Source organism: Varanus komodoensis, unplaced genomic scaffold, assembly GCF_004798865.1.
Source record: "Varanus komodoensis strain SLA01 unplaced genomic scaffold, ASM479886v1 scaffold7_1, whole genome shotgun sequence".
In the NCBI taxonomy this organism is placed as follows: Eukaryota; Metazoa; Chordata; class Lepidosauria; order Squamata; family Varanidae; genus Varanus; species Varanus komodoensis.
In genome coordinates this window covers 746259-879606 of record NW_025336479.1, presented here as the reverse complement: position 1 = coordinate 879606, position 133348 = coordinate 746259, and the positions used below count along the sequence as shown (strand labels likewise).

The following is a 133348-nucleotide window of genomic DNA, read 5'->3' as shown; positions in this document are numbered from 1 at the left end:
TGAAGGGAACATTTCATGCAAAGATGGGCATGATAAAGGACCAAAATGGCAGGGACCTAACAGAGGCAGAAGAGATTAAGAAGAAGTGGCAAGATTATGCAGAAGAACTATACAAGAAAGAGCTTAACGTCCCTGATAACCATGACAGGGTGGTCACTGACTCGAGCCAGACATCCTGGAATGTGAAGTCAAGTGGGCCTTAGGAAGTCTGAGCAACAACAAAGCTAGTGAGGGTGACAGTATTCCAGCTGAGCTATTCAAAATCCTAAAAGACGATGCAATAAAAGGGCTACACTCAATATGCAAGCAAATTTGGAAAACTCAACAGTGGCCACAGGATTGGAAAAGGTCAGTTTATATTCCGATCCCAAAGGGCAATGCCATAGAATGTTCAAACTACCACACCACTGCACTCATTTCACATGCTAGCAAAGTTATGCTCAAAATCCTACTAGCTAGGCTCCAGCAGTATGTGGACCGAGAACTACCAGAAGTACAGGCAGGATTTCGAAGAGGGAGAGGAACTAGAGATCAAATTGCCAACATACGCTGGATCATGGAGAAAGCTAGGGAGTTCCAGAAAAACAACTACTTCTGCTTCATTGACTATGCTAAAGCCTTTGATTGTGTGGATCACAACACATTGTGGCAAGTTCTTAAAGAGATGGGAGTACCAGACCATCATATTTGTCTCTTGAGAAACCTATATGCTGGTCAAGAAGCAACAGTGAGAACAGGACACAGAACCACTGATTGGTTCAAAATTGAAAAAGGAGTTCGGCAAGGCTGTATACTGTCGCCCTGTCTATTTAGCTTATATGCAGAGCACATCATGAGAAAGGCAGAGCTAGATGAATCACCAGTTGAAATTAAGATTGCTGGGAGAAATATCAATAACCTCAGATATGCAGATAATACCACTCTCATGGCAGAAAGTGAAGAGGAACTAAAGAGCCTCTTGATGCGGGTGAAGAAGGAAAGCACAAAAGTTGGCTTGAAACTCAACATTAAGAAAACCAAGATCATGGCATCCGGTCCTCTCACTTCCTGGCAAATAGATGGGGAAGAAATGGAGGTAGTGACAGATTTTATTTTTCTGGGCTTCAAGATCATCACAGACGGGGACTGCAGCCAAGAAATTCAAAGACACTTGCTCCTGGGCAGGAAAGCTATGGCAAATCTAGACAGCATACTAAAAAGCAGAGACATCACCCTGCCAACAAAAGTGCGTATAGTCAAGGCTATGGTTTTCCCAGTTGCAATGTATGGCTGTGAAAGCTGGACCATAAGGAAGGCTGAGCACTGAAGAATTGAGGCCTTTGAATTGTGGTGCTGGAGGAGACTCCTGCGAGTCCCTTGGACCGCAAGGAGATCAAACCAGTCAGTCCTAGAGATCAACCCTGGCTGCTCTTTAGAAGGCCAGATCCTGAAGATGAAAGTCAAATACTTTGGCCACCTAATGAGAAGGAAGGACTCCCTGGAGAAGAGTCTAATGCTGGGAACAATAGATGGCAAAAGAAAAAGGGGACGGCAGAGGATGAGGTGGCTAGATGGAGTCACTGAGGTGGTTGGTGTGAGCTTGGGTGAACTCTGGGAGATGGTGGAGGACAGGAGGGCCTGGAGGATTGTTGTCCATGGGGTCGTGATGAGTTGGACGCGACTAACAACAAGGACAAAGGAAAGGAGGTAGAATACTTGGAGGACATATTAGTGACTAGGGAGAGTCAAAACTTAGTATTATCAATTATTATAAAGGTGTGAGAGATAGGAGCTGACAGAAACTTAAGTGGAGAAGGAAAAGATTGAACTGAGATAGACTAAAGACAGGTCAAAAAACATTCAGAAGAGAAAGGAGGATTTGAGAGTGAGGGGTGATGGTGAAGGGAAAGAGTGAGATCACCACAGTCAGAAATAATTAGCATGCACTGTTTTATTCACTAAGGAACATCTTGAAACCAATACACTTATTGTACAAATAAAGTTTTATTTTGCTTATTGTTAACCCAAACTCATAAGCCATTTGAATTCCAGTGTCTCATCCTGAGGACCGCATAGCCCAATGAAGGAGTCCTACAGCTTGGGCACAATACTGAGGCAGAGGTTAATTAATAAGGTTGGAATTAATTTCCTGGTGGCACTGTTACATGCTGAGAGAAAGAGAGGGAAATTTCAAGAAGTTAAAGACACAAACAGGTAATAGGAGTGTACTCATGACAGTCAAGAGTCCCAGCTGTGATTTCAGAAACACACTCCAGAGTCAGAGGCAGGACTGTGGCCTCAGTGGGCCCTCGCAGCCAGCACGATTCCTTCAAAGCTGGCTGGGTGCCTTGGATGGAAGGCTTGTCTTTGAAGGGAGGGGAGGAGCAGAGCAGCACTGTCCTCTGAAGAATCCTGGTAATGCCTTGCCTCTCTTCCTCACAAGGAAGGAAAGACTGCTTAGGCAACTGAAACTGGCTGTCCAAATGTTCTGGAAAGTGAGGGCAACACTGTGGCACTCTCAGTCTCTGCCTTCCTACTGCCATCTTCTTGATGTTCATAACCCTTTGAATTTGGAAGGTTACAGGCACCCATGTTGGATGGTAGTCTTAGGGTACACTCTTATGTAAGTTTAGACAGAAAAAAGCCTTATAACTTCCAGCATTCCCAAGCAGCCAGCCATTTACAAAGAAGTAAGTTTCACTGGGTTATGTGGGGCTTATTTCTAGTAAACATAGATTACAATCTACTTACAGGTTTTCATATCTACTTTGATAATGTCCATACCTTTATTAACATTTTGGCCTCCTGGGCCACTACTCCGGCAATAGGATATAGACAAACGATCTGAAAATCCAAAAGATGAAGAAGCAACATTAGTATAGCAGCAAGAAGGATAACCGATGAGTTATGTATTAATGTATTTTGAGAGAAAGAAAAGGTGAACAGAAGTTGTATAGAATGAAGCATTACTGTGGAAGAAGTGACCTCTTGAAGTAGGAGGATAGCTCACATAAACAAAGACATTTCAGTCCTATGAACATTTTGACTGACATGAATTAGTTACTTTTCATTTGCTGAAATACTCTTCTAATGCATTGCCTTTAATATTCAACAGTAACAGACTACCCAAAGAGTTGAGGCCAGACAAAACATTCCTATGCTGACTTTGTGACTATGACACCTTTTAGACAAAACTCAAGGAAATAAAAGGCTAGAAATATTGCATTTTCACCAGTCTCTTCTGTTTTGCCCTTAAGCTGCTTTAAAATGAAACATGTTCAACTGAATCCTATACATTTTGACTCCAAATGCCAGTATGGTGTAGTGGTTAGAGAAGTGGACTGGGACACAGGAGACTGGACTCTAGTCCCCACTTGGCCATTAAGTTCCCTGGGTGACTTGGGCCAGTCATTGATTCTCAGGCTAACCTGCCTCACAGGGTTGGCACTGTGAGGATAAAATAAGAGTGGAGGAAGAGGATTAAATATACCAACTTGAGCTCCTTGGAGGAAAAGGTGGAATAAAAAGATAATATTTTCCATGGAGTGTGATTTAATTGCAAGAGGGCACAGGATTATAGCCTTTTAGTATATATTTGTCCCTACTTTTAAAATACAATAACTATTATACTTGGGTAATTAAAAAAGAAAACATACATAATGTAAAATGTAATACCTACCAGATGGTAAACTAAAATGGTAATTTATGTCATCCTTTTATTTTTTAAGATGTGAATCTTAAACATATATTTATGAGTTTGGCTACAGAGATCTCCGCTAACTACTAATTATTTCCTAAGTCTTGTGTTACTGTTACTGGCAAAAGAAAAAAAAAAGTTTTCACATGCATTATAAGCCAGTATCTAATTAATGGGTTGTCAGTTTGTTTTCTTTTCTCAGCTTCTGTTCTGTTTGTCAATTCTCTACTTAAAGAATAGTTGAATAGTGAAATCCTATCTATAGTCAAAAGTCCTACTGTATTCAATGCAGCTTACTTTCAGATAGTGTGCACCTGATTGGCAGCACACACCTACGACTATGTAATTAGAAGTACATTCTATTCAGTTCAATGGTACTTTGTTTCATATAAATCTGCACAAGATTGCTTATTTACAAGCAAATAAAAATAAAATGGATGAAATGCCTGGGGTAATCACTTAAGAGAAGGTGAACACATTTCTCTTATATTCTACACTCACCCACAGGAATGTCTGGAACAGCTGGCTTGGCCCTGTCCTGTAACAGAAAGATACAAATAGCTGAGCACTGCAACTGAGTAACAGTCCAAAACCCTTATAATACTATTAGAATACGAGCAGAAATTTAAGGTACGAATTACAACAGTCCTACAACTCCCAGCATTCCCCAGCCAGCTGGCAATGAGTTGTAGGTCATTTTTCTGTCTAAATATGCATAGGAGTGTGGCCTGAATTATTCTGCTTTCCCATCTTTGACTTCTTAGAGCCAACACACATGGCCAAATTTTCAGTGTGGTGAAGTCACTGTGACATTACTTTCTATAAAAGGGAGTTCATTTGAGCTCTTTGGCAGCTTATCAATGTAATAAATAAATAAATAAATAAGACTTTGACTTGTTGAATCAGATGTGGATGACTGGATTATGGAAAGCCTTCAAATATCTAATAGCGATACACTGTAGTTATCAAGTCATTCACCACCATCAAAGAGAGCTCACTGTGACTTCAATATGCAGTACTGCTGTACAACCAGTCAAGGGACCCCTCTTCAACACTTTCTTTCTCCTACTACTCCACTTACGTATAAGCAAGACTCCGTTCTGCTCTCAAGCTCCATTCATCCTGTCTTCAATCTCCTCTTACCTATAGAAAGTATGACAACATTGCCCAGATGTGTCTTCTCATTCAGGAGCCATTTTCTAATGTTCCCCGGGCAGAAGGGATTGCTACTAATTGCAATCAATGGAGAGCTTCATAATTTAACTGTAGGTTGATTCAACCCCAGCATGTCTACTCCAAATGGTAGCATGGAGGAGATACTCATTCTGTATAAAGCAACACCCTCATCTCAACATTTAACAACTGCAAATGGAGTACATATGCAATCTGTTGTCCACATATTCAGGTTGGAGGCTACTATATCTTTGAGAAATGTAGTTCATTCCGATTATTGCTAAAAATTCATAAACCCTGCAATGTAAATTAGTATTAGAACTTTTATGGAGATTAGGTTCAGACAAAAGTTGGAAGAACAGCCTACAATGCTGTATTCTGCAGTCCAGTGAGGCTATCCCTGCATTACAGGCTGAAGAACGGGCTGAGAAAGTAATGCACAAAACGGCAGGCAGTCTAGATACATCCCTATGGTAGGTTCTGAAAAAGGGAGCTGTGCTGAAAGACAATAAATTACAGCAGCCCTACAATTTAGCCTGTTGTTAATAAAGCTGGTCAGAACTGCGCCAGAGACTGGTATGGACTTCCAGCCAAAAAGCACCCATACAATATTCAACTAGGCTCTTGAGCCTGCTTAACCAGACTCAGCAGACCCCCCTCAGTCCCAATCCAGCGTTCAACTGCACACAGAACGCTCGTGCCCAATGAACTCACAGGCAGACATGTTAAGCCTTTAAATGTTCAGTGACACACACAAGCACACACTGGGGTAAGGAACAGCAGGGGATCCCTCTCTCTAGTAATGCCTTTTAAGTTTTTTTGTTGGGGGTGAGAGGTGCGGCGAAATCTTAGATCGGTTACAAAAACTCGGATCTTTCCATTAATTTTTATGAACACCCCACTTTCGGTCCTGGGGAATAAAAACACATGGAAAAAGGAAATGTGCTCTTCTTTTATAGCCCCGTGCTCCTTCCACCACAAGTCCCCCCTCCAAGTTCCAACCTTGGTTTTGTCGGTTTCTTTTTGCGGCGACGACGGATAGAGTTTATCTAAGCTGTATTCGCTCTGGAATCCAGAGTTATAGACAGGAGGAGCGGAGGCGACAGCTCGACGCCGGAACGTCGCTGGTGCCTCTGCAAAGAGCAGCCGCTGAAGCCGCGTTCGCCAGAGCGACCGCAATGCGCACGCCGCCATCTTGGGCTCAGCTGCTTGCCGCTCTAAGGAGTCCGGCCGCAAAAGGGCGCCGTGTTGCCGGCGTTCCGGAGGAGGCGTGTTCCCCTTGAGCCACGCCGGGCTGAGGACAGGGCAGAACGGATATTATGCAGAAAGCAACGGAGGAAGTGGAGAACCTGTAGACGTGTTGCTTGAGGCGGCTTGTTGGCTTTTGCGCAGATGGACTTAATTTTACCTTGTTTATTCAGCTCTGAGTTCCGCTCCAAGTCATAAGCTTGCGCAAACAAATAGGCAAAGTAAACATGTATGCAATTTTCTCTTTTGAATGTCTCAGTATTCCCGGTCCTGTGCAATTTGCATGCAATCCAGATGCAGCCCAATCATCTCTGCAAATTTACGAGCAAGCAAATCCCGACGAGCTCGAGGGGGCTTACAACCCAATTAAGAATAGGACTACTCCTAATTTAGGAGTATACTCCACAGAACTCTGCGAGATTTACTTCGGAGTAAATCGGGCTATGAATTAAATTAACGGAGGTTGAATGTGATTGGGAAATAAGCCCACACCCCTAAAAACATACCACGGGGGAGTTAACTTTTTTGAACACTGAGCAAATGCTCTTTATTCATGAGCAGAATAAGCGTTCGTGCTTAACTCATTTGTATTTAACAGATTTGTCTGAACACCTTACATTTTCAAATACCCTTAATTCAAGACATTTCAAAGTTTTCAGAACAATTAAGATACGATTTCTTTCAAAAATAATTTTGGAGGCCAGATAAAGCAAAATACTTAATCAGCAGAAAAGTCAGATAACTGCTTGCACATTAAAATATTTTAGGATTCTTCTGCATATTTAAAAATCTGGTTAACTAGCTGTTTAGTGGTGCGAGAGCAGCAAAATACCAAATTCGAGTTTCAAAACTTGAATGTTTCCTTTTGCAGTAAAGGTCTGTTTGTAGTGAATGATCAGGATCCAGGACTTACTTGGAAGGGTTCATCAAGGGTGCTGTCCTATGGCAACTGCTGCTGTGAAGGGGGAATTTGGAATCCCAGCTCCAACCTTGGAAACTTGCTGCAAGCCAGGAGCTGGGACTCCGTTTGGAGTGCCCCTCTCCCCTCAACTAGTGCAGAAAGAACTGCGTTGGCTATAGCTGCAGGACTGCAAGCGTGACCTTGGAGGCAGCATTTTGTGGTTAAGGAAGGGAGGACATAGGTACTGCCAGCATGTGCAGTATCTTGGCAGCACTTCGGCCTCATTTCCTCATACTTCTGGGCAAAACACTTAGCTGCCTAATTGCCAACTAAGTGTTTTGCAGGACAGAAGTGCAGAGCTGGCTTTTTCTCCGTGTGCCTTTCACCCTCCACAGGATGCTTGGAATTCTCTGAGTTTGCAGAGTTAAAGGCAACCGTGTTGGATTGTGCTGCCTGAGTGGTAGCAGGGTATAGTCGTTATTTTAAGAAACTTTCCCTATTCATAATGCTGCTAGAGCCAGTTAATGACAAAATCTTGCTTTAATGATGTGCCATCTCTGTGGGAGTTCTGGTGGGGGAAGCTAGGTTTTTTTTTTGGTTACATTTCCATCCTGCCTTTCCTCCAAGGAGCTGAAGGTAGCTTACACGAGCCTTTTCCTCTCCATTTTATTTTCACAACATCCCTGTGAGGTAGTTTAGGCTGAAAGTCAATGACTGGCTCTAAATCACCCAGTGAGCTTCATGACCCAGTGGAGGACAGAAGCTGGGAGTCCTCAGACCTAGTCCAGTGCTCTACAAGTCAAATTTCTCAAGATAGATAGAAGCAGTTGTAAGATGTTGTGATTCCACTGGAGCAGCATAATATTGGTTTTTATTGCTGTGTGTTCATTTAATTCGCTTATATATGATGTTTAGCTTGAAGTCCCATAGTGGTCCCAATGTAGCATTTTTAGTAATACTCCAAGTCAGTCCAGATGTGCTAATATAACGGGGGTTCTTTAAAGACGGATTGACAAGATTGAACAATCTTTTCACAGGACAGGATTGAACATACACCCGTACAACATTTCTGAGTTGCCTTTTAGTCAAAGACTTCCTTAGACTTGCAGACGGTATGTTCAGGAAGAGCAGGGATATAATACTGGTTTGGGATCAACTCTGCAGCACAATTACTGCCATTAAGGTAGCTCGTAAAAGTGTAAGCTTATGCATATTTATTATTTATTTAAAGCATTTGTCTGCTGCCCAATTTTGCCACAGCACCTCTGGGTGGCTCACAATCACAAGATAACACACAATAAAAACAATGAAAACATCTTAAAATACAATGTCAATAAAAGTTGGACAAAAAAAACAAAAGGTCGAATGGCATTAACTATTAAAATATTTTTTAAAAAGGAAGGTCATTCCTTGGCACCGAAAAGAATATAAGGAAGGTGCCGGGCGAATCCCCTTGGGGAGAGCATTCCAAATATGGGGGGCAGCTGCAGAAAAGGCCCTCCTCCTAGTAGCCATCCTTCTCCCCTCCCTAAGGGATGGCTCACACAGGAGGGCCCCCCGCATAGATCTCAAAGGCCCAGTAGGCACATATGTGTGCAGGTACTCCTTAAGATAACCAGAGCCTAAGCTGTTTAGGGCTGTATATGTCCACACAAGCACCTTGAATTGGGCCTGGGCCACAACCGGTAACCAACGGAGTTCTTTCAGGGTTAGTCTGGCCCTTCTTGGCTCTGCCGCAAGATCTGGAACACCTGTGATGGTACTTTGGTGGATAAGAAATGTGGAAAGACTGAGCTCTGTACAAAATGATTGGCAATTTTGTTGAATTTTAATGACGGCCAGTGTGTGACCTTTGCATCTGGATTGCTGATTCTGGATTTCTGGACTAGTTTGGAAGATGTTGCTGTGCAATGTATTTACAAAGCCAGGTAGGCTAATTTAAATGTCTGTCCGTGTGTTTTATCATCCAATCAACTACTTCCAGAGGGTTAACTCTATTGCATTAAAACCAAGTATTATTGCACCTTCGAAGACCAGCACATTTATTATGATAGAAGCTTTTGTGGAAACTGTCCATTGCATTAAATGTCACCTTGATGTAAAGGCTGAAATATGATTCCATCTCTGATCATTATAAAAAGGACTTCAGGATTATTTTTAAGAAAAGCAAGACTGTGCACTTCATCATTGTTCTGCCTCTCCATTCTCCCTTTGACTTTTTCTTCCTTTTGCTGTAGCTCTGCTGAGACGAAAGAATTTGTGACATACTGATGACAGATTCAAGTATTTCCTATTATAGTGGAATAGTTGAAAAGGCCCAGGAAAGGTATGACATTGGCTGGAGGGAGGTGTAAGCTCAGGAGTATTCAGATTGCTTTGTCACTTAACTTTTTAGTACCTTTTCTATGCCATGCCTAAACCATTCATATCATTGTCTTACCAGCCTTTCTGACAATCTGTATTTTCTAAATATTCTTGCTATTGTGTGTTAAAGTTAATAGGCAGAATCCAGGGTCATGTATGCTCTCCAATCCACCCCCCCCCCCTTCAAATCCACAAGCTGTGGGCACTGCTGGCTCTTATGCAAGGGAAATTAAACTTCCTAAAGGAAGCCCCAGAATGAGTGTTTCTGGAAGAGTTAGCACAGCTCTCTTATGTGTCAGAAACAACTGTTGCTTTAAGTTGCACTAAGCTGATGTTGTGCAAATAGTAGGGAAATGCAATGGAATTGGTTCAGTGACATTTCAGTGTGACAGTCCAGCTGTGTCTGGAATGACAGACAAACTAATAGGTCCTAGATCAAATCAAGGTAGAACATTCCCTGGAAGCAAAAAAGAGGAAACTATCATACTTCACTGGAGACTCACTGGTGAAGACTAGGCAAAGTCAAAGGCAAAATAATAGACTGATTCCATAAAGGAAGTCACAGCCTTGAGTTTAAAAGAGCTGAGCAGGGCTGTGAAGGACAGGATATTTTGGAAGGCATGAATTCACAGGGTTGCCATAAATTAGAGACAACTTGTGGGCACATAACAAGAACAAAGAGAATCAGCAGGTCTCTAAGTGCCCTGCTGGAGTCCGCTTAAGATTTTCTGAATTTCAGGGGTATTATGCATCAATAAATTGATCAACTGCATCAATTAAAGACTGTGGTATTTCACACTAGTGATGCTTTGCCCCCAACCTACTGAGTTTCAGAGATGCAAGCTCAGGTTAGACCACCACCTTAGCAGAACTCCCAGGTGATGATGGTTAGTATTTCAGTCTAGGTATGTTCTTTCATGAAACTCCTGCATAGCCTTAAGTGCCTGAGCCCACCTAAACTTGGAAGCTGGCTGGAATCTGATGGTAGACTTGAGCAGGTAGTTGGACTTGATGGCCTTCCAACTGTACAGTTCTATGAGTCAAACTTTTGTATGTGCCTTTTTGAGCATAGGACTTCCAAATGTGTGTGTGTGTGTGTGTGTGTGTGTTTATAAAATCAGGTAAATGATTCCTCTAACTTTCAGAATTCACAGTTTCACAGTGTTCCAACTTTGGTTTGTCCATCCCAAATTTACAGTCATATTACCAAAACTGTCATGGTTTGGGAACCTTATTATGCCCTTTGTTGTTTCCCATCGTCACACAAATGATCAGGTAGCACCCTCAAGATTATATGATACATCATGGGTCCTCAAACTACAGCCCAGAGGCTGGATCCGGCCTGCCATGCCCATTCGGACCCGCCGTGTGTGCACCCGCACCCACATGCTGCCCACCTCGTCCCGTGAGAAAATGATCTCCAAGTGAGCAAGCCGCTGCCTCGTGCGCCCACCTCGCGGTGCGTGCCCGCCCCGCCTTGCCTTGCACTCCGCCTCAGCGCATGTGCCCCCACGCGCCACTCCCGCCCCCATCCCCTCACTGGCCCGCATGCCCCACCGGCACCACCTTTCCGGCCTGCACCCAGCACTGGCATCTTTCAACTGGCCCCCTGGTGAAAAAGTTTGAGGACCCCTGTGATACATGGTTTCCAAAGCTTGCAGTTTTGATCATTGATGACAGATGTTAGGGTCTCTTGGAAAAAGCTAGTGCCTGGAATAAGAAACTAAATATTAAGTGAACAACCTGTTTAATACTTCAGTACATACATAATAATTCTGCCTGGAACCCGTGGAGCTTGTTCACCCATAACTTCAACAGATGCCAAATTTCCGTTTTGCTTTGATGAGCAAGCCAATTCGCTATAGGTCAGAGAACCTTAAGTTGCATGTATTATAGAAACAGGAATTCTATTTCATTTTTAGTGGAAAGATTTCCTCACTAAATTGTATACATAATGAAGCCAGTATTATTTTTGGACAAAGAAATGATGATCGCAGTATTTTACTAAATGAAATGAAAGTGTCCTGCAGCTGTTCTTTTGTTAGGCTGTGCATATGTGTAATTACTCTGCAGCCCTACTCAAACAGACTTTTGCAAGGATATTAAAAATGCTTCACGCCACTGGAGCATTTAGAACGTCTACATGTGTAAAGTGGTATTGTTTAATAATATGGTGAGTCCTGGTCCCATAGTTGCAGGAAATATCTGTTATGTAATAAGTACCAGGAAGCAGCACATTTATTCTGGCATGTTTCCTGCACTTTCTCTCATGCCTGAAGCATTTTCATGACCCAAATAACACTGAGAGTTCATAGCAGTGTGTCTATTTCTGGAATACAAAGAAATATACACAGGAAATTGCAACGTTCAGAATACTGGTGTTTCTTTTTATTTAAGAAGAGAATAAAGCATTTTTAAATATATTAATTTTAAGTATACTACACTTAAACTGGGATGCTGGTTTGCACGTCAATAGTGTTCAAAACCAAAGGTGACTGCAATGGCCCCCTCCCACCCCAAATACTGATGCAACAAACAGATGACTTTAGAACAAACAACAGTTCAAAAGTCCCTTAGTAGAAAGGTAGGAATGGAGAGTTAATCAAAACACCAGCAGCTATAATGGCAGAGCAAGGTAAATGCTCTGAGGAAACCAACTTCCTTTGTTGTTGTTTTTACAGGTAACTGATTTTTCCCACTGTAAGGCATGATGGTTTGCTGTATGGTCACCAGATTGGTAGCCACAATCATGTGAACGGCTCCTAATACTTCAAAGTTGGGCCACATTAAGGATACAAAAGAAGTTTTGGCATTAGTAGTAAAGGAAGAATCTAGCCAGAACAAGAGCCCCAGAGCAGACTAACCCAAAATACTTTCACACATTACAAAAGTGACTTCAATTGGCTGAACACATGAGCCCCAGAGAGCATCCCATGGCAAAATGTGGCAAACACATAATGAGGTGACAATTTGATAGCAAAAGAGTGGAAATGGCCACACTGATTTACTTAACGCTTATGACCACCTTCTTGTATTTACTGAGTTTACCATACTGGCATACTCTCAAAACCAAGCCTAGTGTTTCAGCTGCCACAGTGGCAGCCATTTCTGAGGAACCGTGATCTTCAAGCCACTTGTGCAGGGGCTGGGCAAGATTAGCCACTGCAAAGAATGTGGCCCAGGGATCATAGTCCAACAAAGAACCATGCTTAAAAATGGGAAGATTTGATGATCAAATGACAAGAATCAAAAGGCAGATTGAACTCTTACTCGCACTAGCATAATTCTGAAGAAACATCACAGACTTTGGGTTTTATTCAGTACAACTAAAACAAGAAACTGGTCCAAAATTTCTTCAAGTATATAATACTGCTTGGTAAGTTAATACATCATTGCTACTATTATTCTCTCACAGGTGAGAACTCTGGTGTATGTAACCTAAGCTTAGTGAAATATAACACTGTTCATCTTCCTATGTGCAGGTGACCCTAGCTAAATATCACTTATTAGTATGTGACTAAAGAAGCCCAATTCTGCATTTCTGTGAAATGGATACTGATGTTTCCTGAGACTAGAGAGAGGCCTTCTGTGGGTGAATATGTGGTATAGCTTTGTGAGTTGTAAGGATAAATGGAGTGAAGAGAGCCTTGGGGAAAGGCAGCTTGACAACAAGTGCGCAATCAATGTCAAACAGTGTGATAAACAACCATATCCATGATGACAACTGAACGCAGTGTTTTGCTGATGGACTCCTACTTGCATGAGTCACCACATTCAGTTTTTGCAGGCTCATGCAGATCATGTCTTAAGGAACCAGCCACAAAAGACAGTAAGGAGAACCACTTGAACAGCAAGGCATGGGAAACCTACACCCACACGATGAGGCGGCTGTCCCTCCAAGCCAGTAATAGCACTTCTTGTTTGGCTTCTGGAAAAGCCCAGCTTAAATGAGTGATGACAACCTACTTAGGGCATCATCCAGCATGGCTGCTCGTAACCATCTGGATTTGAAGGATTATGGATGGGCATTTGATACAAGGCAGGAGGAGCACAGAGGTCAAGACTGCTGCCCTCCCATCACCTTCCAAAACATTCAGACAGACAGTTTTGGTTCTCTGGCTGTTTCTCCCCTCCTGTTGAGGAAAGGCTGAAACACCACCAGGATTACTTGAGGGATGCTGGTGCCTCACTCTTTCCTCCCTGTTCCCCAGATTGTCCCACCCTGTGCTTGCTCCAGAGATGGCCTTTGGAGCTCAGCCAGCATGGAAAGAACTGCAATGGCTGTCAGAATGAAGCAGGGGGTCCTCCAGGGGCTCAGTCCAAGCTCTGACCTTGGAAAGCATATCCAAGGTCAGAGCTGGGACTCCCAGGCAAAGTTGGAAGGCCACACAATCCATATCCTTTCTGAAATAAAATACTAGAAGAAATGTAGATCCTATGCACACTCTGCCTTAGGTAATATGCACAGAACAGTTATGTTTGATGAAGACATACCAGCAATCAATGACATTTCTCTTCAAGTTTTTTCAGTTGCAATGAACTTTCATTGTAAATATTGAAAAACCTGACCAATAAGAGAATGGCTTAAATGGGAAGAATATATTCCCCTGCAGAAAAGTGAACAGTCCAGTTAAAAGTCTTGCTGATGTACTATGTAGGTTCCTCATGGGAAGAAAAAATGGAAATAGAAGAGAAAGACTGCATGTACTGAAGTTGACTCCAGAAATTGACTTTTTAATTACTGTGTTTTGGATGTTCCAGGACATAGTAGGGAATCAGAGTTTAATCTTATGTTCTTTGTAGGAAAGCGAACGGTGGTTGTGGGGGAAGGTGAGGCTGTGGGTGGTTGGTCAAACTTCCTGCTTGTAATATCTGGTGCTGTGGTGATGGGAAGGGATTCCTTGTAAAAGCTTGGATACCAACTACAACTACGACATACAGCTTTTGCAGCACATTCAGGGATCCAGGCAGCTTGGAGCACTGACTGAAAGGATGTGACCTTGGACGCTTCCCACTTGCAAAACTCTCCAAGAGGCTCCCTTTGTGTGCAAGACATCAGTGTGAGAAGCTTCCAGGTCTCGGAGGCAGGAGGCCATACAGTGATCCCAGCAGCTTAAAAAGAAGAGCTCGGTGCTGCGTTTGCAGATGAAGTGAAACGAAAGCGGATTCACTTGCTGCTCTTCTTTTTCACCTTGGTGGCATTGATGTCTGCTTTCGTCTTCTGGATCCGGGAGAAGATCTCCTTAAACAGGGCTTTGTACTCTGGCTGGCTCTGCTCCAGCCTTTTGTCCACAGCCTCCACGTGTTTGCTAAGGCTCTTCTCCATTGTCTTGAGCTCATCCAGCTCGTAACCCTCTCCCCGAAAGTCTCTAAAGGAGCTGTCACGAGAGATGGGGCGGGAGGTCTGCACACCGGTGTGGCGTACGCTGTCCTTGTGCTGCCTGCACTTACTGAGGAGCTCCTCGTACTTTTCCAGCAGGGCATGGTACTGCTCATCCACCTCCCTCAGGATAGACATTCCCCTCTTGCGCACGTTGTTGGCATGGAGTGTGTAGTTGCCTTCGTGGCGACTCACCGCATCCTTGGTCACAATGGCATTGAGGGCTGTGTCGCTGCAGCTCTTCCGTACAGGGTGATTGGGCGAGGCTGCCATGGAGGAGTCATGGTTCTTCCCTCCATCTTCCTCAGACAGGTCGATGTAGTCAGCTTCTGGGGCATTGTTTAAGGGCTCCAGAAGTGCTTCCGAGAGGTTATCCTCTCTACTGAGAAGATACTTCTTGACTTGTTTCATCTGCTGGAGTTCTAGCAACTCTGCTTCCAGCTCTTTAATGCGCAGCTTGCAGCTCTCCATCTCGCACACCCTCTGCTCAAGGTCTGAGTACTCCTGGATGACAGATGTGTACTCTCTCTCTACCCTTTCCTTCCGCTGTTTCTCCTGGTTGACTTGGGACCGGAGGGAATTTACCATTGCTTGCAGTCGCTCATTTTCTCGCTCCAAGGGCATTTGACTGAACTCCATTGAAGAGCTGTGAATCTGGAATGCATCCTCATACCTAATATCAAAAAAACAATAGTTGTTAGTGATTTATTAAGTGTAGATGCCTAGAGTGGGCAGTATACCTATGAATCTAGTGGAATCTATGGATAAACTATATCTGCATAACAACAATGCACGGATTATTGGACCTTACATAGACCTTTCACACCCCATGTAAATAGAGACCTAAACCCTATTGCAACATGCTAGTTTTCTGCATACACAGAGTTTATTTTGCATGAGGGAACACTGAGACCTGCACTCTACTTATCAAAAAACTCAAGCATGGAGTGTGAAATGATACGTAACTTGTTCATATTTGCAGAGGCTGTTGCTATTAACTATTCCTTTCCTGTGCTAAACTGCCTCTAATAGAGTTACAAGAGTTAGCGGTTTTTCCATACAAGTGAATTCAGAGGAGAGAGAGAAAATCAGGAGCAGTGCCGAACCATTTGCCCTAGAAAGACTGATTTGGGCTCACCCATAAATGTGCACATCTGTGCCAGCACTGGTTTGTTAACCCTCTCCTTGGTCCATTAGAAATAAAAGCTTGTGGGACTGACAGGAGCTAAACTGGGAGCAAATCTCACAGCCTCCGTGCATTCACCGTGGCAGCCCAGTGGGAGCTGGATGGGAGAGGGAAAGGCAGCAGGGAAGCAGATGCAGTCCTTGCCAGGAAAGCCGTCTGGATGAGTCCTCTGAGCTGAGGATAGGGAAATACAATCTCTGCTCTTTAGGTTAGCTTGAACAGAACGGGTGAAAAGCTGCAAAGCAATACATCTTTTAAAATAACAGAGGGAATTCGGGCTTCCTGTAATTTACACACGCAAAACAAAGGAATGCTCTTATATGATCACATGACTGAGACATTGCACAGATGGTTACTTCTGTAACAGCATGTGCAACTCCATTACCACTCTGATGGGATTTAGTCTGAACCACACTGGTAGTCTGATAATTGTACACACTTAATGGAGAAGCATGAAGAACAGCCTGCTTGTTCCATTCCCCCCACTTTTCTCCTCGCGGCTGCTCCCCTGAGCTTCCCACTAGACCTGTCTGCATGTCAAGACAGCTCACTGTCAGATAATTTTCCCATGGGGGATGCCATGTCATGCAGGTGACCATGTGGAATATTTGGAGTCAGGACAGTGGCTTGTTGTGTCGTGAGTTCCCAGTAAGAGTGGGCTAACAAAGACATGGCTAACCACCCAGAATCCATGGGCTGTTTGAAGGCTGTTGGCAGTAGATGTTGGCTAGCCCCTCACCTTGGCTGGATTTTCACATGAGGTGACAAGATGAATTTGTGGTTTGAATATTCAAAAGCCAGTTGCCATACATGGTAGAAATATAAGCCACCAGGTCATGCAACTTGCTCAATCACAGAGGTTGTTCTATTCCATTTATCTTTTAAAGCAGGGGTCCTCAAACTTGTTCAACAGGGGGCCAGCTGAAAGGTGCCGGCAGTGCTGGCTATGGGTGTGGGCCAGCGAGGCGAGGGCGGGCGCACGGTGAGGCAAGCTGGGCGGGTGTGCGCACAGCGCAGTGGTGGCTCGCTCGCTCAGAGATCATTTTCTCTGAGCGAGTCCAAAACCTCTGAGGCGGGCCGGATAAATGGGCATGGCGGGCCGGATCTGGCCTGCGGGCCATAGTTTGAGGCCCCATGTTTTAAAGGAAATGGTTGCACTGCTCTTTGAAAGGCTGGCATGCATATCTAGTTGAGGATTATGATACTGCTCTGTTTCACATTTTCTTGTTATGGTTTCTTTTTTGTAAATTATAACTGTTTACTGTTATATGCATTGTCTACTTATTTTAACAGTCATTTTTAAAAACTATGTAAACTTAGATATTATGCTAAGCAGGATACAAGTATTACTTTAAACATATGCCTAATAAATATGCACACATCCTTTCATGTACAAAGTTTTACTTATATATAGTGCCATCTCTATAAATCATAAATGGGTAACTTCAGGCAGTTGGGAGGTGTCATTTTCATTCCTCACTGTATGGGCCATACTCTTATGGGTGCTCCCCAGTTTTGAAAGGGAAAAGTACTGTTTTTTCATTAAAATTAAGCATCAAGAGTTAACTTTAGCTTTCTTCCTTTTTGTACATCACGGAGACCGTTTTTGTTGCTTTAGTTTTTATTTCCTTAATTTGGAGGTGCAGTGGCCACATACCATCACTGTGTTGCCTGCCCTGGCTTTTAACAAGAATATGAACCCTTGCTCTAATGTCTAAATTGCAACTGCAGGAAAGACAAGAGAGGAAGGAAAGGTCTGTTACATGTACCTAAGCTTAGCTTCAAGGGATAAGAGGCATTAAGCCATGAGTTCAGAGGCAAAAATGGACTAAGGAAAGATCCAGTGATGAATAATGACCAAAAGGCCACTGTGTCTCCATGTTGTATATTATAGGCTCTGTCCAGTTGTTGACTGCAACATTTTCAGCAAAATGTACAGTCCTACTGTCAGATATGCTCCTGGGAACATGTTTTGCTCTTCCAGGGCATTGCTTGAAGCATTAAACAAACTTACTAATCTGATTTAACTAGAGACCACAGATAGAGCAACAGAATTAATATGTCACCATAGGGTTGGAGAGCTCATCTTTGAAAGTTATCGCCAAGTCTCTAAAAATATAGTTCTGTCAACAGCCTTTGAAGTTGCCCTGAGTGAGTGGGAGGATGATTATTAAAAAAAAAATGCGGAGAACTAATGAACCCACTGGAATAGCACTTCCTTCAGTTATGTCATGGAGGGGGCACAGAACCCTGGTTTCTCTCTTCCAGCACATATTCTTCCCTTCTGCTAATAAACAGCCTGAGGCACATTCATTTAGTTAAAACAGATGTGGGCAGGAATGAGCCATGCCATCTCCCCCTCATCCCATTCCATTCTAGATCAGGAATGGCTGGGTAGGAGGGAGTATTAAAAATTCTCCAAGCTGCCAGAACTCACTGTTATCTACCCCCCAAAAAGGTCAAATATAAATTTTAAAGTACAACATGCATAGTCCTAAGGCACTCTGGATAAGGTATTATGGGAAATATTCATGTAGGCATGAAACAGTTTTTGCTCAGGGTTAGCCTGTGGTCTGCTTTCTTCCTTTCATTACAAGAGCAGAAATTTTGTTTGCTGGGTTTGCAGTGGATTGGGTTTGCTATGAGATTTGTTGCTTGCTTAGACCGCTTCTGCTGGCACAACACACCAAATATCTCTGAAAGGCGGATTGAATTGCAGCTGGATGTGGTGATAAAGGAGGCCTCTAAACATCCTTTTTTTTTTAAAGGAAGGAGAATATACTAGGGTTAGATCCGATTTAAACTGAATCAGCTGTGCTGAATCACCTGAATCTTGCCCCCCTTTCCCACAGCAGTGCATCCGCCTCCCCCTGAAAGGCTAGACAGGGTCAGGACACCTTGCAGAATGGTTCACAGGGAGGTGGAATCCCTGAAACCTGGGTGGAAGAACCTTCCACAAGCAGAGCGTTTCTTCTGGCAGAAGGTCCCTTCCTTTCAAGGACTGCTGATTCTGGATGCAACCATAGACATTTTCGCTATCCTAGTAAAGGGGACAGTTGGATCCTTGTGGGGACACTTCCAGATGGGAGAACTTTCAAGTGGGAAAGGAGCTGAGTCAGTGTGCATCCCACATGCAATGCACATGACAGGACACTGACTCAGCGCCTTTTGGTTACTGGTAAGCCAGGATCAGTACAGGTTATTCAGGCGATAGCAGGCTGAAAAAACAACAGAGTCCTGAGGCACCTTAAAGAGTAACCCATATCTGGTATGAGCTTTACAAAGTTTATTTCAGAATAAAAGTCTTAGTAACTCCAAGGTTGTGACCTCTTTTATGGAGTCAGTCCATCTCTTCTTCTTTGTCTTCTGCCTTTGACTTTCCCTAGCATGATTGTCTTCTCTAGTGAGTATTGCCTTCTCATGAGGTGACCAAAGTATGACAACCTCAATGTTGCTATTTTTGCTTCTAGGGAAAGCTCTGACTTGATTTGATCTAGAACCCACTTGTTTGTTTTTTGTCAATCCAGAAATATATATCCAGGTATTTGCTCAGCTCTCCTCCAGCTACTTTACTTTCAAGTTACTTTAGAGCAGGGGAAATTCAGCATTTACTTGTGGAGCAAATGAGTGATTTCCTCTTGTGTGTTTGCGCTACTGCACCGTGCTGCAATGCTATGTACAGGTTATGATGCGTCAAAGGAAACACTGTAGTGCTTAGATCTCAGGTCTGCAATGAAACTGAAGGGAAATACAGCAGATTAACAGTCTTGTGCAGAAAAGCTGTCCTATCTTGTGGGCTGCACAGGTTTGAAAGGTATTGGGAGTAAGATTTCTGTAAGCATGCTCACTGACCTTCTCCTTCCAATCCACAAAGTTGGTCCGAACTCAGTCCTGGGAAGGAATATCAGACGGTGTGACCTATGGGCTTGCAAAGCGCAGTGACCCTTTGCTCTAAGGCACACATACTGTACATGTGCCTGTTATTCACAGGAGTGCCATTCAGGGAGAGGAAGCAGGGCAGTCTGCTGCAAGCTGACTTTAAAACCACACTGATTATTTCTTAGGAACACCTATTTCTGTCCAGGAGTTATCATTACCTACCATTTAAGGGCCCATGTGCTAGATATGCATAGCAAGGTCACAAAGTCCTTAGTTTTTTTAAAAAAACAAAACTACAGCATAAAGGCAGAGGGTGGCTATCCTGTGGTGACAACGCGGCTATAATTGCAGTTATGACTTCAAAGATAATCACCAGAGACACTCCTGTAATACATTACATTTTTTACAATCCAAGAACAGGAATTTGGGCCCGAGTAACTCCTTCGTTTACTAAAATCTCACTATGCCCCATCCCACCCATAGAATTTGAAATGCCATCTATATTTAATAGCACCCTTATCTAGCTAAGGGAAATCCATCCATGCCTTCTCTTATGCTGCCTATTGGACAACAAAGTGGGAAGTTGAAAATAGGACTCATTTGCATGCCCACATCAGCTGTTGCAGAGGACTGCTGGAAAGGGATCTTCAGGTCCATTCTATCTGATACAGGAGCGCACTTGCCTCAGAAAGTACAGCCTGGAGCTGCAAGGGCATCTGCAACTGATCAAAACCAACCAGTCTCTCATCGAGTATTGGCCCTACTTTTAAAATACATGTTCTTTCCCTCTTTTTACTTCATAAAATGTTGACAACTGAGGCGTGGTCGAGTGCATGTGAGGTGGCGTGAGCACGCATGGCGGCAGCTCGCTCGCTCAGAGATCTCCCAGGGAGTGCAAAACCATCTCCAAGTGAGCAAGCCACCGCCTCCAGCTCATGCTGCAAGGCAGCAGCAAGCACATGTACATGGGGGAGGCAGGTGGTGGCAGCTTGCTTGCTCGGAGATGGTTTTGAACTCACTGGGAGATCTCCCAATGAGTCCAAAACCATCTCCAAGTGAGCAAGTCACCGGCTCCCGCTCACGCGTGGGCAGTGGCGTGGGCCAGATGAATGGGCATGGAAGGCCGGATCCGTCCCGCGGGCCGTAGTTTGAGGACCCATGAATTAGACCCTTTTACCAAACTTAAGCTTACAAAATGATGGCGACATGCCTGGGCCTTGACACAGGGTGCCAATCCTACACGTTTAGACTGAAGTAAGTCTTACAAGTCCCGCCATCACCCCTACTTGCCATACTGAAAGGCTTGCAGGACTTCCTTGGATTTAAACTTGCATAGGATTGTGCCCTAAGGGGCTGGGGATCCTCAGTTTCCTCAGGAATGGCCGTCTGATAAAGCTGTGAATTGTGGTACAGTTGGGAGCCACATATTCTAGCACGTACAGCTGACAAGGAAAAAGGCAGATGCCAGAGGGCCAAAGCTAGTGAAAACTCACTGCTGCTTTGTCAACATGTAACACTTTTCTAGATCATCCGATGGTCCAGGCTGGAATATTATCAGGAATAAGTACCTGGGACTGGAGCACAGCTCTTTGAGGCAAGGAAACGTATGGATGGTTCTGCGTCTCTCTCGCTTCTCCCGGCGGACACGCAGCTGATCTAGGCTCTGCAGCTCTTCCACTTGCTTTTGCAGCTCGTCTACTTGGTTCTGCAGCCCTTCAATGGTTTCTGTCAGACTGGATGTAAATCCAGAGTTGATGGGAAAGAGAATGAGAGAATGCTAGATTGTCCTCCAAATGTGGTACAGGTGAACTACAAGAATGTAAGAACTGATGCTGAATCAGATCAGGCTCCTTCTAATCCAGCACTCTGTTCACCCCATGGCCAACCAGATGGCAACAAAAACATGCAAACAGTAGGGTAACATGACCCTCCCACCAATGTTCCCCAGCTACTGGCACATAGAGGCTACTACTTCTGGAACAGAATAGAGTTCATGATGAGTAGCCATGGATAACTTCCATGAATTAATCCCATTTTAAAGCCATCTGATTTGGTGGGCATCACTACATCTTGGGGAAGCAGTGGCACAGCGGCTTAATGATGGAACTGTTGGCCAGAAATGGTCAGCACTCCAGTGGTTCAAGCCCAGCCTCTGCCAGATGGAGTGAGCTCCCGAGCTCCTCGCCAACCTCCTTGATAAATAGGTACCACCGATAAATAGGTATCAGTGGGAAGGTAACAGTGCTCCGTGACATCATGCTGGCCGCATGACCACGGGAACATCTTCGGACAGTGCTGCCTCATGGCCTCCGAAACAGGGATTAGCACTGCCCCCTGTTAGCCACTGGCTAAGCAGAATAAAATCCACAGGGACTTCTTTACCTTTACAGCATTTTGTGGGGGAGAACACTATTGCTTAACTATGCATTTTGTGCAGAATGCTTCCTTCCCTCTGTCCTGAATCTTCCACCAATCAGCTTCATGGCCCCAGGTTCTAGTATTGTAAGAGATGAAGAACAGCATCTCTTTATCTACTTTCTCTACATCATGCGTAATTTTCTACAGCTTTCCCCTCACTCACTATTGTGGTGGTAAGATATACCATGGGGAACTGGGCAGGCTACCCACCTGCCTCCCTTTTTCCCAGGTGCAGTAGTCTGGAGCTCCAGGAAAATGACTGCATCCGTCCTTAAACAAAATCGTATTTGTTTGTGCCCACATCTCTGGCCCCCAAATTACAGTGCTTTTTTAGTACCATCCACACAGAGGCAGCTGCACTGAATACAAGCACATTCAACAGCTAGGTCTCTTTGACCTGAGCATCCTACCCTGGAAATATGTTCATATATTGGGAGAGCATAATCGTGCTGTTCTCTGGGCTGAGCTAACAGCCAGTACATTTTACATTTCTGCACACTCTGAAACATTCCTTCAGGGGCTGGCCAAATCACTCCACTGAGACATTAAAGGAGTCCAGTGCAAACTGCAGGACGCGCTAATCCTCTTATACGTCTCTTGGTTCACATAATGAAGCAGCCGGTCATGGCTTATTTATTTAAGTCATGGTTGGCTGTTGTGCATGTGGGTAGTCAGTTATTCAAGCCATGACAGGCTTGTTCTGTCATCCGAACCAACCAAATATGAGTTGCTGGCATGTTTAACAAACCACCCACAACCCTAACACAACCCATCATTTCTTGGTAGTTTAACCATTGCAACAACCCATCATCATTGGAGACAGCTTGACACTAACTTGGATGTTCACTGCTTGAATATGCAAAAGTCATCCAGCATGTACCACAACTGCAACCCACCCCTGATCATATGGATATGTGATCATACGAACGCGGGCCACATGTCTAGTCACCCACCATTGTCAGGTAGCTAGTTAACAACATTCTTATTTGAAATTAAACTCCTAATACAGAAGAAAAATGGTTTCCCTATTTGAGGACAAATCCTGTATTCCCACAGGATTATCCCCACAGTTCTTTGGGTCTACAGGGTTTCCCACTGTTAGACCCAGTTTGCTTCATGTTCATCTTGAATTTTGTTTGGAAGCAGCTACAAAAATAACACTGTATTTGTATAATTTTAACTTCTGGGAAAAAAATAATCCCAATCAATGCTAAATACTTTTTTTTAATTGTCAGGCAATTGCCAGAGATGCAACCTCTACCACTCCATGTTCAACATGAGCAAAGCAGACCAGTGACTGAAAATATAGTTCAACTAATGACATGTATACTTTGGGCTCAAGACAGGTATATAGAAACACACACGAACTACCTTACTTCAGACAGAGTGCTTTTTACGATGACTTTAAGGCTGGAACCTAAATTGTAAACTTCAGGGAACAGCCAAATAGATTTCCTTTATGCTTGCCTATCCATGATCATACCGTACAACTTCATTCTGAGATGACAGCTCAGTGAGCTGGCTCTCGTGATAATTTCAGTCATACTTTCACAATCATTATACAAACCACCCAGGTTTGCAGCATGTGCTTTGTAACTATTTCTGTAACCCAACCTCTGTCATACTGTCTGAATCCAGTGAATGTGGGTAATTAACAGTGTTAACAAACCACTCACAACGCTAAAACAGTCCAGGATGACCTACGAATGGGTTGAGTTGCCTTACTGAAGCCACCACTGCTGAAAATGAATACGCAAACACACCCATAAGTCACTTCAAAGTAGAAATCATAGCTCATCTAAAGTCCCGCCCCGCCGAGGAAGCATTACCATTGTATCTTCTGCTGAGATGTCTTACTCTCCAGCACAAGCTTCTGATTGGCCAGTTCCAGGTCCCGTGCTGTCACGTCCAGCTGCTCATAAACCTTGGCATGCTGCTCATTCATATGTCGTAACATCTCCAGCTGTTTTGTCAAATACTGGACAAGAAAGGGTAAGAAACCCACAAAGTCAGTAGGAGTATAGTATCCATTAAACAACAGAGTTTAGATGAATAATGTATTAATCTTTCCAAAATGCTGTCCTACAGATGTTTTTTGACTGCAAGTCCCATCATCTTCCCATCAGCCAGGTAGTTCAACAAATCTGGAAGGCAGCAGGTTCTGGAAGGGTAGGTTAGAGGAATCAATTAAAATATTTTGATTGACAAAAAATGTGGCCCTGGTTAACTGGGCAGTTTATTTTTTAGAAATTATTTTTAGTATGGCCAGTTATAAAAACCACAGATGGCAACTGCTATCGAAAAGTCTTTTTTCTCACACAGAGGGGAATGTCTTATTCTTTGTGAAGCACTTATTTGAGATAAGCGTGTATGATCTGAATCAGGGGTCCTCAAACTTTTTCACCAGGGGGCCAGTTGAAAGGTGCCAGTGCCGGGTGCGGGCTGGAAAGGTGGTGCTGGCAGGGCATGTGGGCTGGGCACACATGTGCACTGAGGTGGGGGGGGGGAACGGGGGCCCCGGGGGGCAGGGGCCCGCAGGGGGGGGGGGGGGGGGGGAGGCAAGGCAGGGGGGGGCACATGCCGTGATGCAGTGGCTTGCTCGCTTGGAGATCGTTTTCTCCGAGCGAGTCCAAAACTATCTCCTCGCGAGCAAGTCACTGCCTCTCCGTGTGGGGGGCGAGGTGGGTGCGTGCGGTGTGCGCGTGGTGCGTTGAAAACCTCTGAGGCGGGCCGGATAAATGGCCATGGTGGGCTGGATCCAGCCCCCGGGCCGTAGTTTGAGGACCCATGATCTAAATAAAAGGATCCCGTTAAAGAATTTTATAGGAAAATTCCTGCATATTTAATTTAATGAGCAATTAACAGATTAAAATATGATAAATTAAGACAATGACAGGTCTGCCATCTCTAACCTTATTTCAACAATGATATTTTAACAGCTATCTGGCTTTGTAATTGACCCTATGTTTGGTTTTAGTTGATTTCAATGTGTTTTATTTAATGTTTTACATTATATTTTAATTTTGCTGTATTATCTTTTATATTGGGAATATAATGTTTTGAATATGTTGATTTAAGGTTATTAATTTTAGAATGTTGTGTTGTTTTTATATTGTGAGCCATGCACAAAACCCAGATATGGACTATTGTAGTGGCACATAAATTCATTAAACAAAAAAAGAAAGGATGGATAGAGCAGTCTATTTCAGGTCTGTGTCTGTTTCACATTTGTTCATAAATCTGTTCTGTCCTATTTCTGCATTAATCTGAAATCTGCACAAAAATTCCTACTGGCATTTTCATATAAAATAAACATTTTAACTGCATTTAACTCAAAGTATACATTTCTAAACAAACTTTATCCTAAAACATGCATTTTATATGTATTTTTTGTATTTTTTGAGTGAGAAACTGCATCATAAAATTTGAAGAAGTGAGACATCTGAAGGAATAGTGTGGTCTGATCTACAAATCAATCTGAGAGTTTCAGATTAGGTTAGTTTCTATCTGAATTTGCAAAGCACACATTCCTCAAATCTTTTCCTACAAGAAAGTGCCTTTCCAACATTTCATTAGAACATAACATCTTTCTAACTGTGTTTCATGTCATCTTCACACCTCTCTTCAAGAACCCTGGCAAACGGAGTGGCATTCATTGACTTGGTTTGCATGATCACATGGGTTAAACAAACCACTGTGGCTTGTTTAAGCTGTGGTGCATCCCAGGTGTCATTTGCTTAATCACCTGCCCAACTTGTGGCTTATTGTGTTGTCTGCACATGGATGGCATGGCTTGATGGAGAGAGAAACAAGAGGCAAATCAGGTGACAGCAGCCCATTCATTATTTCAGGGTTGTTTCCCCCTCGAACAGGCTGTGCTGCCTGGCTTTGGATGCTATAACAAGCTGTGCCCGGGTGGATAACTAGGCAAGTGGCCCCCAGCAAAGGCTGCAATTTAAATAAACCATGGCAACCCTGCCAGATTGCCTGGGATGTACTGTGTGAACAGAACACAGCTACCTCAAGTTAAGGCATTTACTTTTGGAACTTCCATTCCAGTTTTAAAAGCCCAGAAACAGAATCTTGGGAGAAAAACACCTTTATTTTTCAGCTCAATTCCATGCTGCCAATATTTCTAGTACAAAAGAGCCAATTTCTCCCTCAGAAACAAACCTTTTGCTTGCTTGCTTGTTTAAAGACCCTTAAGAGTATGCGGGCTTTTAAAACCCCATATTCTTTCCCTCAAGTTCCACGACCATCACATCTAAAATTTACTGTTTAAAAGCAAGGCAAACTACTATTTAGACATAGCACTTGTTTAACCTAGAAATATGTGGGAAAGTAGAAATTTAGGGGGAAATGAATACATTGTGTCAAAGGGGAACAGTGCATTTAGCCCCATTTCAGGGGCTTTGCTAATGAAGCTCACAGTGACCCTTGCTAAAGCTGCCACTCAGAATGAAAACATATGGGGTGGGGGTGGGAGGGCTTCCCTAGGGTGAACAACACTGCTATGTCCTAGGCCTTAATCCGCCTCTGTTTCAGCCCGTTCCATATGTGTCGTCACCCCTCCCACTAATAACCTGTCTCCACAGCTGTGGTGCACACTGATTATACCAAAACAGCAAAAATGCCACAAAGCTCTCCCACGTGTTTTCATGGCCATGCTCAACATGTGCAAAAAGCGTGCTCTGGGTTATGGCAAGCCTGTGCTTCATTTGCCAGCGACTGCCATCAGTACCTCTATTTCTTGGACTTGTTCCTCGTTGGTTGTGTACATCTGTTGAAGAGAGTCCTCCAGTTCTTTGTTGCGCTCCAGCAGCGTCTTCCCCAGTTCGGCTGCTAAATGCAAGTCTGGAAAGTAAAAGCGAAGAACTCATTCAAGGCATTTGTCCAGACGCTTTGGAAGAGCACACATGAAATTGCCAGGGCTGATTTTGTCATCTGACATATGTTTAGCCCACTTTTCCAAGGCTCAAAGCAGCTAAGAAATCACTAACAACATGATTCAGACTTATAAAAATGAAAACATCTGAAATGAATGCAGCGATGGTACAAAATAAGCAGTTTTATACAGGAGCTCAACTATGGCAAATGTCTTCTAACTGCAAGGAATGTTGCTATAGGATTTGATCATTACTTCCGTATTTCTTTGGATTCTTTCCTCGACACAGATCAGGACTCTACTGAGGAACCAAGGTTTTTGATCATGGTCACAGAATGGCATCATCTCTCTTCAATGAGATTTTTTTTCATAGGAAATAAGTTATTGCACTGCTTAATTTATTTATGTGTGAGTTATTTATTATTATTTATGATTTATTTAACAGCTCAGTTGCAGGCAAATTATCCTAATTATCCCACCCTGGTGGGAAATGGAAGAAGGCAGGGCTGCCACTGAGGTGTAAATTGTATTTTTACCATTTTAATGTTGCACTATCACTTGTCAATCATGGTGAGGGCCTGCAGTGAAGGCCAGCATATAGAATCCATAATGACGATGACAATAACAGCAGCAGCAGACCTGTTCCTTCCAACATGAATTTGTTTGCAGCCATTACAAAAGACTAGAGGAGAGGAGTGTCTACACCTCATCATGGAAGGCTTTCCAGTGGCTCAGGGCAAATCAGATATGAGCCCTGCTCCTGGCAGCATATATTTTTATCCTCTGAAACAAAGGCACTTAGAGTAGTGCTTGACCTACAAAGCTCATGGATAGCCTAGAAGGCATAAGGGCCCCAGGCTAGGAAGGGCTTTAAAGGCACCAGCACTTTTGATTCCACCTGGAAGCAAACTGAAAGGCAGTTTAATGCTTGCAAAACCAGTTGAATGAGCTTTGCCATCTATCAGGATGAGAACACTTGAGCATTTTGAATCAGCTATAGCTTTTGGCACATCTATTTGAGGAAGATCATTTACATCTTTCAAAGTTTGAGAAGCCACCAGGAAGGCTTTATAGAGTGTCCAACTTGCCCGAAGGGATGGGAAAAGAAGGGAAAACTTGGTGAGCTGCCACAACCCAGCTTTCAGTGGTGGGTCCCTCCCTTTCCTAGCTGTCACCAGAAGGGCTTCTGAGGAATCAACCTGCCTGAGGGGATAGGAGGAGAAGATTAAATTTGAACTCATGAACAGAAAACAACAGGGAGAAGAGAAATGGCAGAAGAGAGCAAAAGGCCAGCCCTGAAGGAGAACAGATGCAGGTGCACACGTGAGTAAAATCAAATTTGAATCAAGCATCCCCATTGTGTATTTTCCTCCTCTTCCCTTCTAATCCCATCCCTTAAGTCTCCTGTCTTTTGAGATTGTAAGGCTGAGGATAGAGACTGTCTTAATTGATGGTTTATTTATTTATTTGGTAAGTTGCTCTGGGGAGCCTTTTGGCTGAACAGCAGGGTACAAATACTTTGAATAATCAATAAACACTCTCCATGTACTGCCAATAGCTGAAGTGCTACTGGCAAGCTGAAACAGGTAGAGGATCCTCTCCGAGGCAAGGAAGCACCTGGGCTGTGGAATTCCTCCTGGACCCCTCTTTTGAGGCCTTCAAGACATTCCTATTCCGGGATTTAACTTGCCAAGCTGGGCTTTTAGTGAATTGACCCCATGTTAGCCACTGTGATTCTCTCTTGCTCTCATGGCTAGCTGTGCTGCATATTTTACAATGTGTTTCCATGGCTTTTAAAAATGGCCTTAAGCTGCCCTGTGCATTGTATTTGCAATGGACAGTGCAAAATATAAGTATTTCGAACAAGGGCAACAACCAATGCAATGGGGGTCCTGCAAGTGCCACCCAAGAACCCACGCTCTCATTTCAGGCTGTTGAGATTATCTTCTCTTGCGGCTTTTCTGAGCTGGTGTTCACAGAGGCTGAAACTCTCCAACCAGTTCTCCAGTCAATAGGAATGATGTTCAGTGCCTTATAGGGTCTGCCTTGGAGCTAACAAAGCACTTGCAGATGGTGGGTTTATAGTTATGTCACAGGGCTGACTAATCCCCTTGAATTTCATCCATCTCTCCTTCCTGACAGTGTTTCCCTGAGCGTGCGGGTAGGAAGCTGTCTCTTTCTCCAGTCTCTCTCCGCAGCTGCCTCTGCCAGTGCCTGCCTGATCCCCTTTTTCTCTGAGAACATGCGAGAAGCCCGAGGAGTGTGGGGGCTCCTGCTGGAAGGACGCGCTGCTACAGATGCCTACATGTGTCAAGCGCGAGTGCCGCTGCCATTTAAGTGGCAGACCTCTGAGACAGCACAGCTGTAGGGTAAATTTCCCTAATTATCCTACCCTGGTGGGAAGCAGAAGGGGGCAGTGCAGCCACTGAGGTGCTAATTGAATCTCCCCTTGGTTTCCCTGGGCTTTAATGAGCAGGGCTTCTGGGTAACTATTGTTTGGATCTGGTTGCTATAGCAGAAGGTGGAGACCAAAGACACCCCCCTGCCTTGTTTTCATCCGCACCCATCCCCACACTTATGGGCCTCAAGCTTCAGAACAGAATTAACAGGTTTGCAATCCAAATGCCTTTCCTGTAATTAGTGCTTTTGGAATCATACACGGACCTCAGCTTATGTCAAGCAAACTGACTCCACTGAATGGATTAATCATATCCTGTACAGAATTTGAAGGGGGGTTGTTAAACAAGAATAACTAAATCAGGGTCAACCTGCCCTATATTGCAGAGAGAAGATGGCGTGCAAAACCAGAATTCAGTCACTAGAAAATTGGCTTTGTCTAGTCTTCCTTTGCCGCTTAAAACCTGTCAGGAAGTACACAGAAGGCCCCATATTACACAGAGTCCAGCCTAAACAAATGTGCTGCTGTTTCTTGATCCAGTTATATACTGTAGGTTCTTTCTTAGGAACCTCATCTCCAGCTCTGAATACCGTACCCTAGGGTAAACTCTGACGACTGACAGACTCTTAATTTTGCTAATCTCACAATTCAGAATTCCCTGGTCGGGAAGCTGCACTATCTGAATGGGTCTGATTAAGAGAGAGGTGCAATTATTGTCAGAGAGAGTTTTATACAGCCATCCCCAATTTTCACAATACCCCCAGGAGACGGAAAGTGTGATGAAGAGGGTTTAGCACTGGAAGAAGTAAATGGTATAGGCCAGTCTATGTCAAAAGGGAAATTTCATATTCATCAGCTCTTTTGAGGTGATTGAAATCCAGTTCTTCTGCTTTAAAGCTTACTTTTTTTGCAGCTGATAGAGATTGTACACAGTTTATCCCACACAAGGTGATCTGGCTAGCATGATAGGCATCAACCCAGAAGTAGTCCCTCTGCCGTGCTCCAGGTAGCAACACCTATGATTCTCCTGTGTCCTGGAGGATTATGTCTCACCATATGGCATCCAATTTAATCTGCTGGGGTTGAGTTGAGTGGATTAGGATGCCCGGGATCCAACACCATGTTTTTACAAAGTCCTTTAGCAATAATTTTTGCACTAACCAGAAGACATATAAATAAAGGAGGAGATGTATACAGTTTAAGGAAAGAACACATTCTTTTTCCAGGACTGAGTAAGGCTCATAGAAAGACAAACAGGGTTTATTTTAGTTCTGCCTGCTTCTTTCTACCATCATATTAGTTCTAGGACTCTGCATGCACACCTGTGTACACATACAACAGACAATTAGCAAGAATGTCATGATAAACTGAAAATCAAAGCTAATGCTGAAAGGAAGCTGTAGGAAGGAGCTGAGGTGTATGTACACCAATGCTAGGAGCATGGGTAATAAGCAGGAAGAGCTTGAAGCTCTCCTGGGAATAGGAGGGTATGACCTGGTGGAGATCATGGAAACTTGGTGGGATGAAAGGCAAGACTGGAATGTAAACACAGAGGGGTATCACCTGTTTAGAAAGGATAGGAAGGGAAAGAGGGGTGGGGGCGTAGCTTTATATGTCAAGGAAGGGATAGGATGCAGTGTGATAGAATGCAGCGCAGATGGGGATCTGGTAGAGGCAGTCTGGTGAAACTAAGGGGTCTTGACAGGGAGAGGGGTCTGACAGTGGGGGTATGTTATCACCCTCCAGGTCAGCTTGAGACCCTGGATGATGTCCTGACAGATCAGATTCTAAGGATATCTCGGGGAAGGGGCATGGTAATTATGGGAGATTTCAATCTTAGTTGGGAGACTCACTCAGCCGTGACAGCCAGGTCATGTCGCTTCCTAGACGCTATAGAGGGAGGGTTTTTCATGCAGAACGTCCAAGAGGTGACCGGGGGGGGGGAGGGGGACATCCTTGACTTGGTTTTGACCAACAGGGAACAGCTGATAGATGAGGTACAGATTAGGGGAGCTCTGGATGCAAGTGATCACTCCATTCTTTACTTTGAGATCAGGAGAACAGGGATGGGCAGCTGGTCCAGCACTAGAAGCTGGTACTTCAAGAGGGCCAACTTTGGCCAACTGAAGGCCAGACTGGGCAAAGTCTCCTGGGATAGGTTACTGGAAGGCAAGGGAGTTGAGGAGGGGTGAATGGCACTCAAAGGGGAGGTTTTGGAGGCGCAAGCCTTGATGATACCTCTAGGCAGTAAGGCAGGGAGATGAAGGAGTGCTGCCATGGATGCAAAAGGAAGTGGTTAGAGGAATTAGATGCAAGAGGAACCTTGGTAGGAAATGGGTACTGGGGCAAATAGACAAAAGGGTATACCAGGAGGAGGAGGCCCGTTGCAGAAGGATTCTTCGCAAGGCTAAGGCTGATTATGAGCTGAGACTTGCAAAGAATATCAAGAGCAACAAAAAGGGCTTCTATCAGCATTTAAATGCAAGGGGAAGGGGAGACAGGTAGTGGGACCGCTAAATAAGGAGGAAGGGGATCCAGTGACTGATGCGAGGGAACAAGCACAGATGCTAAATGACTATTTTGCCTCTGGGTTCTCTCCAAAGCAGGATGGGGGAGATCCTAATGGAAGAGGAGATGAGGCCGGGGACTTAGAGGAACAGATTAGAGTTACCCCCCCTAGACATCGAGGGGCTGCTCAAGGCACTGGACATTACAAAGGCACCAGGCATTGACAGGTTACACCCAAGCATACATTGAGAGTTGGCAGAGGTTTTCTCACACCCATTGGCCTCCATTTTTGAGGCCTCATGGAGAACGGGTGAAGTTCCAGAGGACTGGAGGGTGGCGTCAGTGGTCTCAATTTTCAAAAATGGTAGTAGAAGGGACATGGGGAATTACAGACCAGTTAGCTTTATGTCCATTGTACGAAAAACAATGGAAAGGCTCATAATAGCAAGCGATCTAGTGATGCTAGATAGGGAAGGGAGTCTGGCGGCCACACAGTATGGTTTCCACAAAAACAGGTCTGCCAGACAGACCTTGTGGAATTCTATGACAAGCTTTCAAGGTGGCTAGATGGAGGGGATGCAGTGAATGAGGTTTACCTGGATTGCAGCAACGCCTTTGACAAAGTGCTGCATGATATCCTGGTTGAGAAATTGAAGTATTTTGGGATAGACTGATGCACTGACAGACCAAAAGCAGAGGGTAACCATTAATGGAAAATCATCAGGATGGCGGCCAGTGACAAGTGGGGTCCCCCAGGGCTCTGTCCTATGGCCGATCCCATTTAATCTTTTCATCAACGACATGGAAGAAGGGATGAACAGTCTGCTCATCAAATTCGCAGACAATACTAAAACTGGAGGAGTGACCACAACTGAGCAGCAGCTACTCCAGATCTGAAAGGATCTGGACAGACTATGGAAGTGGGCAAGGGGCAACAGGATGGCATTCAATGTGGATAAGTGCAAGGTCTTGCACTTGGGGCATAGGAATAGCTGTCATAAGTACAGGTTAGGTGACAAGTGGCTGGAGAGCAGCACTTGTGAAAGGGACCTCGGGGTGCTGGTTGACTGTAGGCTAAACATGAGTCAACAGTGTGATGTGGTGGTCAAGAGGGTGAATGCCACCCTAGGATGCATAGCCAGAAGCACGGCTTCTAGATCGAGAGAGATATTACTACCACTCTATATGATTCTGGTGTGCCTGCAACTGGAGTATTGTGTTCAGTTTTGGGCCCCTCGTTACGGGAAGGATATAGCCAGGTTAGAGTCAGTGCAGTGCAGGGCCACAAGGTTGGTGGCTGGTTTGCAGGGAAAGCCGTATGAGGCGAGGCTGAGGGAACTGGGTTTTTTCAGCCTGGAGAAGAGGAGACTCAGAGGTGATCTCAGGCGACATACAGGTATGTGAGGGGCTGTCACATGGAGGTGGGAAGAGACCTGTTCTGCAGAGGAGGGCAGGATGTGCTCCAACGGAGCGACGCTCAGGGAACCAAGGTTCAATTTAGATGCCAAGGAAGTACAGTGGTACCTCGGCTCACAAACGCCTCAGTTCACGACCGAATTGGGTCGCAAACAGAAATTTCTGAAAAATTTTGCCTCAGGTCACGAACTCCACATCAGGTGACAATTGCAGGCACACTGGGAAGGGAGGGGGAAGACCCCTCCAGTGCGCCCGTGACTGCACCCATCTTCCCCTCTAGCGCGCCCGCCTCTCCTTCCCTCTGAGCATGCCCGCTATCACGCCCATCTCCCCAGCACGCCCACTTCAAATTTTTGTGATTAAAAAAAAAAATAGTTACAGAATGGATTAACCTTATTTACATTGAACCTTATGGGGAAATTTGACTTGGCCCATGACCAATTTGGGTCATGACCAGAGTCCTGGAATGGATTAAGTTAATGAGCCAAGGTACCACTGTACTTCCTGACAGTTAGGATCCTGAGGGTATGTGATGGTCTTCCACAGAAGGTGATTGAGGGCCCATCGGTGAGGGTGTTCAAGGATAGGCTAGATATGCACATGGTGGGCATGTTGTGAGTGGAGCCGGCTGGAGCCAGGGGTCAGACTAGATGGCCCAGGAGGCCCCTTCTGACTTGCTCTGTTTCTATGTTTCCCTATCATTTAGCTCCATTTTTGAGGCATGTCCTCCATAATAGTATAAATCCTAGTTCCCCCCGAAACAGAAGCTCATAAAATGTGTTTTCAAAAAATTTAAGATAAAATCAGCCTCTTTTATTTGCTGTAATAGCTTCTATTTTCAACTTTTATTTTTTGCACCCTTCCGCAATTATTCCCTGCTACTTATTCTAAACCGCAAACCTTTTGGGATAAGATCTGTCATACCTGTTCTTTGTAAAGTCCTGTACTATATAAATAATGATACAATAAAATACCTAAACAACTTCAGTTCTATTTCTAACACTGGCTGTACTCGTAATTATACTATGACTAAAGCAAAGCCTTTAAAAACATTAATATACTGAACAGTACTACTGTATAGGATACATTTTATAGCTTATTTGGTATTTATATGCCAATATATAACCAAAAGTTCTATGGGTGTTCATGGAAAGGGCATTCCATATTATTAAAGCACTAAAGGTGAACTTGGAGGATTATGGGCATCCTGTGTGGGCAGAGAGGAACATGGGGGCGAAGGTCACTTCCATGGTCTTTCAGCTCTGCAAACCCTTTCTCCTGCTGGGGGAAAGTGCAGTTCTTTCCATGCAGGCTGCAAGAGAGAGGGAGGGAGGGATCGCCAAGCACGGAATCCCAGCTCTGACACTGAAGCTGTTTTCTCAAGTCTGGCTGGATGCGAAGAAAAATCCTGTGGCCCACTAGATACTGTACAGGGGGTATAGGACCACTCGACCCAATACTGAAGCTTTATCTCCTTTCCTCCCCAGTGATTCCCCGATGGTTCAATTTTCATTTTCAGGTACAATGGCTGATTTTGAATGAATAAACCAAAACATGAATGAACTTTGTACAACCCCTTCCCTCCTCTCTCCTAAGAACGCAGCAGTTGTACCTAGACATCTTCAGTCAACCAGTTTTCTGTTTCACCTGAGTCAGGAAATTAAGGTTACTAGGTTTAGAACAAGTCATAAATTTAAACCATCTTCAAACCTTGGCTTGCTCCCAGTCTGATGACCATTTTATCATTTATTAATTATTCAGATTAGGAAATACAAGGAACAATAATCAAATCTGCAGATGATATAAAACTGAGTGGAATAGTGAACATCCTGCAAAACAGAATGAAGAGCTAGGGATATTTTGATAGGCTTGAATGCTGGGCTGAAAGCAAGAAAATGAGATTCAGTAGGGACAAATCCGAAGTCCTCCGCCTAGGAAAAAGAAACCAAATGCATTGATATCAAACAGGGAATAGGTGGCTCAACAGAACTGAAAAAGACCTTGGAGTTATTGTGGACAACCGGCTAAATATGAGCTATGTGCTGCAGCCGCAAAAAGGGCAAATGCTACTTGGGGATGCATCAATAGAAGTATTATTCCCAAATTACGAGAAGTGATAGTTCCCCTATACCCTTCATTAGTTAGACCTCATCCAGAATACTGTGTCTAGTTCTGGGCACTATAATTTAACAAAGATGCTGAAAAACTAGAAAGGGTCCCAACAAGGGCACAAAAAATGATCCAAGGTTAGGAAACACTGCCCTGTGAGAAAAGACTGAGAGAACTGGGTATTCTCAAGGTAGTCTTGAGAAGAGAAAACGGGGGGGGGGGGGATGATATCACTTTATAAGTACTTGAAAGGTTGTCACAAAGAAAAAGGTCAAGATCTCTTCTCGCGGATACCAGAGTGTAAGACACAGACTAATGAAGTCAAGTTGTGACAACCCAGATTCAGGCTAGATATCAGGAAATCTTTCCTGAGTCTCAGAGCAATACAACAGTGGAACTAGTTGCCTAGAGAGGTGGTGGGCTCTCCCGCACTAGAGACATTAAAAAAAAAAAAAAAACCTGGTCAGCCATCTGAGTGGATGGTGTAAACTGTTGTCCTGCAACAGCTAGGGGTTGGACCTGGTGGTCTTCTTGGCCCCTTCCAATTCCACTATTCTATAACCCTAGTTTCCTGGTCTAGATGAAATGGGAAACTATGGTTAACAAGACTTCATGCCAGCACACTGAAAAGGGAGGGACAATAACAGCATGCAAACAAAATGCTTGCACCGATCTCAGCATATTAAACTAATATATGATTGTCTGAAGTGGGGCCATAAAACCTCCAACCCTGGGAGTGTTATATTAGAACTGGTTTGACAGATGTTCGTTTTGGAACTATTGAAAAGATGACTCATCACATAGTAACATGCTTGGTAAAGAGTGCAATTCTATGCATGTTTACTCAAAAGTAAGTCCTATTAAGTTCAGGAAGACTTAGATTACAACGTTAAACCCACATACCAAGTTAACTTCATTCCAGACTGACTAGGCAGCCTTGGGGAAGTCAGTACACCTCTTCTGTGAAACAAAAATATTAAAACTACCCCACGGATGTCATACAGGCACTTTCACAGTGAATGTATTATTTACTATTTAATGGGCTATATAGAGTATAGTAAAGTTGCTTTAGCAGCTGGTCTTCGGTCAAAGCAGTTAGACAAATTATGCCAAGAAAAATAGCAGCACCTACACAGTAAGAAAACACAAAGCCAGAAAGTCACAATGCAATAAAACAGTAACAGTTCAGGAACTATGTTGTCATGCTCTAGGTCACGGGTCCTCAGACTAAGGCCCGTGGGTTGGATCCGGCCCACCATGCCCATTTAACCAGCCTGCTCCACAGGTTTTGCACTTGCCGGGCACGTGCGGGGCGTGCGGCTTGCTTACGAGGAGGTCATTTTGGACTAGCTTGGAGAAAACAATCTCCTTGCGAGGTCTCACCCTGTGTGCCCCCCCCCCGTCTCCGCCTTGCGTGCGCACGCACCCCGTCCCCTCACCAGTCAGCACCCCCCCACCGGCACCTCCTTGGTGGCTTGTGCCCACTGCTGGCACCTGTCAACTGGCCCCCTTTAGAAGAAGTTGAGGACCCTTGCTCTAGGTGACCCAGTACATTGGTCACACTCAGATCAATGCTAGATCGACTTTATATTATTTAAATACTCACCAAAAGTGTAACAGTATAGGAGAATCGTATCAGTCCAATTACCTTAGCTACTGTCACCCTTCCCACCATAGTTGTTTGTTTCCTTAATCTATTTGAACCTCAAAGAATAATACTCTAAATCAAAAGTTTAAATATACATACATCTTTATATGTCATTACTCTCAAATATATAAATGTAAGTCACCATTTTGCCATCTTTTCTCTGGGATTTAATTGGACGTTTTGTCTAAGTCTGACCATTAGCCAAACATCCAATAGTGTTTCTTTTAATTGTGTTGAGCAGGTGTGGGTAATTTGGTGCACTCTAGATATTTTAGGATTACAGCTCTCAAAATTCTTTGTTCAAGAACTTCAAATAACGCACAGTGGCTTGCTGCATAACTGCTGACAGACTATGGCTCACTGTTAACTGAACCCTGGTGCCACAGCTTATCAGAGTTCAATAACCCTCAAATAATCCATGGGCTGTTGTAGGGATCTTGAGAATTGAAGGCTGATCATTATCTTCTCCTCCTCTTTCTTAATCATGTTGGAAAGCCAAGCCTTTTGTTTTCACTTTCCTTTTCTTTTGGTTCTTTGGAAAGAGAAAGCTGTCATGGTTTATCAGGTTGGCTCTGGTTTTTCTTTTTCCTCTTCATCAGTATCTTACAGCAGGGGTCCTCAAACTTTTTGAACAGGGGGCCAGTTGAAAGGTGCCAGCAATGGGTGCGGGCCGCCAAGGAGGTGTGGGCGGGGGCTGGGGGGGCGCTCGTGCGCTTACATGGCAAGGCAGGGGCTTGCGTGCGCAGAGATCGTTCTCTCCAAAAGGATCTCCTTGCTCGCAAGCTGCCAGCGGTTTATTGCGCAGGGCGAGGTGCCGGCGGCTTGCTTGCGAGGAGAACCTTTTCTTCGAGTGAGTCCAAAACTATCTCCTGCGAGCAAGCTAGTGCCTTGCCATGGCACATACACGTGTGGCAAGCTATGGCGGGCCGGATAAATGGGCATGGCTGACCGGATCCAGTCTGTGGGCCATAGTTTGAGGGCCCATGTCTTACAGCATTTCTAAATCTTTTCTGCAATGAAACTTCAGCCTCATGAGAAGCAAATATCCTTCACTCATACCTGGGCTATAAATATTTGGATTTCTTTAGCTACTATACATTTAATGGGCAGTAACTCAGACTGCTCCTGACTATAATCCTTCAGTTGTAGCTACTGTTTTTAGATTAGGTCAGCCATCTATCAGTTTGCAATTGTGTGGAAATTCCAAATAACTTAAAATATGGAAATAGAACTTCCTTCATGTTTTAACAACCTCTGCTCTCTTATACTGTACCAGTGTGGCATAGGGGTTACAGTGTGGGACTGGAGACTTAGGATATCAGAGTTCTAGTCCCTGCTTGGCCATGAAAATCACTGGGTAAATTTTGGTCAGCTATACACTCTCAGACTAACCAACCTCACATGGATGTTGTTGGGAGAATAAATTGGAGTGGAGGAAGGCTATGTAGCCATCTTGAGTTCCTTGCCAGATGAAAAAAAAAGGCAGCATATAAATAAACATTTCCTTGTAATTAAAATGCCAAAATACAGAAAATGAAGAAGAGGTTATAGATACTACTCTCTTTACTTTAGGCAACAGGTCTCTTTGGTGGTGGTGAAGTAGGTTTCATTATTTATTTTCAGTTCTTCCTTTGAAGCCTTGCACTTGTACTCTCCCTGTTCAATATAATCCACTTGGTGGTTCTTTATCTACTTAGCTGTTTGAATTTGTGCTCTGTTTTATTTCAATTAATTATGTGATTAGCAGGGACTTCCAAGTATTTTGCTTTTAAGTTCTCACTTTCTTCTGTTCAGTATTCTTAAAAAGCTGGTCTGTTATTGGCTCAAAAATCCTGCAGACTTCAACTCCCACACCACAAAGAAAAAATATTTAGGGAGTATTAGAGTCCTCACTCTGGACAAGCACCTTTCATGTTTCTCATGTCACACTCTGTCTGCAGGTCTTTCAAACCAAAGTAGGCAGCTTTAGAGATTTCTGCAGCATATAACTTATATTCTGCAGGATTTTTTTAAAGCTTCTGTAAATCTCCATAGCATTAGAAAACTTTTAATGGTTTGCTTTATTTTTGGTTTTTGCAACCCAAAAAGATGAAGCCAAATCTTCCCTGTTGCCATTGCACCTCTGCTTTAACGCAAGCTGAAGCTGACTCTAGACTACAAAAGTTTGTGCCATAATACATTTTACCCTTTATGGTACTAACAACACTCATGTTTGCAGCAACAGAATAATATGATGGACACTCTGGACATTTAATATTTGTTACTCAGACTACAGGAACTCCCTGTGAAAGATTTTATTCACAGAATTTCACAAAAGATCCAGAAGACACTGGGCATGAGTGGGTGCGAGCGTAAATACTTCACTACAGAAGAGTACAAATCATAATTAACAGAAGATAATTTACAGAAGGTTAATCACTGAAACTAGAGAAGGGAAGGGATTGACTGGAGCAAAATTAGAAATTGTTGCTGTAGTTATGAAAAATACCAAATAAAGAGGAAACATACAGTAAGGAGGGCCACTGTGGTGGTTAGAGTGCTCAGCTGGGGCCTGCAGAGATCCAGATTCTATTTCCTAGTCAGCCATGAAGCAGATTGGATAACCTAGGCCCAATTACTTACTTTCAGCTAGCCTACCTCACAGGGTTGTTGTTGTAAGGATAAAATGGAGCTAGATAAGCCACCCTGGGTTCCTCACAAGGGGAAAACCAACAAGATATAAATGCGGTACAATTATATTAATCAAAACCTCCTCTGTTTGGAAAACTAGAACCTGGACTTCTAAGAAGGCTACAAAATTAACATGTACCAGGCAGATTTCTGCAACAGCAAAATCAGAACAGGAATCTCTGCCTGGCAGCAACTTATGGAGCATAAGAAAAAAGCAAAAGATGGAGGAAAAAAACCCCAAATAAATGCTTGTGAGAGTGCAAATGTTACGAGTCAATCAGATCAGGGATGTGCCGTGTACTAGGAAGACCTAGGGCTCAGGCCCCAGTACAAAAACATTACAGATTTACAAACACTAATTTATATATGCACTGAAGTCTCTGTGTATTTCCTTAAAGAACACTGTCACCTAAGGACACCCCTATTATAAAAAGGGATGCATAGACAGATGAAAGGAGAGCATTTGATTTCAGAATACTCAGAGAGATTTGAGCAGGTGGGGTAACAGGAGGCAAGGCAGATGTTAGTAAAAAACCAACTAATCCAAGGGGATCCGATGCAACAAGAGACCATCAGGCCTATGGCACTTTTATTTCAGCAAGTGCTCATGGGCAGCAGGGTGATGGGGCAGATGGCCTGCCAGAGCTTTGGGGCTCCAACCCTAGTGGGCCACCCCTTCACACTGCTTCTGAATCAGACTGGAGCTTTTAATCTGCAATCATGCTGGCTTGCTCACAGAATGTTATGGAGGTCCAAACTTTATAATCGTTTACTTCTAGCCATCCCATGCTTTTCCATGTTTTCATCCAGCTTTTTCCTTATCAGAAAAACAAATCTGTTGGGGTGCAATCCTGTGTTCATTAAAAATCCAGATACCCATAGAAAAATTTAGAGATCCAGTGCCAGCCTTGAAGAAGGTGAGGTCTGAGGTCAGAGCAGGGGCTCTGAATTAAAAGCCTGTCCTCTCCCCACTTGAAAGCAGCATGGTTCATTCCATGCCCGTTGCAGTTCCAAAGTTGTAGGTGCAACATCAGAGTGGGTACATGGGGGCGGGGGCATCCCAGGAGGCAGGGAGGAGAGGAGCAAAACTCCACCAAGGTACAAACAATCCCAGCAGTGCTTCAGGCCCACCACTTCATGCACATGGGTAAGGCCCTTTTGGAGAGTAAGGGAAGCATGGAGGTGAGGATTGCCTCCTCCTACTCTTCACTGGATGCCCATAGTTCTCAGGCTTTAGATAGTGTCCTAAAAGAAGAAAAGTCAGAATAACTGCACAGTGTCTGTCTTGTGCTTCCGAACAAGGCTTTTATTGTACAATTGTCTGTCTTCATGCATGGGATTTTATGGGAGAGTTAGATGATATTATCTTCCACTTGGAACCATCCCGTATTTTCCCACTGCTTCTTCCCCCTTTTTTTCTTTCCACAAAAAATCTGTTAAGGAAGAAAAGATGAAACGGCTCTACCACCTCTTGACTGATAGCACTAGAAACCCGATAAATTGCAACCTGATAAATTTCTGCTTGCTTTTATTGAATTACAAAGAGCCCACACTTGCAGCTACATATTAGAGATACATGCAGGAATCACCTTAGCAAAGCAATCAAGAGTGCAAGCCAGTGCACTCTGTTCCTAATGCACATGAGCCTTTTAGATCCATGTACCACCTTGTGCCGTAAACTTCATTTAGAAATCTGTTTTTGGGGATGGAGGGAAGGTTGGGTGCTTCCTGCATATGGCATAAGCCATTGGTCCTAGCCAACCCACCCTGGTTCCAGCACACTCTGCTTCTTTCCCATCAAGGCTAATTTCCTACCTCTGAGAGGCAGCTGGAGGGGGTACTTTCCACACTGGACACAAGCGGGGGGGCAGGTGGGTGCTCAGACTAATCCTTTGCCTCCAGGGAATATTGGAAATCCATAGAATTGCACCAGGAGGGGCAAGAACATCTACTGTGAACACATGGCAGATTGTTGGGATGTAGGCCCCCTTCAAACACAACCTTGGCAGCATGGGAGCCACTGCTGCATGCTCCTTCTTACACCATGAAGCTATTACGTGAATCCCTGGGCACATGAGAGGAGCCCACACTACAGATTGTTCCCATGCCAGTGATGCCTTGGTTTTCAGAAGCAAACTCGCCGGTGTGCGGAGAAGCTGCAGCATGTGCTCCTCCCATGTGGCCTGGGGCTTCTGGCACTACACTTGTTACATAAGGATCTACAGCTCCTTCCCATGTTAATATTTGGCTTGGCCTTTTGTACTAGGCACTAGGGTCTCCAAGTTCCTGTGCTTTCAGTACTCATTGTAGTAATGCTGCACTTTGTGAAGTGGCTGCACAAAAACAATAGTAATCCTCTGGGAAGAAGCCAGTGGTGCAGAGCCGTTATTATTCATTCTCATGTGTTCCCTTTCAGACCATGTGTGTCTTGGAAGCTACCTACCCATTCATTTCAAAGATACATTAGAATCTCCTTCATGCTTTCTGTTGGGTGACAACAGTACATTAAAGAAAGGATCACAGTGACAAATAATAAGGAACAAGCATAACTCTAACTCCTAACAGGAGTATTCCTGCTCAGGTTTCCAGCCAGCCCCTCTTCTAGGATACTTAACACTGGCTACTGTGGCCCACTGTGCTGTTTTTCTCCTCACTGAGCTGCATTCTGGGAGAGCAGGTACCCTGTTTTTTTTTTTTTCAAAAAAGACTACTATGTGTATAAACCTCAACGTTTTCCTCAGCACATTCATATTTCCCTCTCTTTTCTGAGTGGCCCTGTTTTATGTCAGCTATGTAGGCACTTCCTCCAATTTTGCTATTAAAGGGAACGATTCAGAGAAAATTATGAATTTGCTAAAAGGTATGGAACACCAGTGATATGAAAAATGCAAAAACTACTGCATGCAGGGGAATGATTGCTCAAAATAAAATCCTTGGAGCAAAAAGAAAAAGAAAGAGGGATAAAAGGAAAAAGAATGGAACATACATATAGGATCTGGTCCAGCAAAATTTAAGTACCAGCGATTTCAATATCAATTCCAATTGAATTCAATGGGAGAAGTGATTGGTGCTCAGAATGTTTAACTATTACATGCAAATATACAGAGATGCTTTGTTAAGTTGGAAAAGGATTTGTTCTTTTCTCTCTCCGGCTATCAAGTGCCACAAATGACAAGCACAGGAGTAGTCATTTGTTGCCAGAGTTGGAAAGATGATATTTAAGTTCATGGGGCATGATTTTCCAAATACAGATTAATCCACATACACAGTAGACATGGCTCCAGGCTGGTGCCCTGTCTAGGGCCTAAAGCTCAATCAGTTTCCCCACCCAATGATTCATCAACTGCAACCTTTTTCTCATTCTTATTTCTCCTGTCTGTGGGGCCATGTGCTATAATAAACTTTCACTGAAGGTTCTCACAAGGGATAGTACAACAATCCTATTCTACTTCAAAGTTAGCGTGACTTTTTTCCCCCTCTCAGGATACCAATTTCAGAATTTCCTAAAGTGGGGACTGCCTTGCTCCACAGAAAAACCTGCTTTCCACATTGCATTTTCAATTCATGGCAGTGATGCAACAAAGCTCAGAGAGGAGGGCTTAAAGAATCTCAATTGAAAAACAGAAGATGCAAATACTACTTCAGGGGATTTAAGTACAAGCTTTTCCATGTATCTGGTAGGCTTCTTTCTTTCTACAGCAGCTTCTTCTGCTTTTTGAAGCATTTGTTTCAAAAGTTGTCACTCACTAAATAGAACTGCTGTTTAAGACATGATAAGCCCAAAGCCTGGTGAGCTTTTGTCTAAATCCTCAGCAAACTTTACTTGCAAATAGAGTGAAATCCACTGATGAAGGAGTAACATAAAAACAGAGGGGGTCAGAAAGGGCCTCCTGGGCCATCTAGTCTGACCCCTGGCTCCAGCAGGCTCCGCTCATGACACGCCCACCATGTGTATGTCCACCCTATCCCTGAATGCCCTCACCGATGGGGCTTCAACCACCTCCTGTGGAAGTCCATTCCATACCCTTGGGGTCCTGTCAGGAAGTGCTTCCTGGCATCCAAACTGAACCTTGGTTCCCTGAGCTTTGCTCTACTGAAACACATCCTGCCCTCCTCTGCAGGGAAAAACAGGGAACATGGGGCTACTAGGTTTTGTGGAACAGTTTAGCATACATAGCATTGATTTAAAATAGATATGTAGAGGCATGATTCCTATGTCACAATTTTAGCATCAAAATTGTTCACAGAATATTCATTTATTTATTTGGGATATTTCTAACCATGTGAGGAGGCAATGGAAGCGGAGAAGAATTTCTTCTTCACCGCCCTCACCACCACAGCATAGGCTCGATAATGAGCATGTGTGTTTGGTCAGATTCATCGCGTGATTTCCTTCACCTGCACTTTAATCATCTCCCAGCCCGCTTCATTGCCCGTAACTCAGGTGTATACCATGGAGATGAGCGGGCTCTGCCTGGAAGGAGAGGACACTTTGGAGTGATTGTCTCGACTGCTCTGGTCATTTACCCATTCCAAAATCAACCAGAGCATCAACAGGAGCACCGGCTTTATCTACTGGGAAATTCCCCAGAGCCCTCTGGAATCCATCAGGATCCATCCGGCTCCAATGGGGTCTGCACCCTTACAGAGCGAAAGGCCAGCTCCGGGGTCAAACCTCATGAGGAAGTGGTCTGACCATGACAAGGGAGTCAAACACAAGTTTCTCACTTCCAGATCACCATCTTCCTGCCCTGTCGAGAAAACCAGGTCCAGAGTGTGACCTCGTTCATGGGTTGGGCCAATGACATGCTGAGACAGCCCCATGGCTGTCATGGAAGCCATGAAGTCCTGAGCCGCCCTGGTCAGAATAGTCTCAGCATGGAGATTGAAGTTGCCCACAACCAACATCCTGGGGGTCCTTGAAACCAGGTCCGAGATGATCTCTGTCAGCTCAGGCAGGGAGTCTGATGGGTTGAAGGGTGCACAGTACACCAATAGAATCCCTAATCTGTCTTGATTGCCCACCGCCAGTACAGGAACTCTAGACCTGGTCTCGAGGGGACAGGAAGCCCAGTGAATGAAATTGAAGCTTGATGAACCAGGGCGACCCCCCCCCTCCCCCCAGGGCGTGGCTGGTGCTGGATCAGATACCCAGGTGGGCACAGCTGAGTGAGGGCGACACGCCCCTCTTCTTCCACCCAGGTCTCTGTAATGTAAGCCAGGTTGGTCCCCTCACCCACAATTAAGTCATGGATGAGGGATGTATTATTATGGACCGACCTGGCATTCAGCAACAGCACCATCAGGCCCAAGGGGTGGTTGATAAAACTACCTGGAACCCTCCGGTTGGGGTAATAACCAGAAGAAGGGACAGATAGCAGATATAAAATATTGTAACTTTTTGTTGTATTTTATTTGGTTTAGCTTTGCACTGCTTACTGTTCCAGAATCTGTTTACATATGGAACAGCATATTCATACTGTTAACAAATACATTTGTGCCCACAAATTTTAATGCTGAAAGAGGCTCTAAAATTAAGAAATAATGTAATCCCTTCTCCCATATTTTACTTGGATGACTGGTCTACCATGTAGCTGTACCATGGCTTAGCAATTAGTGAAAAGCTATCCATTAGCAGAACACACCTGCAATTTCAGACTCGTAAATAAATAAAAGCCAGAGCTACTGCAGAGATAGTTAGCATCCTTCTGACTGTGCAGATTTTGGGTCAAACAACTGCCAGCCAATCACAGCGGTACAGCCCATACTCTCAGGTGATCTGCATCACATTTCTACAGAGCAATGCAAACGATTAGTGACAGAACTTGGGAAGCTATCGGCCACTCCATAGTGTCTCCCCCCCCCCCCATTTCTGGATGAAACAGCAGTTCTCTGTAGCTTTAAGCAGCATGCTTTCATCCAGCATGATGTATTGTTTCTTCATTTATAAAATCTACAAAACAGAGTAACCTTTATGCTTCTTGCTGCATGACAATGTAGCAAAGTGATTTAGGAGGTGTTACTGAGGGCAATTAGACTCTTGTAAAATTTAGGCCACTATCAATTCCACTGCAAATTCTCCTTGTTAAACAAGCAACCAAAACAGAGATGCCCCAAATTTGGCAACAAAGGTGGTCAAATGCATTGTCCAAAATGAAGAATGAAGACCAACGTGCAAATTTAGTAATGTAGTTTCCTAATTCTGACTAAACAATTCGTTTGGCTAAGCAATTTCTGCAGTGTCTTGAGGGAAGCCAATCTTGAGGCAGGAAATGGGGGGGGAGGGATAGAATGAGGAATCACCTTAAAATTCCTCATGCAACTTAAAATTGGCACCCGGATGGTTTTAAATAATGCAACATGCCTTTAATTAATAGCTAGCATGGACTTTTAAGTTTTGGGGGCAAGTTTTAGAATCGGTCCACATGAGCAGTGTCTAAATCTCTTGGCAAGCCTTATACAGTTTCAGCAGTTAGATCCTGAAAATCCTGTGAAAAGTTCTGTACCGCTGGCATTGCTGAAGATGCAAGAAGTTTGTCCACACCTTCCATTTTTACTGCAGGAGAAATATCATCAACATAATACACTGCAGATAGACTCTTGTAGGTGTAATACATAACTTTAGAAAAAACCTTTGCATTGACAGAGTAACATAGCTAGGACTCCTCTGGAATCAAAGCTTTATAGACACCTTGGGTTCTTCCAAACAGATTGCTCCTAGTGCTGCCAATCTGAAGGTACTGCACAGCTATTCCATTTTATCCTCTTTAACAGATTTTGTGGCAAGAAAAGAAACAGCACTATGAACAGCCACACTGATTATTTTCAACTTGAAGACAAGGGAAGAACAATACTTTATTTCCCACACAGTAATATAGAAATGAAGCACTGTATTGCTGGAGGAAACTATTGTTATTTCAGAAAGGAGAAGCAGAGGAACCCACCTTTTTGTGACTCTCTCCTTCCTCCCTGTTCACCGATAAGGGTCCCCTTGGAAACATATGATACACTGGACAGCAGCCGCTAATTCATGTAATTATTTACAAGCAACTGACAGCCCTGCTCAGCCACAAAGTCCATTTAGTGAGTCTGGGAGTATCACCCTACTCAGCTTAGCCCACTTCAAAGGCTGTTGTGAGGATAACACTGAGAACTGAGCACACTGCAATGTGCCCCCTAAAGAAAGGGGGATGCAATACATCAGTAGATTAAGGAATTGCATGAACATTGGGTCACAGCATCTGGGAAGGTAGTTTGACATCCAAATGCCATCCATTTTAAAAAGCATTTATTCTGAAGCAAGCAATGGGAGAAGGAGAAGAAGAAACTTCCCCATAGATAGATGAGCTTCTTTATAGTTTAGGTTTCCTAATTCACTCCCTGCACTCTCATAGCACACCTTCCTTGAGAAGCTGCTGCATTATGTCCATAGAGCCACATCATCATGTTTCAGCTGCCAGAAACAGGACTCATTGTCTCTTCTTTTTTCCCTAGTTCTATTTTCATTCATTCTAGTTGTGGCACTTCCTTAGAGGAACAAGATTTCAGAATGTCCTGCTGTAGCAAATGGAAAAGGAAGTTGTGATTAAAACAAATACATGCTGAACACAGATGTTTTCTCCTTCTATGGGCTGTTTTCCCTTGTCAGCTGTTATTTGTGATTGGATGGAAGAACTGTGGGCATTTGAGTAATACAAGCCACAATTTACAGGCAGTTTTAACTGTGCTGTTGCAATACCATGACCTGCTGCTTCTTAAGAATTCATTTTATATTTCAGCTTTCCACCAAAAATGATGCTTAAGGCAGCTAAACAAACCAGAAATTGAACCAAGAACTTAAAAAGTAACATGAAAACAAATACATTAAGAATACAGTTAAAATAACCCTGAATAAAATAAACTGCACCCAAGCTATTGAAACATCCTTCAGCAGCAGATCAGCTTATTTGCCTAAATAAAAGGAGCCTCTCTTGGCCTAGGAGTGGCCACAAAACCTGGGAAAAGCCACTGATAAGGCCTTTTTTTAGAACTGTCACCAAACATGCTTCCCATAGCAATGGGGCTGAGAGATCTTCAAACGCAGGTAGATTCATATGAGAGAATAAGGTCTTTATAAGGTAGTAAACATTGTGTTGAACTGTACCCAGAAATGGGCTTTCTGGACCAGCTGAAGGTTCTGAACTGTTTCCAATATAGTGCCATGTAAAGTGTGTTGCTGGAATCCATATGCTACATAACTAAGGGATGTCTCCCTGTGATCAGATCCAAGAAAGGAAAGCTTGTATAGAATGGCAAGAGGTGGGCTGAGCTACCAAAATGTACTCCAGGACATTAAATGCACTCATTCCTTGTTGATATTTTGTTATCCAAGCTTAATGGCTGACTTAGTTCTGATAGCATATATGGAAGCAGATCTTATGCAAAAAAAACTATTTAATATTACTGAATCCTAATACCAAATTTAAAATCAATTAAGGTACCCATTACTTTGACTTTTCAAAACACATTTGTAAAAGCAGAGAATCAAGGAATTGGAATATGCCTGAAAATCAAGTCCATCCCCAGCCACTTTCTCAAGGATCTAGTATTTCTCAAACAATTGTCTACAATGTCTTTAAAAAACCCAAACAAGCCATCTCTATATGACCATCCAGATTAGGTTTCTGCTCTAAATTGCCTTGTTTCATAAATGTGCAGAAAACTCTGTACATACTACCCTAGGGCAAGGTACTGAGCATCATGGCAATAAGCAAGGTCAAGCACAGCATGCCCTATCAAAACAGGAAGTTCTGTGCCAATGCCTTCCAGGCTCAGAGCTAATGCACTATATTCTACTTTATTCCTTTGCCTATTTGCTCAGTATTTTATATTTTTATATTTTAACTGTTCTATGGCATTTGTTTTTTTTAACCATCTGCAATTTGTCCAGAGAATGTTAGTTACTGGGTGACCACCTAAGTTCTAAGAACATGAGAAGCACAACCTTTCTCTCTTTCAAAAAGAAGCTGATATTACAAATAGGAACTGAGATTCTTAATTATCTGGGTTAATTATTTTAGGGCACAGGTAGATATCACAGATAGATGTCTAGATGTCTAGAACAAACCTATTTCTGTTTTAAAATGCCTTAGGATTGCACCCTTCCCATCATGTAGAATTTTAACCACTTTGCATACTACAAGCAGATATTAAGAGGCAACACAAAAAAGTGTCTTTGGATAAGGGCAAATTAAATGAAAAGCAAGCTACGAGTGTGGGGGATGCAACAACAAAATTAATATTTTATGGAAGTCAGTGTCTTTGGGCAGAGACATTCATATTCTAAGTAGCTGAAGATTCAAAGAAAATAAAAATTGGTATAGATATGACATGCTTTAGGAAGTGGGTATGATTAACTAGTAGCATCTTTTTGCTGATCTCCTCAAAGATACAGCCTGCTCAACATGCAATACACCTGTGATGATACAGCAAAATCACCCTAAAATATTTGCAGTAAACAAGGTCATCAAGACAACTATTATTCTCATATTACTTCCCTTTTAGCTGTTCTAACATTTAACCTGAAGAAAGGGTCACTGACCCTGTCTGAATCTACTTCCAAACATTACTTTTCTTCTATGAACTCTAGGAGACTGGCATCCAGATCCCCTTAGCAATGTACAACCCCTAATAATCATACCTTCCTCTTCTGTGAGCCTCTTTATTTCCCAACTTTACAATAATGTGTTATACTTGGAGCACAGAGCAGCTGGAGACTCTTACTTTGGCTCAGGGTAAATGCACCGAGTATAATATCATCAGTACTTGACAGCTTTGTGCACCATGCAAATTAAATGTAGCAGTAGTTAGCAAGTAGTAATAGTCCATTGTGCTAGCCTCAAAATCTTCTCCATGCCCATATTCCTAGTTAAACTTATTTATTAACCCCACTAATTTCTTGGGCCCTATTTGGCAATTATGCCAGTTTATCAGCCTGCCATGCCAGTATCAAGTCTCTGTACTGCTAGTGTAAAATAATGCTTTTGCTGGTGCACTAAAATGCCATTGATAGCATGTTGCCCTGCTAAGCAAGCAACTCTTAAGGGCTGGCTGATCAAGTCTTAAAACTAGTAGGCAAGTATATTTTCATCCTGTATGAAGGATTATTTCTTTTCATACCATATAAACTCATTCCTCATTTCCACCATGAAGCAGAAATACTTGATCATGGTTAAAGTTTGAGTTCAGTGACTTCACTACTGAAAAATGTATTTGCTTTATTGATGCTGACTCAAGAAAATGGGGCTACAGCATATGTTGTTCAGAATCAAGTTAATCCTATTTCAGTCTAAATTCTTTACATAGAATCCTAATTTTACATTTGATTTAAAAATCCTGGCTCCCTGTTGATGAGTTGGAGCAAGCTGTAACCCTAAAGTTAAGCACATTTAAACTCCACTAATCTTAATGGAAGAATCAGGGCCATGCTTAATTCAATGGCATAAGAAAGTGTTCATTTATGTTCTTACTTCCATAATACAACAGAATACACCTTCAATAAGCTCAAGGCTCCATATTTTCCAAATCTATTTGGCTAGGCAGCTTCTATTTTCCATCAGTGTTAAGTATGTGATACTGAATACTTAAAGCCTTCTTTATTACCCTTCTCTCATTCCAGTTCTGCAACTGAAGTTGTGAGAACTTTCATATTTCAGTAAAATTAAACACATAATTCTGTGCAGCTCGATGAACCAATACTGTCAACAAAACATGCAACATTAAAATGTTCCTGTGAGTTTATTAAAATGAATCCACACATTTCTTCCTTAAAAAAGGTTCATTCACTTTAGACTTCCTTGTAACTGGAAACTTGCTCCACTCTCATTAGCCGCCCGATATAATTTCTCACTATTTAAAGTGGTCCTAACCAACTCTATTTCATATAAAGTTACACTAGTATTAATAGTTAAACGACTGGTCCAATATCAGCCAAGTATCATGACAGTTTTTGCAGAGGTCCAACATCATTGAGCACTGACATCACAAAAGATTTATCCTATTAGAATAAACAGGCGCAAAATGCATCTTCCTCTAGGTCTCCAGAGGCATGTTAACCTGAAATTGCCCCATGATGTACGATGAATTATTACTTAAGGAGTTCGATACATAAGAGATGCTGCAGTCTTTCTCATACTGAGGCTGGCGAAAGAATCGGATTTTATAAATAGGGGCGTGAAGCTTTTTTTTTTTACCCCGTTGAACAGAGAATTTGCTTTTGCCCCTCTCCTGTTTGCTAGGTCATTTCTGTCCATGTGAAGACCACCCTGGCTATGGTGCTGCTAGTGTTTGAACGTTTGCTTACCTTGCTCCAAGTCCTGTTGGTCGTACCAGGGTTCCTCTTCCTCACTCTGAAACTCTTCCATCCTGTCGGCACTCAGCATTAGCTCTACTCCGCAAACATCCGAACCAGAGCTGTAAGCAAAGAGCGGCTGAGTTTAGAGAAAATTCTGCGACGAGATCCAATCGGGGTGAAAAAACACCAGCGATGGGGGAAGGGGAGCAGAGGATATGTTCTCCAAGAGACCAAAGCTGAAGAAGGCAGGAACCAGTTCCCAGGCTTTAAGGCTGCGATCAGCCAGGATGGGCCAGTGGGGCTGATCCTGCGCAGACCTGAGGTTGGGACAATGGCTTTGCAGATGTTCTATTGTGATCAGTGCTGCTGCAGTGGTATCAGGCTCCAAGCTCTGTCATCACCTTCCCTCTTTCTTTCCTTGAGCGAGGGTAGGAAGCAGCAGGGCCAGAAATGTGGCGTACGAATTCCCCGGCCTTTCTTGTCCACGTCAAAAATCTTGCTTTCGGGAAGGAGTGGCTAGATGATTCCTCTTTGTTATGGATAGAAATCAGAACCTGAAGACTGCAGGGTTTTTACTTGCACCGAGTTAGCTGGGTGATGCACAAAAGAAAGAGCAACCTTCCAATGCAGCCAGTTCCTATTTGTGCAGCTCGGTGGAGACCTCTAGCATGGAACCGCTGCAAAAAAATCCATGCAAAAGACATTGGCGCGGGGGGAGGGGGAAGGGAGGGCAGCGCTCCCTCCTTTTTCTCCCCCCTCCCCGCAGATCCTTTTCATCAGAGGAATTCCAGATGCATTTTAGCTGCTGGGCGGGTTTGAGGCTTGCATTCCTCCAGAATCCAGAGAGCAGGGGCGGAGTCCGGAATAGTGTCAGTCTGTGTAAAAAACACAAAACAGCGAATATGCTCATAAGAGGGAGGGCTCTTGACGCGACAGCCAGCTCAGCTTTGAAATTGCACGCAGACGATACGTGTGCGAGTAAGAGCCGGCGACAGCATTCTGATGACAGGCTATTCCCCTTTTGCTGGTAGAATTCCTCGCCATTGTCTTTTCCAAAAAGCTTTGTTAGTGTTCTTGCAGCAATAAACAACACCAGAAGGCACCTGATTCAGGATTATTAAAGTAGGTGGGAGACAAGAAGGAGGTTCCTTAGAATTGAGGCAATTAGAGGACTAAGAGAGTTGGGTTTAGAATTTGGACGGAAGTAAATCCTAAGGCGGATGCTGGCAGGACTTGGTGAGCCAGGATTCATTGCGGTTTATTGAAGGGGTTCATTTTTAATAAAGCATGTACAGAGGAAGTTTACTTTGCAAAATCTCATTAGTAGCACTAGAAGCATCTGGAAGCATCCTCAGTCTCCTACTTGTGATGTGCCAATCTACAGCAATCATATATAACAACCTTATATAAACAGCAGAGGTGGGTTAAAGTTTTCCTGTTTGGGAGCCTCAATGTTTCCTAATGGCTTCTAGTTACTTTTAAAGGAAACTGATTCTCTCACAGGTCTGAATGCTAACCATCTTCCTTTATGCACACATGAGCTCAACAACTAATTTAGTATCATGTCTTTTATCATAGGAGTTACACTGGTTCTTTTCCAGTTCTTTTTCGATTGTATGGAGTCCTCCTCATAAGGCACAACACAAAAATGGCTATTATATCAGCTAAACTAGGAATTCATTGCAAGGAAAATAACCCTCTGGCCTTTACTAGAGGAAAAAAGGCTACTGGGAAGGGCCCTCCCAGAAAGAACACCATAGCAAGGGGAAGGTTAGCCTGGCCCTTCCTGCATATAAACGCTTGTTTACACCTCACTAATGCCTACTGGTCATGTCAAACTGATCTCCATTTACTTTTTTCAGTCCACTCGCTTGCCTTTTTATTTGTAGGCCTGAGGACAAGAACTGTATCTCATTTTTGACTGATACGAACTGTTGTGTTTGAAGATTAAAATTAAAAGAGCATTAAACAAATAAACAAGATAAATTTACCAATCCTGATAGGTACACCTTAATTCATTTTTCAATGTGATTGTTTTATTTTTTCATAGAAGAATTACAATACAAAGTTCTCTGAGGGCAGTATTTGACCTCCTGCAGTTGCTTAGGTAGTAAATTATATTTTGCAATGGGACTTCTCTTTTTTCATTCTCCCATTTAAGCAACAGATTAAAAGAGCCAGTTTGTACATCACAGAACAGGTTTATTAACTCATAACTTGCTCAGATACAAGCCAATTCCAGTTTTTGTAAACAACATAAAAATTCTCAATCACAGATTGTGAGCTTGCTGCCTGAAGGTGGAGACTCTAGGTTTCTTATGGGTTAAAAATTTCAGAGTTAATCCAAGAACAAATCATGGTTTAACCCTTTTTTCCCAATGCATTTGGGTTCAGACAGCATGCTTACAGCTGACATTTGGAGCAATTATAGGTTTATAGAAAGTAGAAATGGCTCTTGCATAGCATACATCTCACAAACTGTGCACTAAATAACCTAGTGACTTAGAAATGACCCACAATTTGAATAACCCCTGATTTGTCACCATGATATGTAAACTGGATTATTCACAGTTCTGAACATGATACTGGTTAACTGTGTTCTCTTTAAAAGTGATGTTTTACTTTACAGAAATCCACTTTCATGTATGAAGATATGTGGATTTTGTAATGTGTAGAAAGATAGTTGTGTGGCCATTCTCACATTCCCGTATATATAATTCAAGAAGTGATCCTGAGGCTCATTTTTTTCCATGAAATCATTTTGCCTGCAGATCCCTGAAACAGATTCTCATGGAGCTCTGATGGAGTTTTGTTTGTTTGATTTTTAGGGGGTGGGAAGATGTGTATTTGTTTATCCAGATAGATCTTACCTGTATGGAAAAGAATATCCACCATATGTTCCAAACAATTTCCTCTTGAAATATCAAACTGGCATTCTAAAATACTAATTCTGAAGCAATCCAACTGAGAAAAATACAAGTATTGTCAAATTATGAAGTATTATTAAGGTTTGAAGTATGTTTTACAACATTATATTTCTCCTCCCAACAAATGAGGCAGATCATTGTTATTTAGCAGATAGAGGAAAGAAGGCCACTGAAGGATAGTGACCTGTCAGAGACAACAGTCAAGAGGAGGACTTGAACCAGAACTAACTTTCTGAATATTGGAGTACACCAGGTCAAAGTAGGTTTTAGAATTTCAGCCTGCATGAGTTACGGATAAATATTTGATCTGTAATTAAGAATGTAAGAAGACCCATGCTGCATCTGCTAGTCCAACAGTCTGTTCACATAGTAACCAACCAGTTGCTTATGGAAAACCCACCAGCAGGACATGACTTACACCCTCCTGTCCAAGTACCCCAGCAACTGTTATATATAGGCTTACTGCCTTTGATACTGGTAAAAGATATAGCAAAATTTCTAATTAAACTAGGACAGATCAGTGTAGACTAAACCATCCTGTGCCAGTAGACTCATCAATGTGTGCAAAACCTCCTTTATGCCAACTAGGACTCAAAATAAGTCTAACAATGGGGTTTCCTTCCAGGATTGGGCTCCTATTTTCATTCTCAAGGCATTTTCACACATGTTTGGCCCAGGATTTGTTTAAATCAATCTCAAATGAATATATGAAATCCACATTTGCTGGACTGTGCATTTGGTGTCCAGATGCCTCTCTTGCATCCCTCATTGTGTTAAGAACACTTGTTCAGAGCATGAGGGAGCCTAATGTGTGCTTTGAGAGAAAGCGTGTAAAAGCACTGTTATTCAAAGCATAACAAAATGCAGAGAAAATAGAATGCTCTGGTTTCTATATATGTTAAACAAAGTTATTTTAGTCTATTATTCAATACATGATGGATTTTCATGAATATAGTATTTTCAAAGTCAGTGGCTGATGCCTGTTTGAAAAACATAGGGAACAGGAGGGAGAGCTTATGTAAAATGGGGTGGAGGGTGAGAACAAGGGAGCTTGAGGAAATGCAAGCTGCAATGAAGATAAGTCCAAACCTATAAAGCCTACAAGTAAGGATTGAGAGGTAATCCCTATGGGTTAAAAATGCTTTGCATCTTAAATCTCACAGAGGGAAGAGCTACTTGGGGAAGCAATTTGGAGAATGAAAACAGCAGGCATTTAAATGTAAAGGTCTTTCACCTGCTGCTTCTCTGCTCCCGATCACAGTCAATGACAAGGTGAAGACTGTTGTACAATAGATAATAAATAAATGTAATAGAAGTGATGCATATGCAGAAAGTGGGAAATGGATGTTAAACATAGAAAGGAGTAGAAATTAAGGTGACTGGAAACAGAATGGAGAAATGGTCTCACATATTCAGGATCATGCTATTTTACTATAGTAAAACAGAGCAACCACCAAACTTGGTTCTGTAACAGCATAATCATATGCATGATTAGCCAGAAGACACAGCATGGAGTTTAGTGGAGCTTACTCCTGGGTAGGAGTGTATAGGATTACAGCCATAAGTTACTAATGCGGATTCAAATTTCCTCACCATTGCTAGTCATATATTAAAAGAAGGAAATCTATCCTTAACCCCTTGTTAAAGCATCCTGACTATTAATATGAATGGGCAAATTGGCAGGTTAAGGAAGAGGAGGCATGATTAAGTAATTCCTTATTAAATGGCAGGTTCTGATGAGGCTAAAGGGGTATGTTTAATAAAAATACAGGGGACATATAAATCAGACTATAGGAAATTATAGGGAGTCAGACTTCGTCCATTTAGTTCAGAGTCATCCACTCATTGACTGATAGTTCTCTGGCATTTCAGGCAGATACTTTTCTCAGCCCTATTTGCAGATATAAGAGACTGAACTTGGGGTCCTTTGCATTCATAATTATGCTATCAAAATACATGCATACATTTTCGGTTTTGCAGAGCAGCACCTGTGCTCTGGTTGAGGATGGCATAGTGGGTAAGCATGATTTATCGAACAAGTCTTTGATGCTACTCCAGGTTCAGAAAGGAGGGGAGGATGTGCTAGATGATTATACTTGAGAGTTCTCGTCTTACAGTGCAATAAAAACGCAACTAGTATATAGAAGAAAACAGAAATAAATAGGATTCTGTGTGCAAGGGGATGTAAGGAGAAACCTGCAACCTTTTCTTCGGCTAATCGGGAACAGAGACTTAAGGGTTGAACATTTTTGTGGACTTACTTGGGAACAAGCCCCGCTGAAAAAGGCAGGAGTCGGACTGACTTCCGATTCGGCTACAAAACGGTGCGAGAGGTGTGAGGCCGAAAATGGAAGAGGAGTCACTGAGGCCAGGGCTTGTGGCTGTTTGGGAAATTGTACGCTTCCAGTTTGGAGAGACGTGAGGAAAGTCCAAGTAACGGCCCTAGTCCGTGCGGGAGGTGGGCAGGCGCGCGAGGAGCGAAAGGATGTCGTCGTGGTGCGGATTGTGAGCAGGGGCGCCCAGAGACTAGCGGGGAGATGCGACGCTGATGCGAGGCGAGGCGGGCTTGCGGCCCTGCCTGCCCCTGGCAGGGACGGAGGCGGCTGGAGGGCGCGGCGAGGCGGGGCCGTGTCTGTAGCGAGGGGAGGCGGGATCAGGCCCAGCATCAGCATCAGCTGCCTTTGACAAACGGGAGGGAGCGAGAGAGCGAGCGAGCCGCGGGATGAAGCCCGTCGCGTCAAGGGAAGGAGGAGGGGTATTAGCGGTGACGGGCGGCGGGGGAGGAGACGGCCGGGGCTGGCCCGCCGCAGGAGGCGCCGTGGGCGAGCCGGGAGGAGGGCAGCGGAGCCAGATCCGGGCGCAGGAGGATGGGGAACGCCGACTCCAAGCTCAACTTCAGGAAGGCGGTGATCCAGCTCACCACTAAGACGCAGGTGAGGCCGGGCTGCGGGGAGAAGCACCTGCGCGGCGCCCGCCTCGCGGGGGAAGCAGGTGCTGGCCACCGAGGCGGCGGGAGAAGCCCCGGGCCGGATCTCCTCAGGCGGGCGAGCACGGCACGGCGGCTGTCCACGGGGAAGGCGAGGCGTGCGGAGGGGATTTAGGAAAAGGCCTTCCTGGGTGCGGGCACCGGTCATGGCGGCGGTCGGGAGAGAGGGCTGTCATGCCTGGGGAAGGAGATGCGGGGCTGGGGCTTGGCGGGGTCCAGTCTCCTCCCTCCGGCTAGTTTCAGGGCAGGGGGCCGCGGACGAAAGCTGATACGAGCGCCTCCACCCCGCGCGGAGCTCTGTAGCGGCTCTGAGGTAAGCTCTACATCCTGGTGGGGCTCTAGATAAGAAAGGGTGGTATGTGTGGCACTTACGCATCAGGCCTCTGGGAGCTGCCTGCTGTATCCACGGGCAGATGCTGGGGAGCAAACCTTACGCCTGCAGCCTTGGCTCCTAACCCCAACCCTTTCCTTCTCTGTGGATGAAGAGTCCACTGCCTCATGTGCTTTAAATGCCCCTCTGATATGGCACTCTTTTAAAAACTGGCAATGGATGACAATTCACATGTGCAACCCTTCTTTTGGCAGAGGTGAGCTGCACCAGAGTATTTGGGATTTGGGCCTAGTAGGCATGTAGGAGCAGGAGGCTCCATAAGAAGAGTAGGAGCAAAAAAGTGAGAAAAATGCACTGTTGGTAGTATAATGTAGTCAGACCTGATGGACGATCTCTTCCCCCCACCCCCATATTCAGAAAAAGTATCACAGCTGAAATTAAGAAAAACCCATCTCAATCATACATCATACAAATTGTACAGTTCTTTTCTGATATATATCCATTTCATTGCTTCCAACTCTTATGATATTCTTCTGTTTTTTAGTGATGGGCAATCATCTCTTTTCCTGTTGATGGGAAGCAGCACTAGACTAATGGATGTTTGTCTTTTGTCCGCTTGCACTTAGTTGTTCAAGTTGGGCATATGGGTACAAGAAACTTTGTTATGAAGAAACATTCTCAAGTAATAAGGAGTAGCTATCAGGAGGCAGAGTAACTGAGTACTGGCAAGTGCAACAGCTGTTGTAACTTCAGAAACCTCCCAGGGAGCAGAGACAGGTTGGGCTGCCTGAAGTGGTGCTTAAAGATAGGGAAAGAGGAAAGGACATAGTACTGGGAAAACTTCCATTTGTCCTTGAAGGGTGATCACTGTAGGCAGAGGAAAAATCTTTTAAGTTGGTAAATGCCTTTAGCAAAATTCTGGTCTCTTTTCTGTAAGACACTTGAATTTCAAGTTTGCAGATCTAATGTAAGAACATTAAGCCTGTGGTCAAAATGCAACAGCTGGTGATTTAAAAAAAAATTCTTAAAAGCATGAGCTTAGTAACCATGGTTAGATACCAGTATGGTGCGGGAATGTAGACAGGCAGTAACAATCTCTGGTCATTGGCACATACTAGTGTGCATTAGGATTTTGAAAATAGATTTCCTTGTATCTGAACTGGCAGATCAAAATCTATGGAATCACTGTGAAATGAAAGGTCATATGAACTATAGTGTTCTACAATTTATGTTAACCATGATGTGACAGCTAAGAAATAAGGTTAGTGTGTAAATACATTTTATTTATAATGTATATTTACCTAATATTTTAAAAGAACCCTATTTACCATAAAGTTCATAGTAAGAGAGAAATTTTTAAAAATAAAGAACATCTGGAAACTTTGTGATGAATTATTAATGTATAAGTAATAGCCATAGATTTGTTGTGATGTGCCTTGACAGTAATCCTACAAATAACTCTTTCATTTACACTGGAGCTATATTTTAAGGTATTAAAAAAAAGATATTTAGCTTTAGGGAAGCTGGCTAATGAATGTAGAATAAAATTCTTTGCTTTCTCTTGTTCAAAATGTGCTAAAAAAACTATTCCCATTTCCATGCTAATAAATTATTATAAGTTTAGGCACTGCTGAAAAAGTGGTAAATCATTCCAAAAAACTCCTAGAACAGGTCCTGCTTCCTAGTGTGTTTAGCTGCTATGAGTCCTCTGAGATAGGTGTCACACATTTTCAAATAACCTCTGCTACCTGAAGCAGGAGGTGATTGAAACTAAAGTGGATCACATGGCTATTGACAGACATATTTTGATCTGCTAAAATTTGGCTTGTAGCAGAATAATGGTATTTTCTGCTGAAATGAGTTTGCAGGAGCTGTATAATAAAAGAATGGATGAATAAACATTGAGTCAGATACGTTTATGTGATATGAGGAAATCTTGTGATATAAGGAAAAAGCTATCTTTTTTGGTTGGTTCCTTTTCTCCAGGTGTCTACGAAAGAGGATGGCAAGGTTAAAAAGGGCATCATTTGAACTTAGTAAGAGAACTGAAGTGGTGTAGTGCCTAGAGTGTTCTACTGCAATTTGGGAGATCTGTTTTTTTGTCACTGTGCAGCTGTGAAACTTACTGGGTGTCTTTGGGCCAGTCACTGACTCGTAGCCTAACCAACCTCACCAGTTTGTTGTTTTCAGGATAAAATGGAGTGAAAGCAAACCTTGTAAGCTGCCTTGGATTTCTTGCAAAAGGAAGAAAGGCAGGTTAAACACAATGCAATAAGAGATTATGTAATCCTTATTTTCTTTGTTTGTTCATTATAAAAGGGTTTGGTTTTTAAAATCTCTGGGAAATTTTAGATTTGGATTTTGGACAAAGATAGAAGAAGATGGGAAAAAGAAGTTGTTAATGTAGCATTAATAGGAAAAGACCTTGCATTAGTGATAGTGTAGTGCTCAATGTTAATGTTCTTCTGTCAGGTAAAGAAAAAATAAAGTGAATACCTATAAACTAGAGTGCTTGTGGTCTTATACATGTATACTTAGAACTAAGTACCATTGACTACAATGGGATTTACTGCTGCATAAATGATTGTAGGATTGCTAAATGAGTTCAAACTGGCTTCTCTAATTTCTGAGTGCTAGAAGTGTGGAAATAGGAGTCAAATTATTTTGGTTTGTTGACTTTAAAGGTTCACTCCTTTTAAGAGTATGTTCCTGGTTTGGTCTGTTAAAAACATTTGTAGATTGTGTTATGAGGAAAAGTGGATGGGCGGAGGAGGTGGAACACCTATATTTACACACTGGAACAGCACTTCTTGCAGGTGCAGTGTACATTGCTAGGTTTTCCTGAAGCGAGTCACCAAGAATTTTGTGTTAAGGTCTACTACCAGTCTTATAAACCACATTCTATAAGTAACATCTCAATATTGCTGTTTTACTTTTTTATAAGAGAAAGACTAAACCTTTTTTTCATCAGGCACTGGCAAGTTGTTGAACACTGCTGGTTTTTGGTTACTAAAATGACAACCATGTCATGGATCTACTGATTGTCAAATGCTTAGTCAGATATAATAAAGGCTATGTACCACTCTTACTTTTATTAGCCATGGATCCTAATAATTCAAATTTAATTTTGCAAATCAGGCTGCAAATTTAAACTGATTTGCAAATTCCTTTGACGCTACCTAGATTTTTCAGCACATGCATAAGTACTATTAGTTGTGTGTGTTTTCTAATCCTTACGTTTTTCTTCAGTAGGATGTATATTTGTGTGTAGACTATTTTCTGCAGAACTACTGTGTATGTCATGATACTTTAATACACTGGTTAATAATTTATTGCAAATGATCAGAAATGTGACTCTTTTGAAAAACTATCAAGATATCCTTATACCAGAAAGCACATATATAGGACAATAGAGCTCTGTGTGTATGCTCTTTGGGGACCAGTGTCTAAAACAGTAGCATAATGTGCAGTCACTGCATACACACTGCCTGTTGCATTATACTGATGTCTTGGTAGATTAAGGCGAATTGATGCATGTTTAGACATAAAAGGTTCTACTACAGCATGATTAAATTTGTGCTCTAAATTGTGTTAGGTCCTGTTTGCTGAATCCCTTATTCTAGAGAAAGTATACTACTTTGTATTAGGGTTTTCCTTTGCATATCCTAATAGAAGCAAACTAACCATCAAGCTAAGTGGTGTCCCTCTTAGGAAGTTCTAGATTGCTTTCCTTCCCAATCTTAAGGGATGAAGGGGAGGTTATACAATTTATGTTAATCTAGCCTGCTCATAAGCTTATTGAAAGGATGAGAGACAGTGAAGGTACAATCCTATACAAGCTTAGACAGAAAATGGCCAGCATGCTCTAGCCAATGTCTGTCTAAATCTGCACAGGATTGTGCTCTGAGTTGATAAACTAACTAAATTGGCTTAGTGAGGGTTTGGACCCAGGTTTGCGACATCCAGGTTCAACAACCTGCAATCAAGCTACCAAGTATGTAGAAATGCAACTAACACTACTTCTTGGGGCAGTGCTTTGTGGTATTTTCCTGTGTCAAAGAGGTGTTCTGTTCTCTTGCTTCTGCAGATGTATCCTGTTTCCTTAGGAAACTGACAGTTGTTGATCCAAGTTGTTCTTTCTTTATCTCAAAGAAAAATAGATGGAATCCCTAAATCACTTAATAAAAACATTAACTTTGTATGTTTAGATTTGAAACAGCTGTATTCTCTTCACTTTCCAGTTACAGGAAAGGTTAAATTTCTTTATAGCCAGTTATTTAATTAAAACACTTAAACCTTACCTTTACCAAAGAATGAATTCAAGACAGTTTACAGAGCAAGAAAATACAATATTTAAAAACATAAACAACAAATAGCACTCTTAAACAACAGCCATGAGAGACCAGTGTTAACATTCTAAGCAAGAGAACAGTTTGTGAAAACAGCATTATAAAGATGCAGAATTCAAAAGATGAGCCAAAATGTCTTGTGTGGGCAACTAAAAGCTTTCTTACCTAGCTTTGTTTTACCAGATGCCTAGAACAAAGTGATACGGATTTCATTTGAATGGGTTCCATAAAATGGCTACTGATCAGGTGTCATAAAATTGAGGCATCTAGAGTGAGGCATCCACTGGTGAATAGTTCTTAAGGTACCCATAGTTTTACCGCTTAGGACTTTAAAGATTAAAATCAGCGCATTGAATTAAGTCTAGAAATGAATTATTGGCTAATGTAGATCAAGCAAAGCAGAAATATGTTCTGAATGCTTGCAAAAGGCAGCCCTTATGTGGAGTCCATTTAGTAATCCAGTTACTAGCACATGAATGAACATGGTAAGGTCCAAATTCTTAAAGAAGAGGTGTTTTTGGTGTAAAAGAACAAACACACCTGAAGCTGGAAAAAGCTGCTCTTGCACATATAACAGGACTACTGCATTCCCAAACTATGGGTGATCTTATAGGCAGAATGCAACCTCATCCAAACCAGCCTGCAGATGGCCTGCTCACCAATAGCACTTCTGCTTTGTCTGGATTCATTTTCATATTGTTTCAATATAATGGCTCAGAGTTTCTGCTGCTTCCCAATGAACAGAAGGAAATGAGACTTAAAACTGGGTATGATTTGCATATTGATTCTGTAGTCTAAATCTACTTCATCTAGAAATCTGATGGTGATTTGGACAGCATAGCAGTCATGATGGAACCCTGTAGAATCTTGTAGTCCATTGCCCAAAGAGAAAAGCTATTACCTCCTAGTACCAGGATCATACCTCTTAGAATGGGCAGAACAAGCCAATGTTGTGTCCTATGCCTCCATCCCCATGAGGAGACCCAGAAGACAATGGTACTAAATTGATTCTAAGGAGATAACCAAGAGTGTTGCAGTCCCCCAGCCATCTCTCAGTGCAAGGAAGTCTCTAGGTCAACCAAGGCAGTTTTCATCCTGAAACTGAGCCAAAAGAAACTAAAGGGAATCTAGAAAACTAGTTTAATCTGGTACCCCTGGAGCTACATTACTTATTTATTCATTTGATTTATATCCTCCTTTCCCCACGGTGAACTCAAAAGTGGCTTACTTACTTTGCTCCAAAAGGGAATGTTTAATGCTGGGAGATAGTTATTCAAGTCAGATGAGTCCAGATGTTCATTCTCTATTCAGCAGAGGATCTACCACTTTTTTTGTGCCATAGGTCTGTGGTCCTCTCTGAAAGAAACATGGCCTCACTGGTAGTAGTCTGGCTTATTGGAACATTGCATTTAGTTGTAGTGGTTGTGTAGCAAATCTGTGTCCAAGTGTCTTGGTGTGCAGTACAGAATGACACAAAGGGCAGGTTTGAATGTCATGCTAACTCACCCTAGTAAATCAAGGTGCATTGGCTGGACTCACTGTAGGTTGTTTTCCAGACCCTATCCTTGGAGATACTGCAGTGCAAGCAACCTTTTCTCTTCTCCCTGCTGTGATTGCATGTCATTCTTTGGCTTGCCATGCATTTTTCTCTTGTGAGTTTTTTGGTGTGGGGCAAGATCCTTTATGACTTCCAGTTTGCCAGCCAGTGACAGGCCATCCGAAATGCTGAAGTAGCACATTGGAGGGGTTCTCACTGGTTGGCCATCCCCTTTAAAAAGACCACCCTAAATATGCTTGCTTTTTCTGGTTTTTCTGTTTTGTAGTTGAACAGGTTTAAATATGAAGGTGAGCACTTTTTTGAGCCTTAAAAAAAGGAAGCATCTGGGCAATGTTCTGTGGGACAAGCTGACAAAACATAACAGATACCAAACTTTGGATACTGGTCCAGAGAGGCTCTGGATAGCTTTATTTTTTTACTTTTCTTTCCACTGACTGCTATCAAAAGGAGAGTCTCCACCCTTTTTACAACAAAACCTTTAGTTTGAGATCTCACTGCTCATGATTATTTCCATTGGTTCCACATCCCTTTTTTGCTGGCATGACATTGATGAAGGTGAGGCTTTAAAAAAAAACCTCAGGGATTTAGGCAGGGCAAAAAAGTGTAGTTTGGAGAAGAAGATATATGGCTCTTATACTTTCCTCTCCAAATTACCATTTTGTTAGGAAAAGCTGGGTGGACTGCAGTTTTCTACCTTCCTGAGTATCTGTCTGCATGAGTAAATTGTGCTGTGTTCAGAAGATACAGCCACCAACCATGACTACTTAATTCAGAATACTTATTATGCAACGCTTAGCTTTTCACTTCATAACTGGTCCCAAGCTTTGTGCTAAGTGGTTTGGCTTGAATATACCTTTGATATCCAATGAAGAAAAGTTTATTACAATAGAAGTTCAAATGCTTACTCCTGAGGAAAGATTTTGTGCAGAGCAACAATGCTATCTTTAATTATTAAAGTCTGCCCAATGTAAGGTACTCTGAAGAATTTCAGATCCTGTCTGCAACATTTTTACCAATAATGCATCAAGGCACCTTTTGAATCCTTCTGCATGTTGCAGGTGATATACTAATTTGTTTGCCTGTGGGTAATGTTGAATATAGTAAGGTCTATTAATACTTTTTAAGGGAATGGATGTTGCACGCTACACTCCAATTATTTTAATCAGATTCATTCTGGATAGTACTTGCTCTGATCAAACAAAGGGCTGTTCCCAGTTATAAACTTGATCCTTATAAACTTGATCCTTAGATGCTTCTGAATGCCAGTGTATATACTTGGATTGCTGTGTGGCTCTAAACAAACCTACTAAAGTAGTTGATTTTCAGTTATCACTGCCACATACATGCTTCCCTGCTGAATTTATCTCAGATGTCTCACCCTTCCCCCCTCCTGCTGAAAGGAGTTAAATGAAGACTTGCTTTGTTGCCCATTGGCTAAATGTGCAAATACTTTCTGTGCTAAAGCCATCCACCTGTGAGGTGGTTGACATTAGTCTCTTGCAGAAATACAAAACTGCCGCAAAACAAACCTGCTCTACCACTTTATGTTTAGCTTACCTGCTTTTGCTTTCCAGTTACTGTGTTTTAGCAGCATATTACTCATTCCTAGATAAGGTGTTCTCCTTCATTACAGCCAATTATTAATAAAAGCATAGTAGAGTGGTCTTTTGCTTTTAAACTGTCCTTTAAATAATATATCCATTGGATGTTTGTTATAAAGCTAGAAAACTGTAAGCCAGGAAATTGTTTTAGTTTAACTGTATTTCTACTCCCCTCACCCAACCACAATATGAAACCAATGCCTAGGATAACTGGTATTAGGCCAGATAGCTGGTTGCTTTTTCAGCCTTATGCCAAATTCACAAAGGGATCAGGAATAGGAAGAATGCTTGTTTTACCAGATGTTTTGCCTTAAACATTATTCAGTGAGATTATGACTCAAGGACTAAACTGTGCTATTTGCCCTATTTAGTAGAACATTTTCTCCAAAATAGTCTTACAAAGAAAAATAACCTTGTGTGTAGCTGCAGAATAATCAAGTATACTCAGATCAGTTTTGGGTTTGCCCGGATGAAAGTCTATTGATGAGTGTGTGGAGAGAGAGATGGATGGCCATTACTCTACCTGTGTACATCTAAATATGTTCTCATATGTACAGTGTTTTCTGAATATGGTGGAAAATGTTTGTTTTAGAAGCTAAAGCAAAAGTGTTGATAAAACATCCATTTTCAGCAAATAGAAACTGTTCCCCCAACTGCAACACCTTGTCCCTCCCTATTCCCTTTAGACTCCCAGCTACTCTTTATTATTCTCTGTTCTTTCCATTAATGCTTTCCGGGACCATTTATTGTATTGATAATGTATTCATGCTGGCACACTTCATTGTGTATTATATTTTCTAGCACTAAACTGTATTGTGTATTATTGTACTATGTTCGCTTGATAACTTTATAGGTTTATCAGATCAAGTTCTAAACTAATCACACAAAACCAGTATTAGGTTATAATTACCTTTTACCCTGCTCCTTGATTGCTGATCAGCTTTGTGTGGCCTTTATTAAAGTGATTTCTGTGATATTTGTTTCTCTTTAGCCTGTGGAAGCAACAGATGATGCCTTCTGGGACCAGTTCTGGGCAGATACAGCTACTTCAGTTCAAGATGTATTTGCTCTAGTTCCTGCTGCAGAAATCAGAGCTGTGAGGGAAGAATCTCCTTCAAATTTGGCTACTTTGTGTTACAAGGTAAGATGCCTTGCCCTTTCCACTGTACATAATATTTTTCTGTTTAAATCAGTTATATAAAAACCTGCCTATTTCAAGGGTTCAGTACCTCATGGATTTTGGAAGTGATGTTCTATTAACGTAGCCTAAAACAGCATTTGCCCTTTTTGCAGCCACATCACATTGTTGGCTCATATTCAGCTTGTGATCTATAACAATTCCAAGCTTCTTCTAACTTGCAGTATAGCTGGACCAAGTATTCTCCATCTTGTAACAATGCATTTTGTTTCTTTTTCCTAAGTATAGAACTTGCTATTTGCCCCTATTGAACTTCAGTCTGTTGCTTTCAGCCCAGAGCTCCAACCTATCAAGATCACCTTGAAACTTCTTTCTGCTTTCCAGGGTATTAGCTATCCTGCCCAGTTGTGTCATCTGCAGATGTGATCATTGTTCTCTGCAGTTTCTTGTCCAGGTCACTAATAGAAATGTTGAGGAGCAGGGAGCCCAGGACTGAAACCTGCTGTACCTCACCTGCTACCTCTCCCCAGTTGGAGGAGGTGCCATTGATGAGTACTGTTTGAGTCTAATTCTGTAGCCAACTGTGGAGCCACCTGATTGTTGTTCCATCTAGCCCATGTTTAGCTAACTAGCTAATCAGGAGATCATGGGGCACTTTGTCAGAAGTTTTGCCAAAGCCAAGATAGATTATATCCACAGCATTCCTACAGTCCATCAAGGAGTTTACCCTGATGGATTCATTTGAAAAATGAATCAGATTTGTCTGGCAGGATTTGTTCTTGAGAAATCCATGTTGGCTTCAGTAATCATTGCATTGTTTTTAAGGTGTTTATAGACCAACTGCTTTATAATCCTGGATTATCATGGGATATGAGTCATTTGAATGCTGTCAGTGAATTTGAAAAAACAGGAAAAAGCTGGAAAGAACTCATTTCAGGATTCCAATAAAATAAGGAAGTTCAACAGCTTTTTTGGGGGGGCTTTTCAAGGGTCTCATTAAATAGCTTTCAGAAAATACTCGAAGGTGTATCTCATATAGTCAATAACTTCCAGAGTTGTCTGCAAGGCTATTTTAATGAGATCCCTGAAGAAGATCTCAAGGAAAGCCTGAGTTGAAATGTGTTGGGCTTCCTTTAGAATAAAATAAACTATCTAGCATCCTGAGATGTGTGGACAATCAAAGTGAAGTCAACAGCAGTAAAAAATACACATTTGTATAGTATAATGTGGCAACAATAAACAGGTTGAAGATTTGGTTAATTGGTGGCAAGAATTGGTTCTTACATTACCCAGATGCTGTATGTCATTTGTTCTAGGCAGTGGAAAAGCTGGTACAGGGAGCTGAGAGCGGCTGTCACTTTGAGAAAGAAAAACAGATTGTTCTGAATTGCAGCCGCCTCTTGACCCGCATCTTACCCTATATCTTTGAAGATCCTGACTGGAGAGGCTTCTTCTGGTCGACTGTCCCTGGGGCTGGACGAGGAGGGGTATGTATAGCAGCTGAACTGCATTGTTACAATTCAGGGGAACTGGAGAAGCCGCAGGAAGCAGAGCTCTTCATTAATGAAAGAGTAATCAGTAGAATCTTAACTACTAGATTACATTTACCTAAATGTGAGAACCTATTATATAGGCCTGTGCCAGTCTGCATGGTGCTATCTTTGTGGCACTCTTCCTTCCGGAAACTATCACTACATCATATTTAACAGAGGGAAGAAAACCTAAATGAACCAAGACTATTGCTGTTCCTTGAAAGGACAACAAAAGGTGCTTTTTGTTGTTTTCAGCCAATGTCAGCTGCTGACCTTTTAAAAAACAATCTTACTCAGCATCTGCATTATCCTACTCAGGAGTATATTTGGTCTGCAGTGTTGGTGGGGAAATGACAAGGACTGACTGTACTATTGATCTGTTGTTTGAAGTCAGGCATATTTAGGACCAGTAAATCAGGGTCTCAATAATTTTAGTAGATCAGAAAGGTCATTTCACATGTAAGGAGATGGCACTATATTCCATATACATGGTCACTTTGGAGTTGGTATCTTAGATTTATCATATTGTCCCTTCAGATCATTGTATAAGGGCAAAGCAAATGGACTTGGTGGCTCTTGCAGCACTTCAGTTAATTCTCAGAGACTAAGCAGTGGCCTGTGTTTCCACACTTATCTAGCATATTGACCCCATATGTTTATGTATGTATTCCTGAGAATTAACGTGACATATTGTTGCATTTTCCTGTCCCATATGGTTTACTGGAATTTTAAAGTTTCAACTAAAATTGCCAACACACTTTTTGCTGATACAATCTTTTTGACCCACTATTGCCTTACCTGTATGGAGGGGTAGATTTTGAGGGGATCAGCTTTACAACATCTCCTGTTTAATTAATTTTTTTTAAAAAATATCCTGCCCTTTACTACAATGTCTCAGGGCAGTGAGGGAGGGAGTGTTGTGGTATTTATGTAAAACACATTTATTACTGTTGAGGCACATGCTAATTGATACAGTGCAGTTTTTACTGTGTTGAAAATATGGGAGAAGTAGGAAGAACTGGAAGATGGATGCAAGGAAATGGCTCTTTCAGGAAGAAGAACTCCTTCAGCCATTAGGTATGCACAAGTACAAATGAGTGGAGATTTTAACAGAAATTAAATAATGGCAGTGCCTCCTGTCACTTCACCAGAAAAGTAATAGAGAAGGAGAGGCTGTAATGCTGCTGTTCTCCCGCCTCTCACAGTATGAAGCCCACAGAATTGGTACCTTCATTCCTTTCTACCCAAAAGCAATTCTTGAAAGCAAGTGCAACCTTTCTCCCATGCCAAATTTTCCAAGAGTAAGTACCATTGAAGTCAGTGTGATTCATTTCCAAGTAAGCAGTGTTGAAGATAATGAGCTTGACTTCTGAGTAGACAGGTAAAATGCCATTGACGATAATGTGTTATCTCTGAGTAAATATGTAGCTTTTCCTTAAAGAGGAGGTGAGGGGAATGAGGAAGCAACATTACATTTACTTTTCATGTCAGAGAGAGAGGAACTGTGGCTGGCAGTGGGTGAGGGAAGCAAGAAAGCAACTGAAGGCTGATTGGGCTTAATGCCTGTCAGAGTTGCTTTAGTTTTTTCAAAGCCCAAAGTGAATAGAACATATCCTGTTGCAGCAGTGCCCCCCCATAACCCTACTGAAGTCACTACTTCTCCCTTCTGAGTAAAACTGCAAGTGTACCTCCAGAAAAAAACAATATATAGAAAAAGTTGTGTTATACTTCAGTTCTTCAGATTATATCTTGTTACATGCCAGTGGGACAGGTGTTATAGTGCCAGTGAAAGTCACAAAGGGGTAAATTCTTTCCCTGTTGACATGGTTGATGCTTTTTTTTTTTTTTTTTGCTTTGCCTGCCCCTTCACTCCCAGCAGCACAAATTGCAGTTTTTTTCAGAAATCTGGTTCACATGTCATGGTAAGCCACACTGGGTTAATTCACTCGCAGGGCTCTGAAATGCATACCAGCTGCCATTTTGACTTTGCAAACTGTATGTGGGCTTGTTGTGGCCTTTGTAACCTTGGGTGTTGTGTGCTCTTAAACATAGATAATACTAGAACAGCTTTCCAGTAATGCATGATGTCTTGGTTCAAGCAACCTAAGAAGCTGTTTTGCTTCCTGCTGTGGCATGTATATTCAGAGTGGTGGCTGGCATGTACTTTGGTGTCCCATGAATGAATTAACCCAAAGTGGCTTGCTGTGTGTGCAAGCTGGCCCATTAGAAGCTCAGGTGATGGCGGTGGCGAGGAGCACTTTCCTTCAGCTTCGGCTGATTCATCAGCTGCATCTCTACCTGGAGAACGATTGCCTGGTGACAGTGACACATACACTGGTAACTTCCCGATTAGAGTTCTGTAACGCGCTCTACATGGGGCTACCCTTGAAGACGGTCTGGATACTTCAATTGGTGCAGAATAGAGCTGCCAGGCTGCTGATGGGGACTGCGCATTGTTCTCTTATAACCCCAGTCCTCCGTCAGCTTCACTGGCTTCCCATTGAAGTCTGGGCCCAATTCAAGGTGTTGGTTATCACCTACAAAGCCCTCAATGGCTTGGAACTTGGTTATCTAAAGGAGCGCTTGTGTCCATATATGCCCTCCCACCCCCTGAGATCGGCGGAGGAGGCCCTTCTCCGGGAGCCCTCTGTGAAGGATATTAGGAGGTTGAGTACCTGGAGGAGGGCCTTCTCTGCGGTGGCGCCCCACCTATGGAATGCACTCCCCAGAGAGGTCCGCCTGGTGCTGTCGTTATTTGTTTTTCAGTGCCAGGCCAAGACCTTTTTATTTAAAAGTTATTTTAATTGTTAATTTATTCATTGTATTTATTGGGGTTTTTAGTTTAATTATATAATTGTTTATGTTGTAAGCCGCCCCGAGGCTTTTTGCGAATGGGGCGGCATAGAAATGGTTTAAATAAATAAATAAGAGTCTTATGCCTTGCTAGGGGTTTTTTTAAAGTCACATACTGATGCTGATAGATCCATACGGTTCTTTGAACAAAATCATACATACGCACATTGTACAAAAGCAACAGCACCAGTTATGGATTCCAAAGAAGTGCCTGCATAACCCTTTTCAGTAGGTCAAAATTCCACCAATCATCTGTTCAGGTGACTGATGAGATGTCAAGGGTTTTGTGTTACAGTGGAAAGAGGGAAAGTGTTGAACAGGTATGTCTTCTGCAGGGACTCTGCAGGTGGGCATTAGAATAGCATCAAGGAATGAAAGTTGTTTGCTGTCATATGGAAGTACCATGTTGTGAATTACTCTAGCTTGCTTTTTCCAGTGGGCAATACAGTTTCTGTGCTTTAAACCATAAAACTGCCATGCTATCTTCCAACCCTCCTAGTTACTGCCATGGAATTCAAATCTGAAAAGACTGAGCAGCTTCTGCACTCAAAAGCATTCAGCTGCTTTGATTTGAGGGGGTGGTGGGGAGTAATTTATTTGAATTGGTTGCTCTGCTGGACTTTTCTTATTATAGAATTCGGAATGCATTTTGTTGAATCAGCTGTTTTCTACCCAGAAACCACAGGAGAGGGAGGGGATTTATTTGTTTTTAGGCAACAAGATTTTAAACTAAAATTACTCCAGAAAGCTCTTTGCACACTAAATATTTTAAAATTTTAAAAAATTTCTTCTACTACTAGATACAACATACATGATGAATCTGTTTTGTGATCTAGTTACCTTAAGGAGGTTCATCTTTTTATACAGTCAGCTGATTTAAAAATGTTGCCTTGCTGATAAAATGTTTACTGATAAATTGATTATTTTTTTGAATAAGTTTTATTCTAAATCTAATAACAAAGAAAAACTAAAAATAACATCAATCATTGGAAACATCGGACCTACTGGGCCAGCCCCCCCCACATTTTTCTTTTTATGTTAACTTATGAACATATTTAAATCTGTGCGAAGCCCCGTTTCTCTAGCCAATAATAAAAAGAGTCCCAAGTTTGAAACAAGTCTGTATCTTCTTTCTCCTTCAGTGACAAAGTCAATCTGTCCATTTCTGCACAGTCCAAGATCTTTTTAGGATCAGTTCATTGTGGGTGGTTCTTCACTCTTCCAGTGTTGGGCAAATGCAATCCTTGCCACAGTAATTACATGTAATCAATTTATTAAATATTGTAGTAGTTTGGGATTACTAATTTTGGGGTAAGTGTAATGTTTTTTCTTGACCAAATAATGTTAAATTTATTAGAGCAATTAGTTTAAATGCCTTCAGCTGGTCTTTCAGAAACCTCTTCTAGGCTAGCCCCATTGAAATAAGTAGGGAATATAAGAGTGTAGCTGTGCTCTTGTCATTCATTCATTTCAGTGGGTCTTGAGTAGGAGAAAGTCTTGCAGGATTGTAACCAGTGCTTAAATGTTGTGCGTGGTTCTGGTTGAAACATCCTTATTGTTCAACATGGGGGCAGATTGAGTAACTGGCTGACAATTAGCAAATTAATGCTTTCGATTCTAAAGACTCTTTTTCCATCTTTGATCTCAAAGCTGAAAGGAAATGTCTGCAGCTGACCTGCTTTCATCTCATGTCGCTGTTGCTGCACATGGAATGCTTTTATTGGTTGCCCTGGTATGGTACTAGACAACGTCAGATCAATGCAGGTCATTATCGTAGACCAGCTCACTTGCCATGAGTGAAGGGCTGGGTGTCGTGCACAAGCTGATACGGGCCTGGCTGTCACAGATAAGCGCCTGTCTCTCTTCCAGCAGAGAGGGAGGGCCTGAGAATCCAAGATGAGCTTTGAACAGCAGTGCTATAGGGCTGCAAACAGGACATGTGGTTTCCTTGGAAACGGTTACAGATTTGTGACAGAAGCATGAATAGTGAGAAAAACGAATAAGGCTTGATTTGAATGCCTTGAAGCACTTGACGTGTCCTGCAGGCTGACAGCATTTCTCCATTAACTGGGTTCACATGACAAAACAGCCCATTATAGCTTGCTACCCATGGTGGATTGTCATGTCATGTGAACTCAGACTGATTACCATAGGGTGGCTTACTCTAGGCCACAAGCCACCCTGACAATTCATAGCTTGTTTTAGGGGTACTTGTACTCATGATTGGTTGTTATGTCATCCAAACCTGTGCAACCATAATCACCTGCCAGTACCAACTGCTGCATCATGCAAAACTGACAGTGGGAGGCAGCTGGAACTGGCTTGTTGCCCTCCTTGCCAAAATTGCATACTCTTTCTGGCTTGCCACAGTTATTTTACACTTTACTTTTTTTCTCTTTGGAGATCATGGAAGATGGCTTGACAGCTTTTGCCATTCCAAATTCCACATTCACCATAAGTAGCATCTTGGAATGGCTGTTAGATTTTTTTTTTAAATGTGCATATATAGGTTTAATTCTTTTTAAAATGTTTTTACCCACACTTGTGCAACTGTGAAAGTTCACAGAAGATCGAATGCAGGAACTTGCAGTCACTGCTGGGACAATGCCTCGGGGGTCTCTGCTGCCAAAGTGCTCAGGCACCATCCTTGAATGTTGTTGCCTCAAAGAGGTTGCAGATAGGCTTTTTACCCTTTGCTTTCTCTTGGCAGTTGTTTAAAGGCAAGCTTTCAAGAAAAAGCTAAGGCATGACTGATCCTTGCTTGTGAAAAGGTGGTGGTGTGATTTACACTCCTTTTATAGCAAAATTCTCTCTCTTTTTTTTTTTTTCTCATTTGTGCCAACAGTCAGCAGGCTGGTGCACATTTTCTTAAGACGTTCATTGCTTGGGAAAACACAAAAGTGCATCCCTCATTTTCTTGGGAGAAGGAGTTTTGATGGATAGCTAGTTGTCAAAAGTCTGGGTCCTCCTTAAAAGATGTTTTGGACAGGGGAATGAATGGATTTGATCTTCGACAAAATATGCATTTGCATTCTCTGGGGAGAAAAAAGGGTGAAGTGCAAAAAGCTATAGTGGACTGCAAATAGGTTGTGATAATGGCTGGGATTGGGAAACAGATTGGTCCCCCTGTGGTTGCTCCTGGGATACCCACAGGAAGACTTAGAGGGAAAGAGTGGGCAAACAAGCTACGGTGAGCCTGATTATTTGTCAGGTGCAACAAACCTTCTGTGGCTTAATGCTACAAAGGGTTGGTGTGATGTGCAAATGTGCCCATTGCTTCACCCCTGGTTCTACAGCATATTTCTCATAGATCATCCAGCCACCGTATGAAGTTCCATGCATTGTTTAAATTGTGTTCATGTACTGAGTAATATAATGCAATTGAAGCTAAAGGGTTCCAGCAGTCAGGTCATTTGACCTGGGAGCCTTCAGCCCATTTTTCTATTCTGTATGAATGTTCCCTCAGACAGTACTTTCATAGATAATGTAAAATGTATAGATAATATATTTTTAGCTCTTCTAATTGGATTATAGCCTATGAGTTGGTTGAGTGTCAATACTTTATACTCCTAGTTTGTGGTAAAACAATTTGTTTTTCTCCTCAACAGTGGTTGGCCAGATGCACTAAGAAGCTCAAATGTGGGACTTTTTTGTATCTAGCATCACATAACTAGGATTGTGCTACCACTGAAATGGTGATTCCATTGCCAGTTATTGCATCTGGTACCCATAATCATATTCTGTCACTACTACTTACTATTTATGACTTTCTAGCTGTGAAATGTTTCCTCTGGTTTTGCCCCATTCAGATTTTTATTTCAATAAAAGTATTCTGTAGAAGGTTGTGTGTCCTACCATCCAGGATTATTTGGGTGTACTTTTGCAGTCTAATAATTTTTGAACTGGTAATCTGTACTTGGAGAATTCTGCTCCCAATCCAACAAAGTTCTGTATCTTCTCCTGAATTCTACAGATCTGATGATGAATATACAGAAAAATCCGTACATCTGAACTTAGGTGATGGTGCACGCAGGTCTTGGGATGTGAAGTACCAAAAAGAGAGGAAAGGGAGTTGCAAAGCATCAGCAAAACTATCAGTCAAAGAGTGCAGCCTTCATAGATGGGTTTATAGGAGGTGGGGTGTCCTCTCTGAGGAAAAAAACCACTTTGAAAGCCCTGCTGGCTAATATTGGCCAGAGCAGGAAGTATGTATGGGAAATACTTCCCTTACTTTCTGCTATACTGTTTTTCTCTTACTTCATAGTCTCCCACCACACCCTGTAAATTTCAACAGTGAATTAATGAAGCCAACTTGGGTGGAGAGGAAGCTTCATCATGGGGCCTTCTTGGAGGCAAAGGGGCTTCAGGTCCAGTGGATTCAAGATTACCTCCATCCTGCTCTCAGATGGCTGCATTTTGTTACAGTACAGGTGGCTTCCATGTAGTCAGCAGAGCAAATGTTGGAACTTAAACTACAAGTTGGTAAAATGAAACTGGAAAAACGTTTTGGATGCTCTCTAGATAAGGCTTTAGTTTCAAATCCCAGATAGGCCAAAGACCCACTAAGTGAACTTGAGCAAAATCTTAATGCTAGACACCATAAAATGAGAAGAAATAGAAGCTTACTCCAAAGAACGGTGGTCAAGATTAATATGATAGGTAAATTCTGTTTCTTGTCCAGACTCATTGAAATAAACATGCAGTTCCAAGTAACTCATATGCAACTGCCTCTTTCTAAGTTTGGTTTTAGCTTCTGAATGGTGCTTGATATTTGAGTGGCTCATGAGACTACTTGAGGCTGTAAGCTCTTCTTTCTTGGATAACGTATTCACATTTATGAATTTACTCTCAGTCCATTCTCATTTTTCTCTGAGCTTGTGCAAACCTAAATGCTGTACATGGAACTCACATGTAGCATGCTAGAAAGCTAATGGTGGTTGCATGTGTGTGTGCACATGTGGGCATGTGCCAGCAGACAAATCCAAATGCTGAATGTGTGATCTTGAAAACAGGCCCAGATCTTAATTCAGTCTTTTGAATGTGAAGTGGATCCCTGTTCATCTGCCCTTGTTCTTGTTCAGAGGTGCTCCATCCATGGTGCATCTGTCATCGTCTAGGACAGACAAAAGCAAGCACTTCTTTACAGGTACAGTGCACAGGTAAACTGTGGAATTCATTACCACATGATATTTTGATGGCCACCAGCATGAACAGCTTTAAAATGGGATTCGACAAATTCATGCTGGATATGGCGATCAGTGGCTGCTAATATTACCTCCAGTGTTGAAGGCAGTATGGCTTTGAATACCAGGTACCAGGGAACATGAGCAGGAGGATGCTGTTATGTTCATATCCTGTTTGTGACCTTCCAAGAGGAATCTGGTTGCCCATTGTGCAAACAGAATGCAGAACTAAATAGACTTTTGGTCTAATCCAGCAGGGATTTTTATGCTCTTATTTGAGTACTGATTATTTTTTGTTAGTGTATCTCGAAAGGAAGCAACTCTGATTCTATTGCTTTTGTCGCTTGTCCTCCTTTATTGAACCCTTATTTTTCCCCAGCTATTTCCTGATCCATTGAAGGTGAATTCGATGTGCAGCCACTATCACCAACAGCCTGGTTAATAAAAATAAAACAAAACAAATATTGACTCAATGTTGCTCTGCAGTAAGCATTGGGTTTAGACTGAAAATACTTTAACTTATTCATGACTTGCAGGGAGATGAAGATGATGAAAATGCTAGGCCTCTCGCTGAGTCATTGCTTCTGGCCATTGCAGATTTGCTCTTCTGTCCAGAATTCACAGTTCAGAGTCATCGAAAAAGCAATGTGGTAAGTTGAATAATCTAGTGTTTTGCCACTATTCTGACAAATCTTTTTCAAGTAAGAGCTGTTCAGAATGTTAAACTGAAAATGTTTGCATCTACTGTTTACTTTTCCATATGCTCCAGAGTAATTACTTGGGTATCTGGATCGGCCTGAGGTCACCATTAAGCGAAATGGTCCCTGTCTTGGGCTCTTCCCTTTGCATCAATAATGGAGGTCAGGTTCCTGGTGGAAAAATAAATTCTGGCAGGTCCAATTCAGTTACTGCCTTGCTTTTGAAAATGTGCCATGAACAACTTTAGAGTACCAAGTACGGCTTTGTTGTGTGTAGGGTTGCCAACAGGCCAGAAAAATGTTTAGCTTGCTCTTGTGCCTTAACAGAATTTTGTAAAGTTAAGTTTTTCATGGCTTGGAGGTAGACTTTACCACTTGCTATTTGCAGCAGATCTCAGTGCTGTCAAAGAGTTGAAACTGCAGGGGCTGGTTCAGAAATTAAACTACAAAGGCTGGTTAAAAAATTGACATTCCTAACTCTGCTAGAGGACCTTAAATAATCTGCCTATTTAGCACATATGTTTTAGAAGAGTTGATATTTCACTTGCATGTAGCATGGCAGATACAATTCATTTAACTAGTCTAATTGGACCCTATACTTAATTTTGACCGAGTTCATAAAAATAATAAAAGTTGGCTTAGAATTTGTGAGTCTACTAAATATGAGAATTTTTTTCCAATTGTCTTCTGGTTTCTCACTTTTTGGCACACATTACATTAATTGCCACAACTTTATCTTGACATTTATTTCCTTTTGGAATTTATTGTATTCATTTTTCTTAGAGCATTTTAAGAAGCCTTGAAGACTCTAATCAGTATATAAATATCCTAAAGGAGTTAAACTATATATAGTTCATGCTTTAAGCTCTGCTGCCAAGTCATTGTGCAGTGCTTGTAGCTGATAGTCTTTGTGGGCAAATATTATTGAATAAATTTTTGTATGTTGAATGCAAATGACCACTGGAACAAGGCATCATTCTAGGGGTTTCTGGAAAAATTACAGATCTGTGGTCTGCAGAATAATGAGTTGTGTATGTAGAATTTAGTGTATGTAATGCTGAATCTACAACCTGTACCTTCCTAGTTGGGAGACGCACTTGGTGGCGGAAGCTGGGTCCCATTGCTTCCTAGAAGATATGGAGGGAGATTTTTTCACCCTGAGGGTCAGAATGGCTATGAGGGGGAGGAACATCCAAGACTTGGTTCTGATCAACAGCGGAGGATCTGGTGGAGGGGGAGCTCTGGATGAGAGTGACCACTTCTTCCTATGCTTTGAGATCAGGGGAACGGGGATGAGTGGTAGGTCAAGTACTAGGAGTTGGGGCTTCTTGAGGGCCAACCTTTGTCAATTGAAGCCCAGGTTGCGGGGAGTCTTCTGGGAGAGGGTACTGGAAAGCAAGAGAGTTCAGGAGGGGTTGATGACTTTAAAAAGGGAGATCTTGGAGAAACAAGCCTTAATGATACTGCTATTAGCAAAGCAGGGAAGCCTAGGAGGATGCCAATGTGGATGTGAAGAGAGGTGGTAAGAGGGAATAGAAGGAAGAGGGACCTCCACAGGAAATGGACACTGGGGCAAGTTGACAAAAGGGTATACCAGGAGAAGGCAGCACGGTGCAGGAGGAGTCTTTGCAAGACTAAGGCTGCTTATGATCTGAGACTTGTGAAGAATGTCAAGAGCAACAAAAAAGGGCTTGTTCCTTCATTTAAATAGGAAGAGGAAGGCCAGATAGGTAGTGGGACCACTTAGAAAGGAGGGAGGGGATCTGGTAACTGATGCGAGGGAACAGGCACAGATGCTAAATGATTATTTTGCTTCTGTGTTCTCCCCAAAGCAGGCTGGGGGAGATCTACTTGAAGGGCTAGATGAGGTTTGGGTTATGGGGGCAAAGATTGGAGTCACCTCCCTAGAAGTCAAGGAGCTCCTCAGAGCCCTGGATGTTAGAATGGCATTGGGCCCTGATGGGGGCTACACCCAAGGGTACTTAATGAATTGGCATGGGTATTATTGCCACCATTGGCCTTCATTTTTGAGGTCGTGTGGAAAACAGAAGAAGTTCTGGAGGATTGGAGGGTGACATCAGTGGTTCCAATCTTTGAAAAGGGTAGCTAAGAAGATATGGGGAATTTCAGTTACCCTGACATCCATTCTGGGAAATAATAGAAAGGCTTATAATAGGGAAAGCTCTAGAAACCCTAGATAGGGAAGGAAGGTTGGCAGCCACTCAGCACAGTTTCCATAAAAACAGGTTCAGCCAGACGAACCTTGTGAAATTCTATGATAAGGTCTCAAGGTGGTTAGACAGAGAGGACGCAGTGGATGTGGTTCACCTAGATTTCAGCATGGCCTTTGACAAAGTGCCACATGATATCATAGTCAAGAAATTGTTGAGCTTTGGGATAGATCAATACACTATCTGATGGATCAGAGCATGGTTGACGGACCACAAGCAGAGGATAACTATCAGTGGGGAGTTGTCAGAATGACAGCCGGTGATGAGCAGAGGCTCCAGGACTCAGTTCTGAGACTGATTCTGTTCAGCCTTTTTATCAGTGACCTGGAGGAGGGGATAAACAGTCTGCTGACTAAATTCATGGATGATACCAAAGTGGGAGTGGTGGCTACAACTGACGTCAGGTGATCCAGATCCAGAAGGTTCTGGACAGGCTGTGGAGGTGGGCAGGGAACAACAGGATGGCACTCGATGTGGATAACTATAAGATCTTGGGACACAGGAATAGGAGTCAGGATGGGGGACAAGTGGCTGCAGAGCTGTTCCTGTGGAAGGGATTTCAGGGTACTTGTCGACAGCAGGCTGAACATGAGCCAGCAGTGGTTAAACAGGGAAATGCCACCCTTGGATGTATAACCAGAAGCATGGCTTTCAGATCTAGGGAGGTGTTGATACCACTCTACACAACTCTGGTGTGCCCACAACTGGAGTACTGCATCCAGTTCTGGGCTCCACATTATAGGAGAGACATAGCTAGGTTAGAATTGGTTCAGTGCAGGGTCACAAGAATGGTAGCTGGGTTGGAAGGGAAGGCATATGAGGAGAGATTGAGGGAACTGGGCCTTTTCAGCCTGGGGAAGAAGAGACTGAGATCTTTTAGCGACTTATAGGTATGTGAGGGGATACCATGTGGAGGAGGGCCATGACTTGTTCTTCCCTGGGGGGCAGGACATGTTCCAATGGGACAAAGCTCAAGGAATCAGGCTTCAGGTTGGATGTCAGGAAGTACTTCCTGATGGTTAGGACTCCAGGATATGGAATAGGCTTCCAAGGGAGGTGGTTGAGATCCCATCAGTGAGGGCATTCAGGGAAAGATTGGACAACCATTGTGTTGGGGATTACATGAGTGGAGCTGGCTGGAGCCATGGGTCAGACTAGATGCCCTTCTGACATGCTTTGTTTCTATGTTTCTATTTTTGGGATGCCATTGAATGTAGTTTTCTATAATGACTCTCCTGAAAAGGTTTAGTACTGGATCCAAAACGATGTTGCTTTTCACTTTTTCTGGCATCACAGTGTTGCTGCTACCTTTGTAGGGATGCTATCCCTTCATGGTACTTCCAAATTGCAGAGGAGCAAGTGATGCAGATACAGCTTTAATTTTCATCCTGCTCTGCTGAATTAGGCAGTCTTTCACTTTCATGACAGGCCTTCTACAGTTTTCGTTAAGACTAAATTGGAATTGCCTGGTACAAGCTGTCCAAAGAACGTTATTGGCAGGCTTGTCTGGTACTTGAAAGGAATGGTGACACTGTCTCCATTATCGTGTCTCTGATCTTTCAGCCATTGTAATTATTCTAGGAAAGCAAACTCTTCCACTGTTTATTAGAGAAGAGAGGCTGTATACTTCATGTTTCTTCAGTTGACATTCTAAGCCAATTTGGGCAAGGTTGGCTCTGCAGCCGTATCCTCACATGCAGCATTTTAAATATATGTCATTTGGAAGAACTATTCAAGGCTCCTAAACATCATCTTTTATCAAAGTTATGTTATGCAAAATAATGATAAAGCTCTTTAGTTTGCTTCAAAATGTGACCATCACAAGTAGAAAGAACTATCTATTGCTGTATTTTATGCCACTTTTCAGAGCAAATGAGAACCCTCAAGGTAGCACTTATATCATAAATACAATTTAAACATATAAACAAAGTTAATTGTAACCTGTGATGTATGTTTTATGATGTGTAAAACACACACACACACACACACACAATATCTATATGTATATGATATACTGTAGTGCCTTCCCAAGGTATATAAGTATACTCTGTGATGGACCAGTGTAACAATCTTTTTCAGGTTTTAATGTGAAAAGGAAAATGGGTACATTTGGATGTCATGTCGGCCCATTCTGGGCCACAGTGTGCTAGTTGTTCTGCAGGAAATTCGTGGTGCACCTGACAGATAATCAGGCTTACTATGGATTGCTTGCCTCCTTGTTCCCCCTCTGACCTCCTGCAGATATTCTAGGGGACACCGACAGGACCAACTTGCTTCACCCTCCCTGCTGTGATTGTGAACTTTTTCCAGCTCACCACAGCTTTTTTTGCACTCTGTTCCATTTTTCTTAAGCGATTGTGACAGATGGCTTGACAGATGGCTTTCACAGTCCCTGTTTCACAGCTACGACAAAGTGTCTAAGCTGTCCATGGTTGCAAACAAGCATTTAAACATATTTGGGACACCCATTATTTTACTAATTCTTCTTTGATATTTTGCAAATGTGCATGTGTACACTTACAAAGATCCAAAAATAAGCAGCCTTACCAACCCTGGACACTGAACCAGAGACTGGGTTTGCATGTCATGACAAACAATTGTGAGTTTGGGGGTTGTTGTTGTTGTTTTTTTTTGCCATTGTGAACTTATCCAGTCATGGTATATCATTATGGCTTGTTTCAGGCATGAAAACTATGACAAGAAACAGTGGTCTCTTGCGTGGTTTCTGCTTACCATGGTTGCCTGTTGTGACCTGAACTCCATTTTTCTGTTTGTGGTGGAAAAACACCTGAGTCCCATGGAAAGAGTGACAACAGGCGGGATCTTCAGGCCTCTGATCTCTACTAGTCTCAGCTTCCTAATAACATGCACTTCATTAGTTGCTTTGGTCCTGTTGGCTGAGTGCTGTACCTATCACCTTATTTCTTTCTGGAACAGAGAGAAAGTGGGTAAATGCATGGAAGGAGAAGTGGGGAAACACAGCAGAAGTGTTTATTCTGATGTAAACCCTTCCCTCTCCCACAAAAAATTGGGGCAGGATTGGCTAGGAAGTGTTAAAGAGATGGAAGTGCAATCAGAAGGGGGGAAAGGGAGAACCTACCTCAAAACCTCAGTGGACCAGTCAGAGGTTTTTACAGGGAGCATTATGGTAAAGAAAGGGATTTTGCTTGTGGTGGCTGCTGGGGTATGTAGCAAGAGCAGGAGGACAAGGGAGGGGGACAGAAACCAATTGAACTAGCTGGGTTTTGTAATCATTGGGGGAAATGCAGTAAGTTATCACCAGTAGTGATAACCCAACACACTTGCTTGTCATGACATGCAGAGCCACTCAGAGAGCCCCCGCTTGGTTTGGTTTCACAGCTGTCAAAAGGCAGCAGTAGGATTTATCTTCCCTTTGTGTCCAAATCCTTGCTTTTGCGCATTGTCTCTCTTGCTGCATCTCTCTTTGGATTCCATTAGCCTAAGTATGCCCTCCCTTTCCACTTCTTGTGATTTTATCTGTTTGGGAACACGGTAAAGTGCAAGCCACCTGATTTTACAAGGAGATGTCAATTTTAACAGCCAGTGCCTTTTATAAGGGGGTTTTTTTGAGGAGGAGGGGGACAAGGCTCCTTGTGATTTCTTCACAGGGACATATGCAAAAGAAGCATGTAGAGCCTGTTATAAAACTGGAGTTTTAACATCTAGATTTCAAAATGCTGGTTCTTTTTAGAAGGAGATACCTCATACTTTTTTATTTTTCTGAACACCTAGAGTCTTATGAACAAATAGAAATGTGAGGACAGTAGACTCCCCCCACCTCCCAAAAATTGTCTTTTGAAGGTGCTGTAAAACCTGCTTCCCTTTTTGTGACCACAGATCACTCATATCTTTGGTTTGGCTTGACAGCTTATTTGACTGCTGTCCAGTTAAATCAAAGGGGGAAGATAATGGAAAGGGGGAAGATATTGGGAGCCTCTCTGTCTAGGGCTGCTACTTGCTGCAGTTTGGAAGCAGTTACATCTTCTTGGTGAAACTTCTCTTTTTCAGACATCTATAAGTATATAAATGCATACTTGTGAAAGACCCAAACAGTAATGTGCACAAATAGCTGCACACATCTGGGGGTCCTGAAATCACTTTAAAATGGTTTGTAACCACAGATAGCCTCTCCAAAGTGAGCTCCAACGCACCGAACAATTCATTAGAACATATAGTTTACACATAGAAACGTATTTCACAAAAATCCTTAGCAGCAACTAATGTTTAATATATACTGTATGTATTAAAATGTGATAAATAGGACACCTTGGTGGGACCCAAGAAAAGTGTCTAGGAATTCATTGGATCCAGTCGTCTTGTCATTATTTGACTACTTGCTCTATCTTTCCATAAATATAAGGTCAGGGCCCTGGCATGAATATGAGATTTGTCATACCTATTGTATGGTTCCATGAATTGAAGTATTATGTATGATTTTCTTTTCAGCTACTTCAATTGTTATTACATTGCATTTATATATTGCCTTTTTTCCTCTTGTGTGGAACAGCTTTCATAGTTCTCCTCCACTCCATTTTTATCCTCATAACAGCAACCCTGTGAGGTAGGTTAGGTTGAGAGGCATTGACTGGCCTAGAGTCATTCAGTGAGCAACTTTATAAATCTGATTTAACTATTTACACAGAGAATCCCTGCATTATAGAAATCAATGAAGTGTTGATTACTTGGAGAGATCACAATCGTTCTAGTTGGAGAATGCTTAAAAGTTGCACTTTTTTCCAGCATGATGTGCTCTGTGCAATGTTGTCTTAGAAGGCAGGCAAGCTGGATATGTTCCAACCATTCACACTATTGCCATGCCTTCCTGCTGTAATGTATCAGATTCATTGTTATATAATGGAACTTCAGAGGCCTTAGACAAGAGTTTCAATGTGAATCTGTATGTGCCAGGAAAAGGACAGCACAGAGAATTTGATTAATTAAAACATTGAAACAGAACTCATCTTAATGATGCCAGGCACATCAATTGTGGGCCTCCTTTACGTCAGCTGCTAGAAAGACTACTTTTTCCCTAGAAAGTGAAAATACTGCTTTTGGCAGGCACTTAATTCTACAAAATTGGTCCTGGTGATTTGCATGTGGTATGAACAAGGGAGTAGTGCCACCAAAGGATAGTTCTGGAGCAATAATAAATGGATATGAGAGTCTGCATTCGTGAAGCTGAGTGCAGAGATGTGGTGGGGCAGAGCTCAAATGGGCTAATTGGTGCATGGATTATTCCCTTCCTTTGGACCTTGGCAGAGAGGCCAGCCTATGAAGGACTTGATAATTTATCACCTGGTTACCTGAACTACACTAAGGATGTACCCAAGAGAGGGGGTAATAAAACCATACAAGGAGGGATGGTCTTTTGTCTCCCTTCATTGATGCCAAGCAGACTCTAAACTGGCTTTGTCTACCTTGCTGGGAACACTGTCCTTCAGGGGATTCATTGCTCTGCCTATGCTAAGTTAGTGAGGTTTGGGGGGGGGGGTTGCTTGGAATAATGTCTTAATTTTTTATTAGCTTTATTTGTTTTTGTTACCTTTCTCTACCCAATTTTTTTCCATTCTCCATTTTCTTGTAAGTACCCTTAAATGTCCTTCTAGTTCCTTAAAGTTGCGTGCATTTCATCTAGGAAAAATGCATGCTATGCCCAGTTCCTTCAAGTCTACTTAGTCTTGCTATAATATATTGTTTCAGGTTGGGTGGTCTGGAATAGAAGACAGCTGCTTGAACTTTTATTTTAGTCTGCCAGCTATGTCCAAGAAGCTCAAGTGTTCCCCTCCTTAAACTGGAATAGATGTATTGGGGATGATAGCAGTTCACTGGTTAATTTTGTCTTTCCTTACCTGCAAGGGTTTCTTGTTTTTGCAGTGTGATAATAATAAAAGCTGCTTAAATGTTAACTGGTTACATTGTGATGAACGCGGGAAGGGGTTTTCATCCATGTGATAAGTTTTTGGTCTTGAAAACACACAAAGACAGCAAGAGTATGTGAGAACTACTATTAATATATGTTCCCTAGAAGAGGAAGAGGTTAAGTTAAAGAAGACTGAAAACACTGAGAAATATGTAGTGTCAAAGCACCATTCTTGTTCAATACCTTCCCTCTCCTTGTGGAAGCATCTTGCTGCTAAAGATGCCTGTACTTACCTGTTCAGTCACAGTTGTCTTGGGTACAGTACTCTGGGCCCTTCCATTGACTATGGTTCTAAGGGCTGCTGGACTGCAGGAATTTGATGCATGTATTTGTGTATCATCATTCTTTTGTAATCTGCCTCAAGGATCAATTGACTGAAAAAAGGGTTATAAATCTTCTAAATAAGTATGTCAGGATATGTTGCATTCTGCCAAGTTCACAATAACAAGATTAGAAGGAACTAAAAAAACCTGTAGCTTCATTCATTACAGCATAAGCTTTTGCAGGCCAGAATTTGCCTCATGAGCTGAATGAAATAGTCACCTCAATGGAAGACAGTTGCACACTTCGATGAATTTGCCTGTCTTATTTTTCAATAATGTACATAAGCACATCACTGGGCATTACAAAAACAAATGAAAGTGGGTAACAGCATAGAATATTTTTGAAGCTGTGTGTTGTGGCATGTATCCCTTCTTTGCTGCTTGAGCATCTCAGATATTTATTCATCTATGTATATGGGAACCTTAGCATAAATAAGTCTTTAGCCATATCTTCATCATTTTGTCCATGCATTCTGCTGGAAGGTTCAGCAGTAGTCTTTGTTACTAAAATACCCCAGTGTGCTCCATGTTTTTACAATTTGTGTTGCCATGAGTACCGAGCTTTCCTTTTCCACCTTTCTCTCCAGGACTCAGCTGAGGATATCCATGCAATTGATAGTTGTGAATATATCTGGGAGGCTGGTGTTGGGTTTGCTCATTCCCCATCACCCAACTTCTTCCATGATTTAAACAGGTGAGATTGTTAGAAAAAATTTCAGAACAGGCTAAAGAGAATTATGCATTTTCTTTGCATTATGCATTCGAGTGAGAATCCACTCTCAGCAGGCTATTATGGGTGTGGGGAATCTGGGTACTCTGAGCCTTATTCTAATGTCATCTAGGAATCATTAAGTTTCAAGAGCCTTAATTTCAGGGAAGATGGAAGGCTTTGTTTCCTATTTAAGCCTGCAGTCTGGATGGCGCCTAACAGAAGGTGAAAACTAAGACATCATCAATTTATGAAACAGCATGAACTGGCAGTGCTAATACAGATTTGGCTATGGTGGCACGGCCTTGCTTACCTCGCATCTGGCTTATTGCAATGCACTCTGCCTAAGGCTGTCTTTGAAGAATATTGGTTGACTGCAGAATGCAGTGGCCCAATTGTTAACATGGCCACATACAGGGAGCAAGTGAACCCCTTGGGGAAACAAGCACTGGATTCCTGCTTGTTTCCGAGTTCAAATCAAAATGCTGGTAATGTTCTTACCTGAATATTTTGGAACCACGATAATTGAAAGGCTGTCTTCACCCAGGTGGGCCCACATACCTATTGCAATGATAATTGAGAGGTTTTCTGATAGTCTGAACAACTGTAGAGATATGCTTAGCAGCTTAGCAATAGGGAGGGGGCTTTTTTGGTAGCTGAGCATAGGTTCTGGGAAGGGAGTCCTCAGTTGCTCCTTGTTAATCTGCTAGAAGTTTTCTTTTGGGAAGTTATCTGGTATGAGATTTTGATTTGATATTTTCAGTCTGTCTCTTTTTTACAAATATGTAAAATATTTCTATTCTTACACAGTTTTTTTTACTGCCGCTTTTATGTTTTACTGTGTGGTGTTAAATATTAAATACTATTTTTAAACTAATACTAACTAATAAAAACTAATAAATGCTAAGTTTTACTATTTACACTTTTGATGTTGTTAACTTTGAGCTGATGACAGAATGTAGGGTATACAAGTTTTAATAAATAATAATTTGAACAGAACAGTCTTTGAGTGCAGGATTATTATGTCCTTTGAGCTGAGGAATTATTGTATGTGAGAGTGGTAAATTCTAATACAACTTCAGTGCAATGCAATACAAAATAAAATAGCGACAGGTGGGACTTCTCGTTGTTGTGTCTTTCAGGACAGAGCTACTGAAACTCCTGCTGACATGTTTCTCAGAGGTTATGTACTTACCCCCATCCTCAGATAGCAGCAACGCTAATCCCTGGGTCCAGTTCTTCTGTTCTACTGAGAACAGGTGAGAGGTATCTGATTGCATGTGATGGACACAAATTCGAATCATTCATTTTCATGCATATACTTATAATCTCCATGTTCTTCCCTCTTTTTTGTGGCTGTTTCAATAGCTGCTGTTGGTTTCCTATTGCTTCACTGTGTCTGTGTTAAGTGTTGCTGTACTTGTTTGACTTGATCTGCAACTCACATATTTTACCCAGATAGTAGGTATGTTTTACCCGTCATACTGGCAGCTGAGATGCAAGGAAGTGGTCTGGATAGATCTTCTACAGATCTAGTTTGCAGCTATGGTTTCAAATAGTCATTAAAGTAGGCATGTTGGTAGTTCTGACTGCTACAGGTTTTTGTCTCATTTATAGTCCTTTATTACTGGTGAGTGCTGCCCTCTTGTGTCAAGCCTTTGGAATCAGCCACCTCTCAAAATGACTCAAGTTGTTTCATCAGCTAAATAGAAACATAGAAACAGAGTGAGTCAGAAGGGGCTTCCTGGGCCATCTAGTCTGACCCCCGGCTCCAGCTGGCTCCGCTCACGACATGCCCACCATGTGCATGTCCAGCCTATCTTTGAACACCCTCAGCAATGGGGTCTCAACGTCCTCTCGTGGAAGCCCATTCCATACCTTCGGGGTCCTAACTGTCAGGAAGTGCTTCCTGGTATCTAAATGGGACCTTGTTTCCCTGAGCTTGGCTCCGTTGGAGCATGTCCTGCCTTGCTCTGCAGGGGAGAACAGATCTCTACCCACCTCCGTGTGACATCCCCTCACATACCTGTATGTCACCAACATATCCCCTCTGAGTCTCCTCTCCTCCAGGCTGAAGAGACCCAGTTTCCTCAGTCTCGCCTCATATGGCATCCCCTGCAAACCGGCCACCATCCTTGTGGCCCTGTGCTGCACTGACTCTAACCTGGCTACATCCTTCCTGTAACAAGGGGCCCAAAACTGAGCACAATACTCCAGTTGTGGGCGCACCAGAGTCGTGCAGAGTGGCAGTAATACCTCTCTCGATCTAGAAGCCACACTTCTGGCTATGCAACCAAGGGTGGCGTTCGCCCTCTTGACCACTGCATCACACTGCTGACACATGTTTAGCCTGCAGTCAACCAGTAAACGATTGGATTTATCCCACTGCAGTTCGACTTTTAGTACTGATTTTGCAAAGATTATTTTCAGTGATTGTGCCCCAGCTGTAGAATACCCTTTCAGAAAAGCTTGCCTGCTGCTTACATTATGATATTTAATGCCAAGTAAAGATTTTTCTGTTTTCCCTGATGTTTTAAGATCATTTGAAGATTCTCATGGCTTTATCTGTGCATGTTGTTTTGGTGGTGCTGGCTTCAATTACTTAGTTTGTATTATGGCTAGTATCATTCCATTTATTTTAATAGCTTTTAACTTTAATTCTTAACTGATCAGAGGACTATGTTAATTGGGTGGTATGCAGATGATGTCAATAAATAAAATAGAGAACTAAATAAGTAGCCACATATTGATGGGATAAGAATCCTCACTGATAGCTTTTAATATATGGATTTAAGCAACTGGGTTATGCGAAAGGTTATTGGAGGTTTTGCAAGGGATTGTGTGTGTGTTTGTGGGAAGGGGGAATATAAGGACTGTCTATTTCACATTCATCTGTGTTTCTATTATAAACACATGAGTTATTTCCTGAGGAGTCCTTCTGCTCACCTCAGTTGTCTTGGAGATGGGAGGGGGCCCAGGGAGAGTCCCCTTCCACAAGGGCAGCAAGTGCATCTGCCTCAGACTCATAGGGAGCAGCATGGCAACAATTCCATGTGCCTGGCATTCAACAACCAGCAACAGTTCTTATTTTACATCCACCTTTCATCACATCCCCCTCTGTGATTTACAGATGGGCACTGGCTGCTGAAGTGAAGGGGTAAGAAATGGGCCTTGGTCAGTTAACAGTGGAAGTGGGAAATGGCGTGTCACCAGTGAGTCTTCCCTGGGCAGAGGTAGTCTGGATCTGGGACATGATGTTGGGACAAGAGGAAGCGGCGGCTGTAGACCCTTCCCACAGGCAGGTCAGGCTGTGAGCTAGAGCAACCTTTCTCTTCCTGACCTGCAAAAGGGTTCTTACGGGAAGGATGGCAGGCTGTGTGTCACATTGATAAAATTAATAACACAACATGTTATATAACATGGCATAAACAATGTTTTTGTTATATAAATATAAATAAATATTTATATTAATTATATTTATATTATATAAATTTTAATTGTAGTTATGGGTGAATATGCATAGGTTGGACTGAAAGGTTCATGGACTTTGGAAGATGCTGCAAAAACACACTTCCCTAACTTGATACCCAAAGTTCAATTCAGAATTAAATATTATGCAGCAAAAAATAAGCAGAGGGTTTATAATAAAGAAATTAATTTTATTCTTCTTTGTAGTTTCAAAAAATAACATCTTAGCTGAAATTGTTCATATTGTTTGGATTTTGGGCTTTCAGTAACCATACTATTCAATATAATTTTTCATGCAAATAGCACTAATTAAAATCAAATTGCAACCTTCATTTACATTAAACCCAGGACTAACTTTATAATATTTATTTATTTATTTAAACCTTTTCTAGAGTGTCCCATTACCGAAGTCTTAAGACAATTTAACAATACAAAATGTAAAAATTTTAAAACACAGCGTCTTAAAATTCAACTACTAATAAAACCCCAATTAAAACAGTCAGGTCTTGAAACATGGGGAAAATTAAAAGGTTTTGGCTTGGCACCAAAAAGAATAAAGTGACGGTGCCAGGCGAGTCTGGGGAGCAAATTCCACAATTGGGGTGCCATTGCAGAGAAGGCCCTTCTCCAGGTAGTCACCCTCCTAATCTCCTTCAGGGAGGGCACCCAGAGAAGGGTATCTGCCCCAGATCTTAAGAGGTGGGCAGGCACATATGGAAGTTTTTATGCAGGGCTTCTCTGATACCTGAACATTATTTCAAGGGTTACTCCAAGGTAAAAAGGTAGAGAGAGGCTGCTTTGGAGTATATGGAGAGTAACTGTGCTTATGAATGTTTTGCCTTTTGTTATCTGAACCTAAGGGAGTGCATTCTTAACTAATTCTATTAAAAAAAAACTTACCACAATGGTTGTGCCAGCTTTAATCTAGCACCAATAGTATCTTTTCCTATGCAATGGAAGGGAGTCATGCCACTTCTTTAAAAAGGATGTAAAACGTACACTAAAGATGTTGAGAGAGAATTTGCAGATCCTTCAGATAATTTTAAAAATTGTAAAAGGTAGTTCCTTTTATCTGTAGAAGATAAAAACTTACTGGTCTTCACTGTGCCTCCTGCTTAAATAAACAGTTGAAGAGTGATATGAATACTAGTGTGGTTTTATGCTGTGTGGCCCTTTTCACCAAAGTAGTAAAATGAATATGAACATTGTTGGCTATTCATTGAAAATAGTTTGGGGCAAATATTTTTTGATAAATTTCAAAATATATTGCATATTGATAGTGCTGTATTATAAAATGGAATACAATGTTTTATGCAGCAGTAGCAGGTAAGAAATGATTTTAAGGGGAGGGGAGGGGTGGTGATGGTTCATCTTTATTTAATGTCACCGGTCATAAGGAATTTTACTTCATTTATCTAAATGGTTAGAAAGAATTATCCAAAACAATCAAAACAATTCCTGGGAAGAACTGCCTGTTTCTTTTTTACTAACTTGTGTGGCCTTTGAGACACACATAGATATTGGCTGCTCTTGCACATGGTACTGGATCAGTGCTAATGGAATGCATATCTTGTTGAAAGTCTGGTTTTCTCTGGAAAGCTTTTAGCATTAAAATGCATTTTCTAGTGCATCGTTTTGAGCATGTTGGATCATCTTTCAGGCATGCACTACCACTGTTCACTTCCCTCTTGAATATCGTCTGTGCTTATGATCCAGTGGGCTATGGGATCCCTTATAACCACTTGCTGTTCTCGGACTATCGTGAACCCCTGGTGGAGCAGGCCGCCCAAGTCCTGATAGTCACATTGGACTATGACACTTCCACAAGCTCCAGCCCCACTGTAGATGGCACTACTACTGGAACAGCCATGGATGATGCAGATGTGAGTTGCTCCCAGATTTAGCTGCAGTTTTAGTACTGATGAATGAATGGTGGGAAGTCATGTTAAGTTTGGTGTTCCTTTCTAGAGAAATACTCGTATATATAATTAATCTCCAGCCAGACCATTGGTGTTCCAGTTTTTATTATTTTCTGTATGTGTTATCATGACAATAATCTCATTTACTGCTTAGATCCACAGAGAATTGATATCTGATGGCCTGGCTGATGGTTATGATGCCACCATGAGAGCTTTTATTTCTGCCCAGGTGACTCAGGAGACCTGGTATGGGAGGGCCTTACTTGAGCCTGTGGAAAGTTTGAAGGGCTATTCCAGTAGATAACCAACTACCAACTTCTAGCATAAAACTCTTCTAAATATTGAATTCAATTAGTTTAGACTGTCTCACTCCCAAATATGACTGGTATCTCTTTCACCCAATGCAAAATGTTTACTCATCACCTATGAACTGTTTTAAAAAGAGAAGCAATGCATAGTACAAAAATCAATAACTAATCTCATTTTCTGCCTCAACCATTCAGTCAGTTCTGCTTGGACCGAGTGGCCTTGTGGAGAAATCAAACTTGCCTGTCACACAAATCAGCAAACTGAGTCACCCTCTTGCGCTCCATGAAGCCCAAAGAAATAACTTTTGGGAAAAAGTTCTATTACTGACATCAGGCAGTGATTTAAAACTAAATCAGCTACACCACAGGCCAATGGTCATGCTGTCAGAGAGAAATTCCTATGCACCAGTTTCTGAGGTTACAGCTCCAAGGATAGGAGTCACCATATCATGTTCCATGTTCTACGTAACTCTGATACATAACAAAGCTGGTGCCCAACATCTATAGGTGTGTTAGGGCAACAACACATGTTGCATGAAGTTTGTATAACACACTTGAACAAGCCATTCTAAAGGAAAGTAGCTCTGGGGGTGTGTGAGAGAGAAATCGGTATAGATAAGCAGTTTGGGGAGCAGGTGCTGAACTCTCATATACTGGACCCCAGATTCCAAACATGTTTGTTTACCACATTTGGACAATGCTAAATGGAATCTTTGAGCTAGCAGGGAAACAAAATTTGTCTGTTCTGAAGGCTGCAAAGTAAAGATTAGTTATAAATTCACCACAGTATAAATTGCTGCTTGTGGGAAGATTGATGTTTAAGTAGCAGTCATCTTCTCTCTTCCTCCACCATTTGTTGAATCTATGATAAGATCACCGGCATCCTGAGAGGTCAGGGATGCATGCATACCTTCTTAGTGCTGAACTGACTAGTTCTGAATCTTTATCCATTGTTAACATGCATGACAGCTAGTTCACTTTGGGTTTTTTTGCATACTGCATTTCTAACAGAAGTGACTATATTGATTTCCTTCTGCCTTCTTGCTACCTGAATTGCATGTTGGAAAGGTATCCCATCCTCTTTGATGAGCAGAGACCTTGGGGAGAATGGGTGCTTCCAGATGAGGCTTTATCATGCAATTGCCCTCCTTCATTAACTTAATGTTATGGGAGAGGATCCAATCATTTTTATTTTCCACTTGTAATGCCTTCTGTTTTCCCACTTCTGTTTCTGGTTTTTTTTTTAATATACAAGTACATTAAGTAGGATGGAAAAAGATGAAATAGGTGTGCAATACCTTTTGACTGTTAGCTGTCCCATCTTAAACTACCCAAAAGGAGCATTCTAACCTTTAGTAGTTGTAGCCATCTGCTGACATAACTAATCTTTGAACTGGAACACTCTTTTTGGTATTCACTTGTGTTCATTTTCCAACCTTAAGAAGCTTTCAGCTGTCATCCTGTAAACTTTCCTGGTTTAGGAGTTCTGTGGAGAATATTGCATGAAGGTTATGTCAGAATATGTGTGTTATTCTTTAAGGTGCTACAAGAATTTGTATCATTCTTGGTTCTGTGTGACAAACTACATGCTCTATGGAGAAGTCTTTACCAAAGCTCCAGTGCTGATTTTCTTGAATGAAAAATAGCTTTGGATGAGCAGGAAAAGGAAGCAAAATCTTTTTCTCAACTGTCATTTTTTTCTACATTGAATCACCTCTCCCTAAATGTTCTTCCCATGTGGGATCCCAGATTTTGTGTGTGTGTACAAGCCTGAGTAAACTTCTGGAACTCCATCAGGGTGGAAGGTAGTTGTACGATTTCAGCTGAAAAAAATAAAAATCAGGAAAGTGTTAAACTGTGCCCTACCCCCAGTTGCTTTTCTTAAGCACATTGGAGCTTGACATCCATGTGTGTACTGTGTAGTTTACTCTTGAGTTTGAGGATGCTTCCAGATGGAGAGCATGCAGTGCTATTTATCAAAAGGCATTGGGCAGCTATTTGAGGGTGCCTCCCTTAATAATCTTTTTAGTAGGTAAAAGAAGAAACAGGTGGGAAAACATTCAAGGGTTAGAGGTGGAAGGCAGCATTGTCTGGACCCGGTATTAAAATTGCATGAATGAGGAAGGATGATGGTGGGATGAAAGCCTTGTCTAGAAGCAGCTTCAATGTTTATGAATACATTACAGAAATCTTCAATTTCTTCTTGCAGAATTTGAAGTGGTCAGGTTTAGCTGAGTTAATACAGTCTTTAGGAACAACTTTTGTTTGCAAGAGCATGTCAGCTTTCCAACTTGGCAGAGCTGCTTCCCTTCACTGATGTCTGAGCAGAAAACTTAGTATGGAGATTTAAAGTTCGTATGCTTTCAGTTGGAATGTCTCTACTCAATACTGCTGTGTGAGAGTTATTTTTTTAGAGTTCGCAGAATGCCTTACTTAATACAGTTTATTGATGCTAAAGAATCACCTGGAAACATTGACTTTTGTCAGCAGCAGTGATGTAGTTTGCATCCTCAGAAGGTATTTTTTCTTGTAATATTCATCCACCTTGCTGCTGACTTCTAGAAAATGAAGTGTTTGTATCACTCAGGAACCAATTCTACTCTGGACATTATTTGTCCCTAGTTGATTGAATTGGGCAAGCAAATTTACTATTCATAGAATTTTTCTTACATCATTCCAAATTGTGTAGTAGTATATTCCATAGGTTTATAGAACAAAAACCAAATGGGCAATAGTATACTTGCTTCCATTTTCCCCATTGTTCATTTTTGCAAAGTTCTTGGGAGAGGGACTTGTCTATTTCAGCTGTTTAACTTTGTAAGGTACCAAATCCACTGATGGCATGTAAGAACGAACATCATTCAGACTGTAGAATTGTCATAGAATTTTTGCAATTTTTTATTTTATTTATTTATTTTCCGATTTATATCCTGCCTTTTCCCTACAAAGGGCTCAAGGCAGCTTACATCATTCTCCTCCTCCATCTTATCCCCACAACAACAACCCTGTGAGGTAGGTTGGGCTGAGTGTCTGTGACTGGCCCAAAGTCGCCCAGTTGGCTCCATGGCCGAGTGGGGACTAGAACCCAGATCGCCTGAGTCCCGGTCCCAGGCTCTTAATCACTACACCATGCTGGCTCTCAATATTTGTGGGTACTATAGGAAATGTAGGAGGCAGGAATTTTTTTTGAGAGTGATTAGGTTGGTTGTATATTCCACAGAGTCTTCGGTTTATAATTAGGCTGAAGAAGAAAGGAAGTTGTATTTTTCTTTGGAATATGTATGAAAGATTAAAGGAAATTCAGCTTTCTTCCCAGCACCCCAGAATTAAAATACAAATTTAATTTATAATTTTAATTTACCTCCTATGTGTGACTTCTGGACTGTGAATTATTTCTTTTTCTTGATTTCCGGAGACAAAGTGCCCATTACAATCAGACCCTTGACAATCAGAATTGTCTGATGATTGTGGTGAAATGTCACCTGTCAGATAATTAATAGAACTTCATATATGCAATGTATGCCCTTATGGTATGTTTAGTGTAACAAAGTAAATGTTAAGAAGTACTTACTCACCCCCCCTTTTTTGATGCAGCCTCCAGGACCAGACAACCTGTTTGTCAATTACCTGTCTAGGATACACAGAGAAGAGGTAACGTGTTCAGTTTGCCTTTTGACCGCTTCTGATTTATTTATTTAAAGCTTATATATATTGTCCTTCACTAAGTCCCAGGATCCTCATTCTGTGTGTTCCATTTATATTCTCTATGCTGGCAGGATTTCCAGTTCATTCTGAAAGGAGTGGCTCGTTTACTCTCCAATCCGTTGGTCCAAACCTACCTGCCAAACTCTACCAAAAAGATCCAGTTCCATCAGGAGCTCCTGGTTCTCTTCTGGAAACTTTGTGATTTCAACAAGGTGCATATTTGCCTTGTACTACTAAAGAATCAGTGGGGTGGGGAAAAGGGAAGAGAGATCTGCACCTGGTGAAATGGAGTATGGGGTAGCAATGGATAATCTCAGGGCTTCTCTACATGAGGCGTTTATCCTGCTGCTTTACTGAGGTGGCTTCCTCCATTTTTTAATGTGAGAGAAGTGTGACCTGTACCCATTTTTCCTCCCAAGGAAGTTGTATTCCTCTGCCTTTCTATATATCCTGTTAACCAACCACAAGGTGATGTGGTGGCATATGCACACTGTGGCAGATGTGTGACTTCTCATGAGGCTTTTGTTCCAGTTTGTTGCAACTGGAAATTTATTGCCAGACTTTAAGACATGGGGGAGGCTCTGGAGGATGAAAGCATTGTGAAAAGGTGCTGAAACGTTCTGTAAGTGCAGGATCACGAGAGCACACTAAAGGCCTTGTGTGGGGAAGTCCTTAGTTACTGTGTCTTGTCCAGATGATGATTTTACCTATAGCTGGTTTAACATTGTAGCACTAAATGGAAAGGCTCTAGGGGTTGCTGAAGGAAAGAAGTATCAGTACAGACCTCTCATGCTCTGGTTTGGGACATTGCCACCCTTCCTGATGCTGCTAATCTCTTGACTAGACTTGTCCGGGTCTCAGCCTAGTTTTTATGTCAAGCATGCTGAATGTGAACATCTGAGAAACCTCCATTTGAAAGTAATCTATAAAAATGGCCTGCAATTTTGTTCCATCTGGCCACAAATTTCTTAATATCAGAGAAAAAATAATTTGCAGAGCACGGGGGGGTTTTTTGTTTAAGACATTTAACTTAAGCATAGGACTAACATTACAATCCTATCTGTGTCTACTCAGAAATGACCCATTGAGTTATTCCCAGTTTAGTGTATGTGGGATTGCTGCCTTCATCTTCTGATTTTTTCCCTGCTAATCTCTCATCTGGGCTCCTTGTGAGGCATATTATGAAATATGAAGTCACTGTATAGCTAGTAGGCACGGCTTGCATAGTTTTCTTTCTTTATTGTATTGATCCAACTTCATGGGGATAGCAACTTGATTTTGTCAGGCCCCTAAGTTTGCTCCTGACACTTCAGACAAGAAGGGGCTGAAATCTTCTCTCTTTATTTCAGAAATTTCTCTTTTTTGTGCTGAAGAGTAGTGATGTCCTAGACATCCTGGTGCCAATTCTCTACTTCCTTAATGATGCCAGAGCGGATCAATGTGAGTTCTCAAATGTGGGTTGACAAAGTTTGCTTGTATACCTAGGCAATCATTCTGATTGGCTGTCTCCTCACAATGGGAATGACTCCACAGATGTAACTGTAGCTAGGCTGAAGTCACCTAGCTTTTGAGAAAGAACAAGAAGCCAGAAATTTGCAGAAAGCTGTAGGTGCCTTCACAGATAGTCTTCCCCAGGCTCCCACTAATTAGTAAAATTGTATGTGATCACACCTGCTGTACCCCAGTACTGCTCACTGCTAACTGTGATCTGGGAACTCAAAAGGTATGGCTGAAAAACAAAAAGCTGAATGTGTTGCATTAAGGATATGTCAAAGAGGTTGCTTGTGTTGGGTAACTTTAGTTCATAAACTCCAGAGGCCAAGCTAAACATAACCAAATGGCAACCATGAATTGTTTGTTGTCTCTTCATGAAATCACTCATAATTATTTCAGCACTTCTAGATGGCCAAAATGGAAGCAAGAGCTCTAAGTTGGGGCTGAAGTAGATCAGTTATGGGCAACTGATCAGTGCATTTATTTATATGTCTCTTCTGGTCTGGAGTAAAATAAGGACCAAAGGTGCATCTATCTTTTCTCTCCATAACATTAAACAAACTGTACAAGTAAGAAGTGCTAAACCCTCTTTCACCTTACCTTGTTGCTCTTAGTTTTTTCAAGTATATTGTCAGCTTGGCTCACTTCTAGCAGTGGAGCTGGGATGCAGAAGTACTTCAGTTAAAAGAGTGCAGTGCAGTGAGGCAGGAGGGAGCTTAGCTTCTTCCAGCTATGAGTCTTTTGAAGCCTATGAATCCCGTGCTTTATATGAACAGGGGAAACTTGTACACACATTTTTTTATACGGGCCCTCTGGATGTAAACCTCCCTCCCCACTCATATATGTGGTGCCAGGTCTTAAAAACTTTCAGCACCTACTAACAACCTATTTGCTTACCTGTGCTGATTTAATCCTTTTTTTTTTTTTTTGCAAACTTGTGTTATTTATCAGTTACTGTTCTCCCCAGTTGGTTTATGTTTTTGCCAATAGTGTATTTTACCAAATGTTATTGTTTGTATTCACACTGGGATTATTCATAATGAAAAACAGATAAGAAATTTCTAAATATGGCTGGTATGGTCCTCAGTCCACACTTTCAGTACCATTTTTAATGTATATTATCATGCTGCTTGCAATGAGAATAAACCAACATATGCTGTCCCTTGATATACAACTACTTGGGTGTCTAGCAGCAAGACTGAGTAGTTCACTCATTAGCTTTTCTTTTCTTTTCTCTTTGCCTTTCCTGCTTTTTCTTTTCTTTGGGCTACTATGCTGAACAGTGGTGTCCATTTTCAGGAAATACTTTTATGCTCTGTTTTCATGATATTGTTTGATTTTTAAATTCATGTTGCTTCCTTTGGTCAATTTTGTGACTGAGTTTCATCATTGTTGTTCTTTTTGCAGCTAGAGTTGGGCTTATGCACATTGGTGTCTTCATCCTGTTGCTGCTGAGTGGGGAGAGAAATTTTGGTGTTCGCCTGAATAAACCATATTCTGTACGAGTACCAATGGATATTCCTGTATTTACAGGAACGCATGCAGATCTTCTCATCATTGTGAGTGTGGCAACTGCTGGCAATGCCTGTACTTTGCTGTTCAGGAAAGTACATTTTGGGAGATGTGGGCAAGAAATATATTCCCTGCTTCATGATAGACTGAATAAGCCCGGGAGAAATCTTAGTGGAATTTATCCCTCTAGTATTTGCACACTTCCTCTCTTGCTTGACCTGGTCTTGCACAGCAAACTGAGCCAAGAGGAAGTCTGCAAATCCTTGTGGAACAAAGATTGCACAACTGGCAGCCTTCTTCCACATCAGGTGCAGCAGCACAGAGGCTACTGCAGGTGGTGTGAAAAGGGACATTCCTGATGAGCCCCATGCGACCAGCCTTCTTCTGAGTCAGAAGTAGCAACCCAGACAGCTGCCCCATGTGGCACAGAAGAGGGACACTGCTACCAGTTGCTCAAGGCTTTCCAGGAATGGAGCCACATGACATCACCAGCCGCTCCCTCTTCCATGCCACTTGTAGCAGCTTTCGGGCTTTGCTTGCACAGTGCATGAAGCTTGTTTCCTGGCAAGTGCCCCACGAGCACTGGGCGCGCTTGCCAGCAGTGTGGACTCAGGGCTGCTGCAAAGTGGCCTGGAGCCCCTACAGCGAAGCTGTTCCTACCCCAAACAGGTTCCTCACACTTCCCGAATTAAACTAACCCTTTGTATACTCATTTTGGTGTGGCTCCTCAATAACATTATCAAATGAAAATTATAAGACAAAATAAAATCTAATTAAAAACACTAGTAAGTAACAGTATTGTTATACTGGCTGGATCCTACCTCAGGGAAAGCTTGCTAACATGGTAGGCCTTAAGCAGGTGTCTGAAAATCCAAACTTGGATGTCTGACTGGTTTTACTAGGGAGTGCATTCCAGAGGGTGGGCGCTGCAAAGCTAAATACCTTATCACAAGTTCTTCTGTGGTGAACCTTAGGAACATACATTCCCATCGGTAGTGTGCCTCCTGATGATGACAAAGACCTGTTGTAGCCTGTTTCCAAATTGTAATGTGGTAACTCTCTTGTTAATTTTGTCACTTCCATTCCATGTTCCAGGTCTTTCACAAGATCATCACCAGTGGGCACCAGCGGCTGCAGCCCCTTTTTGACTGCCTTCTTACCATCATTGTGAATGGTAAGCTGCCTGAATTGTGGTGACATTCTGGTCTAACTATTCAGATTTGTATTAGTTTAAGTACAATTAAATTAAATACTATTAAAATATGCTGGTAGTGAACAGTGCAGCAGCATTTTCTTGGCCGGAGCAAGTACAGAGAACTCATGCAGATGCCATCTCATCTGGAAGTCTTCTCTGTAGTTACGTAGAAACATAGAAACAGAGCGAGTCAGAAGGGGCTTCCGGGGCCCCCTTGGCTCCAGCCAGCTCCACTCATGACATGGCTACCATGTGCATGTCCAGCCTGTCTTTTAACACCCTCACCAATGGGGCCTGAACCACCTCCCGTGGAAGCCCATTCCACACTCTCGGGGTCCTAACGGTCAGGAAGTGCTTCCTGGCATCCAAGTTGAACCTTGGTTCCCTGAGCTTTGCTCCATTGGAATGCATCCTGCCCTCCCTTCACAAAGGAAAACATACCTCCATGTGGCACCCCCTCACGTACCTATATGTCACCAAGAGATCTCCTTGGAGTCTCCTCCAGGCGGAAAAGACCCAGTTCCCTCGGTCTTGCCTCATACAGTTTCCCTGCAATCCACCCACCATCCTTGTGGCCCTACGCTGCACTGATTCCAACCTGGCTATATCCTTCATATAATGTGGAGCCCAGAATTGAACACAATATTCCAGTTGCAGACACTTTGGAGTCATATGGAGTGGCAGTAATACCTCTCTCGATCTAGAAGCCACGCTTCTGCCTATGCATCCGAGGGTGGCATTTGCCCTCTTGACCACCGCATCACACCGCTGACTCACATTTAGCCTGCAGTCAACCAGTACCCTGAGAGCCCTTTCACAAGTGCTGCTCTCCAGCCACTTGTCCCTTAACCTGTACTTAAGATACCCATTCCTATGCCCCAAGTGCAAGACCTTGCACTTATCCACATTGAACACCATCCTGTTATCCCCTGCTCACTTCCATAGTCTGTCTGGATCCTTCTGGATCTGGAGTACCTGCTTCTCAGTTATGGCCACTGCTCCCATTTTAGTATCATCTACAAATTTGATCAGCAGACTAGTCACCCCGTCTTCCAGGTCATTGATGAAAAGATTGAACAGGATCAGTCCCAGGACAGAGCCCTGGGGGACCCCACTTGTTACTGGCTGCCATCCTGATGATTCCCCACTAATAGTTACCCTCTGCTTTTAGTCTGTCAACCATGCCCTAATCCACTGGACAGTGCATTGGTCTATCCCAAAGTACCTCAATTTCTCCACCAGGATATCCTGGGGCACTTTGTCAAAGGTGTTGCTGAAATCCAGATAAACCACATCCACCTCATCCAGGCCCCCATGTAGATCTCCCCTCTCCTGCTTTTGAGATAACACAGAGGCAAAATAATCATTTAGCATCTGTGCCTGTTCCCTCACATCAGTCACCAAATCCCCATCTTCCTTAATAAGCGGTTCCACTGCTTGTCTCCCCTTCCTCTTGCTATTTACATGTTAATAGAAGCCCTTTTTGTTGCACCTGATATTCTTTGAAAGTCTTGGTCCGGATCCCCATGTGTGCCACCCTCTTATCTCAGTGTATCCTATCTCTTCCCCGGATACTACACTATGCCCTCTCCCCTCTTTCCCTTCCTGCCCTTTCTAAACAGGACATACTACTCTGTTTGCATTCCAGCCTTGCCCTTTCATCCCACCAAGTTTCTTTGATCCCCATCAGGTCATACCCTTCTATTCAAGGAGAGCCTCAAGCTCTTCCTGCTTTATTACCCATTCTCCTAGCATTGGTATACATGCATCTCAGCTCCTTCCCTCAGATCCCTTTCTTTGGGTCCCCCAGCCTCCTCCTTCCTCCCATCTTCCCTGATACTGGCCCCCTCTTCATAGGAGTCCTGCCAGCCCCTGCCTCTAACACCTGGGCCCAACTCCCTGATCCTTTCCCCTCACTTGTCCAATGAGGACAAGTTTCTGGGGGACCTGAATGCCCCCCCCCCCAGCTCAGTTTAAAGCTTCCTGGATGAAGCTCACTAGAGCCTTTATGAAGGACTTTTTCCCCATCCTCATGAGGTGCGCCACATCCCCTTCCAGAAATCTACTGGCAAGAGACTGGGTGCCGTGGTTGAGGAATCTGAAGTGTTCCTTCTGACACCATACCCTGAGCCAGTCATTCAACTTCACAACCCTCCTTTGCCTGCCTGGCCCAAATCCCCAGCCGGGCAAGATGGAGGCAAAGGCCACTTGGGCCTTTAGGTCCTTCAGTTTCTTGCCCAAAGTCGCTTGGGTATGTGTTTTGTTGTTTTGGTATTTGTTTAGATGTAACTACCATGAATGCAATTTTTGGTGGAAATATTAGATGACAGCTGTTTGAGTGCACACTTGTGTTTCACTTGAGATGTGCCATCAGTGAGATACGTCAATGAGAAATATATTGATGAGATATATTTCTTTAAAATTTTTGTGTGGGCTGACAAAGTAAAGTACTGTAGTATTGCTTTCTCTGCAGTAGATGGCATTTGCTACCTTCACCTGTGTGATGCTGTTTAAGAGAATTGGACTCAGGATTTTGTTAACTATGAGGAAATAGTCCATAGAATCATTAGTGGTGCTTATTCATTCTTTGCTGTCCATATCTCTGTTGCCTTCCCCACTGTCATCATTTAGGATTGTAATCTACCTGCAATGGTGATGCAGGGAGGCAATTACTTTTCTTATTTGTAAAACTCAGTAAAGTGCCATGTACACGGATGGTGCTGTATAAGCAATTGTACAGGAATTTTGGGTTTCCCTAATTGTTTTTTCCCATTTCTACTTTTTATTGCTCCTTTCTCCAGTATCTCCATACTTGAAGTCTCTTTCTATGGTAGCTGCTAACAAACTGTTGCACCTGTTGGAAGCCTTTTCTACCACTTGGTTTCTCTTTTCCGCTGTTCAGAACCATCATCTTGTTTTCTTTCTGTTGGAGGTTTTCAACAATATCATCCAATATCAATTTGATGGTGAGTAGCTAAATGATAAACTGGATGTATGTCTTTCTGATAGCTTTTGCCAAGAATAGGCATGCCAAGAAATGTAATTCTCCATTACACATAATAGAAATGATGCAAGTTTCTTTTCTTTCTCCTACTAAACTTCCTATCCCTAACAGTAGACTCTGACTTCCCCTGGTATTTGAGCTGAATATCTGAAGCTCTGTTTTGAGGACTACTTGGATTGTACTATATGAATTAGTCCTATCTCCCCACACACACATTTTTAAAATAACAGCAGAAAATTTAAAAACTGCAACCACCAGAGTTGTAGCTTTTTGATCGTTCCAGCTTCTAATTGAAAGACACCTATTGTCTTTAAGCACTTTTCGTTTATTAATTTATGGAATATTTAATATATAATGACTTGGTTTGCATAGTCTTCACAGTCCACCATGGCTTATTTAACCCATAACAAGCTGTGGTGCCCATGGGCACCATGTTATCTACTAAAGAGATGCCTGTGGCTTATCTGTCCAAACTAAGGCAGCAGGAATTATTTGAGATTTTTAAAACCCTCAAATAATCTATGATCTATTGTAGGGGCTTTTGACTCTTCAGCAATTCCTGTTGCCTGGATTCAGATAACAAAACAAACCAGGACACTTGCTACTGGGGCTTGAATATTCAGAATGGCCTCCTGCATGTGTGACAACCCACTGTCACCTATATAAGGCAGTGGGCCTTATATAGGCACTATATATGGTGGGCACTGTGGACACTATGTATGGTGGGCCACAGTGATCATGTGAATTGGCCCATTCATGTATAGTTAAATGATGGAAGTGATGATGGCTGCCAATTTGAATGGCTTTAAAGGGGATTGGATGTTAATGGAGGAAGAGGTTACTAATGGCTGCTAGTCTTCCTGGCTTTGTGCTACCTCTTACACGTTCAGGCATTGGCAAACAAAGCCTCAGACATCCAGATACCTCTGGTATAGGCAGCATGCCTGCAGACATCAGCTGCTGATGGGCTTGGGCAGGAGGAGGTGTTGCACCCATCCTGCTTGAGGGATCCTGCTGGCAGCTGATTTACCACCATGTGTATGGAGCGCTGGACTAGATGAACCTTTGGTCTGATTCAGCATGGCTTTTCTTTTGTTTATGTTAGTGTATTTTGTAGTTTTCTCATGTTCTCTTGTTCGTGCAAAACTTTTTGATTTGAGTAACTGTAGTGATCACATTATGAATTAGAAATTAAGGCTAAAAGGTAGGTGGTAGACCAAAGTTTCAGCGAGTTAATAGTCAGACCCCTCATATCTGAAGTTTGTATCTTGAACAATAGTCCCCCACTTCCTTTTGTTATATTTTTAAAGTAATTTGTTGGCAGAATCAAGCAGAGCTCTCTTTAGAAATTCCTTCTGAAATAATGCCCAAGAATCCATAGCTCTATTATGTGCAAACAGTGTCAGTTTGTTCTTCATCAGCCTGTGATCCTTGTGTGACCTGGCTGATGTAGAACTAGTTGCTGACAGAAGTAACTGCTCAAAAATTGTACTCTAGGTTGTGGGACAGCATTTATTTTTACAATTCAGATAATGGAAAAACAGGGAAAGATGTTAAGTTCCTGCCTGTGCATGAAAATCCAACTATATTTTTAAGTGTTTATGCTGTTTTTTCTGCTGGCCTGTAAAGAACACAGGTGCTCTGGAGTTTCTTACTGCCTCATGGCACAGCATCTTGTGCATTTGCAGGACTTGTTCATCCCCAAAGGAAAAAAGCAGATTTTATTTGTCTGTTGTGCTTTCTTTCTTTCCTTCCTTCTTTTGCTCCTCTTGCTGTAATTTTTTAGGCAACTCTAACTTGGTGTATGCCATTATTCGCAAGCGGAATGTGTTCCATCAGCTGGCCAATCTGCCTACTGACTTGCAGTCCATCCAGAAAGCTTTGCAGCGCAAAAAGAAAGCTCCCGAACCTATATCTCGCACCAATTCTCAAGAAGGGATATCCATGGAAGGATCGCGACCAGCTGCACCTGCTGAGCCTGGCACACTGAAGGCCAGCTTAGTAGCAACTCCAGGTCAGTCTAAACTGTTTATCAGATAGAGCCTTAAATAAGGAGTGAATACATTCAGCTCATAATGGTGGTTCTGCTGTTGATGGCTGTTCTGGATGGACAATGAGAAGGCTCTGGATTCTTTCAGGGAAAGAATCTGTGAGATAAAATGGCAAGTAACCATTGTTACATGAGTCCCTTATTTTATATTTAATTTTTCTGGTTACATTGTAGAAAGATGTACAATATTGTTCATGTTGAAGAATCTAGAATATTTTTTAAATTACCTTTGTCCAAAGTTGACAACAAGGAACTGTTACCGGTCAAGGGGACTGATCTATGTTCAATTGAATGGATACTTCTGCTGGGTATCCAGGAATAAGCAAAGTAGCTGAACAGTTTCCTAGAGCCTAAGTTGAATGTTCAGTTCCCAGGAATTCTTCCTCGGAAAGAAGTGCTTTCTGCTCTAGAAAGAATGGCAGGATAGACTGTATAGAAAGATGAACACTGGGAATTTTATATTTTGGTCTAAGTCATGTTGTTGATTCCACTTTAGGCCTTGCGCAGTTTTCTCCTAATGGTGTCTCTCAAAAATCCAGGCATTGACAAACTCACAGAGAAATCCCAAGTGTCAGAGGATGGCACAATGCGTTCCCTAGAGCCAGAGTCCTCACAGTCTTCAGCAGAAGGCAGTCCCCCAGGCATTGTCAATGATCCAGAATCTTGGAGTGGGGTAAGTAAGGCTGTATGCTAGCAGCTCAGAGGTGACTAGGGTTTGCATGTTCAGAATGCTGGTGTTGAATGATCTGAAACACTCTCTAGTGCTGTGGTGAACGTGAAGTAATTCAGAATAAGTTTGGAGGCACATGATACATGTAACCATTTAGCGTCTTGTTTATGCTGTGGCTTTCTCATCTGCAGAGAAGTCATGGAGCCTCAGACCAAAGGGCTAAACTCAACTGATTTTTCCTTATCAGTGGGGACATCTAACAAGTATGTCTTTGTGATTCATTGCTGCATAGATAGAATCAAATTATGCTGTAGTAACCTTTGAATGTGTCATCTGGTAGGTTCTCATACTCTGAAGAGGGGATAGGACATGAGTAGGGCCCAAAGCTGGTATTTTTATGGATTTATTTTTAGAAATTTTATTGTGGGGGAGAGTTGCTACTAATCTCTGAGCCTACAAACCATACAATTGCTGTAATTGTAAATAATGTATGATCATGTTATCGCTTTATAGTATCAATCAATAAATTCTGGAGGCAGTAAAGTCAGTGAACACTTAGTTCATTGTCTTATTTGCTTCCTAGATAAACAGCATTAAAACTCTGTAGATTTAGAGCTTAGTTGAATATTTCTGAAGATGAATTATATCAGTGAGGGGTTTCTGTAACTACCCATCTTACTGTGACTGGATATGGGTGCTAAATTAGTGATGTGTGAGGAATCAGACAAGGGGGTAAAAGTCCAGTGCATTTTCATTATTTTGCCTAGTCCCATTTTGCCAGTTCTGTCCTTGTGCCAACTCACTGTAGTACAAGTTGAGCCAGCTTGAAGACTTCAGGTTCTAAGAGGAAATGTGATTTTCACATTTGTCAAAAAACTGATAAGAACATTTTTTACAAATTATACTTGGGCTAATGCAATTTGTGCAAGTGGAATCCGTAAACTATATCATTATAGCGCTATTTTGACACACTGGAAGCCCCAAACTATGTAATTCTAGTGCGATTTGCACAAATTGTGCTAGAACAATGTAGTTTTCGGCATCCAAATTACACAAATCATGTGATTTGTGTTAATTGTCTTAGCATTTTTAAAGGGGTGCAAATCATGGTCTCTGTTACAGATGGATATCCATGAGAAATGTGACTCAGCCCTCTTCAGATCAGAAGCAGGCAGGAAATCCGTTGAGCTCAAAGGAGCTGGGTTTCTCACCCATGGTACATCCCTATGCTATAGTATAGCTTTGTCCTACTGAGGTGCTGTTATAGAGACTTAGTGCAAAGTTGAACAAGATATCTTCAGACCTGAGGACAAGACTTTATGGACTGACAATCTCCTAGTAGGCAATTTAATCTCATAGTAATCTGTGTAATCAATAAACAGATCTATGATAGACATATCTAGACATATCTTCTAGATTTCTTCACCTTAATCTTGCAGTGTTAATTCTAAATATGAAAAGCACCACTCCTGCTGCTGCAAGAATGAATGAATGAAAATAGTATGTTGGAAAAGAAACCTCCACACAGTTGTAATTTGGGCCTTCTTTGTATTTGTTTCCTCGTGTCTATTTTGCAATCACATACTAGTCTTTCTATCTTTTCTCTTAACCCTCAACTAAATAATATTTGAATTGGCTAGGTAGCAGTGGTGTGCAGAGGAATGAATATGCAATGTGCTTGTGTCTTCTGCTTAGGAATCCTCACAACCCAAACGGGATCGACGGCGTCTGTCCAGCATGTCCTCAACTGGGCAGTGGAATCCAACTCCTGAATGGGTGAGAAAGTCTGGGAACAGTTGCTAACTATTAATAATGTTGATATTAATAATTCTTACAATATGTGCAAAGTTCATTACGCACCTCACTTCATTGAGCAATGAAGAGAGCAATGATGTGGGAATCAAAACCCACAATGGTCCATTATGAGTGCTGAAAGATGTAACTCTTGCTCACAGTTCTTTGCTCAGTTCCCTGGGTAGCAGCACACATCTCCCTTCTGCCATGCATACTATAAAAGGAATCAGGATGTGCATCTGCTCAGAGACACAGAGAACTTTCTTGATCTGTGACTGTTTCTTGAATTCTAATTGACCCACAACAGCCCCAGTTCAGTGCCTGCTGAATTATTATTCTAAGTTATTATTTTGTCAGTCTGAGTGGCAGGATTGCGGTGTTTTAATTTGAATTGATAGGTGAATTTCTCCTTACTGTCACTTGTGCCTCTCTTTTCCCTGCAGAGGAGCACAGAGAATGCCCAAGAAAGGCTCAGATAACAGTTTTCTTTTTGAAACCTAGCTTGGGTGCTTAAGTTGAGAGAGTTCGTTCTCATATGCAAAACAGAACACAGATTCATTTCATAGACATCCTTTATCAATGAGCAATGAGCCCCGTGGCAGCAGAAGATGAATTTTCTTATAGAGCTGGAAATAATTTGTTTTGACTCGAAGAATTTGACTGTAGTTGTGTGCCCTTACCTTTATATTGAGAAGCTAGGGAAACTATCCTAGTATCTCTCATGGGATTTCTAGTAATGGTGTGATTACCCTTGTTTCATGTGCAAGGCTACCTAAATCAGAATACTTGGTATATTCTGAATGACTTTGTCTTCCCTGTCTGAATTGTTCAAAGGCACTGATTTTACCTGTTACTGTTTTCCTTTGCAGGTGGTATCTTGGAAATCAAAACTGCCCTTACAGACAATCATGCGGCTGTTACAAGTCCTTGTCCCCCAGGTAGAGAAGATTTGCATTGATAAGTAAGTGCCTTAAGTCTCCTATTTTGGGGAGGTTGTAAGGCTGAATGGATTTCCCTGTTAGGGAGCCAATTTAGGAAGCTGTACCATTTAGGAAGCTGTAAATTGACACTGATTTCCTTAACAGGCTTCTATAGTTACCATTATTGCAGGGATCAGGAATCACTCTCTGCTCATTTTTCTGAACAAGAGCCAAAGAGCCACTGTGGATTTCTTGGGAAAGTGTTGGAGCATAAATAATGCTGCATTCAGTGATAAATAGTCAAGATTGTTAAAGATTCATGCATGTTTTAAGCATCAGGATGATGTTCCTTGTGGTCTCTAGACATTCATACATGCTGTAGACTCTTACTCTCTTGTTTATACTTTATGGGAGGGATGTATGGGTATTAATAAAAGAAAATACTGGGTTTTTTGTTGCTTATTTGTGCTAGAGCAGCAGAGTCAGTTTAAGATATGAGACCTTGTGTTCCCTCTGTCTGCAGGGGCCTCACAGATGAGTCTGAGATTCTGAAATTCTTGCAGCATGGCACACTGGTGGGGCTGCTCCCCGTCCCTCATCCCATCCTGATCCGTAAATACCAGGCTAACTCTGGTACTGCTATGTGGTTTCGTACCTACATGTGGGGGGTTATCTACTTGAGGTAAGTCTGTTGACACAATTCAATTATATTTTCCTTGCCAAGCAGCACATTTGAGGAGTCAGAAGGAATGGCTGAAATCATACTTCACGCTGCAAGGATGCAGCTAATTCAGATCACATACATGCAGTTGACATATTCATGATAAGCTTCAATCCATTGGTGCTGAACTTCTCATGATAAGACTTGGTTTAAAATAATAAGAGCTCTGTTGACAGATTCTCTGTATGTAGAATATTTTATTGGTATCCAGCCTTTTTTCCTGCAAGAAGCCCAAGGTGGTTTGCATAATCCTCTTTTTCCTGTCCATCTTATCCTCACAGCAGCCTTGTAAGGTAGCTTAGAGTATGTGTCCATGACCAACCCAAGACCAACAAGTGAGCTTCATGGAGAGTGGACCCAAGAACCCAGATATCCTAAGTCCCAGTCCGATGCTTCAGCCACTATGCTGCACTGGCTCTTATCTCAGAACGTTTTACTTTAAGCAAGAAATGCACAAGGCATTGTAAAACGTTACTAGATTTGGCTTAAAACATTTGAAAACAACATTTGAAAAACTGATTATTTATATATTGGAAATAGAAAGAAGGTGGTTTTTTACCAGGTCTGTTTGAAGCATTGGATTTAAATTACCAGAAGGTAAATTTAAGTTAAACACTAGTAAAATCTTTTAAGTATACAGGAAATTCCCTAATGAATCAAGTTGCCTTATTCATTTTTCCAGCCATAATGGTATTACATTAATAATTTAATATAAATAATTCATTTCTATTAAAATATATAGGCCACCTCTCTGTCTAAAAGGTTATAGTAAAGAATAAGATTTGAAAAAATCCAATAAAATTAAATATGGAACAACTGTGAAAAAGATAATAGTCCTCCCAAACTACATGTTACTTCACATGCATGGTTCTGGCCTTGGGTGTAGCTTGTCTTCAACAAATGGCCAGTATGGGGTCCCCAATCTGAATCGAACCCTGGGTTGGGGTGGTGGTTAGGGTTTCCTAACCACCTAGTCTCCTCTGTATCTCCAGTCCTACTTGAACCCCTGCATCAATAATTTGTATTGTTATAAAATTTCCGATTGTCCTTTTTGGAACTGTTGTGGGGCTAGGGAGGATTCATGTGCACTGTCCTTCAAGCTAGAGTCCTGATTTAGATTTCAGAAAGCATGCTGGCAATTGATGTTTGGGAAAATGCTCTCAAGACCATAACTGTGTGGCTAATGTAACATGCAATTCGGCCCAAAATGGTACAGATCAACAACAAATCTAGTAAATGGGGTGGTTAAGGAGGATACAGTTTTTTCTGTTCTACATTTTCTTCTATGCATCTATATATGTTAAGAAAATAAAGGAAAAAAAGAGAAAAGACTATTAACTGTTGCTACTTACTACGTATGTGTTTACTAGTAATTTGTACATTTGTGTTACTGTAATATTATAAACTGTCTTGTGTGGACAGTTTGCCTGAAAGGCTGGTTACAGCTCTTTTATATGAATAAATAAGCACATATAAATCCTTTTGCACATGCCATCAAATTAAATCTTAGACATTTTCCCATATGTCCTTTTCTTATAAAGGAGCTTCATTAATGTGGTTTCATTTCAAGATATCCCATGCTAGCCCACCTTGTACAGAGGCTGGGTAAAGAATGAGTTTCCCACTGGAATCTTGCTTCAAGATTTCAAAGTGGTCAAGCTTTTTGGTGCATGAAATATGTTAAATACTACCTTTGGACATGTTCTCCACATTTGACCCCTTGGGATTACCTGGTTTGCTGGAGAATTCCTCTTTTCTGGAACTGGCAGCTTCCTAACCTTGTACAAAACCATTTCTTTCAACTCTGCACAGTGAAGATGAAGGTGAACCATCTTTAAAATAAAGGAGACACAGTGGGAGCTGGGACTTCAGTTGCTTTAATTTGAAAAGCAAAGCAGCTCTTCTTCAAATGAAACGCCTTCACCTCCTCCAACAAAATCTGAAGCAGAAGGCAGTCCCAAACCTAGAGGTTTGATCAAAAGACACTGGGAATGTTTTTGTCAACAAAGTAAAAAAAGGAAGATCCTCAGAGATGTGGAACAGATCAGCCAGGACAGCACCAGAGACAAAAGGAAAGTTTGATTTCACTGTGATGTCATACAACATCCTTTTTCAGGACCTTTTAGCAGACAACTCACCTGTATAAACACTGCCGGCAGCATATACTAGCTCGGAGCTATCGCTTTCCTAGCATTCTCAAGGACATCAATCAGCTGGATGCTGATATACTTTGTTTGCAAGAGGTACAGGAAGACCAGTATGGAATAGAGATCAAGCCAAGTTTGGAAGCCTTAGGTTATCATTGTGAGTGCAAGATGAGGACAGGAAGGAAGTCTGATGGCTGTGCCATGTGTGATCCAAGTTGAATCTGCTCTTGTCCAACCCAGTGGAATTCCTGTTGCAACATCCCATTTTTGGACAGGGATAATGTAGGCCTGGTCTTGCTCCTGCAGTCTCATTTTTTCCTGCAAGGCCACCACCACCATCTGTGTGTCCAGTATACATCTGTTGTACAATCCGAGATGTGGAGACATTAAACTCTCCCAGGTCACCATGATGCTGGCAGAAGTGACCAACATTGCTCTTCGGGAAGATGGGCACTGCTCTCCCCTTATCCTCTGTGGTGGTCCCTCACTTCCCACTGTACAATTTCTTAAGGGGAGGGCAGCTGAATTGCGAAGGACTGGCAATGGGAAAAGTCCCCATGGGCAATATGATACTCACTATCCCCATTTGGCCTCAAAGCCTTGGCATTTCTCAGGACTGCATGTACGAGGAACAGCAGAAGCAACTTGAAAAAGAGAGAGAAAGACAAGACACCAAAGAAGCAAGCTTGGAAAATTCAGAGGAGATGGTAATAGTTAAAAAAAGGGTTACCCGCAAATTTGCACCACAGTTTTCGGTTGTCTTTTGTCTACTTTCACTATTTGCCTGGCAGCAGCATCCCAGAAGTAACAACGTGACACTCTAGAAGTGCAATCACTGTGGATTACATCTTCTGCTCTGCAGCACAGGACATGGAGGCCAAGGAGCCAGCCTCATATTCGATGGGGGCCTGAATCATCTTGGCAGATTGGCGCTGATGAGCAAGCTCTGCAGGCAGTCAAAGGGCTTCCCAATGAAACCAACTCCTGTGACCACCTCCCTCTCCTGGCTAAGTTTAGGCTGGAAGAGTAGCATCCATAATTAGCATCCCCCACCATCCCCTAAAACAGCAACAAAGATTGCAGAGTGTGTGCCACCTCTGTGGAGTTTTCTTTGAACAAAATCTTTCGTAAATTGTCAGAGCCACTCAGAGAAAAAGCCAACAGCAGTTTTACATCAGGAGGCCTTTTTAATAATGGAAAGTGTTTGTGCTGTTTTTTTTTTTAAGAAACATAATTGCTTTTCACAAAGGTGGTATAAAATAATAAAAAAAAGGATATAGTGGTTGATGGTATCAAACATTGTTAAGAGATCCAGCAGAGTCAGACACTACACAAACTCACACCTATTCTATGCAGTTCTGCCTTCATTCAAGAACGTCTGAAGTCGAGTCACTCCTGTATGCTCTGGCATCCCATCTATAATTTGAACATTAATTACGGGCAATAATTATCTAAAATGATGAGTCTAAAGAGGGTTGTTCTTCAAGAGGCTTTTCAGTATTTCTTTCAAAATTTTTGGCATGTCATCCTGCTGCAAGGAAGCATTTATACTGCCCTCCACCCACCTAGCCAATCTATCTCTGGCTGTTTTGATCAGGGTCAAGAGTACAAGTGGACAGCCTCACACTGCCAAGAATCTCGTCCATATTTTTAGGCTGTGCAAATCTGAAAAGAGTCAAGAACAAGTAGAGCAAGCAAATCCATGGACAAGGCATCTTTAATTGAACAGTTCCTTTTGAATGCAATTATTATGTAATAATTGTGGATAATTCTTCTTTTATCTCTTGCCATCTCATGTATATTTTTCAACCCACCTCCATGCTATGGAAGATTGAGATAGGTAGATTTTCCCTTCACAAATGAAGCTTAATAGGTTCTAACCAGATAGCACAACACAGTTATCTATTCTGGATAACATAAGAATGCTTACAGTAGGTGATCCTGCAATGGTTATAATACTTTAGTACTGAGCATTGTGGACAATTCCAATGTAGGAAAGTTTCCTGGAGCTGATACATCTCTGAATACTGGTTGCTGGGGTATACAAGTAGAAGGGTGCCACTGAGGCTTTTCTACAGGCACCTGGTAGATTATTGGGCAAATAGACTAGATAGGCCTTGGCTTTGAACTAAAGCTGCTCTTCTGTTCTTCTAATTGTTCCAGTGTAGCTTGCGTGGATATGATAAAGTTCTGCTTGTAATAAAGGTCTCTGGCCTATAGATTACGAAAGTATTTGAAGGGTTTAATCAGCTTTGAGGGGGAAAACTTTGTGGGGAGGACTATAAATAGTATCAAAATAGTTTGACCTTCTGTGTCTTTGGGTTGTATCATTTACATTTTGCTTGTAAATGTATTAGAATGCTGGAAGCATTGTGACTGTCTTATGTGGAGAAACTAGGTTTATGTTACACTGAGTAAAATTAACATCTTTTTTCCTTTAGGAATGTGGATCCTCCCATCTGGTACGACACTGATGTAAAGCTGTTTGAAATTCAGCGAGTCTAGGAACAGGAAGAAAGTGGGGAACTTGCTCCTGTTTAGAGGAGCAAGGATCTTGCTGTGCGCTTCTTCATCACAGCTCTTCCTTCATCTCACTGCCTGCTGGGTGATCCAAAGGACAATCGTTTTCATTTATTGACCTGCCACTTTAAAGTTCACAGACCCTTCCTAACAATCTTTTTCCTAGCTCCCTGCTGGAAAGAAATGCAAGGAGAGGCAGCCTTGGTGATTACAATGAAACCAAACAATCTCTCATCAAGTTCTCCTTGTGCTTCTGGGTGCAATTCTGAAACTGATTAGCTAGAGAAGCAGTCTTTTCACTTCCTAGTCAGATTCAGCCTTTAAATTAAAAAGACACTGAATGTAAAGAGTTATAAACTGGACCAATGAAGGAAGTGCTACTGCAGGAGGTAGCTCTGTGGTTCTTTTCCAAAGAATGTATCCTAACACCTCTTTATGTTGTAGCCCCCCTTGCTGCTGTCTTGTTTTATTGTATCTAGAAGGGTGGGGTAGTAGCTTCACTCAATAGTGACTGTGGGCCTCTATTTATTTAAATCACTTCAGGTCAATTTTCTGGGTTTGGTTCCCTTTCCTGCCATTACAAATGTGTTTAGTTACTTCGTAGTGGTGCTGTAATGTAGCATCCACTTTTTAATTCCCTTGCCCTTTCTTGCTAGTCCTGGAGGTGCACCTTTGAAAGATGGATGTCTCTAAGAAGCACCATACATTTTAAACATCTCTGTTTATTGGAAGACTGGTTGCTGCAGAAGCTGTTGTAACATGGGATATTTTTGAAAGTGTGTGGGAAGGAATGGGCACATCTTATTTTTCAGGGGTTTAGGGGAAATCTTTGTTGCAGGCAGTAAAACTGCTGGCGTGGGATTGAATTCTTTAAGAAGCTACATAGTATGGCTTTTGTTCTAGGCTGATTGATTAAGCTGGGCTGTAATTGAGTCAGTGTTCTGAAAAATGGGAATTTCTATCCAGAAGAGTTTGAAGGAACTGGTGGTGGCTGATCAATAGCATGCATGTCTTAGGATGTGAGCGCAAGTTGTTATTCTGTTTTGTTTCTCATGATACAAGCCAGCAGCCCCTTGAAAATATGGGCCGTGAAGTGTCCAGTTCATTCACCACTTGCTTGTAAGATGTTCAGACAGACTGTGGAGGGCCATAATTTTGAATCACAGCTGTATATGGCTGTTGTTACCACAGAGGATGGCAAATGTGTTCTTCAGTAACTGACTCTTTGCCAACTTTATCTGATCCCTCACTAGAAGTTTTGAGATTTGAGAAGCCATTTTTCTGTAGTTCCTTATTTTTCCCTCCTCTTACAAAGTTTTCCTCATAGAAAACTGACTAGGTTTGCCAAATTTAGTACCAGTACAATTTGCTGATTTAGGTCAAAGATGGAATAGATATTTTAGGCGGAGATGGGTGAATCCATGGATGTCTAGATATTTTGGCTTCTAACTCTCATCAGCCTTGGCCAGCATAGCCATTAGTGAGGGATCATGGGAGATGCAGGCCAATATTCTACTATTAAACAAACTAGGGAAATGGTAGATATTATCTAGATTTAATTCTGTATAGATGGTGAAAATATAGATTAAAATGCCATTTTTTTTCTCCTTGAAATTTTCTGATTTCATTTTTATTGACCAAATGTATCAATTTATGTCACATTCCAGTGCCACTGACAGATAAGTCTATGTATTACGGGGAATGTCTTTGGTCTTTCAAATGTGATTTGGGAATGTCCTAGCAAAGGTCTGCCTGACCATACCACATTTGTACTTCACAGTAGGGAGAAGGATTTCTTTATGAAACATCTATCTGACTCTTCCCCCTCCCCACTCGCTCTGTGGCTCCTGTATCTTTATTTATGTTCATGTGTTGGTTTTTTTCTTGTGAATTTATCTTGACTTTTGCAGTCTTTGGTGTTGCAGGTCTGCTCTTTGTTCCATGAAAAATCAAAATTGCACTGTAAACTATTTGCTTTACTTATTAAGATAAAATTATCTTAAAACACTGCAACTTGCTTTATCAGAAGAGGTTTATGAGCTTGTTTGTGCTACCATTTGATTTATGATGATCTAGCATCCTTTACAACGTGTACCTTTCCATTATGGCTGCAAGGGAGCTCTTCATTTAACATGTTTAGTGGTAAATTAGAACTAGCACCTGAAAGCAAGATGATGCAGCACAGTATGGAACATTTGCACAGTAGCTTGTATTTGCTAACAGAAAGGGATGGGATGAATATGGGCTATACCTAGATGCCTTAAAGGTTTTTAGGATTAAAGTTTGTAAAATGGATGCACCTCCCCCACCCCAAAAAAAAGAATACAAGGGGATTGACATTAGATTGCTCAATATTCTGACAAGAATATAAGTTTTCTATTTAAAAATTGAGTGCTATGCTTTGGTGCTGTTCAGCCGGTGCCATGAATGTATTTTGAATTTGGTTGTGATTGGTCCAAGCCTCCATATGTATGCTTAAGCCTGCTGTCCTTCCATATACAGAATTCTTTGTTGCATGATTACTTTTCCCTGATATCTCATTTATAACTAACCTTCAGTAAGTTCTTTTGATTGGGATCCTGTGCTTCAACTTGTGAGGAATGGGGTAATAATTAACTTTTTAAGAGTGCTAATTTATCCAGCTCCTATTTCTTCTGTCAAGTCATATTGACATAAGGCTGAATAAAATTAGCTGGGATACAAAGTCCAAGCTTGAAAGAACCCTTTGTCCTGAGTTTGAGAGAACTGACAGCAGTGCTGAACAGAAGTTCCTTGAAATGAGAACCTCAAATAAGCCCCTTGTACCCTATTTTGGCTTCCCATTTTTTAAGATAAGTATTCTGAGAAGGCCCCACCTCAGACTCTAACCAAATAGCTCTTGGGAGTGATTTATTTTGCAAGAGAGCAATAAAACAAGAAGTGTTTACACTTTTATCTGTTAGCTTCCAGCAATAAGAAGGATTTAGATAGGGCTAAAAGATGAATTGATCAGAACACTGAGGCCAGCTTTGATTACATAAAGGATTAAATCACCAGCCTAAATCATGGGCTGTTACAATCTAGAGGCACCTTTCCCAACCCTTGCTTTGCTTTATCATAAACACAGGGTGCAACTGTGATGGCAAATGCAATAAATCTTGAACTTTTAGCTAGTTAAATTATCTGTTCAGAAATGCTGGAGGCTTTTCAAAGTTCATGGCAGTTCTGCCCCTGTTCTTTCCATGGAACACATGTAATGGCTTCAGTAATTCTAATCAGACTCCAGACTCTGCAGCTGTTACATGTATTCCCGATTCAGTCCATGTTATGGGGTGTTTGCAGGATAAACTATGAAATAGATTTCTACCATTGGTTTATCCTAACCCATAAAATATATAATCACAATTGGAACATTTTGCAATGCTAGAAGAGACAACTATTTCATTGTGCCCTGGTGGATCATATTAACAAGGCTGTCCAGTGGGAATGGGGAGCTGTCAAGGTATAATACCCAAAAGGTGTTTCTATTTTGGCCCTGTAGAAAAGGACTTTGCTCTTCTCTACATCATCTAAATGACTATCATTTTAAAGGTAAGTGTAAAAGGATAACACAGAACAAATCTAACTCAAATTTCCTTAAACAGCCAAAGTATTATTTTTTAAAAGTTGTGACAGATGTTCTTGCTACTTTTCTGCCCAATAACAGGTGATGTTTCAGTCTTCCTGAGGATTAGGTCTTGTGAGTGATATAACAAGTGTTTTGAGACAACTAGTACAGCAAAAATCTAGCAGATTCTCTGGAACTTCCTCATCTTGTGCCCACTTATGATACGTGTAATATAACACTTTGAATGTTCATGCTTTTTCAAAAGATATTTGAAGTTGGTCCAGTTCTCAGGCTCTTTTGGGTGACACATGCATCATTCATGGATGGTGACAATTTTGCATATTTCCAGTAAAGAATAGACTGCTTACATACAAGGATAGGTTTTTTCCCATTGTAGTAAACTATTCAAAAAGAGATAGCAAATCTCCCTTTTTAATGTGGCGCTCTGATAATAATTGTGCTCAGTGCTGCTTTAGTAACTGCGATAAGCTTCATTGTGGTTCTTAGTCTCCCATTCATACAAGAAGGTGCAGGCTTCCTTCAGGCAGACATATATACCTCCAGAAGACTGCCAACAGAATGCATTCTGTAGAACACACCCAAGGGAAGTCCAAAATTGACAACAGCAAACCAGGTGGAATATCCATAAAATGATTGCTCTATTCCATTCTCAAAGACTGGGTGTGCTCCAAATGATGGCAAGATCCACAGCTGGAAAAATGCAAAAACAACAGGAATCTGAGATGTTAATATTAGTTTGGTTTAGTAACACTGCCTAGTTCCCTGCTTTCAATGACCGAATAGAACAACTTTGGCTCATGCATTACTGCAGAACGTGCTTCCAGGGAAGACTTCTATCACTTTGCCTTATTCATAAAATTCAGGCCGTTCAGACATCACTGTCCCTGTTTTGCTACCGTTGTTTCCACCATCTTTTCCTTACCACATAAGATCTAAGGAGGAAAAGATGGAATAGTTGTACAATGTCTTTTGCTTGGTAATGTTAGAAGCCTTCCATCTGGCAGTGCCCACTGTCTCCTGTACCTTCTGCTGCCAATGTGACCCCGTGTGCAAAGAACCATCCATTTCTGGATCTTGATCAGCATCCCATATTAAGGACTTGTCACAGTTGCCACTGTTCATGAGAGTGCTTGAAAGTGCCTACTATATACTCTAACACAGACTATCCATGGATTAGATGGCTCTTAGATGAAGGGTTTAGGTCTTGGAGCCATCCTATGCCATGCTGGCAACAGACTTGAAGGATAGGAGGAATGGCAAAACTTTGTTGTTGATATTGCGGTTGCTTTCCATTCCTTCTTAAATGCAATTAGACAAGCTTCTGAGGCTAACTCAGTTATGGTGCTGTGAGGAGGGATAGCTTCTGAGAAGCTTGTGGATCTGGCAGATCTTTGTTCCTACCCTCTGTTCTACCACCAGAATGACTATTTCTTCCTCACTAAGGTTGGGATGTCAACCTTGACATAAGAACTTTCCTCTGCCAGTGGTAAAACCCACAGTCAGATCATTGAGATTTGAGTTCTGTCTCCAATTAGCAGGGGGTAATCCACAGCATTCATTTACCCCTTAGATGCTGTCTAGAAGACACAGGATTGCTTTATTAATTATATGTACTGAGATCAAGTACTTACTATGATGTTGCACATGATCAAGAAACTAGAGATCTCCTTCAGAGCTTTCCTTTTCCAGTTCAAATTTCTGTAACTCTTGATGTAGCTCTGTGAGGCTTTCTGGATCTCTTGTCTTATCTCTTGATTGTAGCTATTTGGAGAACTGTCTTCACATTTTTCTGTTTTATCCTTTTCTATCTCTTTCGTTATGGATGAGGAGGACTCTTGACAGCCATAAGATCCAGTGATGTGTTCATTTGGTAAGCTCTGGGTTGGGGTAGACTCTTGTGTCAAATGTGTAGAATGGCTGGGTTCTTTGTTTGCCCACACTGGCTGCTTACGGAGCCCTTCAATTATGAAGATGTTCTGGGTGATGTGCTGAATGATAAGGCTCACCGAATAGGCTAAGATGATGCTGTTCAACAAACGTGTAGGGTTGGTGGCTACAATGGCTACAATGGAAAAGTACGAGATAGCAATCTGGCCTAAGGCTGCTCCCATAAGCAAGATCACATCAAGACTTCGTGTTGGGTTTTTCAATGTATCCAGCTCCCTTTCTTCTAGGCTGTGGATGACAGTCCCAGCTAAGGCCCCTAATGTCATCAAAGGCAACAAAAGGAGGTAGTAGGAATAATAAAGTATGAATGCTTGGTAGCTAGGAGAGGAACCGGTGGCTTGGATCTGATACATCAAAAAAACAGAGATGCCAATTACAGTTGCACATATGCCAAGCAGAGGCCCCAAAAATACTCCATGGAGTTCGAATCTGGGCTTGATAGTCGTATGATGCTGACTAATACGCCGGCCCACATTCTTCCACATGACAAAGAGCATGGTGCAGCTGATCAGGCAGTATTCCATGTTGAATGGGTACAGCAGAATATAGCCTTTTTGAAAGACCTTACAGGCTGTTGTATTCAAGCACTTGCAGAAACTGGTTCCATTGCCTGCAGCAAAACAGAATGGCAGGATCATATAGAACATGGCTCTGATACTTCCTTTAGAATCTAATGCATAAAGTTAAGGGATACTAATACTTAGCCTCTGTAGGGGGGATTTCCTTCGACCTATTTGTATTGGTACTAGTTAGGTTGGAAGGTACAATAACCTGTTCCTTACTATGATGCCTCATGAATACTGCCTAATCGGTTGTTCTTGGTGGTTTCTATTCTTGTCTCTAATGCAGAGAATGTGAAGTTCACAGACCAGGCCATAGCTGGGTAATTCATTGCTTGGATTAAAATACTGCCAAGTTGGCCCATTGTAAGGAAGTTGGAAAGATCTGCAGCCCCAAGAATAGCACTGTTTGAGAACGGTCCTTTTTCTTTCCCCTTTTGTACACTGGTGTAAGGCTTGGAGCCCTACGTTCTAGAATAGACTGGGGAAGAAGCTGTGTTGGAATGGGCATCTCCTAATCCTCAACATAGCAGAGTGCACAGCAAGGGCAGGCAACTTATGGCCTTCCAAAGGTTGTTGGACAGCAGTTCTCATCATCCCACATGATTAGCTAAGCTATCTAGGGTAGATGGGAGATGCAGTCCAAGAGGTTGTCTACCCCTGGAAATAGGGCCCTCAGTATTAATAAAGCTATGCATTGCTTCTGACCAAACAACCCAAAATCAAACAGCAACAAACCCTCTTTGATTAGATGTCATAAGTAGGTTAACACCTTGTTGAATTGTCTTCACAATTACAAGTGGTTTCTGTGGAAATGCACATAGATTGAAGGAAGTTCTACAGTGTGTTTATCTAATATATATTTCAGATTTTTTTTTGTTAGACTTAAAAAGCAAAGCGCTACTCTTGCCTCCTAATTCCTGCACAGTTTGGTTCTGTTCTGATTCAATTTCCCTGTGAACAGAGTCGTTGGTCACTGCTAAGAGCCACAGCAGGAAGTTACTGGTCAAGGTCAGCATTAGTCCACATCTGTCAAAGAAGAAACACATTTTTATAATCTTCACCATTGGTCTTTATTACACTAACTCATGGCATTATGGCTTTAGTTCCCTTGATCATATGGGAGTGGACTCATAAGTGACTCAACAGCACATGGGCCTGCCCAATTTGGGACCCGGATACCTGAGAGAGTGCCTTCTGCTTTCCCAACCTGAGGTCACTGGAGGACAGTGGTTCTACATGGACCCAAGGCCTGAATGGAGTCCACCCACAAGAGGAGGCTTCAGGGGGTAGCTCCATTGCCACGGAATTCCTTGCCTCTGGAGATGAGGCACGCCCCAACATTCTGCTGTTTTTGGTACCTGCTAAAGGCAACCGCATTCCAGGAAACGGTTTTTATTTTGTCCTAAACCATTGTCCTAAAATGTTACTTTGTTTTTAGTGCATTGTTTTAAACTTGTACTGTTCACTCCTTCAGGAGCAGGAGTGTAATTAGGATATGTGTGTATCCATGAACCCACTCCACAATATGCTGTTCAGTACTGGGTCCTGAGATCAGCATCTCGAGAACTTCAACTTGCATTTAAAAAGAGAAAACAGTCCCTGGATCCTAGCCTGAAAAGAAGCAGAGTAAACTTTGACAGTGGAGGAGTAGGGATGGAGGGTAAAAGCTTTTGCTCTTTCTTTTTTGGATTGCTCAGTGTTAAGGTCATAACATTAAGGTTATTACCTATAAAGCCCTTAACGGCTTGGGTCCTGGTTACCTAAAGGAGCGCTTATGTCCATATATGCCCGCCCACCCCTTGAGATCAGCGGGAGAGGCCCTTCTCCGGGAACCCTCCGTGAAGGATATTAGGAGGGTAAGTACCCGGAGGAGGGCTTTCTCTGCGGTGGCGCCCAATCTATGGAATGAGCTCCCCAGACAGGTCAGCCTGCCACCGTCGTTATTTGTTTTTTGGGACCAGGCGAAGACCTTTTTATTCAAATGTTATTTTAATGGTTAATATTATTTATTGATTTTATATCTTTGGCCAGGACGTCTCCAATTATATTGTTTTTATATTGTTGTGAGCCGCCCTGAGGCTTCGGCGAATGGGGCGGCATAGAAGCTTCCTAAATAAACAAACAAACAAACATACTTGGTTACGGACTCAGGGCACAATCCTATACATGTTCAGATGGGAAACAGTCTTGCAGCTGCCCATGTCCATGCTGACTGGGGCATGGTAGAAGCTGTAGGACTTTTTTGTTTAAACATGCATAGGATTATGCCCTTTGGATAACCTAAGCATTTTGTGTGTGTGTGTCAAATATTCAAGGCTGAGTTAGATGTTCCTATCCTATCCCAGTTGGATCGAGGGAAACATGTTCCTATTTCCTTTGCAGTCACTTCTATACTTGGTATGCTATGTTTATGGGAATAGAGAGACCCACACAAAGAATTACACAAAGTTGTGGGGACCTAGGTGGAAGCGACATAACAGATTGTGAGAAGATTGTCTCAATATGTGTGCTAAAGGTAAATATTCTGCTTGTGGGAAAAAATAATCTCACTTTTAGTTGCTCTTCCTGTTACCACATGAATAGTGTGGGATGGAGCATGTTGCATCATCCTGTAGGAAAATAGCCATCTGCTAGCATGAGAAAGAAGAATGGCAAGACACTCTGAGAAGGGGAGATCAAGGATGCCTTTGGCCCCAGTTCCATTGTGAATCAAGGCTGCTACAACCAAAAGAAATACAAGCACTGAGGAGACGTGTTTAGGTTGTCAAAACCCCCTCCTTGAATGCTTGCCTAGTCCCGTATACTGCCTCCTTCCCTTTTAGCCTGTTCTATGGTGAAAAATCCCACCCTGACGCAGGTGAAGGCTATGGAGCGGAGGGCTGGTCCTAACACCTGGATGGACATCTTTTCCCCAGAATGCACATCCCACTTCTGAAGAGCCCCTCTGCCCCAAAGCATCTCTGAGAACACATGTAACCCCCCTTCCCCGTGTTTTTCAGGGTGGACACAGGGATGCTTTTATTTTCCTGCTTTTCCTGGTTTAGCCTCATCCTGAAATTCTTGCTCATGAGAGACTTGATACGTGGGAATCAAGCTGCACAGTGGATTAATCGCACAGTGTGTGGCTGAGGTTTGGCTTTCTATTTACTCTGGTGTAAGTGCACGTGGCCCTGATTCAGATTGGGGTTGTGCATGTTTAGTTTAGAATAAATAAGCTAACGCTCAGCAGTCAGCATCATGCATCATTTAGCCCTGAGCCTCTTCTCCATGTGCTGCTGCAAAGCCCCCAGGATACAGCCTCCCCTTGACTGGCAGCCATGCACAGAAAATTCCTTGTGAAGGAAGCCCATCTACCTTCCACTTTGCTCCTCGTCTTCAAGAGCCCACTAAACACCATGTATAGGAGAGTGAATTTGGGCTGTGACTGGCTAGGCATGTCTTGTTTTCTTGATCTGGTAGGTTGCATTCTTAGCTGGGTCATTTGTTTTCATTTAGCTGTAATAAATTTGCATTGCATTGATTTTAATGTTGTTAGTCACCCTGGCTGACTTGCATGGAATTCTGAAAAGTGGGTTGCTTGTGTGTAAATACACCCACGTAACCCAAGTTAAACTCCTGAACATACCAGTTCTGTTGAACCCAGAGGCCATGTGAATAAATACATGTGAAACAGATCTGTGCTAGATCTCCTACTCCTTCCACAGGTGGTTCCCCTCTGATCATTCCGGTTGGTCAATTTGCTGCTGCTGCTGTTTCCCTACCTGGTGAGGTTGTGCTGAACTTGGGTGCAGTCCTTTGCATGACACCATATAAAGTATGTCTGAAAACCAATGTGGAGAATAAAATTAGTGTGTTGAGTTTGAAAACAGTTCTGCACAAATGCATACAGTGTCTTAAAATGGAAATAGATGATGGGCTACATTCTTGGTCAAGTGATAGTTCAGTTCTGGTTTAGTTTATATTCTATAATATTTCTTGATAGCTCTGGGGATGATAGAATGGTAGAACTAGATATATCGACTACAGCTCTTATCATCTAAAGCAAATGTGGCAGTTAGCTATGTTGGCTGGGGATGATAGGGATTCCCAGCGAGCAAAATTACACTTCTCAGTATATAGCCATTACGAAGTTGGACACATGCCTTGTTTTGCACTTGGGCACAGATATTTGAATACACGTGTACATGCACACGCATACATGCTGAAGAACTGCTTGTATGTGGGTGGCAAGAACTTTGCTTTCTCAGTCTCTGTGTTTGATGACCATGGATTTCTCTGTTGCCCTCTTTCCCTAGCCTGCTTTTCTGCAACCTTGGAGAAGAGCAGAGAAGAAATGGACGAAAACTGCAGAGGATTTCCTCCTAGAATTCTCCAAGGGGAATTCTATTAACCATGCCTTGTATGTAATGGATGTATGCCAATCTTCCCCAACTTGGTGGCCTCCAGATGTGTTATACAATCCCCATCATTCCCAGCCAATGGGCTAATTGCCTCATTGGCTGCAGAGCATGGACGTTGCAGTTGATACATTTGGCATCATTATCCTAATGTGTATTGATTACAATCCCATCACCCCATCCAACCTGGCTAATTGTGGCTGTAGCCAATCTGTCGGGAGGTTATCAGGTGGAAGGCTGCTATATGAAGTCTTTTCTACGTGATGCTTTCATTGTATGCTCCTTGCTTATTCATGGTGCTTTATGGGTTCTTTAAATGTTCTTGTGATCCTCCACTTTCACTTCTATGTCTACCCCACACTTTCAGTGAGTTTATTTAGAACAGGAAAAATGCAGCATTTGATTGTAAAAGGGAAGGACATTACTTTGTAAAAGAGGAAAAATAATGTCTGTAGCAGGAAAGCAAGAAAAATGCTCTTCCGGGAGTGCTTGGATCTCAATTCTGCTATGAAACTACAATACAGGAATCAGCGGTGGTTCCACAGCCTTGTGTAGAGAAGTGCTCAAGTGTAAGTTGAGCAGGTGTGCAGGTTCTGCCTTCTGTGGATAGACATGGAAGGCTTTTGTCTGGTTTTCCAGGATGCCCCTCTTGCACCATAATTCAGCAGGAGCCCCAACCTTCTGTGTAGCTTGTTCAAGGGGCTGGGAGGAGGAAGCAGGGACGTCCTGCTACATGCACCCAAATCTGGATCAAACCCCTTATTTACAGCAAGCAACTGACTCAGCTACCCCTTTGCTAGCACTGTAGAGGAGAAGCTGGGCTGTAGCAAATGCAAATTCTAATACCTGAATGGAGATGAAGAGAATTTCTATGGCTGGGAAGATGAATTCCAGCTGGGATTTGCACTGAATGTGACTGGCAGTATGCCCAATATCAAACACATTCAGGAGGATGCTGAAAATTCCAAACAGTAGTAAGGATCCTGTATGAATGCACAGACCAAACAATATTTGATTAAAAGCAAATAAATTATGATAAAAACAAACCAACTGCAGTGGCATCTGTAGAAAACACCCTAAGCACACACAAAAAGGAGAAGTATCATGGGTTTCTGATTGTTCCCAGAACAGGCAGTATCTGTCCACTTCTGGCTAGCTCAGTTCTTACCAGCAGCTTTTATTAGCTTTGTAGTGGTGTATGCCACATCCAGGTTTTTTGCAGGCACTTGAGCAAGGCACCCTCACTGCTGTTGTCACCAGTTGCTTTTGGTCTTCCTCATTTTTCCTCATCGGAGCTGCCCCTGGATGGGGGATGAGCGAGCAGAGCTCTTCCTTGCCATGGTTTCCCTCACCACCACCAGGCCTGAGGGAGAAGGCGGCCAAGAGGCAGGCTGCGATCCTGAAGACGGAGAGCAGCTGCTAGTGGGCCTCTGGGCGTGTGACCTTCCTCTGGAGATTTGAGAGATGCTGCTTTACTGCCCATGTGCTTTCCCCACCAGGAAAAACTACACTGTGGAATGTTTGGCATACAATTCTTAAACGGGCCTGACAGCACCCCTGCTAAAATTAATGCCCACCACCCATCCCATAGCTCACAGTAAAAAAATCTCCTTTAGATGAAGAAACAGGGAAAGAGGAGGTGCTTCATTTATTCTTTGGCTTCTGTCTATAAAATCTGCTAGTCTTTGGAGACCTCACTGGCAAATAGAGTTGGCAGTCACCCCAGACCAGAGGTGGAAAACCTGTGCTCTGTGCAGCATCTAGACAGCCACAGTCCCCACCTTGATTTAACTATCCGGGTGACCTGGACTGCAGGGGAGGGGGTGAGGTACAGGAGACCCCACAATACATGCAATGTATTGTGTAGTTCCGTGATGCCAGTCGAGGCTTTTCCAAGTGCTTGCATGTGTGTGTGTGTGTGGGGGGGGGCAGTCATCTGTTATGCTCCTGCTTCCTACCATAGTCCATTGTACTCTCTTGCTTTTCAAAAGAGGGTGCACACCAAGCTTCCCAAGGGAGCAACCTCTCTCTCATATCAACCTGCCTTTTAATAGCAGGTGGTCTTTTCCTCACAGGAGAAGCACATCATAATGGATGATAAAGCTTCCCAAACTAACCTGACACAGGTTTATTCATTTCAGCACTGTTTTTAAAACATCTGTTTCATCTTTTATGCTACACCTGTCTGAAATCTCCACACTGGGGAGATTAGTAGATAGTTCTGAAAACTAATTAAAGCACCATCTTTTACATTTCTGGATGATGTTCAGTTTTTGAATGCCCAGGAGCCTTGTCAGAAAAGGTGGCAGCCAGCGTGGGGATGTTGGTCTGCTGCTCCGTTTATGACTGAGTGGTCTGGGCAGGGGAAGGAAGGCTGGGTCTCGCTTGTGTTTGCCCCTGGGCACATAACTCAGCCCAGAGGCACCCTTGTTGCACTGGCCCTGTTGACCACCTGCACATTTGGGTGAAGGTAATGATCTATTACTGCAACACTTTCTCTGCTTTCTCTGCTCCCTGGCCATTCAGCCAGAGGAAGAGCCTTCTGCATCCTGCAAATTGGCACCCAGCCCTTTCATGGAAAACAACAGTATTCCTATAGTTCAGCCTTCCTCAATCTGATGTGCTGGCCTCCAGATGTTCGGATTTCAACTTCCATCAGCCCTAGCCGGCATGGCTAACTATAAGGGATGGTGGGAGGTGTGGTCTAAAATATGTGGAAGGCAGGCACTTCTGCTGCAAAACTTTATTTATTTATTTATTTATTTTATGTTTTTTGAGAAAGAATTCTGTTGTAGGTGCAGCCTGGATTTTGTCACCACAGCTATTAATACAAGGGGCGTCTGTTATCTCATCTCTTAGCTTCCTAACATCTAAGAGGGGAAATTGGAGAACTATTACAGGTTAACTAAAGGAGCTAGTGGCTGTAATGACTGAGGGAAGAGTCAGCCCTTTTTGTTGGGGTGGGGGTGATCGTGCATGTGGGTGCATGCATGTGTATAGTACATATTTTAATATTTCCATGTCATAAATATGTTTACACTAATGCATTGTATATCCCTCCCCAAGTATTTTCAGTTCCAGAATGTTGACATTTTGCCCATAGTGGTAAAGCTAAGAGATCTTGCGATCAGCTGGGATGGCCCATTTCAAGCTACTCCAAAGGTGCTATGGACCAGCAAAGCACAAGCTTAGCGCATAACAACACCCCCTTGTATGCAGAGTGAGAAAATAGATATTGTGACTATTTAATAGGTGCCACTGTTCCAGTGGATAAACTGACAGATCACAAAGAAGATACAGGGAATAGCAGTATGTACCTTTAACCCAAATTGGTCCTGCATGAGCATCCCGAAATATGACCGCATGTGGTTTCCGCCGAGTGAACAGTAAATAGTATGCTATCCAGCTTAAGGCCAGGATCTTGAGGACAGACAGGAAAATCCAGACGTCGTTCACCGTGATGACCATCCTGTTGAAGATCATGCTGCAGATGAAAGCAGTGCCCAGAAAGAGCACATTCATTGCCATCAGTCCTGAGAAAAGCCGCCCGGCCTTCTGAGCCTGCCTATCCCTGCACAGGAGTGAGGAGCAGTGCCGGTGCAGCCATGACTTTTCATAGCGGATCTTCCAGCTGGCGTCTTCGCCTGGAGCCGACTCCCCTCTTGCAGCTTCCGGGGGGTGGTGCCTCTGCCATGCTGTCGATTGGCTTGCCATGGTTAAGTCCCCGTTGGGCTTGGTGGCCGGATCGGACGGGGCTGATGGCTCCAGTCCTCCTGTGGCATTGAACAGACTGGGTTATTGAGGGCTGAGCTTTTGGGTTAGAGGTGGCTGTGCAAACAGAATTATACAGTTCTTGGCTCCAGAGGCAGGTGGAAAGTATTGGGGGGTGGGTACAGCACCCATCAATCGAGCACTGGCTGCACCAGGGATGGGAAATGTGCAGCCCTCTGGGTGTTCCTGGACTAACTCCCAATGTCCCTGACTAATGGCTGGTCTGACTGGGGCTGATGGAATTGGAGTCTGACCGTGGAGGGACGTGTGTTCCTCACCTCTGGACTACACAGGTCTATGCAGTGCTTGTACCAGCCCTGTCTGGAGAAGCCATCCATCCATCCATCCATCCATCCATCCATCCATCCACTGTATTTCTATGCCATCCCATAGCCCAGTGGGCTCTCTGGGAAGCTTACAATAAAGCAGCAAAAGGAACCATAAGATGACAGTTCAAAACATACAATCCAATTCAAGCACCTACAAAAGCAACCCATTGGCAAAGAACAATGTCCCCTCTGAGTCCATCTGGCCCCAGAGGTGTTCTTAGGAAACACAGATGCTGAGGGGCTGCAGGCCAGTTCTGTTCAGACCACTTTGAAAGGAGGCTGGACAAATTCATGGAGGATTAAGGCTCTCAGTGGTGATAGTCTGGATGCTCATAGGCGACCTACGGGATCAGGAGCAGTGTGCATATGGATACCAGCTGCTGAGGAATACGGCGTGTGTGCATGTGCCGCAGCATTTATGTCTTGCCCACGTGTGGGTTTCCTGGGGCAGCTGTTTGGCCACGGCACTGGACTAGGTAGACCCTTGGTCTGAACCAGCAAGACTCTGGTCCTATGAGATGCCAGGGACCAAGCGAGCTCCTGAATGTAAAGCACTCAGTGCTCTGCCCTGAGATTACAGAAGGATGCCTTGGGCTTAATCTGAATGGGCTTCACACACACATTTGTCTGAATGTGCTAAGCCTTTTTATGTACCTCTGTAGATCACATGAAGAAATAATCAGTATTTGCAGCCACCCCTTGTCCAAGAGGAAGTGCTGCTGTGGGGGAGAGAGAACAGATCTCTTGCTTTGGCTTCTCCTTTGTAAGTATTAAATATTTGGGAACAGCCACGGTAGCACCGATGGAGCATTTTTTGAAGCTGTTCCATCTTTCCCACCCCTCACTCCCAAAAGATCTTTGCAGGAATAGGGGTAAATCCCATCTCAAAATAAAATAAAATAAAAATCTAGTTTTGTCTGTGTCTTGACATCGCTAATTGCACCTTCTGGAAAGTATCCTAAATAATATTATTTACAAGTTTCTAAATCATGAGACTCTTGGAAACGTAAGACTGGGAAAAAATAGAAGATTTTGGTAAGGGACAAGTTGTTAGACTGAAGTGCCTGCAATATAAACTCTGTAGGTTCAATTAGATATGATTTGGTAGGCCTCAGTTTCAAGATAATGAGGACTTGAGGTCATAGAGGGAGAGTGGCAATGGCAATGATGTAAAATTTTTTGGGGAGGGGGTCAAACCATTACAATTATTGCTGAATCGGATACTATTGCCTACATTTTTAGTGGCATAACCTGTATTCATGCAAATAAAATATCAGTGTGAGCTTTGCTTCCAGATGGAATGTTCCTAGTGAATGTAATCAAAAGACATTCTGTAGTTATTCCATCATTTTTCATTAAGAGGTTTATTTTTATTTTTTATTTTTTGCTGATAAGAAAAATGGTGGGAAAAGTAGTGGAAAAACCTGGGAGGGGTGCAAATTAATGTTACTGTAGTTCAAGCAGTCCACCATCTGGAACCACCCTTCTTAACAAGAGGTGTGCTTCTGAAAGCAGATGATGGCTTAATAAAATATTTGACTTGGACAGAACAGAATGGCCTCCATTTTAAAATATATTGAAACATATATTTTTCCAAGTAGAGAACATGAAAAGTTCCATACAATTTTTCTCCATGTTCAGCCACTGAGTGTGAACGGAAGGACTGTCACACTAGCAGCTTAAGAGCAAAGTCTTCTCAGTATACGAAACTGGCAATAAATGTTCCACATGCAGTGGTTCCCGTTCTCGGAACGAGTGAAGGTTAAAGGCCTCCTGGCACCTCACTCATCCATCACAATGAATCCCATTCGTTTTAAAAGAAGTTATATATTTCCCCCTTTTATGTTCCTTAGTATCTTTTTCCATGGAGGAGGGGTGGCAGCAGAGCTAAAAGCTCTATGAAAAGCAACAGTACTGAAAAACATACACAGCAAAACATGTATGCATGCAAGACCCTCTGAGTTCTGTAGGGTTTAGGCTGCATTCGTACATCCACTGACCTGGGAGTACAAGTCTAGGACTGCATTGTGAGTTACCAGATACCTGAAAGTGCAGCTGGGAATGGAGCTCTGGAAAACGGGGGGAAAAAAGATCTGTGAGTTCCTTAGGCGCTAATCTAATGCAAAAATTGGCTAATTTAAAAAGAATAGGGCCTGTTTTTCAGTTTTCTATTTCATAACCAAAAATTCAATGCCAAAGCATTTAAACACCTTTACATTTTACGTCGACCTTTAGGTGCCCTAGGATGGAAGCTTTTTTCCTCCCAGTTTCAAATATTGTGTTGTGCATGTTCTTAAAAGGAAATCATATTTTGCATTCCAACATGAATTAGTACTTTTAGTTTGATTCCAGCATAACGGATATTTAAAATATTTCTCAACCTTTTAAAAACTATTTTGTAATTTCACATTTTTATAAACAAACCAGACCATCTTCTTAGGAAATTTCCAATAAGCTATTTTTCTTCAGTTAAACCTGCCCCACCAACACAAACACCTTCCAGTGTTTAGCATTCATCTTCTGACAAAACTGATTGCACTTTTTGTTTGAGCCAACAGTACATGTGCTCACACACACACCCCTCTATCTATCTCCAACACTGTTCATGCAGGGACCTTTCAAACAAGGTTCCACTTAATCTTCGCACCTGCCACAGCAAACAGAGCTGTGTCACTACAGAAAATTAAGCTGAGAAGCGATAGCCGACAGGAAAAACCCATCCATGATATAAATCAACCTTTAATAAATCAACCTTTACAAATTCAGATCGAGGGGAGCAATTCAATCAATTATTGAGATGAACTTCAGCGTTCAGGGCTGTTTAAACACATGTCTCAAACTTGTACAGGACAGCCTTTCCTGTCTTGCCTCCCTCCAGATGTGTTGGATTACAATTCCCATCAATCCACGTGGAGAGCACCATTTTGAGAAGGCTGGTGTCCACCAAGCTGGCATAACACTTGGTCCACCTTTTTATACTTAGCATCCACCTTTAGCCTCAACCTACGAGATGGAATTTGCCGTTTATTTATTTGTTCTGCCCCCTACACCCATCTTTCTTCATTGTGCAGTGTGCCCAGAGACCTAAAGGAAGGTAGCAGGATTAAAGCTGTGCAGAAGAGGGATTTTTTTTGCTGGTGCAGCCTTTGTGTAACAAGCTGCAATGGGTCTATTCTTGTTTTTCTTCAAAACTATTCAAGGCACAGTTATTCCATGCTCTCTCCTTGTTTCCTTAAAAAAAAAACAATGTCCTAAAATCGGTGATGCCACTGGAACGAGCCACCACAAGGAAGGCACAACTGTGGATCTTAACTCACTGGCTGAAACAAAATCTGACGGAGGCAGCTTGGGCATTCCGCAGGCTTCCCACCTCGTGGCAGTCGCGACCAAGCAGAAGAGAGCTGTGAATGCCTCCTTAAATTACAAATGTCCCACTGATGTAAGTGTTCCCATGCGCTCAATGCACGATGCAGCATTATTTTGACAAAACAAAGCTGGAAAACCCATTTCTATATAACTACTGCTTGGTTTGCTATAATTTGTTGCAAAAGTCCTGAGCGGAGTCCCTAACACTGAGACGACCACGGAGATGTGGTTCCCCACGCCTGTTCCACCCCCACAGGTGAAATATCCATATCCTTTTGGGGTGTGTCTCCAGTATGAAGAGCACCCACACATTTACTGTAGGTTCAGGCCTTTATTTGGTGGTAACGTGTAATTAGGAATCACAGATTGTCCCTTGGTTGTTTGGCAAGCAAATCTGGAGGCAGGATATTAAGGATTAAATATTCATCCTGATCCAAGCCCTTCAGATCATATTTCAAAAGGATTATTGAAATATTCTTTCCCTCTAAGTTAAAAGCTCCCTGGAACACAGTGTCTTGGTGAATGGGCCAAGTTAAAGTCCCAGTAAAGCAGCAAGTCCAGAAAACTCAGTCCAAGAAACTGCGGATCACTTCTTACCTCAGCGCGGATTCCTGGCAGTTCCAGCAGGAGAACCTGAAGTGGCAGATGTTGTGTGTCCTACATCTTCAGAGAAACAAAACTAATAGGTACCCCAAAAGCCATTTCTTCACCGGGACTGAGAAGTACTTTTTTCTCAGGAGGACTGCTATGAAGTCATAAGCCAGCGGAGTGGCCAATGGAAAGTGTCGTTTGCATTGATTTTCCCCCTGTTTACTTAGGGAATAGTCTTGTCATTATATTAATTACCGGGCTGAGTGGTTCATTAGGCCTGGAGAGTCCAACCAATGGGAATCAACCGCCTTCTTCTGTACCTGCCTGGTCTGCTCATGTCAACAGTCTTTGTCTGCAGGGCTGGATGTGCAGAGTGCAAAACCACAGGCTTTCATGACTAATCCTGCAAAGGCTGCAATTTGGCTGTCGGGCAGGTGCCCCAGAAATGGCCCTGCTCTTGGGAAACCAGATCGGCTCAAATAAATCAATATTAACTGCCACACCCAGTGGAGACTGACGTGCTTCAAGGATTTTGAACCTCCCTTTGTTTTCTTCAATTTGCACAATTTTCTGCGATGACTTTGGCCCAAACTGTGGAAGGAGTGCAATGAGATCAAGCAATACCTTGTGGCAGGAAGTGGCTAAGGCCACGGCGTAGTAAAGGCCAAGAGGAATTTCATTTGTGACACTGGTGATAGTAAGCTAGAAAAAGTATTTTAGCAGACTTTGTTTGAGATTTTCCTATGCCATTCTTCAGCCAAAAGGTTTTCCAGTGCAGTTTACAAACAAATATAAGGAAGCACTACAGTGAAGCAGAATAGGGCATGATGATGATAAAAGAGCACCGGCTAAAACAAATGCAAACGCAAGAGGTTTTTAAAGACCTGGCAGTATCAAAAGGCATTCACATGGTGCCAGAAAGGTAATTAGGCTAGGGGTCTGGTGAGCCTTCTTGAGGAGGTTGCCTTTCAAAAGACCCGCTCCCTGATCCCCACCCCTTGCTCAGACAGCTCCCGGAGCAGAACCTCCGCAGGTGATTCCAGTACATTGGCAGGTTGATGTGGGAACAACCATTCTTTGAGCATGCAGACTCCAACCCCCGTAGGACTGGAGAGGGAAGCTATTAAGGTAGAATGCAATAGCACCCTCTCATCTGGGCTGTTGCTTTTGCAACAGCTCAGCTGGAGCACTTGCAAAGTGCATGCCTCCACCATCACCTGTGCCCCTGGCTGCCAAACCCAAGAGCTCACCTGTGGGGCTGTGGCCAGCAGTGGGGCTGCAACTGTTGAGGGCCACAGCAGCAGCGTCCCAAGAATGAATGCCACACTAGTCATCCTCTGTAGAGTAGAAATTTTGCAGGCAGCAGCAGCAGCATTTTCCCTCTAGGCCTGCCGGGGTCCATTGTATTCCCAGAAGTAAAGGCCCTCCGTGGGGTCTGGGGAGCGCATAGCACCGGTGCTGTGCCAAGCAGCCCTTCCCGGTTTGCTTTTGATCACCCCCATTCATTTTGATAGAAAAGAAATCAAAGGAGAATAACATTCTGGAAGAATTCTGAAGGGTTTGGTTCAGCATTTCTGTGCTTATCTTACCCCGAGGAGGCTGAGAGGAGAGTGTGTTGGTGTTTGGTCTTCCATTGTGTACATCTCTCTGCCAGCCTCTCCAGCAAGGGAAGGCACCATCTCCTTCAGGGTGATGCAGGAGAGATGAAGATAAAACACACACTCTGCTACTGGCCACCACCAAATTTCCCCCAGGTTTTTGTGGTGGTCCAGTTCCCTTCCCTCCACAACAGCCTGAGG

The 133348-nt window shown here is 42.4% G+C and overlaps 4 protein-coding genes and 1 pseudogene across 6 annotated transcripts in view; 2 read left to right on the top strand and 3 right to left on the bottom strand.

Moving 5' to 3' along the window:
• Window positions 1–6074, bottom strand: part of MRPL58 (mitochondrial ribosomal protein L58) — an 11632-nt gene extending 5558 nt beyond the window's left edge. The window contains exons 1-3 of the mRNA XM_044453990.1: window positions 5852–6074; window positions 4178–4214; window positions 2764–2823 (exon numbers count right to left, since the gene is read on the bottom strand). Of these exons, the coding sequence (XP_044309925.1) occupies window positions 2764–2823; window positions 4178–4214; window positions 5852–6043 (289 nt within the window). The 5' untranslated portion in view covers window positions 6044–6074. The remainder of the gene's footprint in view (window positions 1–2763; window positions 2824–4177; window positions 4215–5851) is intronic.
• A 5670-nt stretch (window positions 6075–11744) lies between these two features.
• CDR2L (cerebellar degeneration related protein 2 like) lies at window positions 11745–56522 on the bottom strand. 2 transcript variants are annotated; one of them, XM_044454041.1, is made up of 7 exons: window positions 56380–56522; window positions 51201–51310; window positions 26967–27079; window positions 24055–24203; window positions 22436–22495; window positions 21376–21540; window positions 11745–15415 (listed from the first exon to the last, which is right to left on the bottom strand). In XM_044454041.1, the coding sequence occupies exons 2-7, from the start codon at window positions 51277–51279 to the stop codon at window positions 14530–14532; spliced, it is 1452 nt and encodes a 483-aa protein (XP_044309976.1). In that variant the 5' UTR covers window positions 51280–51310; window positions 56380–56522; the 3' UTR covers window positions 11745–14529. The 2 variants fall into 2 exon arrangements, with proteins under 2 accessions (XP_044309976.1, XP_044309977.1); XM_044454042.1 differs by lacking the exons at window positions 22436–22495; window positions 56380–56522 and having other exon boundaries at window positions 51201–51675.
• Window positions 56523–56945: 423 nt separating this feature from the next.
• Window positions 56946–115682, top strand: HID1 (HID1 domain containing). Of its 2 annotated transcripts, XM_044453890.1 has the most exons (19): window positions 56946–57051; window positions 65935–66084; window positions 67398–67568; window positions 76186–76299; window positions 85430–85536; window positions 86694–86810; window positions 90680–90902; window positions 94841–94897; window positions 95023–95163; window positions 96301–96391; window positions 97853–98004; window positions 99053–99131; window positions 101954–102118; window positions 103943–104170; window positions 104746–104879; window positions 106572–106652; window positions 107540–107631; window positions 108114–108272; window positions 112900–115682. In XM_044453890.1, exons 1-19 carry the CDS (start codon window positions 56986–56988, stop codon window positions 112961–112963), a joined length of 2391 nt encoding a protein of 796 aa, XP_044309825.1. In that variant the 5' UTR covers window positions 56946–56985; the 3' UTR covers window positions 112964–115682. The 2 variants fall into 2 exon arrangements, with proteins under 2 accessions (XP_044309825.1, XP_044309826.1); XM_044453891.1 differs by lacking the exon at window positions 76186–76299.
• Window positions 108297–112283, top strand: LOC123035553 (annotated as a pseudogene).
• A 1422-nt stretch (window positions 115683–117104) lies between the features above and the next one.
• OTOP3 (otopetrin 3) lies at window positions 117105–127206 on the bottom strand. Its single transcript, XM_044454057.1, has 7 exons — window positions 126810–127206; window positions 124339–124475; window positions 122857–122915; window positions 120003–120121; window positions 118519–119142; window positions 118217–118398; window positions 117105–117275 (listed from the first exon to the last, which is right to left on the bottom strand). Exons 1-7 carry the CDS (start codon window positions 127204–127206, stop codon window positions 117105–117107), a joined length of 1689 nt encoding a protein of 562 aa, XP_044309992.1.
• Window positions 127207–133348: the final 6142 nt, after the last annotated feature.

Bases quoted from the DNA above. Each gene is read 5' to 3' on its own strand.
- OTOP3 (XM_044454057.1), bottom strand. From the start codon at position 127,206: ATGGCAAGCCAATCGACAGCATGGCAGAGGCACCACCCCCCGGAAGCT. The intron at 118,399-118,518 runs CAAACAAAGAAC...CATCCATAACGA, and splicing joins CCGTAAGCAGCCAGTGTGGG to AAGAGATAGAAAAGGATAAA. The intron at 117,276-118,216 runs GTAAGTACTTGA...GCATTTTTCCAG, and splicing joins TGATCATGTGCAACATCATA to CTGTGGATCTTGCCATCATT.
- HID1 (XM_044453890.1), top strand. From the start codon at position 56,986: ATGGGGAACGCCGACTCCAAGCTCAACTTCAGGAAGGCGGTGATCCAG. The intron at 57,052-65,934 runs GTGAGGCCGGGC...GTTTCTCTTTAG, and splicing joins AGCTCACCACTAAGACGCAG to CCTGTGGAAGCAACAGATGA. The intron at 90,903-94,840 runs GTGAGTTGCTCC...TTTTTGATGCAG, and splicing joins CAGCCATGGATGATGCAGAT to CCTCCAGGACCAGACAACCT.
- CDR2L (XM_044454041.1), bottom strand. From the start codon at position 51,279: ATGCTGAGTGCCGACAGGATGGAAGAGTTTCAGAGTGAGGAAGAGGAA. The intron at 21,541-22,435 runs GTGGGTAGCCTG...ATTTACATCCAG, and splicing joins CCTGGGAAAAAGGGAGGCAG to TCTGACAGAAACCATTGAAG. The intron at 15,416-21,375 runs GTACTTATTCCT...TTTTGATATTAG, and splicing joins GAGCTGTGCTCCAGTCCCAG to GTATGAGGATGCATTCCAGA.